General features: G+C 43.3%; 1 protein-coding gene across 1 annotated transcript; it reads right to left on the minus strand.

The window, feature by feature from the left end:
- Window positions 1–40,822: 40,822 nt before the first annotated feature.
- Window positions 40,823–121,680, minus strand: LOC311130689 (xyloside xylosyltransferase 1-like). Its single transcript, XM_084163474.1, has 5 exons — window positions 121,355–121,680; window positions 119,672–120,383; window positions 115,078–115,225; window positions 87,438–87,570; window positions 40,823–41,451 (listed from the first exon to the last, which is right to left on the minus strand). Exons 2-5 carry the CDS (start codon window positions 120,209–120,211, stop codon window positions 41,055–41,057), a joined length of 1,218 nt encoding a protein of 405 aa, XP_084019600.1. The 5' UTR covers window positions 120,212–120,383; window positions 121,355–121,680; the 3' UTR covers window positions 40,823–41,054.
- Between the last annotated feature and the right edge of the window lie 8,834 nt (window positions 121,681–130,514).

A 130,514-nucleotide genomic window follows, 5' to 3' on the forward strand; every position in this document is an offset into this window, starting at 1 on the left:
TTAGATATTACTGCACTGTTGGAGCTAGAAACACAAGCATTTCGCTACACCCGCAATAACATCTGCTAAACATGTGTATGTGACCAATACAATTTCATTTGATTTGATTTGCATGTAACCGTGCTCAGTGAGTAGAAGACTGAGAGACATGGGATCTGACTGTTAGTTAATTACCCGTAGCTACTATAATGAACAGAGTCATACAGTAATTGTCACTTATTCATTGCCCTGGCAACTACAGGAGTGTAACTGTGACTGACTCTACATCTCTTTCTCTCGTTCACTCTCTCTCTCTCTCTCTCTCTCTCTCTCTCTCTCTCTCTCTCTCTCTCTCTCTCTCTCTCTCTCTCTCTCTATCTCTCTCTCTCTCGCTATCACACACACACACACACACACACACACACAATGTCAAATTGAGTCTGGCTGTGTGAAGCTCTGGCCGAGCAAAACTTAATTACTGGGTTAGCGGAGTACAGTCGGCCCGGTCCTCTACCGCTCCCAATTATCTGCCATCCCAAAGAGCAAGGTGAGAGCAGCCTCTGGCTGCACAGCCAATTAACAAGAATGCTGTGATGGCGGGCTGGAGCCATGCTTGAGCTACCCTGAAGCCAGGATACACTGAATTAAGTCTTCAAAAACGATGAGGTTGAAGTGACAGGTGTTATGAGGATTTATAAGGTACTGTACACTCACATCACTTTAACAGTGAACTGGAGGGCAATGCAACATTTGAGAATTGTTAAACTCTGCTTTTGATGAAGAGATCTAGGGAGAGACAAAGAGAGAATCTCTCTCTCGCTCTCTCTCTCCCCGTAGCTCTCTGCACCTTTATCACCATTAAGCGATTTAAATGGAATCTTAGGCAAAGCCCCTGTCTAATCCCAGATTCCAGGGCTCCACTCTTCAATTAAGATCAGCCTAACTTTGCTGGCAATGCTGCCATGGCCCTTTCATCTCCCCCTGTTCCTGCTCCCTTCCCTTTCCTCTGACAGGATGCAGGCTTCAAAGGCAATTACTGTACTTTTGGATGCTAGCACTTCTTTTCCCTTCCTGAGTGTGTCACGGAAATGCAGGCGAAAAAACAAAAGCGATGGCGACTGGAAACGTGCTGAGGTACACATTGTTGACGGGTGGTGGTGGGCATGCTGGAAGAGAATTCTGTTTGCACTGCAATCAAAGGTTTAGCTGAGAGAGTTAATCCGAAATGGGTTGTTGGCACACACACATACTAAAGTATCCCTCAAATCCTGAATATTGTATGCCAAGTTACCTAAAAGTATTTTGTTACGGTCCCCAGAACATTCTATTGAAACGCATGCACACAATGTCTTAGAACTTGACACTTAATTGGCCATTGGTCAATTTCAGAATGGTCAGGCAGGTTAATTCCAAGGCATTTAAGGCAGTGACTGAACAAACTAAATAAGGGTAGAACCAAAATGGCTGTTGTCCACTGTGTATTGGGTTTCAGAGGGTTAAGAAATCCAGTGTTAAATTATTTAGTAACAGGCTTCCTTGCGCCCAACGCAGAGGTATCAGGCCTGTAACTGCTAGGCTTGGGCAGTGTACCATATACCGGGGTATTTGGAAACAGCCACGGATGGTTTTCCAATACCGTCAATACCGTTGAAACTTGAAACTATTTATTTGTATTTGAACCCTTAAGCACGGCAGGCTCTGGTGCCTTCTTCCCATGGGCTCAAAACAAAATAAAAAATCGTACCTGCTTGCTCTAATTTTGTAGTACCTCGTTTGTTCTCCTTTTTGTTTTGTCAACTTTTCGGCATGTTCTCTGTGAAGTAGTCTAAGGGAGTTTTGTAACTTTTTCCACCTTGGCTTAGTGCTAGCGTGCTAGCTGACGGACATCTGGAATCTATCTATTTGGGATTTTCCTGACTCTCCATTGGCAGGTGAAGCACCAACCTCCCCCTGACTTTGGTAGATAACTCAGCCTCAACACTTTTCATAGTTTTACCATCGAATGGGCCCCAGACATCAATCTGTAAGTCTCTGCTCTCCCTCTGCTTTGATCTGTGGTTATGTTTTAGTTGTGTTGTGTTGTGTCCGTTGTGTTCTAGCTGATCTCCAGTAGTTGGGCTCTAGCTTGCTGACCATAACCGTCAGCTAGCGCGCTAGCACTAAGCCAAGGTGGAAAAAGTTACAAAACTCCCTTAGCCTACTTCACAGAGAACATGCCGAAAACTTGACAGCTATTTGCTGGTTAAGATAACTGCATATAGCTAACATTCTTTGATAACTAGTTATATGGCGTTATGTAACGCAACGCTTGTAAATTGGCTGAACATTTAATTGAAATCAGTAGTCATAAGTAACAAAGTTATACATTTGAAGTTATTTCTGTTTGAGTTTACATTATAGGGAATAGGCTGGCTTGCCGGGTCCTCCATATTACATCACCCCCCGGAAAAATATTTTCCAACAAGACTTTGGAATTCTGATCGGTTTTATGTAATAACTGAAGAAATGTAAACGTGAGGTGTAACTTTGCTTTGGGACTTTTGATGTGTATACTAATGCAAATCCATACTGTATGTTACATGTGGTTATGTTTATGCTACCTACCCTTTAAACATCTTATGAATGATCTTATAAATAATTATTAAATACTAGAGGTTGTTTATGAATTTGTGAATAACTAGTTTACTAACATTTACAAATGTGAGAGTAATGATGAATAAATTATGAATCAAGTATTTACTAATCGCTTATAAATGCTTTATTACGTGTTCTTATAAAGTGCTATCAAGCAAGGTAATTTCGCAGAGTCTTCCCAATGCACAAACCTGGTTAGAAGGGGACTCTTACAAGGGGAGTTTTCCAATGCAACCGTTTTGCACGAGATTCCACAGAATCTGTCAGTAGCTACATTAAGTACCAAATAAGCATGGAGTGGCGTTGGAGTTGGGGACTGTCATTTAACAGGCACACGCTTGTCTGTCAGTGTACTGTGTCACCCTGTGTCACAAGAGCTGATTGATTTACAGCGGCACGGGAACAGCAGTACCGACTGTGCTCAACCAACCGTGGACGTGCTTCATGAGTCGCACAAAGCATTATGGACACTGAGTTATTAAGAAACTGCCATTTAGGGGCCACAGTCAGCGACGGGGACATGAGGAATAGCAAGCAGAGAGAGAGAGGTTATAAAAAGCCTCTCGTTCAGAGCGACGTATTCTCTCTTTTCTACTCCTGAACCCTCTCAGGTACATGGTGACACTCAACAGTGACAGAGAGGCACGTGCTGCTGGAGCCATTCTGTAATGATTATGTCTCCCATTCATCACTAAATATTCCGTATCTGCTACAGAACAATGAAGAGGAAATTCAGTGCATTCGGAAGTATTCAGACTCCTGTCACGCCCTGGCTCGGGGGACTCTCGTATGTTGAGCCAGGGTGTTAGTTTCTATGTTTTGTTGTGGGTCTAGGTTATTGTATTTCTTTGTTTGAGTGACTCCCAATCAGAGGTAACGAGTGTCAGCTGTTGGCTCGTTGTCTCTGATTGGGAACCATATTTAACTATCTGTCTTTCACGTTGTGTTTGTGGTTTCTTGTTCATTTCGGTTTGTGTGAAACTGTAGACGTCACGTTATCGTTTATTATTTTGATCGTGTGATCAGTTATATAATAAAGATGTTCGCATTCAACGCTGCGCATTGGTCCTCTATGTATGACGATCGTGACAGAAGAAACCACCAAGATGGGACCAAGCAGCGTGTCCAGGAGCCATCGCCAGGGAGATCCCTCACAGATCTCCTTCGCCTCCTGGACTGGGTCAAGCCGAGTGAGGAAGAGAAGGGCTTGACATTATGGCAGAAGGGCGAGAGGCTGGCGAGGGACATGGAGACCTGGGCCACGGGTAGGAGAGACGCCCCGAAAATTTTTAGGGGGGGGCTCACGACGTCGGACCAGCAGGAGGCCGCGATACAGCGGTCCAGTGGGTTGCCGGAGAAGGCCGCCGGGTTACGGGGGCCACTGGTAGAAGAGGGGATGGAAGGTAGAGAGGCACGGCGAGAGGTACTGGCGTGTGTTGCCAGTCCGGTCCGGCCCGTTCCAGATCCCGGTGTAGAGCCAGTGGTGTGTGTCCCCAGTACGGTCCGGTCTATTCCTGCTCCCCGCACCGAACCTGCGGTGCGCGTCGCCAGCCCAATCCGGCCCATTCCTGCTCCCCGCATCAAGTCTGTGGTGCGTCTCGTCAGCCCGGCTCTGCCCGTTCCTGCTCCCCGCACCAGGTCTGTGGTGCGCGTCGCCAGCCCAGTCCGGCCCATTCCTGCTCCCCGCATCAAGCCTGTGGTGCGTCTCGTCAGCCCGGCTCTGCCCGTTCCTGCTCTCCGCACCAGGTCGGTGGTGCGCGTCGCCAGCCCAGTCCGGCCCATTCCTGCTCCCCGCATCAAGCCTGTGGTGCGTCTCGTCAGCCCGGCTCTGCCCGTTCCTGCTCTCCGCACCAGGTCGGTGGTGCGCGTCGCCAGCCCGGTCCGGCCCATTCCTGCTCCCCGCGTCAAGTCTGTGGTGCGTCTCGTCAGCACGGCTCTGCCCGTTCCTGCTCTCCGCACCAGGTCTGTGGTGCGCGTCGCCAGCCCGGTCCGGCCCATTCCTGCTCCCAGCACCAAGTCTGTGGGGCGTTTCGTCAGCCCTGTCCGGCCCGCTCCTGCTCCCCACACCAAGCCAGTGGTGTACGTCGTCAGTGCAGCACGGCCCGTGCCTGTTCCCCACACCAAGCCAGTGGTGTGCGTCGTCGGTCCGGCACGGCACGTGCCTGTTCCACTGGAGCCGGATCCGCCGCCTAGGCGGAGTGCCCACCCGGTCCCTCCCCTGTTGTGTTTCGTTGGCGTGGTCGGAGTCCGCGCCTTTAGGGGGGGGTACTGTCACGCCCTGGCTCGGGGGACTCTCGTATGTTGAGCCAGGGTGTTAGTTTCTATGTTTTGTTGTGGGTCTAGGTTATTGTATTTCTTTGTTTGAGTGACTCCCAATCAGAGGTAACGAGTGTCAGCTGTTGGCTCGTTGTCTCTGATTGGGAGCCATATTTAACTATCTGTCTTTCACGTTGTGTTTGTGGTTTCTTGTTCATTTCGGTTTGTGTGAAACTGTAGACGTCACGTTATCGTTTATTATTTTGATCGTGTGATCAGTTATATAATAAAGATGTTCGCATTCAACGCTGCACATTGGTCCTCTATGTATGACGATCGTGACAACTCCTTTACTTTTTCCACATTTTGTTATGTTACAGCCGTATTCTAAAATGTAATAATAAAAAAGAATCCTTATCAATCTACACACAATACCCCATAATGACAAAGCGAAAACAGGTTTTTAGAAATGTTTGCTAATTAATACAAAATTAAAAACAGAAATACCTGATTTACATAAGTATTCAGACCCTTTGCTATGAGACTCGAAATTGAGCTCAGGTGCATCCTGTTTCCATTGATCATCCTTGAGATGTTTCTACAAATTGATTAGAGTCCAACTGTGGTAAATTCAATTGATTGGACACGATTTGGAAAGGCACACACCTGTCTATATAAGGTCCCACAGTTCATAGTGCATGTCAGAGCAAAAACCAAGCCATGAGGTCGAAGGAATTGTCCGTAGAGCTCCGAGACAGGATGTTGTCGAGGTACAGATCTGGGGAAGGGTACCAAAAAATGTCTGCAGCATTGAAGTTCCCAAAGAACACAGTGGCCTCCATCATTCTTAAATTGAAGAAGTTTGGAACCACCAAGACTCATCTTAGAGCTGGCCACCCGGCCAAACGGAGCAATCGGGGGAGAAGGGCCTTGGTCAGGGAGGTGACCAAGAACCCCATGGTCACTCTGACAGAGCTCCAGAGTTCCTCTGTGGAGATGGGAGAACCTTCCAGAAAGACAACCATCTCTGCAGCACTCCACCAATCAGGCCTTTATGGTAGAGTGGCCAGACGGAAGAAACTCCTCAGTAAAAGGCACATGACAGTCCACAGAGTTTGCCAAAAGGCCCTAAAGGACTCTGAGACCATGAGAAACAAGATGCTCTGGTCTGATGAAACCAAGATTTAACTATTTGGCCTGAATGCCAAGCGTTACGTCTGGAGGAAACCTGGCACCATCCCTACGGTGAAGCATGGTGGTGGCAGCATCATGCTGTGGGGATGTTATTCAGAGGCAGGGACTGGGAGACTAGTCAGGATAGAGGGAAAGATGAACGGAGCAAAGTACAGAGAGATGCTTGATGAAAACCTGCTCCAGAGCGCTCAGGACCTCAGACTGGGGTGAAGGTTCGCCTTCCAACAGGATAACGACCCTAAGCATATAGCCAAGACAATGCAGGAGTGGCTTCGGGACAAGTCTCTGAATGTCCTTGAGTGGCCCAGCCAGACCCCGGACTTGAACCCGATCGAACATCTCTGGAGGGACCTGAAAATAGCTGTGCAGCGACGCTCCCATCCAACCTGACAGAGCTTGAGAGGATCTGCAGAGAAGAATGGGAGAAACTCCCCAAATACAGGAGTGCCAAGCTTGTAGTGTCATACCCAAGAAGACTTGAGGCTGTAATCGCTGCCAAAGGTGCTTCAACAAAGTACTGAGTAAAGGGTCTGAATACTTATGTAAATGTGATATTTCCGTTTTTAATTTGTAATACATTTGCTAAAATGTCTAAAAACCTGTTTTATGCTTTGTCATCATGGGGTATTGTGTGTAGATTGATGAGGGGCGAAAAACTATTTAATAAATTTTAGAAAAAGGCTGTAATGTAACAAAATGTGGAAAAAGTCAAGGGGTCTGAATACTTTTTGATTGCACTGTAGTCTGTTATTGTGGGGTGTTGATGAAAATGAGTGGGAGAAAGACAAAGAGAGACACACACACAGATTGAATTGAATTGAGAGGTAGAGAAAGAGACACAGAGTCAGGTAGATAGATAAAGAGAGGTAGAGAGTGCGAAAGGTAGAGACAGAGGTACTGAAAAACGAGAGAGAGAGAGAGAGAGAGAGAGAGAGAGAGAGAGAGAGAGAGAGAGTGCCTGTGAAGACAGAGGCCCAAGGAGCATAACACAGAGGCCCAAGGAGCATACCCCATTATTGATTGATCCATGCTGCTGTGAAATTACCTGCACCTGAACCCAGAGGAAATACATCTAACCATACTCGCACTAACACTGTTAGAGAAAATTAAATCCCAACCATAATGTGTCTATAAAAACAGCATAGTCACACAGAGCCAACGGACCCTAAATAATAAACGACCAATGTTACAAGAGCGATAAGACGGCGGCACAGCATCTGCTCCGGTTCTAGGAATGAAGATCCGCCTGGTATCAGCCCGGCAGCACATCTGAGTGGGGGCGCTCATCTCTTTGTCCCTCGGCAGCCACACTGCATGAGAGCTATCAATGGTGCCGTGTCTAAAGCGGCTCCATAACCAAAGCCTGCCATGGGTGAGTAGCACAGGCTGGTGCCAAGGCTGGCCTGGCAGAGGCCACTGGGCCAGAGCGGTGAAGTGGGAGTGCCACTGCCAAGGAGGAGTATCAGAGACCATATGGGCAGTGAGTGGCCCTCTGTCTACTGTCAATCTGGGCCAAACCATTGAAATTAATCTAAAATCCATTTGTTCTCTTCATCAAAAACGATCTTAAAACAGTTCATACAACTTCAAATCACTTATCCATTTTGTATGAACCTCATAACGTCCAAGTTGCAACCATCAACACAAATATAGCCTACTTGGCTATATGACTGAATTGCATCATTAGGTCACGTTCTCCAGTAACTCTCCATCACTCTCTGAGGAGCTGTACAGTATGCATAATTAGAAACAAGTCTCTCCAGGAGAAAAGCATGGCACCATCTACGTACAGTGCCTTCAGAAATTATTCACACCTCTAGACTTTTTCCACATTTTGTTGTGTTACAGCCTGAATTTAAAATGTATTACATTTAGATGTTGTATTTCTGGCCTACACACAATACCCATAATGTAAAAGTCGAATTAGGTTTTTAAACATTTCTACAAATTAATAAAAAATGAAAAGCTGAAATGAAATTGAAAGTGGAATTTTTTACTAACTAAATATGAAAAGCTGAAATGTCTTGAGTCATTAAGTATTCAACCCCTTTGTTATGGCAAGCCTAAATATGTTCAGGAGTAGAAGTTTGCTTAACAATTCACATAATAAGTTGCATGGACTCACTCTGTGTGTAATAATAGTGTTTAACATGATTTTTGAATTACTACCTCATCTCTGTCCCCACACATACAATTATCTGTAAGGTCCCTCAGTTGAGCAGAGAATTTCAAACACAGATTCAACCACAAAGACCAGGGAGATTTTCCAATGCCTCGCAATGAAGGGCACCTATGGGTAGATGGGTAAAAAAAAAGCAGACATTAAATATCCCTTTGAGAATGGTGAAGTTATTAATTACACTTTCGATGGTGTATCAATATTATCAGTCACTACAAAGATACAGGCATCCTTCCTAACTCAATTGCCGGAGAGGAAGGAAACCGCTCAGGAATTTCACCATGAGGCCAATGGTGACTTTAATAAAACAGTTACAGAGTTTAAGGGCTGTGATAGGAGAAAACTAAGGATGGATCAACAACACTGTAGTTACTCCACAATACTAACCTAATTGACAGAGTGAAAAGAAGGAAGCCTGTACAAAATAAAAAATATTCCAAAACATGCATCCTGTTTGCAACAAGGTACTTAAGTAATACTGCAAAAATTGTGGCAAAGCAATTCCCTTTTTGTCCTGAATACAAAGTGTTAAGTTTGGGTCAAAACCAATACCACTTTGAGTACCATTTTCCATATATTCAAGCATAGTGGTGGTTGCATCATGTTATGGGTATGTTTCTAATTGTTAAGGCAGCCCCAAGGGGTGCACATTTTAGTTTTTGCCCTAACACTACACAGCTGATTCAAATTAGGGCAAAAACCTAAACGTGCCCCCTTTGGGATCCCGATGACCCTGCGTTAAGGAGGGAAACCCTGCGTTAAGGACTTGGGAGTTTTTTAGGATAAAAAATAAACGGAACAAATAGGCGTTGTTGTGCCTTCTTCACGACTGTGTTGGTGTGTGTGGAACATGTTCATTCCTTAGTGATGTACACCGAGGAACTTGAAGCTCTCGACCTGCTTCACTACAGCCCCATCGATGTGGATAGGGGCGTGCTCCCCCCCCCCCCCCCCCCCCTTTTCCTGTTGTCCACGATCAGCTCCTTTGTCTTGCTGACGTTGAGGGAGAGGTTGTTGTCGTGGCCCCACACTGCTAGGTCTCTGACATCCTCCCTATAGGCTGCCTCATCATCGTCGGTGGTCAGTCCTACCACCATCGTGTGGTCAACAAACTTGATGATAGGGTTGGAGTCGTTCGCGGCCACGCAGTCATGGATGAACAAGGAGTACAGGAGGGGACTAAGCACACAACCCTGAAGGGCCCCGTGTTAATGGTCAGTGTGGCAGATTTGTTGTTGCCTACCCTCACCGCCTGGGGGCAGCCCGTCAGGAAGTCCAGGATATCGTTGCAGAGGGATGTGTTCAGTCCCAGGGTCCTGAGCTTGGTGATGAGCTTGGAGGGGACTATGGTGTTGAATGCTGAGCTGTAGTCAATTAACATCATTCTTACATACGTATTCCTTTTGTCCAGGTGGGTGAGGGCAGTGTGAAGTGCAATAGAGATTGCGTCATCTGGATCTTTTGGGGGGTATGCAAATCGGAGTGGCCCTGGATGTCTGGGATGATGGTGTTGAAGTGAGCCATGACCAGCCTTTCTATCATCATGAATCAAATCAAATCAAATTTTAGCAATACGCCTTTATATTGCCCATTAACTACCATAATAACCATGCTAAAATAGTAATGATGAGCACATTACGGTCAATTGTTGCATGGAATGGGACTACTGGTGTCTATAAACACGAAGTGACTGCTATATCTGGAGAGAATGTCTGGAAAAAATGTGCGACTATGACACAGAGTCAGGTGCAGTCTCCATGGTAACGTAGCATCCACACACACGCACGCACACGCACTTTGTTATCCAACTCCATCATCCCATTATCCACCTGTGGAGAAGCATGATAAAATCATCTAAAGGATTTGATCCAATTCTGTTCCATTTCCCTTTCAGATTGAAATGCTATTTTTGGTTTCAATATTGTCTGGATCAGTGGATCTTCAAAAATAACATTTAATTCCACTACACTTTACACTGTGTACCCACCACAGTACAGTACATCATGATGGAACAGATGGAATCCTCAAAAGGCTTTCATCTCTTCTGCCAAGTTTCAATCATACACACACCTACATGTTTTATAACAACCCAGCTTGAAAACAGCCTCCTAGTCTTCTTGTTCCCAAGCCAAAGAATACAGATAACTAAATCCTGCTCTTTGTGAGAGTTAAGAGGAATGCTATGGCTCTCCAACGCCGACAGATTGACATCAGAGACAAGGCTAAAGCACTACAGCGGTAGAGAAGATACTTCACTATTCTATTGTTTGTTGACTCACTCAGCTAGGTTGCAGCATGTGAGTATCCTTAGATTATCCCTACATGCATAGGCCTACATGTACAAACATCGGCACACATATACGCATACAGTAGGCCTACACACACACACACACACACACACACACACACACACACACACACACACACACACACACACACACACACACACACACACACACACACACACAAAAGCAAGCTCAAGTGAACTGTATATGGAGATGGATATACAGTGAGCTCCAAAAGTATTGGGACAGTGACACATTTCTTGTTGTTTTGACTCTGTACTCCAGCACTTTGGATTTGAAATGATACAATGACAATGATGTTAAAGTGCAGACTGTCAGCTTTAAATTGAGGATATTTTATCCATATCGGGTGAACCGTTTAGAAATTACAGCACTTTTTGTACATAGTCCCACCATTTTAGGGGACCAAAAGTATTGGGACAAATTCACTTAAATGTTTAAGGAAGTAGTAAAGAATAAAGTATTTGGTCCCATATTCAGATTTGTTGGATGCATTTGCTTTTTGTTTTGGTTGTGTTTCAGATAATTTTGTGCCCAATAGAAATGAATGGAAAATAATGTATTGTGTCATTTTGGAGTCACTTTGATTGTAAATAAGAACAGAATATGTTTCTAAACACTTCTACATAATGTGGATTCTACCATAATTACGGATAGCACTGAATGAATCGTGAATAACTATGAGTGAGAATGTTACAGACACACAAATATCATACCCCCAAGAAATGCTAACCATTAAAATAACAGGGGAGGTTAGCATTTTTGAGGGAGTATGATATTTATGCCTCTAACTTTCTCACTCATCATTATGCACTATTCATTCAGGATTATCCGTAATCATGGTAGCATCCACATTAATCTAGAATTGTTTAGAAACATATTCTATTCCTATTTACAATAAAAGTGACTCCAAAATGGCACAATACATTATTTACCATTCATTTAGTCCATGCCTATAACAAGCATACCCATAACATGATGCAGCCACCACCATGCTTGAAAATATGAAGAGTGGTACTCAGTGATGTGTTGTGTTGGATTCGCCCCAAACATATAACTTTGTATTCAGGACATAAAATTAATTTCTTTGCCAAATGTTTTGCAGTTTTACTTTAGTGCCTTATTGCAAACAGGATGCATGTTTTGGAATATTTTTATTCTGTACAGGCTTACTTCTTTTTACTCTGTCATTTAGGTTAGTATTGTGGAGTAACTACAGTGTTGTTTATCCATCCGCAGTTTTCTCCTATCACAGCCATTAAACTCTGTAACTGTTTAAAAGTCACTATTGACCTCATGGTGAAATCCCTGAGCGGTTTCCTTCCTCTCTGGCAACTGAGTTAGAAAGGATGCTTGTATCTTTGTAGTGGCTGGGTGTATTGATACACCATCCAAAGTGTAATTAATAACTTCACCATGCTCAAAGGGATATTCAATGTATTTTTCTATTTGTACCCATCTACCCATAGGTGCACTTCTTTGCGAGGCATTGGAAAACCTCCCTGGTCTTTGTGGTTGAATCTGTGTTTAAAATTCACTGTTTGACTGAGGGACCTTAAAGATAATTGTATGTGTGGGGTACAGAGATGAGGTAGTCATTCAAAAATCATGTTAAACACTATTATTGCACACAGAGTGAGTCCATGCAACTTATTATGTGGCTTGTTAAACACATTTTTACTCCTAAACTGATTTAGGCTTGCCATAACAAAGGGGCTGAATATTTATTGACTCAAGACATTTCAGCTTTTCATTTGTAATTAATTTGTAGCAATGTGTAAAAACCTAATTCCACTTTTACATTATGGGGTATTGTGTGTAGGCCAGAAATGCAAAATCTCAATTTAATACATTTTAAATTCAGGCTGTAACACAACAAAATGTGGAAAAAGTCAAGGGGTGTGAATACTTTCTGAAGGCACTCTACCGTATACTGGGGTATTTGGAAATAGCCACAGGATGGTTTTTCAATACCGTCAATACCGTTTAAACTGTTTCTTTGAAGTTTTTTAATACATTTCAAAATGTTTAGCTACTTTTTAAGTAAATACCTGCAGTCAACTTGTGTAATACGTTAGGAGATCAAGCAGATTTCATTCTTCACTTCACTTATTTTTCATTATGAATCTTACCGGTTGTCCCCAGTCACATGGTGTTTGTTTACAAGCACACAACAACGAGAGACTGGAGCCTTGTGAGTCACCGACTGTTGTGCAGCACGTGGCAGGTGATCTAGTTACAGTATGGAATTCACAACTAAATGTTCGCCAACTAGATATCTTATAACTATTAAGTTAACTGTCTAAAATGTGCTAAATACTCTGTAGTTGTGCATTTGGTTTACTAATTTAGTATCTAGTTATCTAGCTAAGTGGTTAGCTTCTTGCAAAATCAAGCTTCTCTTGGTAACAGCAGAGAATCCCCACCTGGATCAAGAGCCTTGCTGTCTAATATTTGTTTTGTGCGTGCAGCAAACTGTGAGTAGCAATTTTGTGTTTGTTGTATAACTTTATGAGCGGGGATGTCTGTCCTGCAAATAGTTTATGTCTGAGACTGTATAAAATGTTTGCGATGCGCTCGTTAGCATTTAGCTAGGATTTACAATGGGATTTTACATGTACTTGTTAGCATTGGTAATCTTCGGATTACAGAGGCTAAGTGGGGTTTGAAAATAGCTAAATGGGGTTTGTGTTCAGTGCCGGTATTACCATATATCCCTGGATGGTCGGAATGAAGGTATGACAATCTGGATACCGCCCAAGCCTAATTTCAAATGTTCAAACATCTTTCATGTAGCATGCAAACATCTTGGAGGCTTGTAGGCATGTGCAGAATATTTTGCTGGTCCTATCCATCGCATAGTTTTGGCCTTGTCACCAAGGCAATTACAGCGAGAAAACTTGCAGAAAAAAATATGCATCCAAACAGCACAAGTCTTCAAAATAGACTTTGAGTCTCTGAAGTGAACACACACAATTCCCCAATAATGTTACCATGGGACTATGATCATATAAATGATACACACATCATGTCAATGAAAGGATGTAATAGAAAACCAGATAGATGCTGAGAGAGAATCTATGAGGCAGATGGTGAAAAAAAGATGCAGAAGAGACAGAAAACTGATCTAACATAATACAGGAAATAATTTATAAAATGTCTACTGGACATCTCAGGCCATGTCAAATCCAAAACTGGTGATATCTTCTCTCCCCCTTGACGCCAAAACAGACATAAACACACATTTCCTGTGCACAAACACAAATGCATGTACACACACACACACACACTCACTCATTCACTCACACACACATACACAACCTGAGAGTGTGTAAGCTTTGCAATTGCTTGACCTGTCAGGACAATGTATTTGCAGACTGGTGGCGGAAGCTGCTAAAGAAACATCAAAGAGATGCCTGCTTGAGTGTCTGTGTGGTTGGGTGCTAGTGTGTGCATGTCTGTGTGTGCTGCACTTCCTATGTGCTCCCTGGGTCTGTCCCCAGCCAGCCAGGCCAGGAAAGAGCTTCTGTGCTGCCCAGTTTCCTGTCTGACAATGGACCACCTTCATCAATCTGCACACATCCACCCCCAGTCTGCGCCTGTGTGTGTGGGTGTGTGTGAGAGAGAGCGAGAGAGCGAGGGAGAGAGAGAGACAGAGAGAGTGGTGTGTGTGTGTGTACTTTGTAAAGAAAGCTTTCTATTCACTCACAGGCTCAGAGGTAAAATCAGTATTTCTCAGACCCTTCTGCCTGTTTTGTTGAGCAGCACAAAAGCAAGCAGGCACATTTTTCCATCTTTTCTTGATGTCTCTATGAATAGTTTGGCAACAATGCTGCCCAATCTTAAGGAGAGGGCCAACGCTGCACAGCGCCTGGTGTGTGGGAAGACTTCACGTGTCAGACTGCAAATTCAGGAGGATGTTTACGAAATTACTCTCGGTTGGGTATTTACTGCAAGTTGGTGTTTCTGTTGACATTTTCGTCCCATTCTATATTGTGCCGCAAAATAATGATGTATTTACATGCTGATTATATGTATCACTGGAAAGTTGGTAGTCTACACATTACTACATGATCCTCCATACACGTTACAACTGTTATACCAGTTTGTTATAGCAATTCAATAACAGTTTAACCTTTACGAAGCATCACCAGTTAGAAAACTAGCACGCATCTTTCTTCGTCCAGATACAGGTCAGTCGGTCAGTCCATCTGAAGTCCTGCGTCACCATGGACAGTATGTTGACATTATAGCGTGTTTGCCACAAGTATGAACTGAGTCACAACAGGATGTGGACCTGGGGGGTAGGTAGACTCCTGTAGGGATGTCACTTACTGGTCTGGACCAGATTTCACACACTTTGGTTCACTTTGTTGGACATCTCTGTTGGATATCTCGGACAAACAGGCTGGCAGAAAGACAGATGAACAGACAGACAGGAAGCCAGCCAGACAGATGGACAGACAGACAGACAGGCTGGCTGGCAAAAAGACAAATGGACAAACAAAGAGAGCACATAGACAGACGGACGGAAGGACGGACAGGCAGTGTGTTCTGCAGCTCTTGTGTCTGTCCATCCCCTGGGGGTCTGGCCGACGTTATGATGTTATTATCTGCTGTCAGGACAGGCCTCTGGTGGGGATGAAGTGCCACTAATCAGCTGAAGTGAGGATGATGAGGTCAGGACGGACGCAAGCAAAGGGAGAACGCCGTCGCCTGCGGCAGGATCATTGTCCGGGGGGCTTTCCCTCCTCTTTCTCTTTCTCATACTCACACACACACACACACACACACACACACACAAACAAAAACACACCATCATTTATACAAATTAGAGGGAAATGGTTCCTGAGCATTGCTTTATGGCTCAGTGGGTAGATAGCCAGTGTACAGGAAACCAGGTCAGCATGCCACTGATTACTACTGTGCCACAGAATACCAATACCATCCCTGAGAACCCAGAATACGCAGGAACACACTTTTCAACAGTGGAGGCTCCTCAGAGGAGTAAGGGGAGGACCATCCTCCTCAGTGAAATTTCATAAAAATAAAAATTGTGAGACATTAAAAAAGTTATCCTTTTTAGATAAAACTATACTAAATATATTCATACGTCACCAAATAATTGATTAAAATACACTGTTTTGCAATGAAGGTCTACGGTAACTTCAACAGCACCTGTCTGGGGTAGCACCATGGTGTAGCCGGATCATAGCCCATATAAAACCTTTTTACAATTGTTTAATCAGTGTCATACCTTATAGGGTCCAGAGTTTTCCTAGTTAGGAAAACGCCAGGCCACAGGGGGTAAGAATTGCCCCACCGCTCTGGGACCTATGGTGGCACCAGTCTGCTTGCAGTTGTCAGTTATCGTCAGGAACGTTTCTTGGGCTACTTTTATGTGTCAAGTGGGCGAGATGTGCAGTCTGTTTGACTTTATGAATTTTGAGATGTCTGAGTTTAACTTCATAGAGAAACTCATTGTCCAAACCTACGATGGCGCAGCTGTAATGGAATGTATCTGCTATTTGTATTTACAGCTAAGTCCCCTCCTATTCCCTGATTTAAGAGGTGATGACCACTCCACTCCACTACCATTGTCAACTTTCTCCTGACATGAACTGAAGCCACATCTCATGTGCCCACTCATCCACTGGCACATTGAATGTTTCCCATCCAAGCACTGTGAGTACCCGTATCAATTTTCTCTCATTACTCTATGTAGAGTCAATCACATACATAAACACAATCACATTATTACACATCAATGATTTTACTCCTTGCTTGGACTAACTCATTCTTAGCTCTTTTGTCTTGTGTTATTGTTTTATGTCTTCCTAGTCAAAACCTGTCCCGCACTAGTCAAGCCTCTGAACGCCTCAACTCATGCCTCATACCCTCATTCAATCACTGCTGTGATCCCTTCCCAACACTGTGTAAGTAGCCCTCTCATTCCCATTCCCCATAATATTGGACTATAAATGTCTTTATTAAATGCTTTAGGTTAAAATAATTCATCTTTGACGATTTTTGAAACACACTTTGTCGTCTCCGAGCATTCCGCACCTACACCGTGGGTCTCCCATCCTCCTCAATTTTTCAAGTCACCAGCCTCCACTGCTGTTCAACTGCTGTTATCAATAGGGGAGCTTAGAGCCAAATCCTTGAGAGACATGCACATTCAGTCACTAATGAAAGTCTACTCACTCCTTGCACAGTCTTCACATTTTGCTGCCTTAGAGTTAATTCTAGTGATTACATTTGTTTTCCTACCGATCTACACAACCTACTCCACATTTTCAAAGTTATCCAAAAATTACAGAAAATGTTCCAAATTAATAAAAAATGAATGATTGTGTATGTCTTCACACCCCAGAGTTAACACTTGGTGAAAGCACCTTTGGCAGCCATTACAGCTGTGAATAATTTTGAACAAGATTCTATCAACCTTGCACAACTCTTAGGGCGACATATCCATTGTTTTTGTAAAAATTGCTCAAGCTCGGTAAATTTGGTCGGGAATCATTGATGGACAGCAATATTCAAACCTCTGATTTTCAAGCAGATTGAAGTCAGGAATAAAAACTATATCCCAGCGTTAGGTTTTCAGAAGACTGAGGTAGGTATTCATCTATCTTTTTACCTGGGCTTTGCTCCTTTCATATTTCTTTTTATCCTGACAAACTCCCCAGTCCCTGCGGATGAGAAGCATACCCATAACATCATGCTGCCACCACAATACTTGAAAATACAGAGTATCAACAATATTGCATTCACTTCACATTAATGGCCTAAGTGAAAAGAAGGAAGCCTGTGTTAAAGAAATCCACTCCAAATCATCCATTCGGCTTGCAACAGGCAGTTAAATAATACTGCAAGACAACACGGCAAATAAATGAACTTTTTGGCCTAAATTAGATACTACAGGTTTAGGTCAAATCCAATCCAACACAACACAGAGTGAAACCCTCTGTATTTTCAAGTATTGTGGTGGCGGCATCATCTTATGGGTATGCTTGTCAACGGCAGGGACTGGGGAGTTTGTCAGGATCAAAATAAATATGAAAGGAGCAAAGCCCAGGTAAAAAGTGACATTACTTGTTTGTATTTGTGTGACATTTTTCTATAATTTTCGGTACAACTTTACTTGACACCCAGCATCATAACACGTCATAACAATGTTATAATATGTCATAACAGCTGACATAACTTGTCATAACCTGTTATATGGTCATAACACTGTCATAGACCTGATGTGACATATATTGCATTATTTTATGGCTGGTTATAACACCTACATAAGAGTGTAAAAACCCACAAAACCTACCACACAAGGCAAAACATTTCATTTCATTAGCCTACTTGTCAACAGTATGTATATGGGCATGTAGGTGATAGGCCTATCTGGCTTATATGATTATGATGGTCATAATGCATCTTGACAGTGTCATAAAGTGTATTTTCTTAGTCCAAGTAAAGTGACACAGGATGGTCATAATGCTTCTTGACAGCGTCATGAAGTGTATTTTCTACAAGTTATTTAAAATATGACAACAACAACAACAAAGGATTTAAGAAACATATTTTCAACTGAAAGGAAACTTCTTGTCAGGGATTATAATTTTTTTGAATAAATGTGGGTTTTGACACTCTTATGTAGGTGTCATAACCAGCCATAAAATAATGCAATATACTGTATATCACAACAGGTGTAAATATATGGGTCATGACAGTGTTATGACCATATTATGACAGGTTATGACAAGTTATGTCAGCTGTTATGACATATTATGACTTGGTTATGACCGTGTCATAACATGTTATGACACTGGGTGTCATAACATGTTATGACACTGGGTGTCAAGTAAAGTGTTGCAGAGTTAGGGCATACAGTGCAATACAATACATAAGACATCTTGACCTGTTTTTCCTGTGCATACGCCACATTTATTTTCCATCATGTGAGTGATGCAAGAAATAGAGAGTGTATTGAGAAGTCCTGGTCACCAGCCACAGGAGAGCCCTATTGGTCATAATGAACAGTGTGATAAAGGAAAAGGCTGTCTCGAGCTAAACCAGGCCTGTTTAAGCCGTCTACTCACAGGACACAACCACAGTGAGGGAAAAAAGTATTTGATCCCCTGCTGATTTTGTAAGTTTGCCCACTGACAAAGACATGATCAGTCTATAATTTTAATAGTAGGTTTATTTGAACAGTGAGAGACAGAATAACAACAACAAAAATCCAGAAAACCCCATGTCAAAAATGTTATAAATTGATTTGCATTTTAATGAGGGAAATAAGTATTTGACCTCTCTGCAAAACATGACTTAGTACTTGGTGGCAAAACCCTTGTTGGCAATCACAGAGGTCAGATGTTTCTTGTAGTTGGCCACCAGGTTTGCACACATCTCAGGAGGGATTTTGTCCCACTCCTCTCTGCAGATCTTCTCCAAGTCATTAAGGTTTCGAGGCTGACGTTTGGCAACTCGAACCTTCATCTCTCTCCACAGATTTTCTATGGGATAAAGGTCTGGAGACTGGCTAGGCCACTCCAGGACCTTAATGTGCTTCTTCTTGAGCCACTCCTTTGTTGCCTTGGCCATGTGTTTTGGGTCATTGTCATGCTGGAATACCCATCCACGACCCATTTTCAATGCCCTGGCTGAGGGAAGGAGGTTCTCACCCAAGATTTGACGGTACATGGCCCCGTCCAACGTCCCTTTGTTGCGGTGAAGTTGTCCTGTCCCCTTAGCAGAAAAACACCCCCAAAGCATAATGTTTCCACCTCCATGTTTGACGGTGGGGATGGTGTTCTTGGGGTCATAGGCAGCATTCCTCCTCCTCCAAACACGGCGAGTTGAGTTGATGCCAAAGAGCTCTATTTTGGTCTCATCTGACCACAATACTTTCACCCAGTTCTCCTCTGAATCATTCAGATGTTCATTGGCAAACTTCAGACGGGCATGTATATGTACTTTCTTGAGCAGGGGGACCTTGCGGGCGCTGCAGGATTTCAGTCCTTCACGGCGTAGCGTGTTACCAATTGTTTTCTTGGTGACTATGGTCCCAGATGCCTTGAGATCATTGACAAGATCCTACCGTGTAGTTCTGGGCTGATACCTCACCGTTCTCATGATCATTGCAACTCCACGAGGTGAGAACTTGCATGGAGCCCCAGGCTGAGGGAGATTGACAGTTCTTTTGTGTTTCTTCCATTTGCGAATAATCGCACCAACTGTTGTGACCTTCTCACCAAGCTGCTTGGCGATGGTCTTGTAGCCCATTCCAGCCTTGTGTAGGTCTACAGTCTTGTCCCTGACATCCTTGGAGAGCTCTTTGGTCTTGGCCATGGTGGAGAGTTTGGAATCTGATTGATTGATTGCTTCTGTGGACAGGTGTCTTTTATACAGGTAACAAGCTGAGATTAGGAGCACTCCCTTTAAGAGTGTGCTCCTAATCTCAGCTCGTTACCTGTATAAAAGACACCTGGGAGCCAGAAATCTTTCTGATTGAGAGGGGGTCAAATACTTATTTCCCTCATTAAAATGCAAATCAATTTATAACATTTTTGACATGCGTTTTTCTGGATTTTTTTGTTGTTATTCTGTCTCTCACTGTTCAAATAAACCTACCATTAAAATTATAGACTGATCATTTCTTTGTCAGTGGGTAAACGTACAAAATCAGCAGGGGATCAAATACTTTTTTCCCTCACTGTACAAAGGTGGTATGAGTAACCAGACCATGAGACTGACCCATTGTGATACTGATCCATATAATGTTTTATCCTGAGATGAGGTCTCAAAATAGACAAACTTCAAAGATTTCCTAGTGCTTTTTTGTAACATACCCTATTATTCAATGGTTAAGAAATGAATGATTCAAAGATTTTCGGGCAACCATTTGGATGACAGCATGTTTCTTGACATAGGTGTTGCATAAAAACATGATCAAAATTATTATCAAACATAAGTTTGGAAAATGTGTCCTTGCGGTGAACTAGCAGCCGAACGGGTTCCGAAAAATGGTGCAAGTCAATAACAGTTCAATCAAGTACAGGCTTAACTGAATGAAGAACAAAGTTTGATTTCAATATGACATTTTATTCAATAGTTTGGGAATGGTAGTTTGGGATCCTCTGAGGCAAATTATGTGACGGCAGGTAGCCCTATGCGGGACTGCTGGCATCAAACCCGCTGGGGGAAAGGAGTTCCAATGACAGGCCTTAAGGTTATTATAGCTGGTGGTGGTGGGGAGGTGGATTGTTGTCGAAAACTGTTGCTGAAAAACAGCAAGTGAGAGAATGAGGGTAGGTTGACATAAATTCATCCTAAGATTTACGCACATTGGTTGAGAGAGAGGAAGGTGATAATTGCAAAAGCGAGCCCATAGGTTAAACAGCAAGTGTTTAGAATGTGCATTATTGTGCCATGCTTATAGGCTATAAGGTAAATAGGTGGATGACATTCCACACATTGCTAATCAGCTTGGTCTCATAGACTAAAATAGTAAATGTAAATCTGGGACACTCAAATTAGTATGATATCAAATCAAATCAAATTTGATTGGTCATATACAAATATTTAGCAGATGTTATTGCGGGTGTAGCGAAATGCTTGTGTTCCTAGCTCCAACAGTGCAGTAGTATTTAACAATACACATCAATCTAAAAGTAAAATAATGGACGAGCAATGTCGGAGTGGCATAGACTAAAATACAGTAGAATAGAATACAGTATATATATATATGAAATGAGTAAAGCAGTATGTAAACATTATTAAAGTGACTAGTGTTCCATTATTAAAGTGGCCAATGATTCCATGTCTATGTACAGTGGGGAGAACAAGTATTTGATACACTGCCGATTTTGCAGGTTTTCCTACTTACAAAGCATGTAGAGGTCTGTAATTTTTATCATAGGTACACTTCAACTGCGAGAGACGGAATCTAAAACAAAAATCCAGAAAATCACATTGTATGATTTTTAAGTAATTAATTTGCATTTTATTGCATGACATAAGTATTTGATCACCTACCAACCAGTAAGAATTCCGGCTCTCACAGACCTGTTAGTTTTTCTTTAAGAAGCCCTCCTGTTCTCCACTCATTACCTGTATTAACTGCACCTGTTTGAACTCGTTACCTGTATAAAAGACACCTCTCCACACACTCAATCAAACAGACTCCAACCTCTCCACAATGGCCAAGACCAGAGAGCTGTGTAAGGACATCAGGGATAAAATTGTAGACCTGCACAAGGCAGGGATGGGCTACAGGACAATAGGCAAGCAGCTTGGTGAGAAGGCAACAACTGTTGGCGCAATTATTAGAAAATGGAAGAAGTTCAAGATGACGGTCAATCACCCTCGGTCTGGGGCTCCATGCAAGATCTCACCTCGTGGGGCATCAATGATCATGAGGAAGGTGAGGGATCAGCCCAGAACTACACGGCAGGACCTGGTCAATGACCTGAAGAGAGCTGGGACCACAGTCTCAAAGAAAACCATTAGTAACACACTACGTCGTCATGGATTAAAATCCTGCAGCGCACGCAAGGTCTCCCTGCTCAAGCCAGCGCATGTCCAGGCCTGTCTGAAGTTTGCCAATGACCATCTGGATGATCCAGAGGAGGAATGGGAGAAGGTCATGTGGTCTGATGAGACAAAAATAGAGCTTTTTGGTCTAAACTCCACTCGCCGTGTTTGGAGGAAGAAGAAGGATGAGTACAACCCCAAGAACACCATCCCAACCGTGAAGCATGGAGGTGGAAACATCATTCTTTGGGGATGCTTTTCTGCAAAGGGGACAGGACGACTGCACCGTATTGAGGGGAGGATGGATGGGGCCATGTATCGCGAGATCTTGGCCAACAACCTCCTTCCCTCAGTAAGAGCATTGAAGATGGGTCGTGGCTGGGTCTTCCAGCATGACAACGACCCGAAACACACAGCCAGGGCAACTAAGGAGTGGCTCCGTAAGAAGCATCTCAAGGTCCTGGAGTGGCCTAGCCAGTCTCCAGACCTGAACCCAATAGAACATCTTTGGAGGGAGCTGAAAGTCCGTATTGCCCAGCGACAGCCCCGAAACCTGAAGGATCTGGAAAAGGTATGTATGGAGGAGTGGGCCAAAATCCCTGCTGCAGTGTATGCAAACCTGGCCAAGACCTACAGGAAACGTATGATCTCTGTAATTGCAAACAAAGGTTTCTGTACCAAATATTAAGTTCTGCTTTTCTGATGTATCAAATTCTTATGTCATGCAATAAAATGCAAATGAATTACTTAAAAATCATACAATGTGATTTTCTGGATTTTTGTTCCGGCTCTCACAGTTGAAGTGTACCTATGATAAAAATTACAGACCTCTACATGCTTTGTAAGTAGGAAAACCTGCAAAATCGGCAGTGTATCAAATACTTGTTCTCCCCACTGTATATAGGGCAGCAGCCTCTAAGGTGCAGGGTTGAGTAACCGGGTGGTAGCCGGCTAGTGATGGCTATTTAACAGTCTGGTAGAATGGTGAAAGGTAACACATTTTCATGCTTGTTTGTAATTAGCACAGCCAGGCACAGAACACCACACAGGCATGATGACAAACATTTGTGAAAAACAAACGTTTTCAAAAATAATCTTGCCTAGAGAAGTTCTGAGATTACTGTGTGTTGGTCGTTCAAAGTAAACAACGCCATTATTCACATTTGTGGCCACGCCCCCTCTACCTAGCGGGCGGTATCAGCATTCGCTATGAATGCTGGACTTTGTGGTTCACTATGAGCAGATGAATACACAGGGAGTCGAAACTTCCCGATTCTACTAGTGAAATGAAAATGTGCAAGTTCTAGCTTGTGGTTTGTATGATTGTGATGTTTATGATACAAACGTAATGTTGTTAATATAGTAATGACTATATACCGAGGCAGAGCCAAGGTGAAATTCCCCTTTAACAAATGGTTTCATGTTACAAACAGTAAAATGACGTGACCAACAGAAAATGCTATGCATGCATTCACTGAAAGGACATTTTTCATTAAAGGTCAAATGCAGCCGTTTTTATCTCAATTAATATCAAGTCATTTCTGTGTTACAATTAAGTACCTTACTGTGATTGTTTTCAATCAAAATTTCCAAACATTTCCAAAAATAGCATTTCTCTAGCAAGAACTTTGCTAGGACTGACTGGGAGGGGAAAACTGAAAACTAGCTGTTATTGGCAGAGAGGGTTGGAACTCTTTCTTATTGGTCTATCAACAAATTTAGGCAGGCCTAAACTCTATCCTACCAAAACAGGCTGAAATTTCAGGCAGTCTTTTCAAACAGCTTTTACACTCAAAGGACATTGTCATAACTTTCACAGTATTATTCCAACCTCATAGTGTGGAAATATATATAAAACACAGGACAATCACGTTTTTGACTGCACTGGGCCTTTAAGAGCTTAATTGAAACATTCAACAATAGCAAGCCTATCATCCCACAGCCGAAACATGTAACTCCTGTAATGAAGCAGCCAATGTAAAATGTCATTTTCAAACATGCAATTTGCAGGAAAACAACGTTCTGAAAACACACGTGATCCGAGCAGTTCCATATGTGACAGATATGAAAATCTTGGTTAGAAACTTAGAAAGAGGGGGAATCTAAAGATGCTACAACTAGGATGGGTGGCTAATATGACTAGGATTGTGCCTTTGGCTTCTGGACAACTAAAGAAAGTTGATATGAAAAACTATAGAAGAGGAGAGAAATGCTGGTTTCAATATGAGGTCTTTATAAAATAATTGCCTCCATGTTTCTATGGTCGGATTTTGGCTAGGCTACTTTGAAGCAAGGTAAGACATGCCTCATAATATGAAGTAAAATGTCCAGGTTTCAAACAATTAAGTATATGTTTTGAAAATGCATACTGCCTCCAGCTCGAGTTGCAAGGTGGTGGGTGACGCACTGATAGCCTGCCTACCATATTGCCTATGCACTCGAATGGAGGACGTGCTTCAATTAGGAGTTGAGAAATAAAAATAGTAGCAATAGAAAGCTGGGATCCTCCTCTTGTTAATCGTGGCCATCAAAACTCTGTTTTTAACACGCAATAGAATTGTTGAGGAATGACTGGGTTTATAAGAACACGTTTAACTTCAGGTCATATTCTGCTTAGACTAGGCTCTGTATGCTGTGCGCATGTGATAAATAAGATGCATGACAACTAACGAAAATACACATGCACCAATTGAATTCCAATAAATTATGCAAATTAACCTTTTGACCGATAAGCATGACTGTTGAAATGTATTTGCGCCAGCTAACCAATTAACGGTTACCTAATATAGGATACTGTAAATACTGCACTATATTATTTTTTATTATTGCTTCATTTACTTCTCACCCTCTCTCCCCCAGCTGCTCCCCCAATGGACATTCTGCACCCCCCCCCCGCCTCCGCCCCCAAAAAGGACACTTACCCTGCCCCCACCCCCCAATGGACATTTACATTGCTACAGTTGTAAATGTGTATCAATTATTATTATTCTAATAATTGTAAAAAAAATTATAGTTTTTATTATTGTCTCATTCACGTCTTTTTTAACCTGCGCTGTTGGAGCTTAGAGCATAAGAATTTCACTCTACCGTGCGATTACATCTGCGACCCTGTGCATGTGACTAATAAACTAAGCTAACCCCTAGTCAGTGAGATAAGAGAGGAAGAAGTGAGAGGGTCGACTCCGCACAAAATCTGTCTGTGCAAATTACGCAGACTTGGTCTGCTTAACGCTTATAACGTTAAGCAGACCAAGTGAGGGGTTTTTGTATGGGGGGCAATGAGTGTCGAATTTGGTCAAGATAAAAGTGATTTTGATAGGTGAGGCTTATTTGATCTAATAGAAGTTTCATAATGCTTAGGTTGTTATGAGTGTATTGGTATGTTTTCTACAAAAGATCATTGGCTAGCTAGAATGTTCCCACCTGATCTCGCCTCATCCCACCTGCCTTTTCACCTTTGTGAACATGTATTTCCATTGTTAGCGCGGTCAGTCGACCATCTTGTCAATATAATAGATCATCTTTGGTGAGATACATTCATATAAGCCTGTTGATGGAAGCTGTCAGAGTCAATTCATTTGCTGCTCCGCCACATGGCCAGCAATTACGTATATGCGCATACACACGCACGCAATCAAAGACACCAGTCGCTTGACAGCACATTTTCAATCACAGGTACTACATAGCACCTGATGATACTCTACACGTGAGTTAGCGACGTAATGCCGCACACCTGATCCCCTGAAACCAATTCAGGGTGGTAGTGTGTCTCAGCAGGTGGCAATTTCTTCCAAAACTACACACACTGTAGAAGCACCGATCTGTGTCGTCAGTGTGTGAAGCTCAATTACTCTGCCCTCATCTCTCCACAGAAGGACTATAATCACTACCTGCAGAGGACTAATTCAGATCTCCAACATAATCATCATCCATCACGCCCGACTTTGACCGGCAGCTCCTATTTCTGAACTGAGACTAGGCTCTTTTGTAGAGCTCAACTTTGTGGAAACTGAATCAGTCAACTTCACTCAACGGGCTCAAGTTATCCGTCCATAAAGGGTTCTCCTAATACTGTGAAGTGTGGGAGTGGGCGGATTTCCTCGTCCTTTCCGCCAGCTCCATGGTAAGAAATGTGACCGTTCCTGGTGCAAAAACAATGTCCTATCCCGGAGCTCAAGTAAACTACATTACTAAGCTGCTCCCGAAAGTACTACGTCAGGACATGGAGATCGATTCTATCGTAGTCCATGTGGGTTTTAATGACATTATGAAGGGCAGCTCTGAACAGTTGAAACTGGATTTTAAAGAGCTGATTGACTCTCCACTAGACACTAATAAAATACCCATCATATCTGGCCCTGTGCCCTCTCTGAATCGTGGAATTGAACGCTTTAGCATTCTTTCTCTTCACAACTGGCTACGTGATTATTGCAGCTCAATGGAAGTAACTTTTGTTGACAATTTCGATACCTTTTGGAAACAAAACATGTTTTATAAGGAGGATGGGATCCACCCAAATAATTTGGGTTCCTGAATCCTTTCACAGCATTATAAGGCTGCGTTGAGACAATTACTTATCAGTGACCCAAGCCCAGCTCAGTTAATCCCTACCATTGTGACGCTGGGTTGTCATGATGCTTCAGCAAATGTACATTATACCAGGGGCGTTGGTAGTGTCATGACTGTCCATGAGAATCCAAATAGGTCAGATCAGGTTTGCAATTAATAACTTCAATCAGACCCCCTCTCACCCATAGAGGGGGGTTAACAGCTCACGCCCTGTCGTTAATCAAGGGAGAAGGCCCAGGCTCTCCCTCTCAAGATCCCCAAAGGAATGTCTTTGTTTCAACAGGTTTTTTCAAAAGCGAATACTGGAATAATATTCCTAATGTAAAACGTGAGGAATGGTCGGATGCGATCTATAGAACACTAATGTAATTTGGTTTGTTATTTTGTGATGTCATTATAAATGTTATAAAGGAAATACTGTAACTTGGAAAGTATACCCACTACAGGTACGAAGTTTCCATCCTATGCGTTGTGCATATAATATGAAAAATGATGAAAGTGTTTTTGTTAAGAGAGGGATGTGATTTGAGAGGTTATATGGGATCATTGTTTTCATAACTTGGCACAGTTAGTAGTCACCGCCCAAAGTGAGATCAGAAAGCGTGTCAGCTTGACGGAACCGCCCGCTTTCGAACAGAGTGAATAAAAGCTGGGTAAAGAAATTAACATATCAGACCAGAAAGACGTGAAGCGGCCGCTATATGTTAAAATGGTTAGAACTTTGAATCTCAACACGAGGTGGAGATAAAAAACTCACCTCCCAGACAATCACTGGTACGGCTGATTAGTTGTCCTAAGTATAGTATCTTCAAAGGCGAATTTAAGTAGGCCCATCCTATTACTCTGCTTAAGCCATCCTGTTATGCTACGCCCATCACCCCACTAGGAATCACCGATATGGCTGGCTAGCCTATCTTCAAAGAAGCATCTTCAAGAGCGAATGGAAGGAAAGTCAACTCTGTAGTTCTGTTCAGGACTACATGACAAGTCATCGGATACCGGACAACTACGAAGAAGAAAACAACAGTAGAAGACTTGTTGGAACCTGTTTGGACAAGCAGAGCCTTACAAGCGTGCCACGTGGAGGCCCAACTCCCTTTCCAGGGCGGCCCGGGTTCACGGAGAGATCCTCGGCGAACTAAGACATTTCACATAAATACATTAATGACTTCTTACTCAAAGCGGGCGGTGGTTCGTGTGCAAAGTATATGGTTACTATAGAGGAGAGTAGTTTCCGAATGTTAAGTGTCTCTCTTCCTCTTCCTCTCTTCTTTAACAAGCCATGTTGTTGTCATTCCGCTAGGGACCTGTTTTCTCCAGTCAATAACCGGTGCAGAGTGTGTGTGTTTATCCTGTGTTCCCATTTAATTAGCTAGTAAATAAAGTAATTAAACCAATTTGTGTAGTACTGAATCATAAGTAAGGCTTGGGTTTTTTGCAGATACATGGTTACGACTGTTCAGAATGATGATATGATACGAGGTTATGATTCATAAGTTGACTGTTTATAGATGTGATAGGTAAAGACCTTTTAGAGTATACTTCGGGAGAACCGAAGTATACTCTAAAGAACCGCTCTCGTGGTGCCCCAGATACTAATGAGTTAATTGTTACATGATTAATTTAGTCGGGTAACAATTAAACATAGTTAGTTAATTAGAGATAAGTCTTCAGATTAAGTCACGTCACGACAGTAGACACAATGTAAGTGACCTAATTTATGTCCCTCTAACTGCCCTGAATGCCTCTGCTGATCCTACCGCTATGGTATGCAGTAATCATGTGCCTATGAACCAGATGTATACTGTTAGCACTGAGGCGGTGTGCCCTAGTAGGAAGTCCACAGTGCAGCTCACCCTGCACTAACATAAATAACATGAGCATATCTACTTCTGCTAAGCTTCCCAGTAAAGCAATGAAAACAAGAAAGCATCCCAGAAGAAAAGTGCTCAAAATAGCCTACGTTAACATATGTAGCTTAAGAAACAAAGTTAATGAAATCAATAATTTGCTAGTAACAGATGACATTCATATTCTGACTATCTCTGAAACTCACTTAGATAATACCTTTCATGATACAGTGGTAGCAATACAAGGTTATAACATTTACAGAAAATACATAAATGCTAATGGTGGAGGTGTTGCTGTTTCAATTCAGAACCACATTCCTGTAAAGCTTAGAGAGGATCTCATGTTAAATACTGTTTTTTTGTAATATGGCTACAGGTTCATCTGTCTCACCTAAAGCCCATTCTTGTGGGAAGCTGCTATAGACCACCAAGCTCTAACATCCAGTATATGGATAACATGTGTGAAATGCTTGATAATGTATGTGATATCAACAGAGAGGTATATTTTCTGGGTGATTTATTGACTAGCTTTCATCAGGCTGCCCACTCAAGAAAAAGCTTCAAACTGTAACCAGTGCATGAAACCTGGTTCAGGTTATCAGTCAACCTACCAGGGTAGTTACAAAAACCACAGGAATTAAATCATCAACATGTATTGATCACATCTTTACTAATGCTGCAGAAATTAGCTTGAAAGCAGTATCCAGATACATCGATGTAGTGATCACAATATAGTAGCCATATCTTCCAAAGGCTGGGCCTAATATAGTGTATAAGAGGTCATACAATACATTTTGTAGTGATTCCTATGTTGTCGATGTAAATAATATTTGTTGGTCCATGGTGTGTAATGAGGAGCAAACAGTCACGGCACTTGACACATTTATGAAATTGCTTATTCCAGTTACTAATAAGCAGGCACCGATTAAGAAAATGACTGTAAAAACAGTTAAATCCCTGTGGATTTATGAGGAATTGAACAATTGTATGGTTGAGAGGGATGAGGCAAAATGAATGGCAAATAAGTCTGGCTGCACAACCGATTGGCAAACGTATTGCAAATTGAGAAATCATGTGACTAAACTGAATAAAAAGAAGAAGAAACTACGCAATGAAACAAAGATAAATGACATGAAGAATGATAGTAAAAAGCTTTGGAGCACCTTAAATGACATTTTGGGAAAAAATGCACACACTCAGTTCCATTATTTATTGAATCAGATGGCTCATTCAAGTGAGTGTGGAAGAGGTGAAAAAACTATTGTTGTTTATCGACAATGACAAGCCACCGGGGTCTGACAACTTGGATGGAAAATTACTGAGGATAATAGCGGACGATAGTGCCACTCCTATTTGCCATATTTTCAATTTAAGTCTACTAGAAAGTGTGTGCCCCCAGACCTGGAGGGAAGCAAAAGTCACTCCGCTACCTAAGAATAGTAAAGCCCCCTTTACTGGCTCTAGTAGTCGACCAATCGGCCTGTTACCAACCCTTAGTAAAGTTTTGGAATAAAATGTGTTTGACCAAATACAATGCTATTTTACAGTAAACAAATTGACAACATACTTTCAGCACGCTTATAGGGAAGGACATTCAACAAGCACAGCACTTACACAAATGACTGATGGATGAAATTGATGATAAAAAGATTGGGGGGGCTGTTTTGTTAGACTTCAGTGCGGCTTTTGACATTATCGATTACAGTCTGCTGCTGGAAAAATGTGTGTTATGGCTTTACACCCACTGCTATATTGTGGATAAAGAGTTACCTGTCTAACAGAACACAGAGGGTGTTCTTTAATGGAAGCCTCTCCAACATAATCCAGATAGAATCCAGAATTCCCCAGGGCAGCTGTCTAGGCCCCTTACTTTTTTCAATCTTTACTAATGACATGCCACTGGCTTTGAGTAAAGCCAGTGTGTCTATGTATGAGGATGACTCAACACTATACATGTCAGCTACTACAGCGACTGAAATGACTGCAACACCTAACAAAGTGCTGCAGTTAGTTTCAGAGTGGGTGGCAAGGAATAAGTTAGTCCTATATATTTCTAAAACTAAAAGCATTGTATTTGGGAAAAATCATTCACTAAACCCTAAACCTCAACTAAACCGTACAAGACATGCCACAAGAGGTCTCTTCACAGTCCCCAAGTCCAGAACAGACTATGGGAGGCGCACAGTACTACATAGAGCCATGACTACATGGAACTCTATTCCACATCAAGTAACTGATGCAAGCAGTAAAATGTGATGTAAAAAACAGATAGAAATACACCTTATGGAACAGCAGGGACTGTGAAGCAACACAAACATAGGCACAGACACATGCATACACACGATAACATACGCACTATACACACGTGTATACATGGATTTTGTATTGTAGATATGTGGTAGTGGTGGAGTAGGGGCCTGAGGGCACACAGTGCATTGTGAAACCTGTGAATGTATTGTAATGTTTTTAAAATTGTATAACTGCCTTAATTTCCCTGGACCCCAGGAAGAGTAGCTGTTGCCTTGGCAGCAGCTAATGGGGATCCATAATAAACACAAATACAAATGAGGGAAGGAGGCAATATTACTGGGACTGACAGTGGTGGCTTTCCTTGTTCAGAGGGAGAACTATAGTATGCTGTGACGCCTCCGTGAATCTGTTACTGCTGCTCTCATCCCCCTGCAGTTCCTCTTACATAAAGCCTCTGACGAGGACCAGGATGTCAAATGGCCTAATTAAGACTAAGCTAACTGCTGCCGCTTGGAAAATGAAAAAGAAAGCCAGTAGAACTCTCTTTCAAAGAGCAGTGTCACGTGTCATCACTGTTGGATCTATTGATTGGTGAGTTTAGTCTCCCAATTTAAGGACACCTGGAATAGGAAATCACTAATGAATAAACATGCTGTCCAACTTATTTTGTTGTGAGGCTCATCATTCTCTGACGAATACCCATTTATTTTCCCCAAACTAGACATTTATATAGGCAAATATCAACAAAACAATTTGCCATCATTACTGAGAAGCACAGGGGTGACATCTTTGTTCGTTAAATGATGAGGTAGAGTAGAGAATAGAGATTTACAATCATAGGGGTACAATCATAGGGACATGGGTCAGTATGTTGCAGGCCATATCTGTCACCTGTTCACCTCAAACCAATCCCACTGCCCTTCTCAGAGAAATGTCTTAAAGGCCAGATGTGTAACAGAGACAGGACACAGAGGCCTATATGTGTGTGTTCTTTTGTGTGTATGTGAGTGAGAGACCATGTCTGGTCCTAAACAGCCTAATGAGTCTGACGTGGAGAAAGGCAATGGGTAACGGGGTTGTTTGTGTGATTGAATTGGCCTTTCAGTCGGTGTGCAGTCTTGTTGAGGATGCAGTGTTCCTTGTCTGGTCATGACCGACAAATAAGGAGATAAATGAAGCCCGGAGGCAGGCGGAAGGAAGAAAGGGTTACTAGAGCAGCCGTGTCCACCTCTAGTTTGACCCACATTCTGACGAAGATGAAAGTCAAGCACTTACTCTCTGTTGCTCTTTCACTCTTTCTCTTTCCCTCTCTCTCTTCCTCTGCCTTTTAGAAGAACAGAAGCAGGGGCTGGCAGGCAGAGTGAAAACAGAAAGTGTAATTGGAATTTCAGTTCCCACTCAGTCGTAGGCAGAGAGGTGTGCATTACCACAGCTCTTTCAAGTGAAGTCAAGGGTGACTATCAAACAGTGGCATCAAATTGCAGGAGTAAATTCCACTCAATGGAAATGATTTCGCAAAATGAATATGCAGACAATGTTGATAATAATTTTGCTCTTCAAATTAATTGACTAAGTGTAAATTTATTCCACAAACCTATGCATGCACAACGTTAATGATAGACAATCTCTCTGTGTGTAAAGATTTGTCGAGAGTAGCCTAAATGGTAAAAATAAGAGGTCATTCCACTGTCTAACTGGCTGAATTCTGTGAAAAATGCAAGCTTGTCATATAGGAATGTACCGTAAAACTTCTAATAGCCCGGGCATTTATTTGCTTCAATCACTGAACACAACTGGCGCTTCTATTTGAGCCAGGCGTCTATTTCCTTAATGCACACAGCTTTTGCTCAGTAAAATGTTGAAAAGACTACCAAACCGTTTATTATGACCAGTATAAACAGGGGTGCAACTTTCAAATGGGACATGTCCCCCGTCCACATTCTGAAATTGCATTTTTGTCCCGCCCAGTTCGATCATTGGAATGTGATACAGAACGAGGAAACTGTGTGCTTTAGGACCATGCGGACGCCTCCAAGCGGTCGGGTAGGCTGTTTAGAGTGTTTATCCGACTGGATAATAATTAATAAATAAATAATAATAATATATCCCCCCCACTTCTAAAACCAAAGTTGAGCCCCAGAGTATAAACATTATTCTACCAAATCCATCTTAGATCCACCAGTTGAGCCAACCATGTCAAACCACACTGCTGTCTCATCCAAGCTCTCCATCTTCTTTTGCGCAATCTTTATGGTAGCCTACTCGGAAACAATTTATTTAGACCCAGCATTTATTTTAAACAGGTGTTTATTTGCTGAAATGTGTGCCGATGCCTTGCTATTAAAAGGGACACCATTTAAATTGAAGTTTTACAGTACGTGACTCAAGTCACGACTACTACCTAGTGCAGAATAAGTGGCGAGAGTCGAGAGACAATGGGAGGTGCCTTGAAGACACACAGGTGAATTATCTCAAATGACTGTCCTTGCAGACTGCTGCTTCAGCTTGAAATTACTGTGGTTACTAATTATAAGTAGGAGGAAAATTACATAATACTTTTTATCTAAATGTCAGCATTATTTACTACATGGATGCTTCTATCTTACTGTAGGAAACGGCTTGTGAAATTCACCTAACTCTACAAGTTGGGAGGCAAGGTTACTGGTCGTTGCTCTTTGTGGAATGGCCATACAGCGATGCTACAAAGCGACTAGCAGCTTGGGATGAAGGAATGGCATGTGTGGGAGGAAAGAGTCAGAAATAGGTAGTGTCTCTCACTCTGTCATCTTCAGATAATCTGTGTAGCGCCTGACATGAGTGATTTAGAACTAGCATAGGGATTCCCTGCAAGAGCCAATGTATTTTCTGAGAGTGGTGCGATGTACTGGCTGGTTGACAAAACTCAACAAAAATATAAATGCAACATGGAACAATGTTACAGTTCATACAAGGAAATCAGTCAATTGAAATATTCATTAAATCAAATCAAATTTTATTTGTCACATACACGTTTAGCAGATGTTATTGCGGGTGTAGTGAAATGCTTGTGTTTCTAGCTCCAACAGTGCAGTATAATTAACAATTCACAATACACACAACCTAAAAGTAAAATAATGGAATTAAGGAATATATAAATATAAGAAATATTAGGATGACCAATGTCGGAGTGGCATAGACTAAAATACAGTAGAATAGAATACAGTATAAACATATGAGATGAGTAAAGCAAAAATATGTAAACATTATTAGTGACTAGTGTTCCATTATTAAAGTGGCCAGTGATTTCAAGTCTATGTATATAGGGCAGCAGCCTCTAAGGTGCAGGGTTACGTAACCGGGTGGAAGCCGCCTAGTGATGGCTATTTAACAGTCTGATGGCCTTGAGATAGAAGCTGTTTTTCAGTCTCTAGGTCCCAGCTTGATGCACCTGTACTGACCTCGCCTTCTGGATGATAGCCGGGTGAACAGGCAGTGGCTCGGGTGGTTGTTGTCCTTGATGATCTTTTTGGCCTTCCTGTGACATCGGGTGCTGTAGGTGTCCTGGAGGGCAGGCAGTGTGCCCCTGGTGATGTGTTGGGCAGACCGCACCACCCTCTGGAGAGCCCTGCGGTTGCGGGCGGTGCAGTTGCCGTACCAGGCGGTGATACAGCCCGACAGGACGCTCTCAATTGTGCATCTGTAAAAGTTTGTGAGGGTTTTAGGTGCCAAGCCAAATTTCTTCAGCCTCCTGAGGTTGAAGAGGCGCTGTTTCGTCTTCTTCACCACACTGTCTGTGTGGGTGGACCATTTCAGATCGTCAGTGATGTGTACGCCGAGGAACTTGAAGAATTCCACATGCTCCACAGCAGTCCCGTCGATGTGGATAGGGGTGTGCTCCCTCTGCTGTTTCCTGAAGTCCACGATCAGCTCCTTTGTTTTGTAGACATTGAGGGAGAGGTTATTTTCCTGGCACCACACTCCCAGGGCCTTCACCTCCTCTCTGTAGGCTGTCTCATCATTGTTGGTAATCAGGCCTACTACTGTTGTGTCGTCTGCAAACTTGATGATTGAGTTGGAGGCGTGCGTGGCCATGCAGTCATGGGTGAACAGGGAGTACATTAGGGGGCTGACCACGCACCCTTGTGGGGCCCCTGTGTTGAGGATCAGCGAAGTGGAGGTGTTGTTTCCTACCTTCACCACCTGGGGGCGGCCTGTCAGGAAGTCCAGGACCCAGGGCCCCGAGCTTAATGATGAGCTTGGAGGGTGTTGAATGCTGAGCTATAGTCAATGAACAGCATTCTTACATAAGTATTCCTCTTGTCCAGATGGGATAGGGCAGTGTGCATTGCAATGGCGATTGCATCGTCTGTGGATCTATTGGGGCGGTAAGCAAATTGAAGTGGGTCTAGGGTGTCAGGTAAGGTAGAGGTGATATGATCCTTAACTAGCCTCTCAAAGAACTTCATGATGACAGAAGTGAGTGCTACGGGGCGATAGTAATTTAGTTCAGTTACCTTTGCTTTCATGGGTACAGGAACAATGGTGGACATCTTGAAGCAAGTGGGGACAGCAGACTGGGATAGGGAGAGATTGAATATGTCCGTAAACACTCCAGCCAGCTGGTCTGCGCATGCTCTGAGGATGCGGCTAGGCCCTAATCTATGGATTTTACATTACTGGGAATACAGATATGCATCTGTTGGTCACAGATACCTTAAAGGTAGGGGCGTGGATCAGAAAACCAGTCAGTAGCCGGTGTGACCATCATTTGCCTCATGCAGCGCGACACATCTCCTTCGCATATAGTTGATCAGGCTGTTCATTGACATTTTCAGCTTCCAGGAATTGTGTACAGATCCTTGCGACATGGGGCTGTGCATTATCACGCTGAAACATTAGGTGATGGCGGTGGATGAATGGCACGACAATGGGCCTCAGAATCTCGTCACAGTATCTCTGTGCATTAAAATTGCCATAGATAAAATGCAATTGTGTTCGTTGTCCGTAGCTTATGTCTGCCCATACCACAACCCCTCCGCCACCATGGGGCACTCTGTTCACAATGTTGACATCAGCAAACCGTTCGCCCACATGACGCCATACGTCTGCCATCTGACCGGTACTGTTGAAACCGGGATTCATCTGTGAAGAGCACACTTCTCCAGCGTGTCAGTCGCCATCGAAGGTGAGCAGTTGCTCACTGAAGTCGGTTATGACGCCGAACTGCCGTCAGGTCAAGACCCTGGTGAGGACGACAAGCATGCAGATGAGCTTCCCTGAGATGGTTTCTGACAGTTTGTGCAGAAATGCTTCGGTTGTGAAAACCCACAGTTTCATCAACTGTCCGGGTGGCTAGTCTCAAGATGATCCCGCAGGTGAAGAAGCCGGATATGGAGGTCCTGGGCTGGCGTGGTTACACATGGTCTGCGGTTGTGAGGCCGGTTGGACGTACTGCCAAATTCTCGAAAATGACGTTGGAAGCGGCTTATAATAGAGAAATTAAACATTAAATGATCTGGCAACAGCTCTGGTGGACATTCCTGCAGTCAGCATGCCAACGGCGCGATCCCTCAAAACAGCTTCTTGATATGCCACACCTGTTAGGTGGATGGATTATCTTGGCAAATGAGAAATACTCACTAACAGAGATGCAAACAAATTTGTCACAAAATTTGAGAGAAATACGCCTTTTGTGCGTACGGATAATTTCTGGGATCTTTTAGTTCAGCTCATGAAACATGGGACCAACACTTTATATGTTGCGTTTATATTTTTGTTCAGTATAAATCAATCACAGGATTTACTGCTGGCTATGCCATTTATAAAACTCTTGCATCATCGACCTGGAGGTTTTTCAAATGGACAGGATATATTGCCAGAATTTCACATTAAACAGATCTTCTAATCTACTCCAATCATAAATTCACTTTTATTTTCACCTACCATTATAGTACATATTAATCTATGTTAGAATCAATGCACAAATGACTTGGCTAGCTAGCAAGCCTAGATTGGGCACAACACAGCTAGCTGCATATCTTTTGTTTTTAATTAGATAATGATCAAATGTCTTACCTCCAAACTAGTCGGAAAAGAGTCACTGTTTGCAATGAAGTGAACCCATCAGTTGCCCTCTTTAGTCCTAAAAAACAGATTTAAAAAATGATTTGCTACATTTGTCATTAGCTGGCTAGCAAGTTCACCATTTCAGGATTTAAAAACTGTCCGGGCGTTCATAATTTACATATTCTTGAATTCACAATTAGTTAGTTTAGTTGTTCATCTAAACAGCTGATAAGCAAATTCGGACGAGATCGCTTGTTAGCTAGCTATCCTAGCTAGCTGTTAGATTGTGTCAAATATTAGCTAGCTAGCTAGGCTAGCGGGCTGATATAAGCAAACAGCATTTTATGACCAAATTATTGAATTTAAAATTCATATGAAAGCAATTTGTTTAACATTTTAAAATAATTAGGTCAGCACAAACATAACGCTCACATTTCATGAAATTATTCCTCATGCTTCTGGAATTTTTTATCCGAAACGGGGACTTCCGTCCGCCATTAACTTCTTGCTCTTCACTCTGGCGGTCGGCAAACAAACCTTTAATGTGCATGCCACCACCTACTGTGCGGGATAAGAATAAATCCCAAAACTGAAAATAATGTGGGGAAAATACACTGAGTGTACAAAACACAAGGAACACCTGCTCTTTCCATGACAGACTGACCAGGTGAAAGCTATGATCCCTTATTGATGTCTCTTATTAAATCCACTTCAATCAGAGTAGATGAAGGGGAGGAGACAGGTTAAAGAAGGATTTGTAAGCCTTGAGACAATTGAGACATGGATTGTGTGTGTGCCATTCAGAGGGTGAATGGGCAAGACAAAATATTTAAGTGCCTTTGAAAGTGGTATGGCAGGTGCCAGGCGCACTGGTTTGTGTCAAGAACTGCAACACTGCTGGGTTTTTCACGCTCAACAGTTTCCCGTGTGCATCAAGAATGGTCCCCACCCAAAGGACATCCAGCCAACTTGACACAACTGTGGGAGGCATTGGAGTCAACATGGGCCAGCATCCATGTGGAACACTTTCGACACCTTGTAGAGTCCACGCCCCGACGAGTTGAGGCTGTTCTGAGGGCAAAAGGGGGTGCAACTCAATATTAGGAAGGCGTTCCTAATGTTTTGTACATTCATAGGACAAACTGCCAAAAATATTGGTAACAAAATCAACCTACTTTTCTGTAAAAAATACAAATGAATCTAATCAGATTCCGCCAAATTGGGAGTTTTAGCTGCCCTGCGAAAGATACTGTACACTGGATGCTGACTTCAAAATCGCTCTTGAAAACACACTTTGTTCTTGGTCTTGCCTTGGCGATTGGGACACACACAGCCATTGTCAGACTTTCACATGAAACAGATGATCTACTATATTCATGTTACTTTCATCTACCATTATGAGAGGTCCCACAAGCTAGCCTGAAACACAAATATCCTAAATGTTTTATTGATTTATTGAACAAATATGATAAAAACCAGTGTACGTGAATGACTGATTAGGGATCCTTTCACGATGCCAAGGGTAAATGTTACAGAAAAGTATGAGAAGTGACATCAGTGAGTGGTTTCCCATTTAATATAGAGCATAATGCTGAATTCAAATGACAGATACTCCTTTTCAGTCAATGTTAAAGTGATATCTTCGAGGAGACAGAGGTTACGAAAATGCCATAGAAAATGCCACAGATTGCAAAGACACACAAGGTCTTATTGAGATTTTTTACAAATACAATACATAGTGCATGTGCTCATTGTGTTGAGTACACTAGTTTGCTGAATATGCCCTTGTAGAAAACATAACATTTTGGGGTTTCTACATTCAATACAGGAGCATTTGAGTCCAGTCCATGCAGTGGTTTGGAATGCAGCCAGATAATTTAAAGACGTGAAAGAAAGTATAGTTGGGGTCTTTTGAACCCTTGTTGCCCTTTGAAATGACATTGTACAATACGACACAAACAAGTGGCACTGACACTACCATAATACAACAAAATACAACTCATCACATGAACATCCACAGCACCAAAATAAGACCTTTCAAAATAAAAGAAAGTACAGTACAAAAGCAGTAATACAAAAACATTTAAATGTCATAACTGACAGAGCCCAAAATAGACAATTAACTTGACAAGCACAAAAAAAAAAACACAAAAAGTGATTCTGTCTCACTCAACAAATGAAAAGAAAATACATGACTTTGGCTCCGTCATCACACAACAACAGCAGCAGATGACCTCTCCTATTGCATTTTCTTCTATATATTCTGGAGTGCATCGACAAGTCTGGAGTGGCTTATCCTTATTCTTGGCTGCACAACATAGTTGATGTGTCAAAGCAGTGGATTCCTCTTACCTGCAGGCTGATTGCTGGGTTCAGCTATACTTAATCTACTCGATAGGCTCATAGGGTACTTACACATAGGAGCTAGTCAATGGACCAAATCCAAAAAAAGAGTGACATCATTAGCTTGCCTTTAGATTTATTTTGGAAATACTTAGGAAATATGAATCAAATCAGCTGCCATCTAATGAACATCTTTATCACTATGCCGGAGGTAGGTATTGGGTAGAGTGGAAGGAAATACTACCCCCTATAGTCTAGTTGAATTACACATTCAACTATAATATACATAAAAAGCTTCCTCTTTTTTTCTGAAATAGGGAAAATGTCTGAAGAACAAATCTGCCAATTTGTCAAGAAATAGGGTGAACCCAAATTGATCTAATGAGCAGACATCGGTGCCCTTTCCTTTGGGTATTCAATCCCTTCTTTTTTTTCTTTACATGTTTTGTACCACACATTTTCAATGTGTATGTATGATGAGTAGAATGTGTTAACATCAGCTCCCGGGAACAAAGAGACTAACACAAAAGTGGGTCAGTGTGTACAGTCACTATGGTGGCTGCATCCCACTTGAAAAGTCTTGTGTGTGTGAGTGGGTCAAGTATGTGTAGGTGTAGCCTATCAGCACTCTCCTCATCCCTCACCTCTACCCTCCCCCTTTTTTCTCTCCATTAGGAACTCAGTGGGATGTCTAGTGGGTGCCAATGTGTCCTGCCCACTCAACCTGCCAGAGAAGAGTCCAGAATTGGCAAACAAAAGCCCCCTCAGAACGTCACCGGGACAGGAAGTGAATGGGCACTGATTATTAACCCTCACCTAGTCTCACACCTGAGAGGCTGATAAGAGGGAGAAGAGAGAAAGACAAAACACAGACAGACACACACAGACAGACAGAAGCTCAAAACAGTACTCACACTAAACCGCTCATATTCTCTCATACATTATTACAGTTTATATTAAAATGTTAAATGCAAACTCGCAGAGTAATTTTTGTTGGGAAGGTTTGCCATCTTCTCTTTTGCACACTCCCCTTTCTCTCCCAAAATCTGTCAAGAACATTGAATGTTCCCAATAAGTGAACTGAGAAACCAAAGTATGGCATTCGGCAAAGGGGCCATTTTCACCAGCAAGGTCCCTACAAGTCTAAACCATTGGGGAATTGTTTTAAGATGGTCATACCATGGATCATTTAGCTACTGTATATGATATTGCATTTTAGGACCTTTAGATATAAAAAAATATATATAGATACTTTTTGGGGGGATAGAATATTAAAGTTGGCCTTTACTACTATAGCCCATAGAAACGCATTGAATAACATTCATAAATGGCAAAAAGACAGTCAATAAATAAATCATGAGGAATAAGGTTTTGAAGTGTCTGTCCTATATATTATTTTTGTTGCCACAAAACTGCCTCCATACTTCCATTCATTTGTATGGGTTACCTTCAGATGAGTCCTGTGACACTTGTGGGGGTCGTAGAGTAAAATATATTAGTTTCTAGGCACTACAGACGTTTTCGTGAGAAGACGTTTTGGGATGTCTCATGGTCTGACAAACACCGCTGTAGCTCGGCCACCTTCCACCGCAGATGCGGAAGGCCAACATAGGCAGATGCGGTGGATTGAGACACAGCACATGCAAAAAACATATCTCTAGCTTAAACTGACAGATTTTGATGGGGATTGTTTTATTATGTTACTTAGACTGACACTTAAGTATTAATGCACCACATTCATTATTAGCTACAGCAGGGGGCAGGAGTGCTTTTACAGTAGCAGCGGTACAGTACCGAAGTGGTTCTGGTTCCAAAATGTTTGTTGCCAAACTAAGGCCTTTTTGGAGTTTTGTTGTGACCCATAAAGTTGTGTAGCAAATAACTTATTTCTCTCCAGAACAAGGTCCCAACTCAGTCATCGGGAATGGGCGTATTACAGTTTCCATGGAAAATATACACCGGCCCGTCACAGTGGTAATAGAGCTGGAACACGTCCCCATATCCGTGCTCCCTCCACCAGGTGCACAGTTGGCGGTTCCAGCCGCAGGCCAGCTCATGGAACAGCCCTGGGTGTTCCATGCCGATCATGGTGAAGAAGTCCTGGTCGCCCAGGTGGCCCCTGAAGTGGTACTGGTCGGCCAGCAGGGTCACGTTTCTGGGCTCCAGGAGTTGGTTGTAGAGGGCCGAGGTCCGCATGGCCCCCAGGTCCAGCAGCATCACGCCACTGTTGAAGCCCGGCAAGCCGTCCGGAGGAGGCTCACCCACACGGGACTGAGGGTTCTCTTTACGGTACTGCCAGAAGGTGTGTCTGAAGGGGACACAGAGACAAAGGGAAGTTTAGAGAAATAACCATTGGTTGTTCAGTAAAGCAGGATGTTTAGAACAAGGCAGATAAAGTAATGTAGAGGTAAATTGAGAGGTAGTGTAGAGAATATGTAATTTCCTTGTGTGGGAGACAGAGAGATGGCACTGATGATGGCAAATTAAGAGCAAAAAGTTTGGCACAATTGCACCTGCATTTTAAGTCAATTCAAATATAAGAATTTATGGACCTCCGTCTCAGCAAAGATATATGGTTTTGAGGGAGTAAAGTCTTGTTGACTGTTCCCCTTGTCCCCTGTGCCCTCTGCCGGCTCTGGATTATTACCTCTGGAATCCATCTACTTTGGATTTCCCTCGCGATATATCGCTATTGGATTACCCTCACTGACTTTCCCTCTGCCCAATGAAGCACGATCCTGCCTCCCCCAGCTGTCAATCTGTAAATACAGCTGGAAGTCTCTGCTCTCTCTTTTCTTTTGATCTGCTGGCGAGGGTTTTGTTTAAGTTTTGTTCTGTGGATTCCTGCCTGTGCTGGCTAGTCTCGAGTTGACAGGCTCTGGCTTGGTGTTTATGCCTCCGGGGTGGTTGGCTAGGGCCTAGGCTTGCTAGCTGGCTAGGCTAGCTATCTGGCTAAAATAGCTGATGTTAGCTGGCTGGATAACTTGCCGGCTAGGATAACTGCATAGAACATTATTTGATAACTGGTTAGATGGCCTTATGTACAGAAAGTGTTCAGACCACTTGACTTTTTCCACATTTTGTTACGTTTCAGCCTTATTAAAAAAAAAATATCATCAATCTACACACAATACCCAATAATGACTAAGCAAAAACAGTTTTTCAGAAATTTTTGCAAATGTATAAAATAAAATAAAAAAACAGAAATATAACATTTACAGACCCTTTACTCAGTACTTTGTTGAAGCTCCTTTGGCAGCGATTACAGCCTCAAGTCTTCTTGGGTATGACGCTACAAGCTTGGCACACCTGTATTTGGGGAGTTTCTCCCATTCTTCTCTGCAGATCCTCTCAAGCTCTGTCAGGTTGGTTGGGGAGCATCGCTGCGCAGCTATTTTTAGGTCTCTCCAGAGATGTTTGATCGGGTTCAAGTCCGGGCTATGGCTGGGCCACTAAAGGACTTTCAGAGACTTGTCCCGAAACCACTCCTACGTTGTCTTGGCTCTGTGCTTAGGGTCGCGCTCCTGTTGGAATGTGACCTTCGCCCCAGTCTGAGGTCCAGAGCGCTCTGGAGAACGTTTTCATCAAGGATCTCTCTGTATTTTGCTCCGTTCATCATTCCCTCGATCCTGACTAGTCTCCCAGTCCCTGCTGCTGAAAAAAATCCCCACAGCATGATGCTGCCACCACCATGCTTCACCGTAGGGATGGTGCCAGGTTACCTCCAAACGTGACACTTGGCATTCAGGCCAAATAATCTTGGTTTCATCAGGCCAGAGAATCTTGTTTCTCATGGTCTGAGAGTCCTTTACAGTGAGGAAAAAAAGTATTTGATCCCCTGCTGATTTTGTATGTTTGCCCACTGACAAAGACATGATCAGTCTATAATTTAATGGTAGGTTTATTTGAACAGTGAGAGACAGAATAACAACAAAAAAATCCAGAAAAATGCATGTAAAAATTGTTATGAATTGATTTGCATTTTAATGAAGGAAATAAGTATTTGACCCCTCTGCAAAACATGACTAAGTACTTGGTGGCAAAACCCTTGTTGGCAATCACAGAGGTCAGACGTTTCTTGCGGTTGGCCACCAGGTTTGCACACATCTCAGGAGGGATTTTGTTCCACTCCTCTTTGCAGATCTTCTCCAAGTCATTAAGGTTACGAGGCTGACGTTTGGCAACTCGAACCTTCAGCTCCCTCCACAGATGTTCTATGGGATTAAGGTTTGGAGACTGGCTAGGACACAATAGGACCTTAATGTGCTTCTTCTTGAGCCACTCCTTTGTTGCCTTGGCCGTGTGTTTTGGGTCATTGTCATGCTGGAATACCTATCCACGACCCATTTTCAATGCCCTGGCTGAGGGAAGGAGGTTCTCACCCAAGATTTGACGGTACATGGCCCCGTCCATCGTCCTTTTGATGCGGTGAAGTTGTCCTGTCCCCTTAGCAGAAAAACACCCCCAAAGCATAATGTTTCCACCTCCATGTTTGACAGTGGGGATGGTGTTCTTGGGGTCTTAGGAAGCATTCCGCCTCCTCCAAACACGGCGAGTTGAGTTGATGCCAAAGAGCTCGATTTTGGTCTCATCTGACCACAACACTTTCATCCAGTTCTCCTCTGAATCATTCAGATGTTCATTGGCAAACTTCAGACGGCCCTGTATATGTACATTCTTGAGCAGGGGGTCCTTGCGGGCGCTGCAGGATTTCAGTCCTTCACGGCGTAGTGTGTTACCAATTGTTTTCTTGGTGACTATGGTCCCAGCTGCCTTGAGATCATTGACAAGATCCTCCCGTGTAGTTCTGGGCTGATTCCTCACCGTTCTCATGATCATTGCAACTCCACGAGGTGAGATCTTGCATGGAGCCCCAGGCCGAGGGAGATTGACAGTTATTTTGTGTTTCTTCCATTTGCGAATAATCGCACCAACTGTTGTCACCTTCTCACCAAGCTGCTTGGCGATGGTCTTGTAGCCCATTCCAACCTTGTGTAGGTCTACAATCTTGTCCCTGACATCCTTGGAGAGCTCTTTGGTCTTGGCCATGGTGGAGAGTTTGGAATCTGATTGATTGATTGCTTCTGTGGACAGGTGTCTTTTATACAGATAACAAGTTCAAACAGGTGCAGTTAATACAGGTAATGAGTGGAGAACAGGAGGGCTTCTTAAAAAAGAAGAAACAGGTCTGTGAGAGCCGGAATTCTTACTGGTTGGTAGGTGATCAAATACTTATGTCATGCAATAAAATGCAAATTAATTACTTAAAAATCATACAATGTGAGTGTGCTCCTAATCTCAGCTCGTTACCTGTATAAAAAGACACCTGGGAGCCAGAAATCTTTCTGATTGAGAGGGGGTCAAATACTTATTTCCCTCATTAAAATGCAAATCAATTTATAACATTTTTGACATGCATTTTTCTGGATTTTTATTTATTTATTCTGTCTCTCACTGTTCAAATAAACCTACCATTAAAATTATAGACTGATCATTTCTTTGTCAGTGGGCAAACGTATAAAATCAGCAAGGGATCAAATACTTTTTTCCCCTCACTGTAGGTGCCTTTTGGCAAACTCCAAGCGGGCTGTTATGTGCCTTTTACTGAGGAGTGGCTTCCGTCTGGCCACTCTACCATAAAGGCCTGATTTCTGGAGTGCTGCAGAGATGGTTGTCCTTCTTGAAGGTTCTCCCATCTCCACAGAGGAACTCTGCACCTCTGTCAGAGTGACCATTGGTTTCTTGGTCACCTCCCTGACCAAGGCCCTTCTCACCTGATTGCTCAGATTGGCTGGGCAGCCAGCTCTAGGAAAAGTCTTGGTGGTTCCAAACTTCTTACATTTAAGAATGATGGAGGCCACTGTGTTCTTGGGGACCTTCAATTCTGCAGACATTTTTTGGTACCCTTCCCCAGATCTGTGCCTCGACACAATCCTGTCTCGGAGTTCTACAGACAATTCCTTTGACCTCATGGCTTGGTTTTTGCTCTGACATGCACTGTCAACTGTAGGACCTTATATCGACAGGTGTGTGCCTTTCCAAATCAGGTCCAATCAATTGAATTTACCACAGGTGGACTCCAATCAAGTTGTAGAAACATCTCAAGGATGATAAATGGAAACAGGATGCACCTGAGCTCAATTTCCAGTCACATAGCAAAGTGTCTGAATACTTATGTAAATAAGGTTTCTGTTTTTTATATTTAATACATTTCCAAACTTTTCTAAAAACCTGTTTTCGCTTTGTCATTATGGGGTATTGTGTGTAGATTTATGAGGATTTGTATTTATTTAATCCATTTTAGAATAAGGTTCTAACATAACAAAATGTGGAAAAAGTCAAGGGGTCTGAATACTTTCCGAATGCACATACAAAAATGTGGACACCCCTTGAAATTAGTGGATTCGGCTATTTTATACAAATCCGTTGCTAACAGGAGTATAAAACTGAACACAAAGCCATGCAATCTCCATAGACAAACATTGGCAGTAAAATGGCCTTACTGAAGAGCTCAGTGACTTTCAATGTGGCACAGTCATAGGATGCCACCTTTCCAACAAGTCAGTTTGTCAAATTTCTTCCCTGCTAGAGCTGCCCTGGTCAACTGTAAGTTATGTTATTTTGAAGGGGAAACATCTAGGAGCAACAACTTCTCAGCCGCGAAGTGGTAGGCCACACACGCTCACAGAACGGGACCGCTGTGTGCTGAAGCACGTAGCGCGTAAAAATCCAAACTGCCTCCGGAAGCAACGTCAGTACAAGAACTGTTTGTCGGGAGCTTTATGAAATGGGTTTCCATGGCCGAGCAGCCACACACAAGCCTAAGATCACCATGCACAATGCCAAGCGTCGGCTGGAGTGGTGTAAAGCTCGCCGCCATTGGACTCTGGAGCTGTGGAAAGGCGTTCTCTGGAGTGATGAATCATGCTTCCCCATCTGGCCATCCGACAGCCGAATCTGGGTTTGGCGGATGCCAGGAGAACGTTACCTGCCCCAATGCTTAGTGCAGACTATAAAGTTTGGTGGAGGAGAAATAATGGTCTGGGGCTGTTTTTCATGGTTCGGGCTAGGCCCCTTAGTTCCAGTGAAGGGAAATATTAACGCTACAGCATACAATGACATTCTAGACGATTCTGTGCTTCCAACTTTGTGGCAACAGTTTGGGGAAGGCCCTTTTCTGTTTCAGCATGACAATGCCCCCCAGCTGGACTCACCTGCTCCCGCCTTCTCCCGATGTGCTACTTACAAACAAAGACGTGACTGGCTCAGCTGTTCTGGAGAACTACGGTAAGCTTCAATGTAAAATAATGTGACCAGTGAAATGAAGAACGTGATCTCGTTTATCTCATTCAGTATTGCACAAGTTGACTGCAGGCATTTACTTAAAAAATAAGCTACAAATATAACAATTTATTTAAAAACTTCCCGTGGCTATTTCCAAATACCCCGGTATACGGTATACCGCCCAAGCCTACTTTTGATGCGTATACTAATGCAAATCCATATGTTACATGTGGTTACTTTTTTTTTCACCTTAAAGGCCCAGTGCAGTCAACATTCTGTTGTTCCTGTGTTTTGTATCATATTGTACAACAGCTGATGAAACTAACACTGTAAAAGTAAAAAAGAAAGTTATTTCCTGATAATTTCTAGTTGAAAATACAATCTACAGGACCTTCTACTGATGGCGCCGTACTGTATGGCTGCAGTCTTGCGAGCTGTGCTATTTTGTGATTATTTTGGTGTTCATCTTTAGTTTTTTGGCACTAAATGTATCCGCTGAAATTTCTTCAACACTTTTTGAACATCAGATCGGCAGTTACGAACCTCAATTTCGGCTTCAACTTCGACTCATCTACCTTGGGCTCTGTGTAATTCTGACCTAAGAGAAAACTCTGTTGAAAGAGAGGCAGGAGAGCAAAAGGACAATATAGGAACAGGGTGGAATTACACAGGCTCCGACAGATTACAAAAGGAAGACCCAGCCAGGATCTGCCCAACGATGCCTCTCTACCAGACGAACTCAATGCATTTTGTTCATACTTCAACAAAAACAACACCGAACCGTGCACGAGGGCCCCCGCGACCCAGGGGACTGGGTGATCTCGCTCTCCGCGGCCGGCGTGAGTTAGGTTTCTCAGAGCATGCACAGAACAGCTGAAAGGCATATTCACGGTCATTTTCAACCTCGCCTTGTCCCAGTCTGTAATCCCCACGTCTCAAGCTGACCACCAAGAACTCTAAGGCTACCTGCCACAATGACTACCGCCCTGTAGCACTCACATCTGTAATCATGAAGTGCTTTGAAAGGCTGGTTATGGCACACATTAACTCCATCATCCCAGACACCCTAGACCCACTCTAATTTGCATTCCGCGCCAACAGATCTATAGACGACGCAATCTTAATTGCACTCCACACTGCCCTCACCCACCTAGATAACAGGAATACATCATAGTCCCCTCCAAGCTCATTACCAAGCTTGGGACCCTGCTGATATTGAGACACAAAAATGGCTGCATTGGGCCTTTAAGGAAGAAAGGATATTGATCTGAAGGTGCACTGTGTACTTTGAGGACATTTTAACTAAATAAATACTTTGTCATGGCGATATGGACAGATGGATGTGTTCTAGATATGTATGCCTATGCCCAAACCATCTATTGGCTGATTTTGCAATCTGGAGTGCAGGTAATTGTTTTAAAAGCATTAAGAAATGTGATAGTTTGTTATTCCATATCTCCAGTGACGAGAACCTTGACGCGGCACAACAGGATTTCCTGATTTCACAGACGGACCACTTAAAACATGGTGAAAATCATTATTTTACCCACTCATAGAACATAGGCTATAACCAAATTGACAGGAGTTTCCTTTCTGGAGTGGATTATCCCTTTAACTGCCAGGTCATGTGCATAGTCCTAGTTCAGGAGCTCTTTGTTTTTAGCCTTCTGGCTAACCCCAGGCAGCTCTGATCTGAAGGGTAATTTCTAGGAAAGGAGTAGCCTGCCTCCAACATGCTGTGCTCTGCTCTCCAACTCAAACAGAGGAATGTGAGGCCAGCAGCCTAGTAGTCTAACAGTGTGTTTGCTCAGCTGTGGTTACCCTCAGGGCCAGACTCTGACTCTCCACCACATCAACACCACAGCACTCTCCAATGGTGACCAAGGGCAGATGCGGTATGGACCGAGCTCAGGGTGGAATGAGAGTCATTTAGCCCTCCACACACTGCAGGCTTAGCCCTTTGCAGCGTGCGAGAGTGAATAACGCATACCTGCCGAGCAGGCCTTTCTCGCATAAGCAGCAGCTCATGCAGGAAATCCACAGAATGCTCTACAACCATTCAGAGGATGGTTTGCAAAAGCGCTGTCAAAACACAGGCAAGGTGAAAAACTCATCCTTCCCTCTCTTGCTCTCCATCCCCCCCCTTTGTCTCTCCATCTCTTTGTGGACTGAAGTTCATAGGAGCCTATTCTCAAGGATAGTGCAGTTAAGTCAGTCTCTACGGTCAGGAAACAATAGAGTGATGGCCTCCCAGACTCTCCTTGACTGCTGTGGAGAGGCTCAGGCAGTGTCAATGAAGACTTGAAAACACAGCTTTTATCCACGTGCCTCCAATTCAGAGAAACTCCCTCCTCTACTTGAAGGCCTTTGGAGCTGAAAGCTGTCCAGGTAAACAACCAGGAGATAGCAAGCACATCTCAAAGGCCTCCTGGAATTAACTCCTGCTCTTTGAAGCTCTGGAGGCACCTGCAATGTTTACGCCTCCTGCTTTTATCTGTGTAACCTCCACTTGGGACTTTAGCTTGAAAAGCCACAAGAACGAGAAAACTTAAAAAGAAACAGGGAGAACTGAAAGTCTAACCATTTGTTTTGTCTCCACTACCTGAAATGGTGAACTGACAGTTTCAGTACTGCATCTCCATTCCATGGGTTGTCTTCAAAGCGCAACAGGTTAACTTGTGAGCTCTATGATGAAATAAAAATTTGAATCACAGTAATACAATGACAGAAACCTTTAAAATCAAAGGATCAAAGTTTTGATGCTTGAGAGAAAGAGAATGATGAAGTTGCAGGGCCACCACCTTTGCCTGGCGATAGTTAAAATACATAATGACCTTGACAATGTTTGCTGCATAAAGCGGCCTTCACTATGAAATAATGAGGACCTAAAAGCGGAATACGAAATGTAGACCATTACAATTAACAGCCAAATGAACAAAACAATCTTTCAGCTTAGAGTTTTCTACTGATGTCAAATGTCAACGTCCCAACGCAGCGTTTGTCCCTTTGTAAAATGCTTCTTGGAGTTGAAATTCAAGAATGGCGCCGGAGAAGATGGCTGCCGTTTTACAGCCCTCTAACCAATTGTACTATTATGTGTGTTTTTTCGCATTATTTGTAATTTATTCTGTACATAATGTTTCTGCCAAAAAGAGCTTCTGGATATCAGGACAGCGATTACTCACCTCGTATTGGACGAAGATTTTTTCTTCAACGAGTCGGATGCGAAATATATCCTACAGACACCCGACAAGGCCCAAATCCCTGTCATTCGCATGAGAAAGAGACGGAGATATCGTGGACGTAGGTCGGGGTGCCTTGTAAGGATCCGACGGCGAGCAAGTAAACTCCCTCTTCCATCAATCCTATTAGCCAATGTTCAATCATTTGAAAATAAATTGGACGACCTAAGATTAAGGTTATCCTACCAACGGGACATTCAAAACTATAATATCTTATGTTTCACCGAGTCGTGGCTGAATGACGACATGGGTAACATACAGCTGGCGGGATATACGCTACATCGGCAGGATAGAACGGCTGACTCCGGTAAGAGAAGGGGTGGCGGTCTGTGTATATTTGCAAACAACAGCTGGTGCTTAAAATATAATACTAAGGAAGTCTCTAGGTTTTGCTCACCTGAGGTAGAGTATCTCATGATAAGCTGTAGACCACACTATTTACCAAGAGTGTTTTCATCTATATTTTTCGTAGCTGTCTATTTACCACCACAAACCGATGTTGGCACTAAGATTGCACTCAATGAGCTGCATAAGGCCATAAGTAAACAGGAAAACGCTCATCCAGAGGCAGCGCTCCTAGTGGCCGGGGACTTTTAATGCAGGGAAACTTAAATCCGTTCTACCTAATTTCTACCAGCATGTTAAATGTGCAACCAGAGGAAAAAAAACTCTAGACCACCTTTACTCCACACACAGAGAGGCGTACAAAGCTCTCCCTCGCCCTCCATTTGGCAAATCTGACCATAACTCTATCCTCCTGATTCCTGCTTATAAGCAAAAACTAAAGTAGGAAGCACCAGTGACTCGGTTAATAAGGAAGTGGTCAGATGACGCAGATGCTAAGCTACAGGACTGTTTTGCTTGCACAGACTGGAATATGTTCCGGGATTCTTCCGATAGCATTGAGAAGTACACCACATCAGTCACTGGCTTCATCAATAAGTGCATCGATGACGTCGTCCCCACAGTGACCGTACGTACATACCCCAACCAGAAGCCATGGATTACAGGCAACATCCGCACTGAGCTAAAGGGTAGAGCTGCCGCTTTCAAGGAGCGGGACTCTAACCCGGACGCTTATAAGAAATCCCGCTATGCCCTCCTACTAACCATTAAACAGGCAAAGAGTCAATACAGGACTAAGACTCTGACGCTCGTCGAATGTGGCAGGGCTTGAAAACTATTACAGACTTCAAAGGGAAGCACAACCGCGAGCTGCACAGTGACACAAGCCTACCAGACGAGTTAAATCACTTCTATGCTCGCTTCGAGGCAAGCAACACTGAAGCATGCATGAGAGCATCAGCTGTTCCTGATGACTATGTGATCACGCTCTCCGTAGCCGACGTGAGTAACTTTTAAGAAGGTCAACATTCACAAGGCCGCAGGGCCAGACAGATTACCAGGATGTGTACTCCGAGCATGCGCTGACCAACTGGCAAGTGTCTTCACTGATATTTTCAACATGTCCCTGACTGAGTCTGTAATACCAACATGTTTCAAGCAGACCACCATAGTCCCTGTGCCCAAGAACACTAAGATAACCTGTCTAAATGACTACTGACCCGTAGCACTCACGTCTGTAGCCATGAAGTGCTTTGAAAGGCTGGTCATGGCTCACATCAACACCATTATCCCAGAAACCCTAGACCCACTCCAATTTGCATACCGCCCCAACAGATCTACAGATGATGCAATCTCTATTGCACTCCACACTGCCCTTTCCCACCTGGACAAGAGGAACACCTACGTGAGAATTCTATTCATTGACTACACAAAAATGTATGCACGCATGACTGTAAGTCGCTTTGGATAAAAGCGTCTGCTAAATGGCATATTATTATTATATTATTATTAAGTTTGCCAACGACACAACAGTGGTAGGCCTGATCACCGACAACAATGAGACAGCCTATAGGGAGGAGGTCAGAGATCTGGCCGTGTGGTGCCAGGATAACAACCTCTCCCTCAACGTGATCAAGACAAAGGAGATGATTGTGGACTACAGGAAAAAAAAGAGGACTGAGCACGCCCCCATTCTCATCGATGGAGCTGTAGTGGAACAGGTTGAGAGCTTCAAGTTCCTTGGTGTCCACATCACCAACAAACCATCATGGCCCAAACACACCAAGACAGTTGTGAAGAGGGCACGACAAAGCCTATTCCCCCTCAGGAGACTGAAAAGATTTGGCATGGGTCCTCAGATCCTCAAAAAGTTCTACAGCTGCACCACCGAGAGCATCTTGACTGGTTGCATCACCGCCTGGTATGGCAACTGCTCGGCCTCCGACCGCAAGGCACTACAGAGGGTAGTGCGTACGGCCCAGTACATCACTGGGGCCAAGCTACCTGCCATCCAGGACCTCTATACCAGGCGGTGTCAGAGGAAGGCTCTAAAAATTATCAAAAGACTCCAGCCACCCTAGTCATAGACTGTTCTCTCATCTACCGCAAACGGTACGGGAGCACCAAGTCTAGGTCCAAAAGGCTTCTTAACAGCTTCTTTCCCCAAGTCATAAGACTCCTGAACAGCTAATCATGGCTACCCGGACTATTTGCATTGCCCCCCCCCCACCCCCCTCTTTTACGCTGCTTCTACTCTGTTTATTATCTATGCATAGTCACTTTAACTCTACCCACATGTACATATTACCTCAATTACCTTGACTAACCGGTGCCCCCGCACATTGACTCTGTACCGGTACCCCCTGTATATAGCCTCCCTACTGTTATCTTATTTTACTGCTGCTCTTTAATTATTTACTATGTTTTATTTTTTACTTCTTTATTTTTCACTTAACACTTTTTTTTATTTTCTTAAAAACTGCATTGTTGGTTAAGGGCTTGTAAGTAAGCATTTCACTGTAATGTCTACACCTGTTGTATTCGCCGCATGTGGCAAATAACAGTTGATTTGATTTGAGTCATTTATCTTTGGGCATTGTGTGTCAACAAAACAAGGGAAAGCGTAGGTGTTTTGGTGAAATTCTTCTGGCCTGATAGTTTTTCACATCTAATTTATGAGAGGGCACTTGTTGTGCCTCAATCCAGATCTTGGAAACCATCCTTCTCTCCTAAGTCTAGTCAGGCAGAGTGCTACGTGCACTCAGCCACATATTTGGGCCCTCTGCAATCGGCTAGGGCAACATTGACACAGCCTTTCACATGACTGTTTTGAGACCAGGCCTTACGTTGAATAGGAAGCCATCATACAGACGGAGGACAAACGGCACTAAGACTGCAGTGGAGGAAAACCCTGGCCTATACCGACTGCTGAGCTAGGGCCAAGGTGAAGAGTGAGCTACGATGGGGGAAGGACACTCCCCTACGTATGTATTTGGACAGTGATGTTAACATTATACATTTGGCTCTATACTCCAGCATTTTGGATTTGAGATCAAATGTTTTATATGAGGCGACAGCACAGAATGTCCCCTTTTATTTGATGGTATTTTCATACATTTGTTTTACCGTTTAGAAATGAAAGCTCTTTATACATCTAGTCCCCCCATTTGAAGATGTTATAAGTATTTGGATAAATTTCACTTAGTGTATTAAAGTAGTCAAAAGTTTAGTATTTGGTCTCATTCCTTGCAAACAATGACTACATCAAGCTTGTGACTCTACAAACTTGTTGGATGCATTTACAGCTTGTTTTGGTTGTGTTTCAGATAATGTTTTGTCCAATAGGAAGTGAATGGTGAATAATGTATTGTGTCATTTTGGAGCCACTTTTATTGTAAGTAAGAATAGAAAATGTTTGAACACTTCGACAAGAATGTGGATGCTACCATGATTACGGATAATAATAAATGAATCGTGAATGATGATGAGTGAGAAAGTTTGAGGGACAAAGATCATACCCCCCAAAAATGCTAATCTCCTCCATTCTTGGTAATGTTGAGAGGTAACATGCTTTGCTGTAGCCTCACTCATCATTATTCATGATTCATTCATGATTTTTCTTAATCATGGCATTATCAGGTTTGATTTTCTAAGTGTTCAGAAATATCTTATCTACTTAGAAATAAAATTACTCCAGTCATCATTCACTTCCTATTGGGTAAAACATAACCCAAAACACAACCAAAACAAGTTTGTAGAGTCACAAGCTTGATGTAGTCATTGCGTGCTAGGAAAATGAGACCGAATACTAAACTTTTGACTACTTTTGTACACTATAAGTGAAATTTGTCCAAATACTTGACATCTTCAAATGGAGGGACTAGATCTATAGTGCTTTCATTACTAAACGGTAAATCAGGTATGTATACAAAATCGAATAAAAGGTGACAATAAAAGGAAACATTTGATCTCAAATCCAAAATGCTGGAGTATCGAGTCAAATTTGAACAAAAAAGTAGCATCAGCGTCCAAATACATACGTAGGGGAGTGTACAGTGTGGGGTTAGGGTTGGATAGAATCTTGGTGGCAGACTCAAATGTCCACAGGGTAACATGCATAAACACACACCCGCAAGCATGCAGCACACACACTTCTGTCCACTTAAGTAACTACAATCCTCTGATGATAAAACAGGGAAATTGCAAGGTGAAAATTGCTCATTTTAAAGTCCTCATGTCCAAGGTCATTAAAGTCACAGTGACATAGCCAAAAGTAGAGTTAACATGTTCCTTTATAGGAATTGAACACAAACTCTGCTCAGGCCCATCCATCTACATCAATTGAGCGAAATGTGCATGAAACTATTTCCAATAAAAGCTTTACATAAGAGCCCAGAAGGAACTGTTCAAAAGGGGACAGCATGGTTGATGTGCTAAGACATGTGTTTACAATTACAAGTATACCAGAACATTTCACCTCTCACTTCTCCATGTCAAATAGTTATCTGCTGTTTTCAGCCCAAAGTCTAAAAGCAACAGATAAATCAAGATTCAACATTTGATCAAAATGAACTCGATGCATGTAGATGAGGGAGTATAGGCAACGAATATGTAACCAAATCGCATGAGGCCAAAGGGTCTGGGTCTTGGACTTAATGGATGAATTGTCATTCTTTGCCTTTGAGACCATAGTCCTCTACTTGGTAAATAAAGTAGGTCACCATTCAGAACAGTCTGCTGTCGGCGCTCTCATCTGCTGTTTCTTTGTGAGCTCACAGGAAGCCGCCAGGCTGTGGCGTGAAGCCTCTCGAACAGGAGCATAAGAAAACGTCAGGGACGATCTGTACCACTCCTCATTCAAATCTGCCCTCCACATTGTTCAGAGCAGGGAACAACCGGAACTCACAGAGCAGATTAAACATGTTGAGTCGGAGATGGGGAATACTATTCTTACAGAGATAAAAAACTAACACTTGTTCTCTGCATTGCAGTGCTGTTCGGCAGATTGTGCAGGTATAGTATGAAAATGTATGCATTCACTAACTGTAAGTCACTCTGGATAAGAGCGTCTGCTAAATGACTAAAATGTAAAATGTATAGCAGAGTGTTTCAATGAGGAGAATGAAATGGGGATATAACAAGAAAGTAAAAAGAGTTGGCACTCGGCAGGTGAAAACTTCTACACCTTTAATAAAACATTCACACTATATTCCCCAACCGATTATCATTTGACAACGTGAAGCACAAAAACAGAACCCCCTTCCAAAAAAAAAGTTATATTTTGATTTATCCAGAAAAAGGCCAAAGGGGCATATAATAAGGAACTACTTGGCCGGTGGAAACATCAGCCTACACCTCATACGCATTCACATTAAATGATGTACCAACCCCCTCATAAGGAAATGACACCTTGGTACAAAAATAATCCATCGACCACAAACATAGTATGAGTCTATGCCCTTAAATCACATAGGGTTATGTGTATTCTCTGAAACACAACTAGAATTACAAGTAGGTAGGTCTTACTCCTCCGACAGATGGCTCTTTGACTGTGCAGTGAGGAAAACAGTATTTTAAGACCAATTAGAAGCTAATGATTATAGCACTCACATGATGACCTTGGTAGGTAAGTGGATGCTGTGTAGTCATTCTGTGTCAAGAACATTTTCAGGAAATGACATGAGATAAATGGCCCATAATTGAGCTCAATCAGTATTACTTTCTAATAGGCTTTTACCAGGATGTCTTCTTACTCCAGATCTCCCCTGTCAGACTAAGGTTGTTTTTACACAGCAACCCAATTCTGATCTTTTTTTTTCACTAATTGGTCTTTTGACCAATCAGATCAGCTCTGAAAAAAATCTGATGTGAAGAGATCCCATGTGATTGGTCAAAAGACCAATTAGTGGAACAAATATCAGAATTGGGCTGTCTGTGTAAAACACAGCCTAAGTGGACTATGGAGGTGTGGAAGTAAACCAGATCTGCTGCAACCAGCAAGTAAATCAGACAGGTGCACTGGCTTATAGTTATTGTCTCTCTCTGGTACACAGTGGTCCGATTTCTCTTTGTCTCTGTCTGGCTGTACATACAGGTGTTATGTAAGAGGGGCCGCTGAGCTTTAAAACATTAAAGGATGAGACAGGAAGAACATATTTTCCAATAATGAACTTTTCATTGGAGGGACGTGTTGTGAATGACGACGAGGAGGGCTGTGCGCTCCTGCATAACGCTCTTTCCGTTAGCAACAAACAATATGAGGAGCAGAGAGCCTTCTCAGCCCTCTCACTCAGCACGGAGAGCGCCCGAGGAGGAGTGGTTACACACACACACACACAAATCAGTAATCATTCACAAACCCCTTTGAATGCACGCACACAGACTATTTATATTTTTGCATGAACATACAAGGTGTACAACAGCAGAAAACGTACTGTATGAGTATGATGCTAATATTCCCAGTGTATCTGTAATACTGGAAAACATTCCACAATCACATCATTAACGCTTGCTGCCTACTGTCGTTACTGAGCATTTAAGGACTGCAGTTAAATATTCAAAATAGTTGATATTCAACAAGAAAAATTGCTTTTGGGATTAAGCTGATTTATTACTGCTTGTTTTGGTTGTGGGACAAAAAACCTTGGGCCTTTCTGTCTAACAAACTAAATTCACTGTGCTGTAAAAACATTTTATTTTTTTCTTCCCACAACTTTAACTGACTTGTTTTACTAACTGATTCAAATTCAGCCTGTTGTGTTATGCTGCCACCCTGACTTGGACAAACACGTCATTGCTGCCTGGGAACACACACAAACAGGTCGAGATTGGAAACATACTGGGTCTTGACGTAGGTCCTCGTGGGATACGGTAAACTCTAGAGAGGCCAGTACGACTGTGTGCGTGCGGTAAGTGATGTGGACACTTGTCTGTTTGTGTACATCCAGACACAGAGAACAGTAAGGGCGGGGTGGGGGGGGGACCCCTCCCAGTGAGTGGCAACAGTGGCAGGACTACGGTGGGAGCAGAGATGGGGATCTGTTCGGCCCAGGCAGACGGCATCCCTACTGGAAAATCACTGCATAGAGACACAACGTTAGGACAATAACCTCTCTATGTGAACTCTAGTGTAACCCGAAAAGAGGACCAGAGGGGCGAGCACAGGATAGACAGGGCCGGTGTCTTCACTTCCATGGGGGATGGACAAGGGGACATAAGTGACACAAAAAAAACAATACACTATATACAAAATCCACCAGAACTGATGGTCTTTCCAGATGTCTTCAAAAACAGACTGCTTGAGTACACAGAGTGACCAGATACAGTTTTGCATGAACTGCCTTGTGTTGATTTCACTGGAGACTTTCCTTTTTTTTTGCTGAGGAATGCAGTTTAGTGACTCAGGAGTGAAAAGTGCTCTGTAGTGTAAAATGGTACATTAACCAGCCAATTTACATTCATGCAAATGTATGGGTAATGGGTTTCTGCTAAGAGTAAAATAATGAGCTGTAAACAAAACACATTCATCTTGTCTACACAACCTTCTGGAGAGTGAATATTGAGGGAAAAAGCTTTTCCTTAAAGCGAGCGCAAGATTGATGATATGCAAGTCCAGCTAAATTGGATTCTTTCTCAGTCTTTCTCTTTTCAAAGTCTTGCTGAGATGAATTTGCTCCGGATGTGGAGAAAAGTAGCAACATTTCCCGCTCTAGACTGAGACTCCCCTCTGACACTTGGGCGAATATGAGCAGAGAGAACCTGTGCACTTCTACTACTCATTAACTGCATAGAATGTTCTATGAAAAAGGCTGTATGTAATAGGCACAGCGCACACTGCCCATCCCCACAGCATTTGTACTCAAAAAAGGAGGGACCTCTACCCAAAAGTGAGAGGGGTTAAACAGAAAAACAGGCCTAAGTCTACAATGATAGAGATTCAGACACTCAAACTCACTCCAACTTCATTTCATATACACTTGTAGACACACAGACTTCGCTCATACACATTCATTATTTACACTCCCTCCCTCTAAAATCTACAAGAGGTCCTAGACTTGTTTGTTTACAGCAGTAAGCAGCTGCTAAACAACCCCTTCCTGTGAGCATGGCCCAGTCTCGCTCTCTCTCTCTCTCTCTCTCTCTCACACACACACACACACACACACACACACACACACACACACACACACACACACACACACACACAGCCTCCCTCCGACTGTGACGTCCTGTTTTGATGCAGGACCCGGGTGGAAAACAGCGCTGCGGTCTAAACGGACCGGTGGTGTTTGTGTTCGTGGCTGTGAATGGGATGTCACAATCAGGCCAAGAACAAAGGCTGGGGATGACTGAGTCCGGAGCCCAGGCTCACTCCCACACAGCTGGGACTGCAGGAAAACCGCTCTGGAGCAGGTCCAATAACATGCTGCCTTTTCATACACCCTTTACCTACCTGACCACTGATCAGCTTGGCAGTTAAGTAAAAGATGAAATCATTTTCTGAAAATAGCATGAACATTATGATACATTTCTTGCTACAACCACATTGCCTCACATCTCTTAAGGAGCACAGCCCATGTGTACGCATGGCTCTGTTTTCTCCAAGAATGGAGGGGGATTATTATTCTTCCTATACTAAAGTGTTCACTCCGTTTAGTCTCCCCCTATAGTACAGTATACCGTGCCATCAGAAAGTATTCATACCCCTCGACTTTTTCCACATTTTGTTGTGTTACATCCTGAATTCAAAATGGATTAAATATATGTTTTTCCTCTCACCCATCTACACACAATACCCCATAATGTCAAAGTGAAAACGTGTTTTTAGAAATGTGCTCAAATGTATTGAAAACGGAATACAGAAATCTAACTTATAAAAGTATTCACACCCCTTTGCTATGACACTCCAAATTGAGCTCAGGTGCATCCAGTTTCCTTTGATCATCCTTGATGTCACAACAACTTGATTGGCCAATTCAATTGTTTGGACATGAATATATAAAGGTCCCACAGTTGACAGTGCATGTCAGAGAAGAAACTATACCATGAGGTTCAATGAACTGTCCGTAGATCTCCGAGATAGAATTGTGATGAAGCATACAGTGAGGGAAAAAAGTATTTGATCCCCTGCTGATTTTGTACGTACAAAGAAATGATCAGTCTATAATTATAATGGTATGTTTATTTGAACAGTGAGAGACAGAATAACAAACAAAAAATCCAGAAAAACGCATGTCAAAAATGTTATAAATTGATTTGCATTTTAATGAGGGAAATAAGTATTTGACCCCCTCTCAATCAGAAAGATTTCTGGCTCCCAGGTGTCTTTTATACAGGTAACGAGCTGAGATTAGGAGCACACTCTTAAAGGGAGTGCTGAGTAATCTCAGCTTGTTACCTGTATAAAAGACACCTGTCCACAGAAGCAATCAATCAATCAGATTCCAAACTCTCCACCATGGCCAAGATCAAAGAGCTCTCCAAGGATGTCAGGGACAAGATTGTAGACCTACACAAGGCTGGAATGGGTTACAAGACCATCGCCAAGCAGCTTGGTGAGAAGGTGACAACAGTTGGTGCGATTATTCGCAAATGTAAGAAACACAAAAGAACTGTCAATCTCCCTCGACCTGGGGCTCCATGTAAGATCTCACCTCGTGGAGTTGCAATGATCATGAGAACGGTGAGGAATCAGCCCAGAACTACACGGGAGGATCTTGTCAATGATCTCAAGGCAGCTGGGACCATAGTCACCAAGAAAACAATTGGTAACACACTACGCCGTGAAGGACTGAAATCCTGCAGCGCCCGCAAGGTCCCCCTGCTCAAGAAAGCACATATACAGGGCCGTCTGAAGTTTGCCAATGAACATCTGAATGATTCAGAGGAGAACTGGGTGAAAGTGTTGTGGTCAGATGAGACCATAATCGAGCTTTTTGGCATCAACTCAACTCGCCGTGTTTGGAGGAGGAGGAATGCTGCCTATGACCCCAAGAACACCATCCCCACTGTCAAACATGGAGGTGGAAACATATTATGCTTTGGGGGTGTTTTTCTGCTAAGGGGACAGGATAACTTCACCGCATCAAAGGGACGATGGACAGGGCCATGTACCGTCAAATCTTGGGTGAGAACCTCCTTCCCTCAGCCAGGGCATTGAAAATGGGTCGTAGATGGGTATTCCAGCATGACAATGACCCAAAACACACGGCCAAGGCAACAAAGGAGTGGCTCAAGAAGAAGCACATTAAGTTCCTGGAGTGGCCTAGCCAGTCTCCAGACCTTAATCCCATAGAAAAGCTGTGGAGGGAGCTGAAGGTTCGAGTTGCCAAACGTCAGCCTCGAAACCTTAATGACTTGGAGAAGATCTGCAAAGAGGAGTGGAAGAAAATCCCTCCTGAGATATGTGCAAACCTGGTGGCCAACTACAAGAAACGTCTGACCTCTGTGATTGCCAACAAGGGTTTTGCCACCAAGTACTAAGTCATGTTTTGCAGAGGGGTCAAATACTTATTTCCCTCATTAAAATGCAAATCAATTCATAACATTTTTTACATGCGTTTTTCTGGATTTTTTTTGTTGTTATTCTGTCTCTCACTGTTCAAATAAACCTACCTTTAAAATTATAGACTGATCATGTCTTTGTCAGTGGGCAAACGTACAAAATCAGCAGGGGATCAAATACTTTTTTCCCTCACTGTATCTCTGGGGAAGGGTAGAAAACAATTTCTAGAGTGTTTAAAGTTATCAAGAGCACATCATTTTTTTATGGAAAAAATATGGAACTACCCAGACCCTGAGCTGGCCGTCCGACCAAACTGAGCAACCGGGCAAGAAGGACCATGGTCAGGGAGGTGACCAAGAACCCAATGACCACTCTGACAGAACTACAGAGTTCCTTGGCTGAGATGGGAGAACCTTCCAGAAGGACAACAGTCTCTACAGCACTTCACCAATCTGGGCTTTATGGGAGACGGAAGCCACTCCTGAGAAAAAGGCACATGACAGCACTACTAGAGTTTGACAAAAGGCACGTGAAAGACAGATCATAAAGCAAAAGATTATGTGGTCTGATGAGACATAAATTGAACTCATTGGCCTGAATGCAAAGCGCCATGTTTGGAGAAAACCAGGCACAGCTCATCACCCGTCGAACACCATCCCTACCGTGAAGCATGGTGGTGGCAGCATCATGCTATTGGGATGCTTTTTAGCAGCAGTACCCAGGGGACTGGTAGCGATTGAGGGAACAATGAATGGAGTCAAATACAGGCAAATCCTTGATGATAACCTGCTTCAGAGTCCAAATGACAGACTGGGGGCCAAGATTTATGTTCCAAAAGGACAATGATCCCAAGCATACAGCCAAAGCGACGCTGGAATAGCTTCAGAACAAGAATGTGAAAGTCCTTGAGTGGCCCCAGCCAAAGCCCAGACTTCAATCCCATTGAGAATCTGTGGAAAGACTTGAAGATTGCCGTTCACCGCCGCTCCCCATCTAACTTAACAAAGCTTGAGAAAATCTGCACAGAAGAATGGGTGAAAATCACCAAATCCAGATGTGCAAAGTTGATACAGACATACCCAAGACGACTCAAAGCTGTAATCGCCACCAAAGGTGCTTCTACAAAATATTGACTCAGGGGTGTGAATACTTATGTAAATGAGATACTTCTGCATTTAATTGTCAATATATTTCGCAAACATTTCTAAAAACCTGTTTTCACTTTGTCATTTTGGGGTATTGTGTGTAGGTGGGTGACAGAAAAAAATTATTATAATCCATTTTGAATTTAGGCTGTAACAACAAAATGTGGAATAAATCAAGGGGTATGAATACTTTCTGAAGGCACTGTATATACTATACACAGCATTAGGTATGGTTGAGCCTCTCACTACTCTGTATTATGTTATTGTGTGCCTTCCTCCAGCCCAAGCCACAAATAGTGGGAGATAAAGGGGAATGTGTGTGGTGGGGAATGGGATCACAGATTAGATAATCTCATTGGATGAACTTCACAGCACTGTGATCTGGGAGTCTGCTTCTCCTTAGGCAACATCCGTCCATGCTTACATCAGTTTGTCTCAGATCGTGCAAGCTAAAATGTTGACACTATACTCCAATGAATTTCCAAGTCTTACTTCACTCACATAACGGTAAATGGGGCATTATATCGTGAACACTTACTGACTCAACATACACTGACTGAAGTACTATATGTTTATGGCTATTTACGGGATGTGCCGGTATGCACATTGCTGAAGCGTGACATCTGTTTTGGAAGGGGGTAAAACAATGGGCTGAGTGCTGTGTATTCCCTGTCCGGCTAGGATGGCTGGACAGAGGGGAAAGAGGAAGAGAGGGAACAAGAGAAAACAAAACAATGAGCTCAGACTATTAGCTGTCTCTACTACCACCTAGAGCCCTGTTTCCCAACCCTGGTCCTCCAGTACCCCCAACAGTACACATTTTTATTGTAACCCTGGACAAGCACACCTGATTCAACTTGTCAACTAATCCTCAAGCCCTCAATGAGCTGAATGAGGTGTGTTTGTCCAGGGCTACAACACAAATGTTTACTGTTGGGGGTACTCGAGGACCAGGGTTGGGAAACACTGACCTAGAGGAGGTGGTGTCTATGGCATGTTTAAGGTACAGTGCCTTCAGAAAGTATTCATACCCCAGTAAAAAAATTAAGCATTTTAAATTCAGGCTGTACACAACAAAATGTGGAAAAAGCCAAGGGCACTGTACACTACCGGTCAAAAGTTTTAGAACACCTACTCATTCAAGGGTTTTTCTTTATTTTTACTATTTTCTACATTGTAGAATAATGGTGAAGAAATCAAAACTATGAAATAACACATATGGATTCATGTAGTAACCAAAAAAGTGTTCAACAAATCAAAATATATTTTATATTTGAGATTCTTCAAATAGCCGCCTTTTGCCTTGATGACAGCTTTGCACACTCTTGGCATTCTCTCAACCAGCTTCACCTGGAATGCTTTTCCAACAGTCTTGAAGGAGTTCCCACGTATGCTGAGCACTTTTTGGCTGCTTATCCGTCACTCTGCGGTCCTACTCATCCCAATTTGATTGAGGTCGGGGATTGTGGAGGCCAGGTCATCTAATGCAGCACTCCATCACTCTCCTTCTTGGTCAAATAGCGCTTACACAGCCTGGAGGTGTGTTGGGTCATTGTCCTGTTGAAAAACAAATGATAGTCCCACTAAGCCCAAACCAGAAGGGATGGCGTATCGCTGCAGAATGCTGTGGTAGCCATGCTGGTTAAGTGTGAATTGAATTCTAAATAAATCACAGACAGTGTCACCAGCAAAGCACCCCCACACCATAACACCTCCTCCTCCATGCTTTACGATGGGAACTACACATGCGGAGATCATCCGTTCACCCACACCGCATCTCACAAAGACACAGCGGATGGAACCAAAGATCTCAAATTTTGACTCCAGACCAAAGGACACATTTCCACCGGTCTAATGTCCATTGCTTGTGTTTCTTGGCCTAAGCATGTCTCTTCTTCTTATTGGTGTCCTTTAGTAGTGGTTTCTTTGCAGCAATTCGACCATGCATGCCTGATTGACACAGTCTCCTCTGAACAGTTGATGTTGAGATGTGTCTGTTACTTGAACTCTGTGAAGCATTTATTATTATTATTTATTTGGGCTGCAATTTCTGAGGCTGGTTACTCTAATGAACTTATCCTCTGCATCAGAGGTAACTCTGGGTCTTCCATTCCAGTGGCGGTCCTCATAAGACCCAGTTTCATCATAGCGCTTGATGGTTTTTGCGACTGCACTTGAAGAAACTTTCAAAGTTCTTGAAATGTTCCGTATTGACTGACTTTCATGTCTTAAAGTAATGATGGACTGTCGTTTCTCTTTGCTTATTTGAGCTGTTCTTGCCATAATATGGACTTGGTCTTTTACCAAATAGGGCTATCTTCTGTATACCCCACTACCTTGTCATAACACAACTGATTGGCTCAAACGCATTAAGAAAGAAATCAACTCCACAAATTAACTTTTAAGAAGGCACACCTGTTAATTGAAATGCATTCCAGGTGACTACCTCATGAAGCTGGTTGAGAGAATGCCAAGAGTGTGCAAAGCTGTCATCAAGATAAAGGGCGGCTATTTGAAGAATCTCAAATATAAAATATATTTTGATTTGTTTAACACTTTTTTGCTTACTACATGATTCCATATGTGTTATTTCATGGTTTTGATGTCTTCACTATTATATTACAATGTAAAAAAATTTAAAAATAAAGAAAAACCCTTGAATGAGTAGTAACTTTTGACCGGTAGTGTAGGTGAGTGATGCTGGCTGGTTTACACTGTTGAACAAACAGTTAACAGGTTTACTCAAGTCAAGTGTGACTAAGCAACATGAGGCAAGTCTGAATCAGTCACTATGAGAGATGTATTCTGGCTACATCAGATATAGTCCAGTAGAAATGCTCAAATTTTTTTCATTTGGTAAAGAAGCGTGAAAATTGGCACACTTGTATAATTCTTATGCTGAACAAAACCTGATATTGTGCCATTTCAGCAAAGCCCCGGTTAGACGTGTAGCGCCCCCTACAGGTCAATGGTGAAAATGCATTTACCTTTAATGACGTTTTGGGTAATGGCCTCCCCTGGGTTGGGTCTATAGGCCCCAAAATAGCTTTAATGTTTGGATTGGTTAGGGGAACACATTCAATCAACAGCCAAAACCATATGGCCTGTGTTTTGTCCTAACAATGGCATCAAAAACCTTAGCAAAATCTTTATATTTTCACTTTCATACATTAAGATATTAATGTTCTAGACAGGTTTCATGGGAATGTTGCAAGAACATTCATGTGTCCAGTTTTCTGTAGGTTTGGAGAACATTCCATCTACGTCACACTAAACATACACAGAACATAGTTGCCATGTTCTCAGAATATAAGATATTAATGTTTTAGATACCTTTGATGGGAACGTTGCAGGAATATTTCTGTGTATCAGCTGTCAGGACGTCTACTGATGGTCCCAAAGAAACATACTCCCAAAAAAATGTAATATGTCATTACACATCACGCCTTGTTACTGTTGCTAAGCCAATCAAGGTCTTGATTGGTGAATCACTGATCCATTCATGAATTCTTATGTAAATGTGATATTTCAGTTGTATTTTTTAAATACATTTGCAAACATTTCTAAAAACCTGCTTTTGCGTTGTCATTATGGGGTACTGTGTGTAGATTGATGAGGATAAAAAAAAAAAAAAAAAAATAACTTTTTAGAATATGGCTGTAACGTAACAAAATGTGGAAAAAGTGAAGGGGTCTGAATACTTTCCCAATGCACTGTATTTCCATTCATTTTTTCAACTGGTACCAGGGGACCTTCAGATGAGTCTTGTGAGGCCTGTGGGTATCCTAGAGCAAAACAACCGACGTGTTCGTGAGAGTCTCACCTTTCCACAGAGGGGTCATATTAGTGTGTAGCCCAAACTGTTCGGAAGCTACAGACAGAAGTTGGCAGATCGGCTGTACCGACTTCAGACGAGTCCCAAGACGCTTGTGGGGGTCGTAGCGCAAAACTGTTCAGAAGCTACAGACGACTTTGTGAGAAGACGGTCTGACAACACCGCTCTAGCTCTGTCACCTTTCACCTCAGATGTGGAAGTGCGACATCGGTAGATGCTGTGGATTGAGACACATCAATGCAAAAAAACAGATCTCTAGCTTAAACTGACAGATTTGTTTATTTATTATGCTGATTAGATTTCCGCGGGGGCATGGACATCGACTCTAGGGGGTTAACTGTAATATGATCATAATGATCAAGACTTTGTATTTAATGTACCTTTTTATGTTGTTCCTTGTTGAGTGGCAGCTCACAGGTAAATATGAACTGAATATGAAACTATATGAATTTGTATATTATACCTGTAACCCCCTCTACAAAAAAGAAATGAAAAAATAACAAAACATGTGGGCACCAAAAAAAATAAGGTGTATCCCAGCAGAACCCAAAATAAGCTTGTTTTACACAATGTAATTGTATGCAATGTAATTGTAAATGAAACATGGTTAAAACTATTATTTTTATATTATGGATGGTAAGCCTTGCATCCATAGCTCTTTCTATGAATTTGAGTGCTTTCATTCATATCCGCATTTTTTCAACATGGTCATATTTTCAAAAACATCTATAAATAGCATACCTGTTTCATGTAATTTGGTCTTTCACACAAGCTCAAGCATTTAGACATCATTTGGCTTTATCATATCACTGAAATAGTTTTGACCAGGTGAAAATCCTCTAATTTAGCTCCAGGGAGCTGGATGGTAGCCATAATGTAAAACTGCTGCAGTGGCCTTATTGGTTAAATCTGCAGTGGCACTATAGCTTGACATCTTTATTTAGACATATCCTGGCTTTTTGTAAAAGTTTTGTGGTGTCATCATAAAGGCATTTTTTAAAAATGTCTTACCCATCTCCCTGCTGGACATGATGCATTCTTATGGGATTTTACCTAGAGTGACATGTACAGGGCCGGTTTCCTGTCACATTTCTTAAAGATCCCTTTGAAAAATATAAAAAAAAAAAATAATAATAATAATAAAAACTAATCCCTTTGAAAACTGCCTATGTGGCATCAATATGAAACATTTATTCTAGTGTCAAAATTGACTACAAACTATAAATAGGATCATTTTGGTCATAAAGTCAGTCTCGTCTAAAACAGAGTTTGGAACCTCAGCGCGTCACAACGAGTAAATGAGGGTTTGGATTACAATTATGTCAACAAATAATGCTCCCTTTTGCCAAGCTCCACGTGCAAATCGCCCCTCCGCTTACCTTCATTGAATGGGACTCTGTTGTTTCATGCCCCCCAACGTGTTCAAAGAATCACGGGCCCTATACGGATTGACCATGCCTCCACAGACAAAGTTCTATGGTTTGCATGCCCTGCCGAAAGAACCTAGTATGGAATAGTTGCTTGGAGTTCGTCGGTCCCCAAGTCTGCACCAGTAACACTTGCTTGGTGTGTAATGTGGGGGAAAATTACAAATTAGACATGCTATGCTGTTTTTTTACTTAGAGAATTGTCTATTGTTATTTGTTAGTGTTTTTTACTGATACAAACTTGTCTTGTGTGACGTAGTCATAAGTCTGGGCGTACAGGTAAGAGCCGTTTGGGTGCGACCGCAGTATGTGATATTCTGTTTTCAAAATCTGCATGAACTTAGCTGTGTGGAAACTTGCAGGAAGGAACAAAGAATAGTGGTAACGTCAGCTATCTTAATCTGTACAGACAAGCTAATACCTTTTACACACTATGTTCCGCCCCTGTTTCCACACATCTGCTAACTGCCACGTAGACAAAGGTTGTACTTTCTATAAAAACTGAGAGCCAACTCTGTTCGTTGGGCTCTTAACTCTACACCATTGAATGATTGTTAACCGCTCCATTTTTACTAATCTTATAATAAAGTTGTTGTTTGAAGAATCTACAGTTGTTCTTCCTTTTGGTTAGAATTTCCACGGCAGTAACGACCGGTGGTGATGAGTATAACCACAGATACTGGGATATAATGAACTCTCTGGTAGAACTTAACTAACGACGTTAGCTAGATAACGTTATTGCTGGTTATGTAGGTAGCCATATTTTGATAAGTGAGGCAGGCTAGATAACATAGTCAATGAGACAGGCAAGCTAACGTTTTAGCTAACGTTAATGTAGCTAGCTAGCTCATTATAACTTAGGTTGTAGCTCATTCAAGTTTGTGTATTGTCTAGATACTGCTGGTTATGTAATGTTATCATTTGATAATGCTAGCGAGGCAGGCTAGCTAGCTACAGGCTAGCTAACGTTAGCTAGCTAGCTAACAAGCCGGATTTCCAAGTTAGTTCGTAGCGCATACAAGTGCATTCTGTATTGTCTAGGGCAAAACGAAATAATGGATGCAGCTATGGTGGTAGCTAGCTGTCTTAGTCCAACTAATACATTGAACTAGGCGCAACAAACCCTAACAGCGCCACCGGCATGAATCTAATCCAATCTATAGCTACAGTCAGTCTACATCTGAAAAGCATAGAATTATGGTTTCCACTAGTTACCACAGCCACAGTGTCAAAATTGGCTAATTCATGAAAACAAAAATTTGCTTTTTCATCTTCATTTAAGGTTAGGCATAATGTTAGCAGTGTGGTTACGGTTAGGTTTAAAATCATATTTTAAGAAGACAAATTGTAGAAATAGGCAGGCTTTATTACTTTTTGGCTGTGGTAACTAGTGACGACCTAGATTTAGCTTGACCTGATTTACTGCCCTCATGACACAGATGGCTTCATCAACAACGGTAATATGTTTTATGTGAAAAGTTGTATTAAAAAATACCCAGTTTGATAAACTAGTAGGTTAATTACCCAGCCAAGCAGATACAAGCAGTCATTTTGGTTGTGAAGTGCATTATCAAAAAGCTTTGTCCTTTCTTTATAACAAATTCCAATTGACCACTTGGCTGTCTATTGTATCACCCTGTCAAAGGCCCTCCCAGTCAACACCACCTCATAAGATGAGGAAGCACATTGTTTATGAGGATTGCCTGCTGCAGTTGTTCGAGAGATGTCCAGTTTGCAACCAAACATGCAACATAGAAAATACCAGCCAGGGGACTCTCAGCATCACACAGACATGCTCTCGCTCTTCACATTCCGATAAATGGAACAGGGAGGACACTTGAAATCAGGTTGGTGACATTTGACCTGGTCAAAGGTCAAAACTGTTTTGAGTTTTGTCCCAATTCACTTTCATAACCTAGCCTGCGTTTACCATTCTATTTCACTTCACTTCACATATCATGATATCTGAAGTGAAATAGAAAGGTGAATGCAGCGATCAGGTTGGTTCCACTATGCTAATCATAACCTCCATTGACAATGTAATCAGTGCTCTGTGTGTGTGTTTGTGTGTGACTGACCAGTATCTTTGATGAGGGGCCAGGAGTTGATATATTACTGCCATGCCCATCAATGGGGCACTGGCAAAGACCTTACCACCAGCCTCACCTCTTGCCTGCTAATCACCGGTCGTCGATGTGGAGAACAGAGTTGGGTATGATTAGTCTGATCTGTTCAAACAATTCGTTTTTCAGATATCACCTATCCTTACTGCCATCGGTAATAGAACATGTGTTCACAGATGTGTGTTCACAGATGCATGTGTTCACAGATGCATCTATGGAGCCAGCACTTGGAGACTTGCAAGATGAAGTGATGGAGTCCTGACCGACAGACAGGCTTGAAACTGACGTCTCTGAATGGAGAGAGACCTGGCACTCAACACGTCCACAATGTGGGACTGAAGGTGATTACTAATAATACAGTACACCAGAAATGTTCAGTATTTGCAACACCCTTTTCATTCCATGTGTCACTGATCAACTCTGCCTCAACTCTGCCTATTTCTACAGATGGAGAGGACTGTAGATGCTTTTGCCAGATGCCAGACTTGGTCGTTTGATGGGGAGACCATCACTTGGTAGGTTTTATCTGACCTGTTAAAACTTCAACATAGTATCTGTTTGTGGGTCAGATACAGTGGGGGGAAAAAAGTATTTAGTCAGCCACCAATTGTGCAAGTTCTCCCACTTAAAAATATGAGAGAGGCCTGTAATTTTCATCATAGGTACACGTCAACTATGACAGACAAATTGAGAGAAAAGAAATCCAGAAATCACATTGTAGGATTTTTACTGAATTTATTTGCAAATTATGGTGGAAAATACGTATTTGGTCACCTACAAACAAGCAAGATTTCTGGCTCTCACAGACCTGTAACTTCTTCTTTAAGAGGCTCCTCTGTCCTCCACTCGTTACCTGTATTAATGGCACCTGTTTGACCTTGTTATCAGTATAAAAGACACCTGTCCACAACCTCAAACAGTCACACTCCAAACTCCACTATGGCCAAGACCAAATAGCTGTCAAAGGACACCAGAAACAAAATTGTAGACCTGCACCAGGCTGGGAAGACTGAATCTGCAATAGGTAAGCAGCTTGGTTTGAAGAAATCAACTGTGGGAGCAATTATTAGGAAATGGAAGACATACAAGACCACTGATAATCTCCCTCGATCTGGGGCTCCACGCAAGATCTCACCCCGTGGGGTCAAAATGATCACAAGAACGGTGAGCAAAAATCCCAGAACCACACGTGGGGACCTAGTGAATGACCTGCAGAGAGCTGGGACCAAAGTAACAAAGCCTACCATCAGTAACACACTACGCCACCAGGGACTCAAATCCTGCAGTGCCAGACGTGTCCCCCTGCTTAAGCCAGTACATGTCCAGGCCCGTCTGAAGTTTGCTAGTGCATTTGGATGATCCAGAAGAGGATTGGGAGAATATCATATGGTCAGATGAAACCAAAATATAACTTTTTGGTAAAAACTCAACTCGTCGTGTTTGGAGGACAAAGAATGCTGAGTTGCATCCAAAGAACACCATACCTACTGTGAAGCATTGGGGTGGAAACATCATGCTTTGGGGCTGTTTTTCTGCAAAGGGACCAGGACGACTGATCCGTGTAAAGGAAAGAATGAATGGGGCCATGTATCGTGAGATTTTGAGTGAAAACCTCCTTCCATCAGCAAGGGCATTGAAGATGAAACGTGGCTGGGTCTTTCAGCATGACAATGATCCCAAACACACCGCCCGGGCAACGAAGGAGTGGCTTCGTAAGAAGCATTTCAAGGTCCTGGAGTGGCCTAGCCAGTCTCCAGATCTCAACCCCATAGAAAATCTTTGGAGGGAGTTGAAAGTCTGTGTTGCCCAGCGACAGCCCCAAAACATCACTGCTCTAGAGGAGATCTGCATGGAGGAATGGGCCAAAATACCAGCAAGTGTGTGAACACCTTGTGAAGACTTACAGAAAACGTTTGACCTGTGTCATTGCCAACAAAGGGTATATAACAAAGTATTGAGAAACTTTAGTTATTGACCAAATACTTATTTTCCACCATAATTTGCAAATAATTCATAAAAAATCCTACATTGTGATTTTCTGGAATTTTCTTTCTCATTTTGTCTGTCATAGTTGACGTGTACCTATGATGAAAATTACAGGCCTCTCTCATCTTTTTAAGTGGGAGAACTTGTACAATTGGTGGCTGACTAAATACTTTTTTCCCCCACTGTATTAACTATCCTAACTGCCATTGGTAATAGAACAGTGACTATATGTGTATGTGTTCACAGAAGCATGTACGGAGCCAGCACAGAGACTTGCAAGATGATGTGATGAAGTCCAGACTGACAGACAGGCTTTATACTGGTGTCTCTAAATGGAGAGAGACCTGGCATTCGGCATTACATTTTTACTAGTCAACTTTTACTTGTATTGTCTTTTTTTATTATTGAATTGAATGGTATCAGTCAATATGGGGAGAGAGAAACCCTGTGTATTCTGCACCAGGATCAGGGAACTCCTGTTCTATATGGGACACCAGACAGGAAGGTATGACTACTGACATGTTTCCAAGGTAGCCCCATTACCACCAGACAAAATGCCGATAGGCATAGTATCTGTATCGGCTGGGAATAGCAATGAAAGGTGCACATTAGCAGAACACTGCTTCTATGGTATTATGTAAACGTTGTTTATTCTACATGGACCTGTTACTACATTTGAAAGTTATCAAAACAATTAGTTTAGAATATCTACATACATTCGGCAATTGCATTCTTTTAATATTACTCTGTAGGCTACTGACCTATTCAAAGCTTCCTTCAGCATCTCACCATACATCTTGCTGCAGTTATTGAACTCAACCTACAGGAAGTTTGAGTGGGGGGAAAAAGCTGCGGACATGGTATTGACAGATGGGTGTGTCTTGGTGGTGGCTAGGACACACCCACAAAACACCCACATCAAACCACACCCCCAAGCTAACTCATGTTTGGCTTCTGTCAATTGAGAAGCAAGTCAAAAAACGAGGCCAAATCAGCAGGTGCAGTTCCCCTTTAAAAGTGACACAGTATATAATATTGTATTATATATAATTGCAACCAGTAGACTTCAGGTAACACTTACAGTACCAGTAAAAAAATGTTTTATTATTTTCTACATTGTAGGATAATAGTGAAGACATCAAAACTATGAAATAACACTTATGGAATCAAGTAGTAACCAAAAAAGTTATATTTTATATTTGAGATTCTTCCCAGATATGCTGAGAACTTGTTCCCAGATATACTGAGCACTTGTTGGCTGCTTTTCCTTCACTCTGCCGTCCGACTCATCCCAAACCATCTCAATTGGGTTGAGGTCGGGATATTGTGGAGGCCAGGTCATCTGATGCAGCACTCCATCACTCTCCTTCTTGGTAAAATAGCCCTTACACAGCCAGCATTGTCCTGTTGAAAAACAAATTATAGTCCCACTAAGCCCAAACCAGATGAGATGGGGTATCGTCTCAGAATGCTGTGGTAGCCATGGTGGTTAAGTGTGCATTGATTTCTAAATAAATCGCAGACAGTGTCACCAGCAAAGCACACACACACCATAACACCTCCTCCTCCATGCTTTACGGTTGGAAATACACATGCGAAGATCATCCATTCACCCACACACGTCTCACAAAGACACAGCGGTTGGAACCCAAAATCTCCAATTTGGACTCCAGACCAACGGACACATTTCCACCGGTCTAATGTCCATTGCTCGTGTTTCTTAGCCCAAGCAGGTCTCTTCTTTTTATTGGTGTCCTTTAGTAGTGGTTTCTTTGCAGCAATTCGACCATGAAGGCCTGATTCACACAGTCCCCTCTGAACAGTTGATGTTGAGATGTGCCTGTGACTTGAACTCTGTGAAGCATTTATTTGGGCTGCAATTTCTGAGGCTGGTACTCTAATGAACTTATCCTCTGCAGCAGAGGTAACTCTGGGTCTTCCATTCCTGTGGCGGTCCTCATGAAAGCCAGTTTCATCATAGCGCTTGATGGTTTTTGCGACTGCACTTGAAGAAACGTTCAAAGTTCTTGAAATGTTCCGTATTGACTGACCTTTATGTCTTAAAGTAATGATGGACTGTCGTTTCTCTTTGCTTATTTGAGCTGTTCTTGCCATAATATGGACTTGGTCTTTTAACAAATAGGGCTATCTTTTGTATACCCCCATATCTTGTCACAACACAACTGATTGGCCCAAACGCATTAAGAAGGAAATAAATTCCTCAAATTAACTTTTAACAAGGCACACCTATTAATTGAAATGCATTCCAGGTGACTACCTAATGAAGCTGGTTGATAGAATGCCAAGAGTGTGCAGAGCTGTCATCAAGGCAAAGGGTGGCTATTTGAAAAATCTCAAATATAAAATATATTTTGATTTGTTTAACACTTGTTTGATTATTACAGTGAGGGAAAAAAGTATTTGATCCCCTGCTGATTTTGTACGTTTGCCCACAGACAAAGACATGATCAGTCTATAATTTTAATGGTAGGTTTATTTGAACAGTGAGAGACAGAATAACAACCAAAAAATACAGAAAAACGCATGTCAAAAATGTTATACATTTATTTGCATTTTAATGAGGGAAATAAGTATTTGACCCCTCTGCAAAACATGACTTTGTACTTGGTGGCAAAACCCTTGTTGGCAATCACAGAGGTCAGAAGTTTCTTGTAGTTGGCCACCAGGTTTGCACACATCTCAGGAGGGTCTTTGTCCCACTCCTCTTTGCAGATCTTCTCCAAGTCATTAAGGTTTTGAGCCTGACGTTTGGCAACTCGAACCTTCAGCTCCCTCCACATATTTTCTATGGGATTAAGGTCTGGAGACTGGCTAGGCCACTCCAGGACCTTAATGTGCTTCTTCTTGAGCCACTCCTTTGTTGCCTTGGCCGTGTGTTTTGGGTCATTGTCATGCTGGAATACCCATCCACGACCCATTTTCAATGCCCTGGCTGAGGGAAGGAGGTTCTCACCCAAGATTTGACGGTACATGGCCCCGTCCATTGTCCCTTTGATGCGGTGATGTTGTCCTGTCCCCTTAGCAGAAAAACACCCCCAAAGCATAATGTTTCCACCTCCATGTTTGACGGTGGGGATGGTGTTCTTGGGGTCATAGGCAGCATTCCTCCTCCTCCAAACACGGCGAGTTGAGTTGATGCCAAAGAGCTCGATTTTGGTCTCATCTGACCACAACACTTTCACCCAGTTCTCCTCTGAATCATTCAGATGTTCATTGGCAAACTTCAGACGGGCCTGTATATGTGCTTTCTTGAGCAGGGGGACCTTGCGGGCGCTGCAGGATTTCAGTCCTTTACGGCGTAGTGTGTTACCAATTGTTTTCTTGGTGACTATGGTCCCAGCTGCCTTGAGATCATTGACAAGATCCTCCCGTGTAGTTCTGGGCTGATTACTCACCGTTCTCATGATCATTGCAACTCCACGAGGTGAGATCTTGCATGGAGCCCCAGGCCGAGGGAGATTGACAGTTATTTTGTGTTTCCTCCATTTGCAAATAATCGCACCAACTGTTGTCACCTTCTCACCAAGCTGCTTGCCGATGGTCTTGTAGCCCATTCCAGCCTTGTGTAGGTCTACAATCTTGTCCCTGAAATCCTTGGAGAGCTCTTTGGTCTTGGCCATGGTGGAGAGTTTGGAATCTGATTGATTGATTGCTTCTGTGGACAGGTGTCTTTTATACAGGTAACGAGCTGAGATTAGGAGCACTCCCTTTAAGTGGGAGCCAGAAATCTTTCTGATTGAGAGGGGGTCAAATACTTATTTCCCTCATTAAAATGCAAATCAATTTATAACATTTTTGACATGCGTTTTTCTGGATTTTTTGTTGTTGTTATTCTGTCTCTCACTGTTCAAATAAACCTACCACTAAAATTATAGACTGATCATTTCTTTGTCAGTGGGCAAACGTACAAAATCAGCAGGGGATCAAATACTTTTTTCCCTCACTGTACATGATTCCATATGTGTTATTTCATAGTTTTGATGTCTTCACTATTATTCTACAATGTCAAACATTTAAAAAAATAATGAAAATGCCTTGAATGAGTAGGTGTGTCCAAACTTTTAACTGGTAGTGTAAATAACAACATTTAGGGTTTGGAAGTAAAACAAATTCAAACTAGGTTGAAAACAGACAAAAACCATTAACCCAGGTAGATTAAGGCACTTTTTCGCCACTTTTGTGCTAAAATGTTAAAGGATACACATACAGTGGCTTGCGAAAGTTTTGTTGCCTTACAACCTGGAATTAAAATTGATTTTTTGGGGGTTTGTATCATTTGATTTACACAACATGCCTACCACAAAATATTTATTTACTGTGAAACAAACAAGAAATAATAAAAAAAAACAGAAAACTTGAGCGTGCATAATTATTCACCCCCCAAAACCACATAGCGTTTTCCTTGATGGCCAAAAAGCTAAATTTTAGTCTCATCTGACCAGAGTACCTTCTTCCATATGTTTGGGGAGTCTCCCACTTGCCTTTTGGTGAACACCAAACGTGTTTGCTTATTTTTTTCTGTAAGCAATGGCTTTTTTCTGGCCACTCTTCTGTAAAGCCCAGCTCTGTGGAGTGTTTGTCGTAAAGTGGTCCTATGGACAGATACTCCAATCTCCGCTGTGGAGCTTTGCAGCTCCTTCAGGGTTATCTTTGGTCTCTTTGTTGCCTCTCTGATTAATTCCCTCCTTGCCTGGACCGTGAGTTTTAGTGGGCGGCCCTCTTGGTTTGTTGTGGTGCCATATTCTTTCAATTTTTTAATAATGGATTTAATGGTGCTCCGTGAGATGTTCAAAGTTTCGGATATTTTTTTATAACCCAACCCTGATCTGTACTTCTCCACAACTTTGTCCCTGACCTGTTTGGAGAGCTCCTTGGTCTTCATGGTGCCGCTTGCTTGGTGGTGCCCCTTGCTTAGTGGTGTTGCAGACTGGGGCCTTTCAGAATAGGTGTATATATACTGAGATCATGTGACAGATCATGTGACACTTAGATTGCACACAGGTAGACTTTATTTAACTAATTATGTGAGTTCTGAAGGTAATTGGTTGCACCAGATCTTATTTAGGGGCTTCATAGCAAAGGGGGTTAATACATATGCACGCACCACTTTTCCGTTATTTATTTTTTAGAATTCTTTGAAACAAGTTATTTTTTTCATTTCACTTCACCAATTTGGACTATTTTGTGTATGTCAATTACATGAAATCCAAATAAAAATCAATTTAAATTACAGGTTGTAATACAACAAAATACGAAAAACGCCAAGGGGGATGAATACTTTTGCAAGGCACAGTGCATTTGGAAAGTATTCAGACCCCTTGACTTTATCCACATTTTGTTACGTTACAGCCTTATTCTAAAATGGATTAAATAGTTTTTTTCCATCATCAATCTACACAAAATACCCCATAATGAGAAAGCAAAAACAGTTTTTTAGAAATTTGTGCAAATTTAAATATTACATTTACGTAAGTATTCAGACCCTTTACTCAGTACTTTGTTCAAGCACCTTTGGCAGCGATTACAGCCTCGAGTCTTCTTGGGTATGATGCTACAAGCTTGACACACCTGTATTTGAGGAGTTTCTCCCATTCTTCTCTGCAGATCATCTCAAGCTCTGTCACGTTGGATGGGGAACGTCGCTGCACAGCTATATTCAGGTCTCTCCAGAGATGTTCGATCGGGTTTAAGTCCGGGCTCTGGCTGGGCCACTCAAGGACATTCAGAGACTTGTCCCGAAGCCACTCCTGCGTTGTCTTGGATGTGTGCTTAGGGTCGTTGTCTTGTTGGAAGGTGAACCTTCGCCCCAGTCTGAGGTCCTGAGCACTCTGGAGCAGGTTTTCATCAAGGATCTCTCTGTACTTTGCTCCGTTCACCTTTCCCTCGATCCTGACTAGTCTCCCAGTCCCTGCCTCTGAAAAACATCCCCACAGCATGATGCTGCCACCACCATGCTTCACGTAGGGATGGTGCCAGGTTTGGCACTATACCTAGGCATTTTTAGTTAGACATACTTGGCTTTTTGTAAAAGTTCTCAGGTGTCATCATACTGCCATTTTGTTAAAATTGCTTACCTATCTCCCTGCTTGACATAATGAATTCCTATTTGGCTTGGGCGATATACCGCTTATACCATATACCGGGGTATTTTGAAATACCGACGGTATGATTTTCAATACCGTAAAAAATAAATAAAATAATATATATATTTATTTTATTTCTGGGGGTTGGGGGCACCCTCGCCTTGCGGGGGCCGCGGGGGTGCATGCTACACCAGTGCTTATAACTATCAGTTAAGTATACCTATAAGAAATGTAAGATGTGTTAAATAAATTATATCCAACTCAGGGCTCCAGCTATGCATTTGGGTTGGCTGACTTGCTAGCTAAGTGGCTAGATGTAACCAAGAAGCTTGATCTTGACAGCAGAGACATTCAATCCCCTCCTGGATCAAGATCCTGTTGCATAAATTGTTTTGTACGTTATACTGTATAACCAGGTATGGTACAGAAACGGTATGAAAATCTGGATACTGCCCAACCCTAATTCCTGTGGGATATTACATAGAGTGATATGTACATAGCAGGTTTTCTTATAAGTGACACAGTATATATACTGAATAAAAATATAAACACAACATAAAGTGTTGGTCCCATGTTTAATGAGCTGAAATAAAAGACCCCAGACATTTTCCAATAGCACAAAAATATTATTTCTCTCAAATTTTGGGCACAAATTTGTTTACATCCCTCTTAGTGAGCATTTTTCTCCTTTATCAAGATAATCCATCCACCCAACAGGTGTGGCATATCAAGAAGCTGATTAAACAGCATGATCATTACACAAGTGCACCTTGTGCTGGGGACAATAAAAGGCCACTCTAAAATGTGCAGTTTTGTCACACAACACAATGCCACAGATTTAACAAGTTGAGGGATCATGCAATTGGCATGCTGACTGCCGGAATGTCCACCAGAGCTGTTGTCACAGAATTTAATGTTTGAATGTACAGTATTATACAGAGCCATGATTGCATGGAACTCCCTTCCATCTTATATAGCGCAAGTGAACAGCAAACCTGGTTTCAAAAAACAAATGAAGCAACACCTCACGGCACAACGCCTCTCCCCCATGTGACCTACTTGTTATGTGTACGTACTGACAGGTATGTGTAACTGATAGATGCGCGCACACACACTACATGTTCATGTTTTTAAAAGTATGCCAATTGTAAAGTATTTTGTCTGTAATGTATTTTCGTTATATGTCGGACCCCAGTAAGACTAGCTGTCGCCATTGGCGTCGGCTAATGGGGATCCTAATAAATCAAATCAAATGTTCATTTCTCTACCATAAGCAGTCTTCAATGTCGTTTTAGGGAATTTGACAGTACGTCCAACCGGCCTCACAACCGCAGACCATGTGTAACTATGCCAGCCGAGGACCTCCACATCCGGGTTCTTCACCTGCTGGATTGTCTGAGACTAGCCACGGACAGCTGATATAACGGTGGGTTTGCACAACCAAAGAATTTCTGCATAAACTGTGAGAACTTCTCAGGAAAGCTAATCTGCGTGCTCGTCGTCCTCACCAGGGTCTTGACCTGTCTGCAGTTCGGCGTCCTAACCGACTTCAGTGGGCAAATGCTCACCTTCGATGGCCACTGGCACTCTGGAGAAGTGTGCTCTTCACGGATTAATCCCAGTTTCAACTGTACCGGGCAGATGGCAGACAGCGTGTAGGGCATTGTGTGGGCGAGCGGTTTGCTGATGTCAACGTTGTGAATAGAGTGCCCTATGGTGGCGGTGGGGTTATGGTATGGGCAGGCATAAGTTACGGACAACGAGCACAATTGCATTTAAGCGATGGCAATTTGAATTCACAGAGATACCGTGATGAGATCCTGATGCCCATTGTCGTGCCATTCATCCACCGCCATCACCTCATGCTTCAGCAAGATAATGCACGGCCTCATGTCGCAAGGATCTGTACACAATTCCTGGAAGCTGAAAATGTCCCAGTTCTTCCATGGCCTGCATACTCACCAGAAATGTCACCCATTGAGCATGTTTGGGATGCTCTGGATCGACGTGTAAGACAGCGTGTTCGAGTTCTCGCCAATATCCAGCAACTTCACACAGCCATTGAAGAGGAGTGGGACAACATTCCACAGGCCAGTCGAGGTATACCAAACCTTTTTTGATATACTAAGAGGACCGTTATTAGCATGTTTTAACCACTCCTATGTAAATGGTAGATTATCTGACACTCAAGAAGAAGGTCTGATCTCATTATTACTGAAACAGGATACAAGAGGAAAATATAAAGATCCAGTCCATTTACAAAATTGGAGGCCCCTTACACTTCAGTGTTGTGATGCAAAAATTCTAGCAAAATGTATAGCGCATAGAATTAAAAAGGTATTGTCGGATATTATTCATTCTAATCAGACAGGTTTTTTACATGGAAGATACATTGGAGATAATATAAGGCAAGTATTGGAAACAATAGAACACTATGGAAAATATGGGAAACCAGGCCTGCTTTTCATAGCAGACTTCGAAAAGGCATTTGATAAAGTTCGACTGGGGTTTATATATAAATGCCTGGAGCATTTCAATTTTGGAGAATCTCTTATAAAATGGGTCAAAATCATGTATAGTAACCCTAGGTGTAAATTAGCAAATAATGGCTATTTCTCAGAAAGTTTTTAACTGTCAAGAGGAGTGAAACAAGGTTGTCCACTAACGGCATATCTATTTATTGTGGCCATCGAGATGTTAGCTATTAAAATCAGATCCAATAATAATATCAGAGGATTAGAAATCCAGGGCTTAAAAACAAAGGTGTCATTGTACGCTGATGATTCATGTTTTCTTTTAAATCCACAACTAGAATCCCTCCACAGCCTCATAGAGGATCTAGATACATTTTCTAACCTCTCTGGATTACAACCAAATTATGACAAACGTACTATATTACGTATTGGATCACTAAAAGAAATACAATTTTTACATTACCATGTAGTTTACCAATAAAATGGTCTGATGGTGATGTGGATATACTCGGAATACATATCCCAAAGGAAATAAATGATCTCACTTCAATACATTATAATAGAAAGTTAGCAAAAATAGATAAGATCTTACTACCATGGAAAGGAAAATACCTGTCAATTTGTGGAAAAATCACCCTGATTAACTCTTTAGTATTATCCCAGTTTACCTATTTGCTTATGGTCTTGCCTACGCCTAGCGAACAGTTTTTTAAATTATATGAGAAGAAAATATTCAATTTTATTTGGAAAGGCAAGCCAGACAAAATTAAAAGGGCATATTTATATAATGAATATGAATTCGGAGGACAGAAATTAAATATTAAAGCATTAGACCTATCACTAAAAGCTTCAGTCATACAAAAGTTATACTTAAATCCGAACTGGTTCTCAAGCAAATTAGTAAGATTGTCTCACCCAATGTTCAAGAAAGGCCTTTTTCCCTTTATTCAGATTACAACAACTCATTTGCAGTTATTTGAAAAGGAAATAATCTCCCAAATATCACTATTTCTAAAACAAGCCATAGAAAGTTGGTTGCAATTTCAATTTAATCCTCCAGAAACGACAGAACAAATAATGCAACAAATATTGTGGTTAAATTCAAATATACTAATTGACAAAAAACCTTTATTTTTTGACAGAATGTTTAAAAAAGGTATAATCTTTGTAAATGATATCATCGGTAGGACTGGTGGAGTTATGTCGCACATGCAGCTAACAAAAACATATGGAAATGTCTGCTCTACCCAAAATTACAACCAAATAATTGCAGCCTTACCGCAAAAGTGGAAGAGGAAAGTGGAAGGGGGAGAAAGTAAGGAACTTGTCTGTCAGCCTTGCATTAAAGAACATAATTGGTTAAGGAAAACTGTGATAAATAAAAAAGTATATCAGTTTCACTTAAGGACCAAAGGATTGACAGCCGTCCCATATAGATTGCAAAATAGTTGGGAAGAGATTTTTGACGTACCGATCCCATGGCATAGTGTTTATGAACTGACACGCAAAACGACACCGGATTCAAAAATTTGAATCTTTCAATTAAAATTATTATATAAAATTCTTGCTACCAATAGAATGTTATTTATATGGGGGATACAATCTTCCCAGCTCTGCAGATTTTGCTGTGAAGAGACAGAATCATTAGATCATTTGTTTTGGTTCTGTCCATTTGTAGCTTGTTTTTGGACACAGGTCCAGGAATGGCTTTAGGATTGCAATATTTACCTGGAGCTAACCTTGCAGATAGCATTACTGGGTGATCTGAAAAGTCATAGTCAATCGATCAATAATATAATAATACTTTTAGCCAAAAAAAAAATAATTGATTCACAATCTGTAGAAGCAATGAGAATAGAAAGGTTCAGAACTTTTGTAAAACATCACAGTACGGTTGAAATATATATGGCAAATAGAAATCCTATTTGGATGGTGTTAAGAGATACAGTGGGGGAAAAAAGTATTTAGTCAGCCACCAATTGTGCAAGTTCTCCCACTTAAAAAGATGAGAGAGGCCTGTAATTTTCATCATAGGTACACGTCAACTATGACAGACAAATTGAGAAAACAAATTCCAGAAAATCACATTGTAGGATTTTTAATGATTTTATTTGCAAATTATGGTGGAAAATAAGTATTTGGTCACCTACAAACAAGCAAGATTTCTGGCTCTCACAGACCTGTAACTTCTTCTTTAAGAGGCTCCTCTGTCCTCCACTCGTTACCTGTATTAATGGCACCTGTTTGAACTTGTTATCAGTATAAAATGCACCTGTCCACAACCTCAAACAGTCACACTCCAAACTCCACTATGGCCAAGACCAAAGAGCTGTCAAAGGACACCAGAAACAAAATTGTAGACCTGCACCAGGCTGGGAAGACTGAATCTGCAATAGGTAAGCAGCTTGGTTTGAAGAAATCAACTGTGGGAGCAATTATTAGGAAATGGAAGACATACAAGACCACTGATAATCTCCCTCGATCTGGGGCTCCACGCAAGATCTCACCCCGTGGGGTCAAAATGATCACAAGAACGGTGAGCAAATATCCCAGAACCACACGGGGGGACCTAGTGAATGACCTGCAGAGAGCTGGGACCAAAGTAACAAAGCCTACCATCAGTAACACACTACGCCGCCAGGGACTCAAATCCTGCAGTGCCAGACGTGTCCCCCTGCTTAAGCCAGTACATGTCCAGGCCCGTCTGAAGTTTGCTAGAGTGCATTTGGACGATCCAGAAGAGGATTGGGAGAATGTCATATGGTCAGATGAAACCAAAATATAACTTTTTGGTAAAAACTCAACTCGTCGTGTTTGGAGGACAAAGAATGCTGAGTTGCATCCAAAGAACACCATACCTACTGTGAAGCATGGGGGTGGAAACATCATGCTTTGGGGCTGTTTTTCTGCAAAGGGACCAGGACGACTGATCCGTGTAAAGGAAAGAATGAATGGGGCCATGTATCGTGAGATTTTGAGTGAAAACCTCCTTCCATCAGCAAGGGCATTGAAGATGAAACGTGGCTGGGTCTTTCAGCATGACAATGATCCCAAACACACCGCCCGGGCAACGAAGGAGTGGCTTCGTAAGAAGCATTTCAAGGTCCTGGAGTGGCCTAGCCAGTCTCCAGATCTCAACCCCATAGAAAATCTTTGGAGGGAGTTGAAAGTCTGTGTTGCCCAGCGACAGCCCCAAAACAACACTGCTCTAGAGGAGATCTGCATGGAGGAATGGGCCAAAATACCAGCAACAGTGTGTGAAAACCTTGTGAAGACTTACAGAAAACGTTTGACCTGTGTCATTGCCAACAAAGTGTATATAACAAAGTATTGAGAAACTTTTGTTATTGCCCAAATACTTATTTTCCACCATAATTTGCAAATAAATTCATTAAAAACCCTACAATGTGATTTCCTGGAAAATAAATTCTCATTTTGTCTGTCATAGTTGACATGTACCCATGATGAAAATTACAGGCCTCTCTCATCTTTTTAAGTGGGAGAACTTGCACAATTGGTGGCTGACTAAATACTTTTTTTCCCCACTGTGTGTGTATATATATATATATAATAGAATTATTGTAAAATTAACTGTGTCCATAAGGTGTAGATAGTAAGTATAGACCGGAAGTAGAGGCCTGGGCATTGTTGTTCACTAATTTACTCCAAGTAGGGAAAGGATGGCAGGGTTGAAAAGTAATAAAGGGGAGTATATATATAAAAAACATGGGGGATTGGAAGTGATGCAGACAATTACATTGATAGAAGATACAATCTATCTGCAATATTAAGCTGATCCATCCCCCCCCCCCAAAAAAAAAGAGAAAACATTCCACAGGCCACAAATCAACAGCCTGATCAACTCTATGCAAAGGAGATGTTGCACTGCATGAGGCAAATGGTTGTCACATCAGATACTGAATAGTTTTCTGATCCATGCCCCTACTTTTAAGATATCTGCGACCAACAGATGCATATTTGTATTCCCAGTCATGTGAAATCCATAAATTAAGCCCTAATGAATATATTTCAATAGACTGATTTCCTTATATGAACTGTAACTCAGTAAAATCTTTGGAATTGTTGCATGTGGCGTTTATATTTGGTTCACTGTAATATCATATTATGTATCATTGTAACTAGTAGACATCAGGGAACACATCACTTTTCTATAAACGGTATAAAAGTATAAATGGTAACTTTGTATTTAATACACCACTTTGAAAGTGAAATTATCAACATTTTACTGTTATTTCTGATGGTTTTTCATCATTGTTGCGATCATCAAGGTAAAAACAAAGAACATATGGTTTTGGTTGTTGATGCAATGTGTTCTTCAAACCAATACAAACATTGTAAGCTATTTTGGGGCAATGTAGACCTAACACAGGGGAAGCCATGACCTATAGGAGGCGCTACAGTCTGACACAAAGCTTTGCTGAAATGGCACTATTTCAGGTTTTGTTCAACGCTAAATATTATACAAGTCTGCCAATTTTCACACTTCTATACCAAATCGAACAATATGGTCTTTTTTGGGAGCTTATCTACTGGAGTACGTACTTGAAACTTATTCAGAAAATCTCTGAAACTACCCCAGAGCTCCTTGATGGATGACAATGACATTGATGTAATGGCAACCCCCCCCCCCCCCCCCCCCCCCCCCCAAAAAAAAAATATAAAATCTGTTTGATAAGTACCTGTTAAGACATTGTCTGTTTGTCCCCTGAATATTACAGAGGAGTATGTTTATCTAGTGCAAGTTTTCCCTGCAAACACACACAGCTTTGTGGCAGAACTAATTACTGTGGGATTAACGTGAGCAGACAAATACCTTAGGGAGGAAAGTAATTAAGCAGAGGGCTGTGGACACTGGACACACTCACAGGGCAACTGGACGCTTCCTAGAACCATATGATTGGCTCTTATGTCTCCGCAATTAGTTTTATTTGACACCAGAAAGGAGAGGGCATCAGAGTAAAGGAGAGGAAGAAAGGGAACTGTCCTCCAGTGGAGAGAGAGCGAGAGAGAGAGAGAGAGAGAGAGAGAGCGATGCAGCACTGATGAGCACAGCAGCACAGTGCTTCCTGTTGTTGCAGCCTAAAAACACAGTGACCTTCAGAATGTCGTAACATACACACACGTTTCCTTTTGGTGCCTGCATCCATCCCCTTCCCTGACTCCCCCACCTCCAACCTCCCCCCTCCCACTGGACTCTCGACCCTCCTCCTCAGACTCTCAACACATCTTGGTCTCTCTCAACTCCCCTCTTCTCACTTCCTCCCCCTTTCCATTTGGACAGCCCTTGACAGCAGGGCTCTGAGTGGACCTCCTCTCTGCCAGCTCCTGTCACTGTCACTTTAGTGGGAATGTGTGGCAAGGGAGCACTCGGAACTCAAAAAGTGCCATCTCCTTTCAGCTTTTAGAGTGCCCCACTTTCAACAGGCTGGCATCGACTGGCCACAAGACCATATCGACCAGTTTTGCCTCTCTGCCACCCAAAGCCATACGTTTCAGGAGAAAGTTCTGGTCTGCTCTCTCGTCTGAAATAGTACTATGATGATGTTTGTCAGAGTTTAAGATATTGATTTTTGTGATGTGAAATGGTCTTGGTTTGTACAATAGTTTGTGGCAGTGATTTCATTTTTTCAATAACACACTGATGTTTTCCAACCCAAGATTCCTCACGTGTGCATGTGTGTTTGGTTTTACTATCCTTCTGTGACCAGAAGTCCTCACAAGGATAGTAAAACAAGGAACATTTTACTACTTTATTTATACGAATCTTTAGGGGTGTTAATAATTTTTGCCCCCTACCTTTTTGAGAAAAAAAGTATTACCTGTTACACAAAATATCTTTCTCTGAGCAATTGTATTAGGATAAAATAATAACATTTCCGAATTTTTAGCTCAGTATTTGAATTGTTTATTTTATACAGTCATTATTTCTCATCTTTATCAAGGGTGTCAATCATTTCAGACCCTACTGTACATGTAATGTCATTGTGTTCTGTTGGATATTGTGGGCAGATACACTACCATTCAAAAGTTTGGACACACCTACTCATTCAAGGGTTTTTCTATAATTGTACATTGTAGAATAATAGTGAAGACATCAAAACTATGAAATAACACATATGGAATCATGTAGTAACCAAAAAAGTGTTAAACAAATCAAAGTATATTTTATATTTGAGAATCTTCAAATAGCCACCCTTTGCCTTGATGACAGCTTTGCACACTCTTGGCATTCTCTCAACCAGCTTCACCTGGAATGCTTTTCCAACAGTCTTGAAGGAGTTCCCACATATGCTGAACGCTTGTTGGCTGCTTTTCCTTCACTCTGCCGTCCGACTCATCCCAAACCATTTCAATTGGGTTGAGGACGGGGGATTGTGGAGGCCAGGTCATCTGATGCAGCACTCCATCACTCTCCTTCTTGGTAAAATAGCCCTTACACAGCCTGGAGGTGTATTGGGTCATTGTCCTGTTGAAAAACAAATGATAGTCCCACTAAGCCCAAACCAGATGGGATGGCGTATCGCTGTAGAATGCTGTGGTAGCCATGCTGGTTAAGTGTGCCTTGAATTCTAAATAAATCATAGACAGTGTCACCAGCAAAGCACCCCCACATCACAACACCTCCTCCTCCATGCTTTACGGTGGGAAATACACATGCGGAGATCATCCATTCACCCACACCACGTCTCACAAAGACACAGCGGTTGGAACCCAAAATCTCCAATTTGCACTCCAGACCAACGGACACATTTCCACCGGTCTAATGTCCATTGCTCGTGTTTCTTAGCCCAAGCAGGTCTCTTCTTTTTATTGGTGTCCTTTAGTAGTGGTTTCTTTGCAGCAATTCGACCATGCAGGCCTGATTCACACAGTCTCCTCTGAACAGTTGATGTTGAGATGTGTCTGTTACTTGAACTCTGTGAAGCATTTATTTGGGCTGCAATTTCTGAGGCTGGTAACTAATGAACTTATCCTCTGCAGCAGAGGTAACTCTGGGTCTTCCATTCTTGTGGCGGTCCTCATGAGAGCCAGTTTCATCATAGCACTTGATGGTTTTTGCGACTGCACTTGAAGAAAATTTCAAAGTTCTTGAAATGTTCCGTATTGACTGACCATCATGTCTTAAAGTAATGATGGACTGTCGTTTCTCTTTGCTTATTTGAGCTGTTCTTGCCATAATATGGACTTGGTCTTTTACCAAATAGGGCTATCTTCTGTATACACCCCATACCTTAACACAACACAACTGATTGGCTCAAACGCATTAAGAAGGAAAAAATGTCCACAAATTAACTTTTAAGAAGGCACACCTGTTAATTGAAATGCATTCCAGGTGATTACCTCATGAAGCTGGTTGATAGAATGCCAAGAGTGTGCAAAGCTGTCATCAAGGCAAAGGGTGGCTATTTGAAGAATATCAAATATCAAATATATTTTGATTTGTTTAACACTTTTTTGGTTACTACATGATTCCATGTGTTATTTCATAGCTTTGATGTCTTCACTGTTATTATACAATGTAGAAAATAGTAAAAATAAAGAAAGGAATGAGTAGGTGTGTCCAAACTTTTGACTGGTACTGTATATTCACCGGTCACCACAACAAAAAAGGCTATTTTAGGCTTAGGGGTTAGGTTTAGGGGTTAGGGTTACGCTTAGGGTTAGAATTAGGTTTAGGAGTTAGGGTTAAGGTTAGGTTAAGTTTAGGGAAAATAGGATTTAGAATGGGAATCAATTGTTTGGTTCCAACAAGGATAATAAAACAAAGGTACGTGTGTGTGTGTGTTTATTGTGTGTTGAATACCTGTATACCGGCTGCATCTCTCGGGCAATGCCGATCACAGCTCCAGGAGGGAAGCGATCAAACTCCAGAAACAGCTCCCTGATGTTGCTCCTGTACTTCAGATCCAGGTCCAGCTGTACAATGCACTGCAGATCTGAAACAAAGCGTTAAATACATTTTTACTCAGAAATTAAAATGTCTTGCTAGCACCCCTTGAGTAGCAGATTACTTTGGCTATACATCATATCAGCCAAGACTATCGGCTATGAAATGATTCTGATTATCGTCCGATACCAAATATGTTTTTAGCCATCATCTGATACCGATATGAAGGCTGATATCGTGCATCCCTAATTATAGCGCTGATGTAGGCCCCGTTTCTGGGTAGCTACCACCGGTCAATAGCCAGTAGGGCTGGGAATTGCCAGGGATCTCACGGTATTACCACAATACTTAGGTGCCGATACGATATGTATTGCGATTCTCATGATTCTTTATGTATTACGATTCGATACTGTGATTTTATTACTATTTCATGTTCCAAACATATTGCTCACCATATGTCTGCTGCAGAGGGACAAGAGAGAGCAATGAGAAGATTCGTTTTGATCAGTCATGGAAATAAAAGTGCTGAAAACAAATTATCTCCCTATTTAAAAAGAAGATGTAGAACAAGCTATGAAAGAAACATATTGGAGTTTTGGTACAGGTACAGCCAACTAGCCCAAAAATAATATTGCGATAGTCAAAACAATAGATTTTACATTTACATTTTAGTCATTTAGCAGACGCTCTTATTCAGAGCGACTTACGACTTATTTTTGACAATACGTTATATCGTCAAAAATAATATCCCGATACATAACTGTATCGATTTTTCACCCATCACTAATAGCCAGGAAGCAGCACTCTGTGGACACAGTCACCCCAGGAAATACAGACTCATCTGTTCATTGTTCCATCTTCCTGTGTTTTGCTGATTGGCATGGCAGTGAAAGGTTAGGAAATACTTAAGGTGCTGGACTGCTGTGCAATGGACAACAGAGCAGTATCAATCGGTGTCAATCTGAAAACCATGCATTGGGTCTTGGCATCTCGAACTGCTAAAATGTTACAGCGACTCTAAAGATGTCACTCACAATTTTGTATATTGTACAATACAGTTAACAAGTGTTATAGAAAATAGTAACCTTAAAGTCCAAAAAACAGATCTAGACCACGTACGCAGATGGTCCAAAAACCCAATCTAGTAGTCCAAGAAAGTGATCTCAGTGTGCCCCCTGATGGTTCAAGAAAGTTATCTGGGGGTCCAAGAAGTGTGAATTGCTAACCAACCTCCAAGAAAGAAATCCAGGTACAAGAAGAAGTAAGTCCCAAATCTAGCTGGGTGTCCAGGTGGTGCAATAATTTGGCACTCAATGATTTTTCATGGGAAAACCACATGATCTATTGGTTCAAGCAGTGGTGTAGTACAATTTGTTTAGGTGAGGGAGCAAAAAAAAATATATATATATTTCCTCAAAGTTTGTACCGACAGATGTAGTGAGAGAATCTGAAATGGTCTAACCACATGGACACCGTGGTGAAGAAGGCACGACAGCGACTCGTCAACCTCAGGACCCTCACAGTGTTCTACAGGAGCACCATCGAGAGCATACTGTCAGGCTGCATTACAGCCTGGTACAGCAACTCCACCGCCGCAGACGGCAAGGCGCTTCAGAAGGTGATACATGCAGCCGAAATGCACCATTGGGTGCACACTGCCTGCCCTACAGGACACCTACAACACCAGGTGTCGCAGGAAGGCCAAGAAGATCATCAGGGACCCCAAGCACCCAAGCCATGCCCTGTTCTCCCTGCTTCAATCACTCAGATGCGGGCAGTACAGGAGCATCATGGCAAAAACTGGAAGACTGGCCAATAGTTTCAGACCATCAGGCTGCTGAATAGCCACCACTAGTCAGCTACCTGCTCCCCCCTTCCCCCTGCTACTCCCCCTATGGACATTTCCCCCCTGCTACTCCACCTATGGACATTTCCCCATCACACCCCCTCAACAGTCTTTACTCTGACTCCACCCCAATGGACATTTATTCATCACTGCTACAGTTATGATGTATATAGTGCTATTTACATTTATATTGTTGTTGTTTTTTATTACCATTTTCATTATTTTAATTCACTTTGCCTACATGTTGGAGCTCGGAGCCTAAGATTTTCACTGTACCCTGCAATCACACCTGCAACCCTGTACATGTGACTATTAAACACTGAATCTCTGAATCTGAAAAGTGAGCACAGAGCGCTTCAAAGTTGGACCATACTGCACACACTGTGCAGAAAAAGCATGTTCCCAATACGTGTCCTATTTTTGACACTTGTTGCTGCAGTTTGGCAGCGCAATCAGCGAGTTGGTTCTGGTTTTGGGGAGATCGAATGTATACAGTGTACAATTTGTTCATAAAGATATGGAAGTGGTTCACACCACCAACCTCTGACACTACGTCCCCTACTGCCAGTTCAAGTCTATGGTTTAAACAGTGCCACACAACAAGGTTGGGATAGTGCTGGGAGAGCCTGCATGCAACGCCTGATTTCTTCCCAAGCATGACACTGGCACCATCACTTGCAAAGTGTTTCTTCAGACAATCGTTGTTGAATCCGTGACCACACAAGCATCCTAACAAATGATACAGAGTCTCTGCCTTTTGGTCGGGAAGCTCGATAAGATCAAGACTAAATCTGGGTCACGGGTCTTGTCGGTTTTACATTTGAGATAAACGATCAACTTAGTTTTGTTGCTAAGGCTAGTAGACTTGTTATTAGTATTGAGATGTTAATTTTTATCTAAATTATGTGTTCGCAAATATTTTTGTGCATATCAAAGGCTATATGGTCTATTATTCTATATATATACACAGTGAGGGAAAAAAGTATTTGATCCCCTGCTGATTTTGTACGTTTGCCCACTGACAAAGACATGATCAGTCTATAATTTTAATGGTAGGTTTATTTGAACAGTGAGAGACAGAATAACAACAACAAAAATCCAGAAAAACGCATGTCAAAAATGTTATAAATTGATTTGCATTTTAATGAGGGAAATAATTATTTGACCCCTCTGCAAAACATGACTTAGTACTTGGTGGCAAAACCCTTGTTGGCAATCACAGAGGTCAGACGTTTCTTGTAGTTGGCCACCAGGTTTGCACACATCTCAGGAGGGATTTTGTTCCACTCCTCTTTGCAGATCTTCTCCAAGTCATTAAGGTTTCGAGGCTGACGTTTGGCAACTCGAACCTTCAGCTCCCTCCACAGATTTTCAATGGGATTAAGGTCTGGAGACTGCCTAGGCCACTCCAGGACCTTAATGTGCTTCTTCTTGAGCCACTCCTTTGTCGCCTTGGCCGTGTGTTTTGGGTCATTGTCATGCTGGAATACCCATCCACTACCCATTTTCAATGCCCTGGCTGAGGGAAGGAGGTTCTCACCCAAGATTTGACGGTACATGGCCCTGTCCATCGTCCCTTTGATGCGGTGAAGTTGTCCTGTCCCCTTAGCAGAAAAACACCCCCAAAGCATAATGTTTCCACCTCCATGTTTGATGGTGGGGATGGTGTTCTTGGGGTCATAGGCAGCATTCCTCCTCCTCCAAACACGGCGAGTTGAGTTGATGCCAAAGAGCTCGATTTTGGTCTCATCTGACCACAACACTTTCACCCAGTTCTCCTCTGAATCATTCAGATGTTCATTGGCAAACTTCAGACGGCCCTGTATATGTGCTTTCTTGAGCAGGGGGACCTTGCGGGCGTTGCAGGATTTCAGTCCTTCACGGCGTAGTGTGTTACCAATTGTTTTTGGTGACTATGGTCCCAGCTGCCTTGAGATCATTGACAAGATCCTCCCGTGTAGTTCTGGGCTGATTCTCCTCACCGTTCTCATGATCATTGCAACTCCACGAGGTGAGATTTTGCATGGAGCCCCAGGTCGAGGAAGATTGACAGTTATTTTGTGTTTCTTCCATTTGTGAATAATCGCACCAACTGTTGTCACCTTCTCACCAAGCTGCTTGGCGATGGTCTTGTAACCCATTCCAGCCTTGTGTAGGTCTACAATCTTGTCCCTGACATCCTTGGAGAGCTCTTTGGTCTTGGCCATGGTGGAGAGTTTGGAATCTGATTGATTGATTGCTTCTGTGGACAGGTGTCTTTTATACAGGTAACAAGCTGAGATTAGGAGCACTCCCTTTAAGAGTGTGCTCCTAATCTCAGCTCGTTACCTGTATAAAAGACACCTGGGAGCCAGAAATCTTTCTGATTGAGAGGGGGTCAAATACTTATTTCCCTCATTAAAATGCAAATCAATTTATAACATTTTTGACATGCATTTTTCTGGATTTTGTTGTTGTTATTCTGTCTCTCACTGTTCAAATAAACCTACCATTAAAATTATAGACTGATCATTTCTTTGTCAGTGGGCAAACGTACAAAATCAGCAGGGGATCAAATACTTTTTCCCCCTCACTGTAGTATGTATTATACGGTGGGGAAAACAAGTATTTAGTCAGCCACCAATTGTGCAAGTTCTCCCACTTAAAAAGATGAGAAAGGCCTGTAATTTTCATCATAGGTACACGTCAACTATGACAGACAAATTGAGAAAAAAAATTATAGAAAATCACATTGTAGGATTTTTAATGAATTTATTTGCTAATTTTGGTGGAAAATAAGTATTTGGTCACCTACAAACAAGCAAGATTTCTGGCTCTCACAGACCTGTAACTTCTTCTTTAAGAGGCTCCTCTGTCCTCCACTCGTTACCTGTATTAATGGCACCTGTTTGAACTTGTTATCAGTATAAAAGACACCTGTCCACAACCTCAAACAGTCACACTCCAAACTCCACTATGGCCAAGACCAAAGAGCTGTCAAAGGACACTAGAAACTAAATTGTAGACCTGCACCAGTCTGGGAAGACTGAATCTGCAATAGGTAAGCAGCTTGGTTTGAAGAAATCAACTGTGGGAGCAATTATTAGGAAAAGGAAGACATACAAGACCACTGATAATCTCCCTCGATCTGGGGCTCCACGCAAGATCTCACCCCGTGGGGTCAAAATGATCACAAGAACGGTGAGCAAAAATCCCAGAACCACACGGGGGGACCTAGTGAATGACCTGCAGAGAGCTGGGACCAAAGTAACAAAGCCTACCATCAGTAACACACTACGCCGCCAGGGACTCAAATCCTGCAGTGCCAGACGTGTCCCCCTGCTTAAGCCAGTACATGTCCAGGCCCGTCTGAAGTTTGCTAGAGTGCATTTGGATGATCCAGAAGAGGATTGGGAGAATGTCATATGGTCAGATGAAACCAAAATATAACTTTTTGGTAAAAACTCAACTCGTCGTGTTTGGAGGACAAAGAATGCTGAGTTGCATCCAAAGAACAACATACCTACTGTGAAGCATGGGGGTGGAAACATCATGCTTTGGGGCTGTTTTTCTGCAAAGGGACCAGGACGACTGATCCGTGTAAAGGAAAGAATGAATGGGGCCATGTATCGTGAGATTTCGAGTGAAAACCTCCTTCCATCAGCAAGGTCATTGAAGATGAAACGTGGCTGGGTCTTTCAGCATGACAATGATCCCAAACACACTGCCCGGGAAACGAAGGAGTGGCTTCGTAAGAAGCATTTCAAGGTCCTGGAGTGGCCTAGCCAGTCTCCAGATCTCAACCCCATAGAAAATCTTTGGAGGGAGTTGAAAGTCCGTGTTGCCCAGCGACAGCCCCAAAACATCACTGCTCTAGAGGAGATCTGCATGGAGGAATGGGCCAAAATACCAGCAACAGTGTGTGAAAACCTTGTGAAGACTTACAGAAAACGTTTGACCTGTGTCATTGCCAACAAAGGGTATATAACAAAGTATTGAGAAACGTTTGTTATTGACCAAATACTTATTTTCCACCATAATTTGCAAATAAATTCATTAAAAATCCTACAATGTGATTTTCTGGAGAGAAAAAATTTCTCATTTTGTCTGTCATAGTTGACGTGTACCTATGATGAATATTACAGGCCTCTCTCATCTTTTTAAGTGGGAGAACTTGCACAATTGGTGGCTGACTAAATACTTTTTTTCCCCACTGTACTATGGTCTATTATTTGAGCAGTGCTGTAATGGGAATCAGTCCATACCCAATGTCTACCCCATTGATGTTTTGCAGCTCAAGTAGATCAGAATAAGGCCTGTCCTTGTTGGCAAGATAGTAGGCTGACCTGAAAACAGCACAGGTAGCTTTCAGGTAGGATGCATTCATGCTGTCACACATATTTTCAAGAGTCTCCTCTTTATCGTGGTCAATGATTTGTTGTGCCTGTTCGTGCACTCTTGATTGCTTGTGTTGGATACATTTTTCACCGTGATTTCAGCTGTGCGATGCGATTTGACCCACTGACTTACTTTGTACAAAACGGCATTAGTTTAAAAAAGTTTAAACCCTTGAGACTTTGTGTGACATCTGCACATTTTGCAGCCCAGCTTATCTTCTTTACAATCTATTCATGGGTATGCCTCCTGTTTGTTCCTCCACATACTGTTTGTCCATACATCAGCGCATGGTAGCAGGCCTATTGGTGCCGTGGTGGTGGTACCAGCTGCAGGGAGCGGAGCTGTTCTGTCATCTGAGGGAACAGAGGTAGCTGAGGTGGTGGTGGGATTGGTAGCTGAGGACGTGTGATTGGGAACTGTCAGTGTTGCGGAGATCAGGCCTGGACCCGGAGACTGGGAGGGAGCCGTCAAGGTTGTGGTGGGGGCTGCCATGCTAGTAGCCAGGTCAGATGAGGAGGGAGCTGGATCAGGATCTTCACCTATGTCGACTTGCTGGCTGTTTGTTGTTGTCAGGCCTATTGGTGGTGGTAGTTGCTGCAGCTTTTGCAACAAACAAAAAAATTGCACCAATGCTTGTTTGTTTTGTCGCCATTATGTCTATGACAGCTAGCCAGCTGCCCAAAAATAAGCCTCTGCTAACCGTGCATGCTGAAAAGGGATAATGATGACGCAAATTTAAGGATTTGTTTTTTTACTTTCTGATTTATCAAAGTGGCCAAGCATCTGACGGGCCTCCGCAGTGCACTACAGTTCATCATTCTCGCCACCGCCAGAGAGAAGACTGGGAAGAAACCACCATTTACCTACCTCTAGGCCGCTATACATATTTATCTGGTTTGTCATGCCATCGTTTTTCATGGAATTTTAGTGGTAATTAAATAACTTATTTATAATTTATCAGAATACATTTTCCAGAAATAGTTTTACCAGCTCCGTGTATTCTCAAATAGAAAAAAGTGAGGGAGAGCCGCTCCCCTGGGTGCGAGACCCATTTTCTGATTTCTAGACCATTCAGGGACTTATGCAAAAAAAATGTTAATTAGGGTAAGGGGTTTGACACCCATGACACTGAGTATCTATAACGCAAAGTAAGAACGGTGATGTGTCGGTGATGACCCCAACCCAGCTCACTGTTTTTTATGCATCAGCCAATATTATCTAGACCTATCTACAGTACAAGCAATCGCTGCCTAAGTGTAGCAAGAAAAACGTGATTCCAGTTAACAATACTAACAAATAATAGAACAAGAAACAGTTTTCCAGCTTCTTGTGGTCAGAAAGTGGCATGCACTGTAATCAAACGTGTCTCTGTCCCAATCTGACGGTTGAGGTCACAATGGAAAGGCCAAACCGAACTCGGGGCCCTGGCCTGGAGAGGCCAGACTGCACAGACAATGGGCCTGTATATGGAAAAAGGAAAACAAGTGTCCTAAACTAAGCCTGTTGAAACAAGAACAATGCTGGGTGACTGGGCTAGAGCAGAGCCTCCACGGAGACCTTGGCCAGAGAGATATTTTAGGGTCGGTCTCTGTCCAAACAAGCAGCGGAAACTGAACTCTGCAGAGTGTCAACCATTTTCTCCCCTGCTCTTTAAACAAGGAAGTCCCCCTCACAATGCCTTCATGTGTTGCGTTAGAAGAGGGAGATCGGTGGTGAGTCATGCCCGGCTAATGCTGACTTTGTTCGTTCTGAGGGGGCTTAAAACAGCCTGCTTTGGAACAGGGGAAAGCAGGAGTAGAGTATTTGTCTGATACATGATTGTGTTAAGCTATAATATAACCACATCAATCATAAAGGCCCACACAGGCAGAGTCACATTCACTCACACTCTCCCATCGCCGTTTCACTTTAATCGTCAATGACAGCAGGATGGCCTTTAAAACAAACGTAATTTTTACTTGAACTGCACAGATCAAATTCCCTATTAATACTGATAGGGAAATGCAGGGTGACATTTGACCATACCGGAGGAGCTGGAGGCTCTCTGGCCGGTGCCTCGGGGTAACGTTACAGTGCACGATAACAGAATGTTTGTGTTCGGCCAACTCAGATTAATTTCACCAGGCCGAGTTTACCCGGAGGGAGAGACCAATTCCCAAACCGGAGGGGTCACTGCAGGTTCACCGCCCCTGCCCACCTCCGGCGTCCAACCGAGCGTGCGGACCAGCAAAGACCGTCTCCACGGACCAGGTTTCAGCAGGCCATGATGGGGCAGGCAGGCTGGCTGCACAACACTGCTTTGTCTAAATCATGCCTTAAGGGAATGTTGTGTCTGAGGTGAAGTATGTGGCATTGAATGGGGGGCTTGGGTTTTGGGAGGGGGACATGGTCTTCTATTTTCCCATTTGCTTCTTTAAAAGAAAATATGTGAGGTGTGGTCATCACCTGATCTCCAGATCATGTAGGCCTATGCCTTATTTTGTCTGCAGTATCTTGTTGCTATGTACATTGGTAATGAATCAGTCCCTTTCATAACTTAATCCACTATCACCAACATAATCTACAAACACCTTGCCTCATTTTCCTCTCACTATGCTTCAGCCCAGCAATCTGCTGTGCCATTTTCAATTACTCATATTGAATAAAAATGGAATGGGTACCAAGACAAGCTTTATCCATCCCAGTTCTATCTATTTTTACACAGCGTAGTAGCTGTGGGCTGCATTGTCTGTCAGAGGTAAAGAGGCAGCGAGTGCATTACACTGTTGCTGCACTGTCTGTAGTGTCTCAACCTCAAGATGACTGACAACAACAGCAACAGAGAACATTACTCAGGGCAGGGGTTCCCAAACTATTTCCACTCAGGCCCCCCTTCCAGCATTGGGGAACATCCCACGCCCCCCCTGCGCACCACGTCTATTTCTATGAGCACAAGCACTGTTCATGACAAACTGTTCACAACCCTCTTGTTGGCGGAGAGAAAATGTTGCAGTTTTAAAGCTCATTTTCCTCAAATTCTATACATTTGACTATGTCTTATGTGTATTCAAGTGAAATTTGAGTAACTTGAACATTACTACAAAATCTATGGGCTAAAAAACCTAGCTAAAAACATTAGCTGACATGGACTAGTTGATCTGGACATTTCTGACAAGTTATAAATAGCTCTCTAAAGTAATGACTGACATGACAAGAGGAATACTGATGACGCACTACCCAATCTCGAAATTTCACCTTTCCCATTCTACTATTACAACTTTCAACAGTAAGTTGAAAGATTGACAGTTCTTTAATTAAAAACCCTTTAGAACCCATAGAGGTCGTCAACGGTCTTTCTATGAATTCCTACAGCGGCCGCGAACTGCCTTGTTTTTCTAACAATAATATCTGTACCAATATCGCAAAATTAACTTGCTAACAACCTGTCGTATTCGTGTGGCTGTTGTCATCAGTCAGAAACAGGGTATGCTGTCATTTGACTTTTAAAAGGAAAAGAAAATCACTTAATTACTCAAAATGAAAGTGCTGAAGTGGCCACGACTTAACATTGTGGAAGAAGCTGTACCTATGTTGGTTTGTGATACGCTTCGGACACATCCTTGCACTTTAATGATGATGTCGAGGTGAGTGAAATAAGTAAACAGCAGATATATGTTTGGTGTTTTTGATTGATGCTGTGAAACTTTGAGAATAGCTCTCAGATTAGCAAATCCTGTCATGATCACTTGGTTGGTACAGGTGAGCACATCAGTGGTGGAGCAGGAGCTTGAATGATTTCTCTCTGTCTCATGGAAATAGTTGCAGTGTTTAGCTGTAAATAGTCAGCTAACTAGTTGGTTGTTTTGTCTTGTTTCTACCGATTTAATACATATGGAAACGGCCCAAGCTTGGAATGGCGCCGGAGGAGATGGCTGCCGTTTTACGGGCTCCTAACCAATTGTGCTATTGTGTGTGTTTTATCGCGTTATTTGTAACTTATTTTGTACATAATGTTTCTGCCACCATCTCTTATGACCAAAAAGAGCTTCTGGATATAAGGACAGCATTACTCACCTCGTACTGGACAAAGATTTTTTCTTTAACGAGTCGGACGCAAAGGATTTACTTCAGACACCTGACAAGGCCCAAATCCCCATCATTAGCATGAAGAAGAGACAGAGATATCGGGGACGTAGGTCGGGGTGCCTTGTAAGGATCCGACGGCGAGTGGGTCATCTGCCACTACCATCAGTCCTATTAGCCAACGTAAAATCATTGGATCCGATCAAGAATATCCTACCAACTGGACATTAAAAACTGTAATATCTTATGTTTCACGGAGTCGTGGCTGAACGACGACATCGATAACATACAGCTGGCGGGGTTTTCGGTGCATCGGCATGATAGAACAGCTGCCTCCAGTAAGACAAGGGGTGGCGGTCTGTGTAAATAACAGCTGGTGCACGAAATCTAATATTAAGGAAGTCTCAAGGTTTTGCTCGCCTGAGGTAGAGTATCTCATGATAAGCTGTAGACCACACTATTTACCAAGAGATTTTTCATCTATATTTTTCGTAGCTTTCTATTTACCACCACAAACCGATGCTGGCACTAAGACCGCACTCAATGAGCTATATAAGGCCATAAACAAACAGGAAAACGCTCATCCAGAGGCGGCGCGCCTAGTGGCGTTTTACCTAATTTCTACCAGCATGTTAAATGTGCAACCAGAGGGAAAATAAACTCTAGACCAACTTTACTCCACACACAGAGACGCGTACAAAGCTCTCCCTCGCCCTCCATTTGGCAAATCTGACCATAATTCGATCCTCCTGATTCCTGCTTACAAGCAAAAACTAAAGCAGGATGTACCAGTGACTCGCTCAATACAGAAGTGGTCAGATGACGCAGATGCTAAGCTACAGGACTGTTTTGCTGGCACAGACTGGAATATGTTCCGGGATTCTTCCGATGGCATTGAGTACACACATCAGTCACTGGCTTCATTAATAAGTGCATCGATGACGTCGTCCCCACAGTGACCGTACGTACATACCCCAACCAGAAGCCATGGATTACAGGCAACATCCACACTGAGCTAAAGGGTAGAGCTGCCACTTTCAAGGAGCAGGACTCTAACCCGGAAGCTTATAAGAAATCCTGCCATGCCCCCCGACGAACCATCAAACAGGCAAAGCATCAATACAGGACTAAGCGTGAATCGTACTACACCGGCTCCGAGCTTGTCGGATGTGGCAGGGCTTGCAAACTATTACAGACTATAAAGGGAAGCACAGCCGCGAGCTGCCCAGTGACACGAGCCTACCAGACGAGCTAAATTACTTCTATGCTTGCGTCGAGGCAAGCAACACTGAAACATGCATGAGAGCATCAGCTGTTCCGGACGACTGTGTGATCACACTCTCCGTAGCCGATGTGAGTAAGACCTTTAAACAGGTCAACATTCACAAGGCCGCAGGGCCAAACGGATTACCAGGACATGTACTCCGAGCATGCGCTGACCAACTGGCAAGTGTTTTCACTGACATTTTCAACCTGTCCCTGACTGAGTCTGTAATACCAACATGTTTCAAGCAGACCACCATAGTCCCTGTGCCCATGAACACTAAGGTAACCTGCCTAAATGACTACTGACCCGTAGCACTCACGTCTGTAGCCATGAAGTGCTTTAAAAGGCTGGTCATGGCTCACAACACAGTCATCCCAGAAACCCTAGACCCACTCCAATTTGCATACCGCCCCAACAGATCCACAGATGATGCAATCTCAATTGCACTCCACACTGCCCTTTCCCACCTGGACAAAAGGAACACCTCCGTGAGAATGTTATTCATTGACTACAGCTCAGCGTTCCAACACCATAGTGCCTTTAAAGCACTTCACTAAGCTAAGGACCCTGGGACTAAACACCTCCCTCTGCAACTGGATCCTGGACTTCCTGACGGGCCGCCCCCAGGTGGTAAGGGTAGGTAACAACACGCTGATCCTCAACACGGAAGCTCCTCAGGGGTGCGTGCTCAGTCCTCTCCTGTACTCCCTGGTCTCCCATGACTGCATGGCCAAGCACGACTCCAACACCATCATTAAGTTTGCTGACGACACAACAGTGGTAGGCCTGATCACCGACAACAATGAGACAGCCTATAGGGAGGAGGTCAGAGACATGGCCATGTGGTGCCATGATAAAAACCTCTCCCTCAACGTGATCAAGACAAAAGGAGATGATTGTGGACTACAGGAAAAGGAGGACCGAGCACACCCCCATTCTCAACGACGGGGCTGTAGTGGAGCAGGTTGAGAGCTTCTTGGTGTCCACATCACCAACAAACTATCATGGTCCAAACACACCAAGACAGTCGTGAAGAGGGCACGACAAAGCCTATTTCCCCTCAGCAGACTGAAAACATTTGGCATGGGTCCTTAGATCCTCAAAAAGTTATACAGCTGCAACATCGAGAGCATCCTGACTGGTTGCATCACTGCTCGGCCTCCGACTGCAAGGCGCTACAGAGGGTAGTGCATACGGCCCAGTACATCACTGGGGCCAAGCTTCCTGCCATCCAGGACCTCTATACCATGCGGTGTCAGGAAGGCCCTAAAAATTGCCAAAGACTCCAGCCACCCTAGTCGTAGACTGTTCTCTCTGCTACCACACGGCAAGCGGTACCGGAGTGCCAAGTCTAGGTCCAAAAGGCTTCTTAACAGCTTCTACCTCCAAGCCATAAAACTCCTGAACAGCTAATCAAATGGCTACCCAGACTATTTTCATTCCCCCCCACCCCCTCTTTTACGCTGCTGCTACTCTCTGTTTATTATCTATGCATTCTAACTTTACCTCTACCATGTACATATTACCTCAATTAAGCTGTGCCCCCGCACGTTGACTCTGTACCGGTATCCCCTGTATATAGCGTGCTACTGTTATTTTACTGCTGCTCTTTAATTATTTGTTATTTTTAAATTTTTTACTTAACAATTATTTTTCTCAAAACTGAATTGTTGGTTAAGGGCTTGTAAGTAAGCATTTCACTTTAAGGTCTACACCTGTTGTATTCGGCGCAGGTGACAAATAAAATTTGATTTGATTTGAGGCTGCTTGCTATAGTTCGCTAGCTAGTCTGTCAGCCAAGAAAAGTTGTGTGGCAGTAGATTTGGTCTGCACTTGCGAAGCGTCAACCTCAGCTGTCACTTTCACTAGCAAGCCATACAGACAACCACCTAACTAGCCACCGAAATGGTGATTAGAGTAATTTGTGTTTCTGTTGTGCTTAGGTCATTGTTTGTCATGTTTGCTAGGTACAGACATTCTTAGGCTATACATTGCTTTGTTTTTCTATTATTTGGCAGCTTAGCTGTTGTATTAGGATAGATGCTTGCGCAATGACGCTCATATGTTATTACGTTGTAGTGATATTTGTTTACATAGCCAGCTAACAAGTTGCTTGTTTTGTCCTGTTTCTACCGATGCAATTACTTGTCCCACCTTCGTAACTAATCAGCTAACATTGGCGAACTCTGTAGTTGGTCTGTCAGGCAAGAAAACGAGCGTTGGAGGCAACATTGTGCTTCGCTCGCAACGCTGTCACACTTGATCCAGTCACTCCCTCCCTATAAAAGACAACCAGCTAACTATGCCCATTGAAATAGATGAAGAATGTTTCGGAACCTCTTTGGCTAAATTGCACAGTGTCATCTTTGTAATCTTTAACTTTCAACATCCTAAATAAACAACAGATGAAATGTTGAATCTGTAAATCATTGTGCCACATACTTTGACTTCTTACCATCTATGAAAAGTAATCTGACCATGGGTCTTGAAGTGTGTGTATCCTATATAGCCTTTATGGTTATAATCTGACCCATCTATCTATGAACATATTCATGAACTTTTTGCGTAATCTACCCCGTCTGATTATCCATCAGTCTGCCATACATATGCACACGTGAACTGAAAAACAATCTGGCCACTAAGGACTTCATAAAATAATTGATTGATTTATTGAAAGTGCTGTATAGCATCATGATGATACTGTTTACTGTGTGTGTAATGGGAGGCGTGTAACTACCACACAATTTATTATGGAAACCCCTAAGAGGTGATTATTATGAAGAGAGCATGTGTATGGTTGAGAAAAAGAGAGGAAGGAAGAGAGAGACTGTGATGATGTTCCTGACCAAAATTGTATCCTATTTGTTGTCTGCTCCTTTCCTTCCACTAGGTCAGTGAAAGCGTGGGAAGTGATGTGGAGACTCAGGGGTCAGCAGCAGAAGGCAAGGAGGAAGAGGAGTTGTAGATGATAGGAGGGATAGAGATGTGGAGGGAGGAGTAGAGGGAGAGGAGAGTGAAGAGAGGGAGAGGAGAGTGGAGGGATAGTGGAGAGGAGGAAGCAGAGGGAGAAGAGGAGGCAGCAGAGGTAGAAGAGGAGGAAGCAGAGGGAGAAGAGGAGGCGGCAGAGGGAGAAGAGGAGGCAGCAGAGGGAGAAGAGGCGGCAGCAGAGGGAGAAGAGGAGGCAGGAGAGGGAGAAGAGAAGGCAGGAGAGAGAAAGGAGGAGGCAGCAGAGGGAGAAGAGGAGGAAGGAGAAGGAGAGGAGGAGGCAGCAGAGGGTAAAGAGGGGGAAGCAGAGGGAGAAGAGGAGGCAGCGTAGGGAGAAGAGAAGGCAGCAGAGGGAGAACAGGAGGAGGCAGAGGGAGAAAAGGAAGCAGAGGGAGAAGAGGCGGGAGAAGCAGAGGGAGAGGAGGCGGCAGCAGAGGCAGAAGAGGATGCAGCAGAGGGAGGGGAGACAGCAGCAGAGGGAGAGGAGGAGGGAGCAGAGGGAGAGGAGGAGGGAGCAGAGGGAGAGGAGGAGGCAGCAGAGGGAGAGGGAGGAGGCAGCAGAGGGAGAAGGAGGAGGCAGCAGAGGGAGAAGGAGGAGGCAGAGGGAGAAGAGGAGGAAGCAGAGGGAGGAGAGGAGGCCCTTGTACCACACACCCTGGGCCTAAAGTGACAGCGGCAGGGGTTTTGGAGTTGTTTTACAAAAGTGGTAGGAGTCAGTTTTTTTCTTCATATCTGCTGATTAACAACAACCTGTCCGCCACCACATCCAACTCACTGAATTGTCAGATTTTGTGTCAGGACTAGTCTTTACCAAATCGTATTGAGAGAGGTTATCTACATTTTTAAATAGTCTCTGAATAGTTGTTTGAATCTTTGTCAATACAATGGCCTACTTTGTGTGGGTGCATTTAGATTTTTTTCTCCGGCTTTTTTCTCTGAATCTTTCTCGATCTAATACTTGTTGCATTTACTGAATTGTTGTCAAAGGACTATTTTTCAATTTTGTGCCACTTTGTAGGATGGGGCTTTGCTTCAATAAGTTTCATGGCATGTTGTAGGCTAAATGCAAGGTAAGCAACGTTGTCAATCAAATAGCCTACTTTGTGTGGGTTTTGAAATGCTTTCTGAATATTGTCCTCTGGTCACATTTTGGATTATGTTTTAAATATTTATATATAAATAATATTTATGTATAATATATTATACTTGGTACATTTTGAGTGAGTCATTTAGTCAAATTTCTTACAATTTAAATAATCTAGGGTTTTTTAGAAAAGTTATTGAAAATGAAATAGAGAAATATCTAATTTACATAAGTATACACACCCCTGAGTCAATACTTCGTAGAAGCACCTTTGGCAGCGATTACAGCTCTGAATCTCTAAGAGCTTTCCACACCTGGATAGTGCAACATTTGCCAATTAGTCTTTTCGAAATTCTTCAAGCTCTGTCAAATTGGTTGTTGATCATTGCTAGACAAGTCGAGCTGAAGGACCTGTCTCCCACTCTACTATAATCAAGACATGGGTGGAATAAATCATGTTTATCTTGAAACAAATATAAATTAAACAAGGTTTTCATCACTATTGATGTTTATTGCTTTGAACTGAACTGAACAAATTGGACGGACAAATTTTACATACAGTATTTTATGGAAATGATAAATGAGCCCCATTGAACACAAATTAAGGCCGGTCTACACACATTTTACACTTACATTTTAGTCATTTAGCAGACGCTCTTATCCAGAGCAACTTACAGTTAGTGAGTGCATACACCACATGAGGGACAGTTTTACTGTGTGTGTGTTGCAAATGTATTTCTTGCACTTGATGCATGTGTACTGTGTCTTCCTGTCCTTCTTGGGTCCACACACATCGCAGCACTTCTTCTTGTTGCTACCGGCTGCAATCTAGAATGATGAAAACACTTAGTTCAGGAATTTTGCTAACATCTCACCCACTCACATATATAGTTACAGCATGCCAATGTAGGAGAGTCAGACACACAATCATGCAACAACATCACTCACACTTACTTCCAGTATTAGAGTTGTTGGTTCTGTGGGTCGGGCGAATGGGGCACCAGCATCCTCCTCCTGAATCCTCCTCACGATGGCTGCAGAAGCTGGGGTCCTTGGGATATGTTACCTCCTCTGGATTTGAGGTCTTACCAATGCCTTGCGCAGCTCCTCCAGAAAGAGCCATCTCCTCTGGAGCTTCCCCCTGTTCCAATCTGGGTTCAACGCCATCCAGATGACAAACGCGTTGTACGCCGAGATGTCCAAGATGTTGAAGAATATCACAAGCGACCAGTATAAGGTTCTTCTTTTGCAGCTGTAGCCAGTCACTAGCTTGTCTAAATTGTCCACCCCTCCTTTGTGGCATTGTAATCCATTATGATTTCTGGTTTTGATGTTCCTTGCCACAGATTCTCCCATCCCTATGCAGCGTATTCATGAGTACCACATTTTTGCCTTTCTTTGGCACGTAGGAAACTAGGGACGTGTCGGCCGTGAACACAAACTTAGAGGAATTGACAGGCCTGTTCCGTGTATTCAACAGCTGAGGTGGGAGCTCTGGCTTGTTTTTTCGTACTGTTCCTACCATCATCAGCTTCCTCTTGAGGAGCTCCTGTCCCAGCTTGAGCGAAGTAAAAAAGTTATCGCATGTGATGTTGTGGCCACAGAGTCCCTGTGTCACGTCCAGGACAACCCACATCCCTTGGTTCTTCTCAGGGTCTCCTCCATCTGGCTTCCCTGTATACACTTGTAAGTTCCCCGCATATGATGACATATGGGTTTAGATGGTATGTACTGCCTGAAGGGGCAGCGGCCCCTAAATGGCATAAACTACTCATCAATAGTAACGTTGGGTCCAGGGTTGTAAAACAGGGGAAGGCGGTCCAGAGACATGATCCTCATATCGGAAAATTCTTAATCTTCCAAAGTGGAAGACGCTCTTCCCACACTAGCTTCTCTCTCTGAGCAGAGATAATTTTTGCCATACTGATTGATTGTGGTAAAGAGCCACACATTCAAAGCTATATATTTGTTGTGTCCCTCCCCCAATTTGCACCTGGCTGGGGTAGTGTATAGAAATAATGTATTGACATAATGTATTGTAATAACATTGTGCAAGTCCCCGCAAGACATTGTGAGGTTTCACACGCTACAAAGGGTAAAGAGTGCAAGAAAAGTGGGAGACAGCACCAAGAACCTGCAAGTCTGCCTATGTTGAAACAGCAGGCCTAGGGAGGAAGACAGAGTGAATGCACACAGCAAACCTTTTTGTTTCATTTTTACTTGTTTTCACCTACACACACACACACACACACACTTTTATTACCCTCGGGTCTAGTGGACCGAACACCACATACAATGGGGGAAAAAAGTATTTAGTCAGCCACCAATTGTGCAAGTTCTCCCACTTAAAAAGATGAGAGAGGCCTGTAATTTTCATCATAGGTACACGTCAACTATGACAGACAAAATGAGGAAAAAAAATCCAGAAAATCACATTGTAGGATTTTTAATGAATTTATTTGCAAATTATGGTGGAAAATAAGTATTTGGTCAATAACAAAAGTTTCTCAATACTTTGTTATATACCCTTTGTTGGCAATGACACAGGTCAAAAGTTTTCTGTAAGTCTTCACAAGGTTTTCACACACTGTTGCTGGTATTTTGGCCCATTCCTCCATGCAGATCTCCTCTAGAGCAGTGTTGTTTTGGGGCTGTCGCTGGGCAACACGGACTTTCAACTCCCTCCAAAGATTTTCTATGGGGTTGAGATCTGGAGACTGGCTAGGCCACTCCAGGACCTTGAAATGCTTCTTACGAAGCCACTCCTTCGTTGCCCGGGCGGTGTGTTTGGGATCATTGTCATGCTGAAAGACCCAGCCACGTTTCATCTTCAATGCCCTTGCTGATGGAAGGAGGTTTTCACTCAAAATCTCACGATACATGGCCCCATTCATTCTTTCCTTTACACGGATCAGTCGTCCTGTTCCCTTTGCAGAAAAACAGCCCCAAAGCATGATGTGTCCACCCCCATGCTTCACAGTAGGTATGGTGTTCTTTGGATGCAACTCAGCATTCTTTGTCCTCCAAACACGACGAGTTGAGTTTTTACCAAAAAGGTTCTATTTTGGTTTCATCTGACCATATGACATTCTCCCAATCCTCTTCTGGTTCATCCAAATGCACTCTAGCAAACTTCAGACGGGCCTGGACATGTACTGGCTTAAGCAGGGGGACACGTCCCGCACTGCAGGATTTGAGTCCCTGGCGGCGTAGTGTGTTACTGATGGTAGGCTTTGTTACTTTGGTCCCAGCTCTCTGCAGGTCATTCACTAGGTCCCCCCGTGTGGTTCTGGGATTTTTGCTCACCGTTCTTGTGATCATTTTGACCCCACGGGGTGAGATCTTGCGTGGAGCCCCAGATCGAGGGAGATTATCAGTGGTCTTGTATGTCTTCCATTTCCTAACAATTGCTCCCACAGTTGATTTCCTCAAACCAAGCTGCTTACCTATTGCAGATTCAGTCTTCCCAGCCTGGTGCAGGTCTACAATTTTGTTTCTGGTGTCCTTTGACAGCTCTTTGGTCTTGGCCATAGTGGAGTTTGGAGTGTGACTGTTTGAGGTTGTGGACAGGTGTCTTTTATACTGATAACAAGTTCAAACAGGTGCCATTAATACAGGTAACGAGTGGAGGACAGAGGAGCCTCTTAAAGAAGAAGTTACAGGTCTGCGAGAGCCAGAAATCTTGCTTGTTTGTAGGTGACCAAATACTTATTTTCCACCATAATTTGCAAATAAATTCATTAAAAATCCTACAATGTGATTTTCTGGATTTTTTTTCTCAATTTGTCTGTCATAGTTGATGTGTACCTATGATGAAAATTACAGGCCTCTCTCATCTTTTTAAGTGGGAGAACTTGCACAATTGGTGGCTGACTAAATACTTTTTTTCCCCACTGTATGTAATATAAATGTGTAGAGGGGTGCACAGTGTGCACTCAATGAAAATGTGTTATTTTACATGTTCTTCACAGAAAATGAGCCAAGGCCAATGAGTCTCAGGTTGACAAAATAATTCATTGTATCATTTTTATTTTCTTTTAGGTCCCACAGACCCGAACACCACACAAGGGTTAAAGAACAGCTTCATACAAACTGCCATAAAGTCCCTGAAAAGACTGCTGTGTGACGTTCTGTTATAACGGTCTGTCTTTGTTATACTGAGAAAAAAAAGGCTGGCCCAGAATCAGATAGTAGCCACAGGACACCGTGAATATTGCAGATCAGGTTGTTGTGAGGCTGCCTAGAGACATTAATATTTCATACTACACTGAAAACCATCTGTCTAGCTTTATTCATGACCAATGGTGTCATTCACACAGCAGGCCAACACAGCCAAGTCCAACACAGTACAGTCCAGCCCATTTCCCAGGCCTCTCAGCCTGTATTGATGGATCTGTTGGGTAGGATTCAATAGCTGGAACAAGCTATCGAATCCTGTGTCCATTGAAATGCCTGGTGACCGCGCTGCAATTCCAGCGGTGGCTCATTCATCACCGCTTACAGAAAAACCTAAAGTAATTTCAGAGCAGCACGTGTAAAATGAGACTTTCTAAGATTAATTTCTCTCTTCCATTTTGCCCTCCAATCCCTCTTGCTTTGGACAACAACTTAGCATGACACAGGGCAATGTAAAGCACCACATAGGCCTAGGTAAGGGAACATTGAAAATGGCACCATCTTGGCCAGGGATGGGCAATTTACTGTTGAGAGTTAGAATAGTAGAATACACAAGGTGCGATTTCTAAATTTGGTTGTGCATCAGCAGTTTTTCTTTTGTTATGTCAGTCACTGATAGTCACTCAATTAGCCCATTTCAGCTAACATTTTTTAGATTGGTAAATTAGCTAGCCGCTAGACTATCTAAACTTAGCAATCATGGTGGAATTACAGGCCGGGGGGGCCCCGTTGATTTTGTTAGTCAGTCTCACTCGGATATCATATTAAAAACATTTATCTTCACCTTATGGCAAAATGTGTAGAATTGCCTGAAATTAGTTATAAAAATGCTAAATCTTCTCTCCACCCACGGCAAAACGTAAAAATGATCTCCACTGTCAAGAGGGGAGCCGCTAAAATGTTTCGCTCGCAATATGTGGGGGGGGGGGGGGGGGGGGGGGTATGGATGTGGGTACGCAGACCCGCGAGCAACTGCGGCCCCTCATGATGAGTTTAGCTTTTTTTATGGCCCCCACCCCCATTCAAGTTGCCCAGGCCTAACAACTGTCTAGGTACTAAACAGGCCGATTATAGATGAAAAACAGCACGACTGCCACCTCAAACACCTCCATCTGTTGCCCAACCACTTTCACACTCACAAAAGTGCTTCATACATTAGACTCCGGTCTCTTGCTCTATTAAAGGCCAGGTGGAAAATGAAGGGGGCTAGGTGTGGCTGAGGCCAGGGGGACAGTCAGGTCAGGACATGTTGTAGAGACCCTCTGGGAGTTTACAGGCAAACACATCATCTATAAAAGGATGAATCTCTCAGGGGATTCATTAAATTAAGATACTGAGAAACATTTCCATTGTGTACTTCCCCTCTTCTATTTTGAAGAGCGAGTTCTGCGTATGATACTTATTTTTAGGCTTTTGTTCAGTCCCTCATTGTACGCACTTGTGAGTCCCTTCGGAGTTGAACGTTTGACAACTGACAGCATTTTATGATGAAACTGTTGTGTCCTTAAATGACCAGGTTGCCCTGCTACTCAGGTGGGTGCAAAGCATTCTGTATGGTTGGAGTAATGAACAGTTTGTATGGCTGGGGTAAGAGAGGGAGGAAGTCTAACAAAACTCATGTATAGGCCCCATAGAGAGCTACATACTTCCGAAACAGCTGGAACATTTCCATACACATGATCAACATCAAAACGATAAATAAAATACAAATGCACTTCCCCCTCACATCTGTGTCAATTATAGCTAGCACTTAACTGTGCAGATCATATAAGGTCCAGTGGTCCACACACACAATCATATTCACACAAACTGCCCATCTTCAAGTGAAGACTCCAGCAGCCCCCTGCAGATATAACAGTTCCTCCGACGGAGGAATAGCTACTTGGTGACTCTGAATCAACCTTTGTTTACTGTGTTCTGAGCAGCTTTCTCCAAAGAAGCCACACGTGTGTGTGCACGCACACACACACCTCTGCAATTTAGACGGGCAGAAAAACATCTATTCAACCTCAGGTTAGCCTTCAATTGCTAGTTGAAGGGGCAAGCAGCTTGGCAAACACCAATGTTGAACTGAAGAACCATGTTCAAAGTCCTCTGGAAAATGTATCGGATTCTTCAGTAAATTGGTCTTGCAGAACTGAAAGCTCAGTCACTTCAGACAGTGGAACACAGCGCATTCATTCCTACTCCTTCCCCTCTCAGCCTGTTGACTTTGTACGGTTCCTTTGAGTGTGTTTTCATGTGAGCGGTTAACTTTTTCTTCAGGCCTCTTCACATCACTTCAGGCCCAGGCATTGTTAACCAGTCTAGTGTGAATGGCACACTTCTGGTTCTTGAGACATGACAAAAAAGTTTTGGAAAAAAGCGCTGATCCACATGTCCGTGAAGTCTGTCAATCTCAAGATCTTCTCCTGGATGTTGCTTCTTCTAATAGGAATTCAGGATTTCTTGGAATTCTGGCTTGTGCTTCAGGTGCATTCATTTCTAAAGGGCACCTTATGTAATTTTTACACTGAAACCTTGTTTCGCTATGACTTAAATGGATAACTGACTGACCGTGATCTTATACAGTGCATTCGGAAAGTATTCAGACCCCTTGACTTGTTCCACATTTTGCTACGTTACAGCCTTATTCTAAAATTGATTAAATTGTTTTTTCCCCCTCCTCAATCTACACACAATACCCCATAATGGGCCCAGTGTAGCTCAGTTGGTAGAGCATGGCGCTTGCAACGCCAGGGTTGTGGGTTCGATTCCCACGGGGGGCCAGTATGAAAAAAATAAAAAAAACATGTATGCACTCACTAACTAAGTCGCTCTGGATAAGAGCATTATTAAAAATGTAAAACTGAAATATCACATTTACATAAGTACTCAGACCCTTTACTCAGTACTTTGTTGAAACACCTTTGGTAGCGATTATAGCCTAAAGTCTTCTTGGGTATGATACTACAAGCTTGGCACACCTGTATTTGGGGCATTTCTCCCATTCTTCTCTGCAGATACTCTCAAGCTCTGTCAGGTTGGATGGGGAGCGTCGCTGCACAGCTATTTTCAGGTCTCTCCAGAGATGTTCGATCGGGTTCAAGTTCGGGCTCTGGCTAGGCCACTCAAGGACATTCAGAGACTTGTCCTGAAGCCACTCCTGTGTTGTCTTGGATGTCTGCTTAGGGTCGTTGTACTGTTGGAAGGTGAACCTTCTCCCCAGTCTGAGGTCCTGAGCGCTCTGGAGCAGGTTTTCATCAAGGATCTCTCTGTACTTTGCTCCGTTCATCTTTCCCTCGATACTGAAAAGCCTCCCAGTCCCTGCCGCTGAAAAACATCCCACAGCATCATGCTGCCACCACCAAGCTTCACCGTAGGGATGGTGCCAGGTTTCCTCCAGACGTGACGCTTGGCATTCAGGCCAAAGAGTTCAATCTTGGTTTCATCAGACCAGAGAATCTTGTTTCTCATGGTCTAAGAGTCCTTTAGGTGCCTTTTGGCAAACTCCAAGCGGGCTGTCATGTGCCTTTTACAGAGGAGTGGCTTCCGTCTGGCCACTCTACCATAAAGGCCTGATTGGTGGAGTGGTGCAGAGATGGTTGTCCTTCTGGAAGGTCCTCCCATATCCACAGAGGAACTCTGGAGCTCTGTCAGAGCGACCATCGGGTTCTTGGTCACCTCCCTGACCAAGGCCCTTCTTCCCCGAATTGCTCAGGTTGGCCGGACGGCCAGCTCTAGGAAGAGTCTTGGTGGTTCCAAACTTCTTCCATTTATGAATGATGGAGGCCACTATGTTCTTGGGGACCTTCAATGCTGCAGACATTTTTTGGTACCCTTCCCCAGATCTGTCCCTCGACCCAATCCTGTCTCTGAGCTCTACGGACAATTCATTCGACCTCATGGCTTGGTTTCTTCTCTGACACGCACTGTCAACTGTGGGACCTTATATAGACAGGTGTGTGCCTTTCCAAATCATGTCCAATCAATTGAATTTACCACAGGTGGACTCCAATCAAGTTGTAGAAACAGCTCAAGGATGATCAATGGAAACAAAAGGGTCTGCAAAGGGTCTGAATACTTACGTAAATAAGGCTTGTTTTTTTAATGTACATTTGCTAAAATTTCAAATAACCTGTTTTTGCTTTGTCATCACGGGGTATTGTAGGTAGATTGATGAGGATTTTTTAAATTTTTTATCCATTTTAGAATAAGGCTGTAACATAACAAAATGTGGAAAAAGTCAAGGGCTCTGAATACTTTCTGAATGCACTGTAACATCTTGTTGGAAAAGCATGATTTGAAAAGCATTTATTGAACTCTTCCACTCCCAATGCTTCCTTATTGCTGTAAGGAAGGAACACAACAAACTATTGTTCCAAAGCCCCCTCTTGTTTTATGAAAGTGATTCATAGTAGGGCCACTGTGCGTGTGTGTGTGTCAAGGGAAAGGTGTTGTGTAGTGAGCATTGATTTGGTCTAGGGCGGTATACCATATTTTAATCATTAATCATTATATTTCCACGATTCCAACAGTTCACCCAAGTGTTTCGATCTAAATCGCAAGTCAAATAGATGTTTGCCCATATCGTGCAGCCCTACAAGGCAGTGTCGAAATTATCTCAAATGAGATCAACTTTTGGTTGAAGTTTGATTGAATGGTATAAAACAAATCACAATGGAGAAAGCCCCATTGAAATCACTTACAATTGATGTGTTCCCTCCCTAGGGTCATACACAACTCATAAAGCAAATGTATAACTTTTATTATTATTCAAAAACATAAAATACGGTCATACCATAAAAAAAATATATATATATATATACTGTGGGGAGAACAAGTATTTGATACACTGCCGATTTTGCAGGTTTTCCTACTTACAAAGCATGTAGAGGTCTGTAATGTTTATCATACACTTCAACTGTGAGAGACGGAATCTAAAACAAAAATCCAGAAAATCACATTGTATGATTTTTAAGTAATTCATTTGCATTTTATTGCATGACATAAGTATTTGATCACCTACCAACCAGTAAGAATTCCGGCTCTCACAGACCTGTTAGTTTTTCTTTAAGAAGCCCTCCTGTTCTCCACTCATTACCTGTTTGAACTCGTTACCTGTATAAAAGACACCTGTCCACACACTCAATCAAACAGACTCCAACCTCTCCATAATGGCCAAGACCAGAGAGCTGTGTAAGGACATCAGGGATAAAATTGTAGACCTGCACAAGGCTGGGATGGGCTACAGGACAATAGGCAAGCAGCTTGGTGAGAAGGCAACAACTGTTGGCGCAATTATTAGAAAATGGAAGAAGTTCAAGATGACGGTCAATCACCCTCGGTCTGGGGCTCCATGCAAGATCTCACCTCGTGGGGCATCAATGATCATGAGGAAGGTGAGGGATCAGCCCAGAACTACACGGCAGGACCTGGTCAATGACCTGAAGAGAGCTGGGACCACAGTCTCAAAGAAAACCATTAGTAACACACTACGCCGTCATGGATTAAAATCCTGCAGCGCACGCAAGGTTCCCCTGCTCAAGCCAGCGCATGTCCAGGCCCGTCTGAAGTTTGCCAATGACCATCTGGATGATCCAGAGGAGGAATGGGAGAAGGTCATGTGGTCTGATGAGACAAAAATAGAGCTTTTTGGTCTAAACTCCACTCGCCGTGTTTGGAGGAAGAAGAAGGATGAGTACAACCCCAAGAACACCATCCCAACCGTGAAGCATGGAGGTGGAAACATCATTCTTTGGGGATGCTTTTCTGCAAAGGGGACAGGACGACTGCACCGTATTGAGGGGAGGATGGATGGGGCCATGTATTGCGAGATCTTGGCCAACAACCTCTTTCCCTCAGTAAGAGCATTGAAGATGGGTCGTGGCCGGGTCTTCCAGCATGACAACGACCCGAAACACACAGCCAGGGCAACTAAGGAGTGGCTCCGTAAGAAGCATCTCAAGGTCCTGGAGTGGCCTAGCCAGTCTCCAGACCTGAACCCAATAGAAAATCTTTGGAGGGAGCTGAAAGTCCGTATTGCCCAGCGACAGCCCCGAAACCTGAAGGATCTGGAGAAGGTCTGTATGGAGGAGTGGGCCAAAATCCCTGCTGCAGTGTGTGCAAACCTGGTCAAGACCTACAGGAAACGTATGATCTCTGTAATTGCAAACAAAGGTTTCTGTACCAAATATTAAGTTCTGCTTTTCTGATGTATCAAATACTTATGTCATGCAATAAAATGCAAATTAATTACTTAGAAATCATACAATGTGATTTTCTGGATTTTTGTTTTAGACGCCGTCTCTCATAGTTGAAGTGTACCTATGATAAAATTTACAGACCTCTACATGCTTTGTAAGTAGGAAAACCTGCAAAATCGGCAGTGTATCAAATACTTGTTCTCCCCACTGTATATAGTGATATGATATTTTGGCCATATTGCCCAGCCCTAATTTGGCCCCAAAAGCCCGGCTACTGGCTGAGCCCCATGCTGTCCTTCCAGCAGGGCGTTAAAAGCGCTCAACCAGAGGGGACTGCCATCATCCATTCACACTGAGGGACGCTGAAGCGTCCTGCGACAATCGAACAGAACACTTCCCTCCCTGGGAGAGCGTTCCATGCCATGTGTCCTTCAGGCCCCTGCCAGTCTACCTTAAAGCTTCCGCATGCTTCGGCTAGGCAAACCGAACAAGTGTGCTTTAGATTCCGTCTCTCACAGTTGAAGTGTACCTATGATAAAATTTACAGACCTCTACACGCTTTGTAAGTAGGAAAACCTGCAAAAATCGGCAGTGTATCAAATACTTGTTCTCCCCACTGTAACTAACATGTTTGGTGCAGTTTGCGGACGCCTTTATCCAGCTGTGTGCACCCCTACCCTCAACACACATACCCTCAGTTCCCCCCTCCTGCCTCTCCCCAAGCACCCTGTGAGGCGACACAGAATAAACGAGTGTATACATTTGACTGAATTTTAAGTGTGTAAAAAACAGTGTAGGCTATGTTTATGTAAGAGGGAGAGAGAGTGCATGTGTGTGAATGAGAGAATGTATGAGTGTATTTGAGCATGAAAGAGTATGCATGTGTGAGAGAGAAAGAGAGTAAGAGTGTTTGCAAAACACTCCTCAGTCTCCCATTGAGAGCCCTATCAGTGCCCACTCACTAGTCATGGCTCACTGAGGGTTAGAGAGAGAGACCGGTTGAGGAAATAAGCAACCGTGCAGAGACAGACAGACAGACAGGAAGGTGTTATTTAGAGGCTAGCTGTCTACTCCACACAGCCTTCTGGGACTCGGACTCCGTTAGAATACATTAACGCAGATTAGTCATAGTCTGTTCCCAGATCTGTTTGTGCTTTTGCCTACTCCATTGTCAGGACAACCTGTTTTGCATGAGCATTCCATAAGAGACTGACTGGAACAGACTGGCACCCGGGCTAGATTAGTCATCCACCAAGCACATAACTTCAGATTGAGCTGGTCACCTTGGGATATACTTTGGGGCACTTTCTGTCAGTCATCCCAAAAAATAAAAATAAATAAATAAATATTGCAGTAAACATCTGATACAGAGTGTGGGAGCAAAAAACACCCAACAACCAATTAATATAGTGTGTGAAACAGAACTTCATAGTTTTAAACAGTCATGGTCAAAAACATGTTATCTGCCAAGACATCTTCTTCTGATGGTATCAACTGTGGAGTTGGACATACTGTAAATACCTATGAAAAAGTTAAACATTCAGATTTGTCTTTGTAACTAAAGCAACCCTTACCTGTGGGCATGATGTGGTGCATGGCCACGGACAGGAAGAAGATGGCGTCGCTGTAGTAGGCCCCGGAGCCGGCGCTGAAGTGCTTCTGCATGGCCTCCACAATGGGGAAGAGCTTCTGGGTCAGGACCCCCACGTCATGGAACACCACCTTCACCACAAACACACAAATGAGGGCAGTCAGTCATATTCGAAAAATGTCATTCAAGTCATTCACACTTGATATTGTCAATTGCACAAGACACATGCCCATGACATTAATGACATTATTATCTGGATGCGCATAAGGGTTCAACACTTTCAAGCAAGAGCCCCCTGTCCCACTTCCCCTCTTCCTCAGCAGGTCACTCTCCCAGCTCCCATGAAACCCTGCTGCCCCCGGTGGCCCTAATCCCACAGTGCAGGGCAGGGATTTGGCAGAAAAGCACCAGAGGTCCCCACTCCCCAGTCAGATCATGTCGATCTCCCTCCAGATTAATGAAAGAGGATTTTGCAGTCATTTATTACTGCAGAAACAAACATGTTCAAATGTGTTCCAGATTATGTCTCGGTTAAATGCTACTGCATTGAAGTGTGTGTGTGGTAAAGGTTGGGATTAGACATATTTAAAAGGAGGTGTGTGATTGGGACGTGCACACATCATTTAATGTTCCATAACTGATTAAGGTAAGCCTCCCCTACGTCGGCAATAAAAACAGCCCTGGAGATAGTATAGTGGAACAACAGCACGTAGGCCTAGCTTTGGAAACAGCTAACTGTTACGTTAGCCCATTTTTCAGTACATGACAGTATTGTTATGTAGACTACCCACTAACCACAGTGCAATTAAAGACCATCACATGAATTGTAGCTTTAATTAATTAAATCTTCTAAACCTAACTGGGTGAAAACTGAGTGTTGTGCTGATTTTGCCTTTCCCAAATGACTTGCAGCTGAGAGCACCTCGGCTTAGAAAATGCGGGAATGAGAGCAGCAAATTAAACATTTATATTACTTTTATTTATAGATTTTGCTTGTATATTTAATAGATTACATTCTTTTTTAAGAGCTATGGATGAATAATTCAGATAGTAAACATGACGGGGCAGAACCACTCACAACAACCCACATGTACTAAATAGCCTAATACAGGAGAAGTGTAGGAGATTCCTCAGTTATACTGAACCAACATACAACTTACATTCTATTTTGACTTTATAGAACACAACATAAAGGAAAGGTTAGGCAAAGTGAAGCAGCAGAGAATAGACTCACCTAACATAAAATAGGCTGTCTACGATTGTCATTGTGATTATACACTGAACAAAAATATAAAACGCAACATGTAAAGTGTTGGTCCCATGTTTCATAAGCTGATATAAAAAGATCCCAGAAATGCTCCATACGCACAAAAATCTTATTTCTCTCAAATGTTGTGCACAAATTTGTTTACACCCCTGTTAGTGAGCATTTATCCTTTGCCAAGATAATCCATCCACCTGACAGGTGTGGCATATGAAGAAGTTGATTAAACGGCATGATCATTACACAGGTGCACCTTGTGCTGGGGACAAAAGTCCATTCTAAAATGTGCAATTTTGTCACACAACACAATGCAACAGATGTCTCAAGTTTTGATGGAGCGTGCAAGCCGCCTCCAACATTGTTTTAGAGAATTTGGCAGTACGTCCAACCGGCCTCACAACCGCAGACCATGTGTATGGCGTCGTGTGGGTGATCGGTTTGCTGATGTCAACGTTGTGAACAGAGTGCCCTATTGTGACGGTGGGGTTATGGCATGGGCAGGCATAAACTAAAGACAACACAATTGCATTTTATTGATGGCAATTTGAATACACAAAAATATTGTGACGACATCCTGAGGCCCATTGTGAGGCCCATTTTTTTTTTAAGGTATCTGTGACCAACAGATGCATATCTGTATTCCCAGTCATGTGAAATCCATAGATTAGGGTCTAATTCATTCATTTCAATTGACTGATTTCCTCATATGAACTGTAACTCAGTAAATGTTTGTTCAGTATAGATTAAATCAAGAAAACGTTGAATCTAAACCGAACAATGCAGACTGAACCAAGTTGCTTACTAAAGCCATTGAGCACAACTAAATCCAATTGCTTACTAAAGCCAATAAGAAGAGCATGTTCTGAGTTGGATAGTTGACTAACTACATTACAGCCAACAGAGGAGAGGTTAAGCCTCCTTTACGCACAAAGCACTGGGATAATTACTTACTTGAGGAGAGGGGAGCTTTATCAAATTAAAAGGCCACTCTGTATTAAATCCTATGGGACATTAGCGCAGAGGCAGCTGGCTGTCAGTCTGTAGCAGGCTGATTCTCTGAAAAACCACTAAGGCCTGAGACCATGGCATGACCACATAATTATCCCATTAAGTCTACTAGTTATAGTATTATAGCGTAACTCACTACATGATCATGACTCGCGTGAGGCTACAATGTGTCATAAACAAAAACAGAGAGTGAGAACAGTTTGCTAAGCCAACACTATATTGATAAGTCACATTTCCATTCATAATTAGGCTACATAGTTGGCTACAAAAGTAATTTACAGTTGAATTGGGTTATACACTAGCAAAAAAGACAGTATTTAGTAAGAAGAATAAAATACTCAGTCTAAGCAAAGCAAATGTTCCATTGTGAATGACTCACAAGTGAGAAAAACAAAAAAGGGTGACATATTTCCAGTCACCTTGTTGGGTAGAGAATAACAGTTTCCTCTCCAAATCTGAGTCAAACATCCGCTTTGTTGAGAAGAATGTTTTCAATTGAAAAAAAGCAATTTCAGTATAGGCCTAAATATGTAGCCTAGCTAACATTAACTGGATACAGTACAGTCAAAATAAAACATACAAAAACACAAGAATCAAAGTGTTAGATACAAACAAGTTAATAAGAACTGAATTTGTGCAGGTATTTGGTTCTGCACTGGTTTGAGAAGGGAAGCCCACATTGAGAAAAGCTTCCTTTCAGCTTTTCCTGGCTGGCTCGCCAAAGACTTCAGTCCACTGAACAGGGGGACTAGGGTCACAGACTGTCACCCCTCTACGTCATGAGCCTGCAGTACAAGCAACCACAGATTTCGTGGAAAGCCCCATGTCCTGTCCCATGCTTGTACCTATTGCCTAACAAATCATAAGCAATGTGGGCAGCATCCATGGGACTGGGAAATAACAACAGAAACAATGTTTTCCTTCAGAGCATATGGGCTACTCTGTCAACAAGGCCCCACGCAAGCATATACACGCACTTGTTAGTGTGTAACTCATACATGCACGTGTGAGTGTGGGTCAGAGATGCTGTAACGAGCACGGCCCCCGGCAGTGGAGTTGTATGGGCTGTTTGCGCTGGTTTCACAGGGGTCTCAGACAGTGTTGTCACTAAAAAGTAACAGCAGGGTTACATAACCACTGTCCTGTGTTGGCGCTCCTGAGAGATAAATAATTAAAGAAATTAGGTGAGGATCTGCTGAAAAGCATGTCAACATGCTCACAGGCCATCGCAGTTCACGGCCAGCCCCAGGAAGCTCCATCCCATTAGTGACTGTACAGGATGTGTTTGTGTGTGTTCAGTGGGCCCTGGATGTTCAGTAAAGCTTTACTCATCTGAGTGCTGCTGCATCCCATGGCAGGGGCTGACAGGAGCGCAGAGGCATAAACTGGATGTCACGGCCTGTCAAGTCCTCATTATATAGCATTACCCTGTTGTGCCTGGCCAAAGGGGCTGGAGCAGGGTTCGGTTGGGAGCGAGGGAGAGGAGCATTAGTTGAAGAGGGAGTAATCTGTCCCTCTGGCTCTGAGCCGCCTAAGATGCTAAGCTGAGCAAACTGCTAAACTGAGCAAACTGCCACTCAATCCAAGGCAGAGGATCAGACTAAGCTAATGCAGTGCCTCAACATCCCCCATCAGATGATAATATGTTACCGGGGACGTGCCTGGCTGGCGAGGGAGGATTTATTTTCATTTGAGGGGGATAAACAACTTGTAAACAAGTTTGTTATCTCATGCTCTGTGATGCAGACAAGAGGGGAGGGGATTCCCTTACTGTAACAAACTGTACTCAGATCATGCAAATAGAGAGGGGAAGACAGAGGAATTGCTAGTCAGGAATCGGAGGTCAAACTTCTATGGCAGAAAGTCTGCCATGTTTTGCTCTACGCAGGTTTGAGATCAGACAGTCACATACTCTTCAGGTACAGGGTTTAGTTAGTTCTGTCAGTGAAGACATTCTGAACATGCATCAAGACCATGCATTTACTATTTTAGATACAGCATAATCCTCCCATTGGTTGAAAAAAACCAGAAGATTTCTAAACTGTAAGATGTTTTGGAAGGGCAACACTGCCCCTCTGTGTTAAAGAACAAAACAGTTCACTCAGTGCATTGCTGCACTCTCCAGCCAGTGTACTCATGCAAGCAGGGCCTGTGTTTGCCAGGTTTGGGATTAAGCCTCTTATTAAGGATTAAACTCAGGTCATCACACTTTAGGACTAACATGCCATGTAACACAAGCACATATACACTGACCGGTAAGTGGTAATCCTGGTAAGAAATGCATCAGGGCTCCAAACAGACTTGCCTCATGCTGAAACGTTGCGTCGAGGAGCAGCTCCGGGAGCATCCTCTCGCCCAGCTCTCGGCTGGCCTCGTCGCTCACAAAATGAAGGACCAGCACCTCTTCGTCCAGGAAGAGACCGTATTTCGCCATGGATAACATGGCCACCCGGAACTTCTCCTGAAGGCTCCGGCTCTTGTCAACCTTGGTGAACATCATGAGGGCATGGTAGTACTGGCTGACCTCGGGTCCACTGTCTGCCCCACTGACCGCCCTCCTAGCCCTGCCTTCGCCCTCCTCCACATCTCCCTCCTTCTCCTCCTCTCCTCCCTCAGTGTGCAGCAGCCTGGTGTCCAGAGAAAGGTCTGCGTCGTTCCGGTTGGCGTTTTGGCTGGCCTGGGTCTGCTTGATGCGCTTGGTGGTGCTTGAGAAATCATGCCTCTCCGAGCCAAAGTAGTAGAAGGCTACGACAGCCAGAGCTGCTGCGAGGAGCAGGACAAACTGATAGAACCTGAAGGTGCTGACCCTACCCATAGTGTTGACTAGAACCCTCAGGATGCCCATTCTGTAACTCCCACAGATGAGTGTAGAAGCCCTTATCGTCACGGCTTGCAGAATGTGGGGTTGAACCCTGAGTTCAACATCCTGTATGTTTCTGATCCAGTGTTGGTTTCAGAAAGGAGCCATTCATTTTCTAGCCTTGGCCACGCCCTGACAAGGTTGAGTAGTCCTTTTCCTATAAAAATTGAATGAATGTATAACTAAGGTTAGTCTTACCCTTCAGAATGGTCTACCTTTGTACAATACAACTAAGTTCATATTGTCACATGAAAGAAATGTGATGTGTATTGCAAATTAAATACATCCAGAATACAAAGTAGCTTAATCACATTAAATCATGTAATGTTCTAACAAAAAATTAAGAGCGATTCTTGCAACAGCAGACATTCTTGTGTGAAGAGCTATGCTGAACTTGTAAAGACTGGAACTTTTCATGAAATCAGTGTCTTCTCATGTAAGTACGAATTGTTTTAAATTCACAGAAAATTCGCGCCACCTTCAATATCTAGCTAGCTAAATTCTCCAGCATGCAATGACCTACCTGAGAAACGCTCAACGTTCGAGGCATAGTTCACTATTGACAACTGGTCGCGCAATTTGCTAGCAACAACATTCAGTCACCATCATACTTCTAAAAATGGTTACCTGTACCTATGTTTTTCCTGTACAACTGCGGTCATTCCGTGGGGTGCTGAAATTCATAATTTTAATTTTTTTAAATATCGAATACAACCACCGATTTTTTCCAGATTTGTGTTGTTCACCTCAGTCCAAATGCGTTTGTTCGGATTGAAGCTCGGTTTACGTAGTAAATCTACAGCAGTTGAGCAACACAAATTAGGAAAAAGTCGGTGGTTGTATTTGATACGTTTTTATTAAAATTATTAATTGAAACACTGCGGAAGGACCACAGTTGTACAGGACAAACATAGGTACAGGTAAGCCCTTTCGGAATTGAAATGTGGACTGATCGTGACTCAATGTTGTTCTAACAAATCGCGCGAACAGTTATCAATACTGAACACCGCCTCGATATAAGAGAACATAGTTGAGCGTTCCTCAGCTAGCAATGAGCATGCATGCAACATAGTAAGGAACACCAAGACAAATATACACATTTGAAAGAAAGCACATTTATTTACTGACCATTCTGGTGTTGGAGAACTCTCGATGCAGAGGAAGTTGTGACAACTGAGTTGGATTAGCAGGCAGACTGTTGATAGTTAGCTAACTTGTTAGCTAGCTGCTAAAGATGTACATTATATGGACGCAACAGGTTTATAGAGACAAAATAATACATGTCACGAACGCTGTGAGGGCCGCAAAATATTCCACTGGTGACTCTATAGCTTGTCAACTTGAAATATCAAACATTTTCATAAAATGTGTATTGTGAATTAGATAAAATGTGTTGCTTAGCTAATTTGCCACACTAATCTAAATGACACCTCCGGTGATGTGTAATGCTGCGTTCAGAACAACTGTGAACACGGAAAATATGAGGTCAAATCATGACGTCAGTGATCGTCAGTTCGGAAAGTCGGAGCTCTAGAAAGATTCTCGAGTTCGAATTACGAGTTGGATGATCGTTCAAATCGATTTATTCCCAGTCGGAGCTCGTTTTTTCCCGAGTTCCCATTTGTTTTGAACGCTTGGACGTCGGAGATTTCCGAGTTCCCAGTAGTTATGAACGCGGCATAATGCTGCGTTCATATCTCCTAATTTCGTAAATACAGGTATACTTCTTATTCTTCTTTAAATGTGCATTGGCGGATCACAACCAACTGAAAGGTGTATACACCGCCTCCTACTGCACGGGAGTGTGAATACAGGCGAAAATGTTGATAAAAGTAACTTTGTCCTAGAGCAGTGTTTCCCAACAGGGGGTAAGCGTACCTCTATGGTTAAGTGGGCAGTCTCCAGAGGGTATGCGGGAAGATAAAAAAAAAAAAGTGAGGCAAAAAGAGTATTGGGGAAAATATTACCAAAAATATATACACTACCAGTCAAAAGTTTGAACACACCTACTCATTCATTTTTTACATTTTAGTCATTTAGCAGACGCTCTTATCCAGAGCGACTTACAGGAGCAATTAGGGTTAAGTGCCTTGCTCAAGGGCACATCGACAGATTTTTCACCTAGTCGGCTCGGGGATTAGAACCAGCGACCTTTCGGTTACTGGCACAACGCTCTTAACCATTTATTTTTACTATTTTTTTCATTGTAGAATAATAGTGAAGACATCACAACTATGAAATAACACATATGGAATCATGTAGTAAAAAAAAAAGTGTTAAACAATCCAAGTATATTTTATATTTGCGAATCTTCAAATAGCCACCCTTTGCCTTGATGACAGCTTTGCACACTCTTGGCATTCTGTCAACCAGCTTCACCTGGAATGGTTTCCCAACCGTCTTGAAGGAGTTCCCACATATGCGGAGCACTTGTTGGCTGCTATTCCTTCACTCTGCGGTCCGACTCATCCCAAACCATCTCAATTTAGGTTTAGGTCGGGGGATTGTGTAGGCCAGGTCACCTGATGCAGCACTCCATCACTCTTCTTCTTGGTAAAATAGCCCTTACACAGCCTGAAGGTGTGTTGGGTCATTGTCCTGTTGAAAAACAAATTATAGTCCCACTAAGCCCAAACCAGATGGGATGGCGTATCGCTGTAGAATGCTGTGGTAGCCATGCCGGTTAAGTGTGCCTTGAATTCTAAATAAATCACAGACAGTGTCACCAGCAAAGCACCCCCACACCATAACACCTCCTTCTCAATGCTTTACGGTGGGAAATACACATGCGGAGATCATCCATTCACCCACACCGCGTCTCACAAAGACACCAACCAAACATCTCCAATTTGGACTCCAGACCAAAGGACACATTTCCACCTGTCTAATGTCCATTGCTCGTGTTTCTTGGCCCAAGCAGGTCTCTTCTTATTATTGGTGTCCTTTAGTAGTGGTTTCTTTGCAGCAATTCGAAGCATGAAGGCCTGATTCACACAGTCCCCTCTGAACAGTTGATGTTGAGATGTGTCTGTTACTTGAACTCTGTGAAGCATTTATTTGGGCTGCAATTTCTGAGGCTGGTAACTCTAATGAACTTATCCTCTGCAGCAGAGGTAACTCTGGGTCTTCCATTCTTTTTTTTTATTTATTTACATTTACGTCATTTAGCAGATGCTCTTATCCAGAGCGACTTACAAATTGGTGCATTCACCTTATAGCCAGTGGGATAACCACTTTACAATGTTTTTATTTTATATTATTATTTTTATTATTTTTATTTATTATTTTTTGGTGGTGGGTGGGTTGGGGTAAGGGAGGGGTAGAATGATTACTTTATCCTATCCCTGTCACGATCGTCTATAAAGGGAGCAGACCAATACGCAGCGCGTTGAGTGAACATGATGACTTTAATAAAGAAAGCACGTAACTACAAAACAAAAGACGATAGTGAAGTCCAACAGTGACAAAATACTGAACCTGGAACAAAAACCCACAACTCCCACAGGAAAACATACAGATAAATATGGCTCCCAATCAGAGATAACGAGCCGACAGCTGACACTCGTTACCTCCGATTGGGAGTCATTGACCAAACCTAGAAATAAACCCCACAGAACTGCAAACATAGAAATACACCCAAAACCCAACAAAACAAAATACACCCTGGCTCAAATACAAAAGTCCCGGAGCCAGAGTGTCACAGTACCCCCCCCTAAAGGTGCGAACTCCGGGCGCACCAGCATACAGTCTAGGGTAGGGTCTGGGTGGGCGTCTGTCCACGGTGGCGGTTCTGGCCCTGGTCGTGGTCCCCACCCCACCTTAGTCACTATCCGCTTCCGTAGCCTCCTCCACATGACCACCCCCCAACTAAACCCCACTGGATTAAGGGGCGGCACCGGACTAAAGGGCAGCACCGGACTAAGGGGCAGCACCGGACTAAGGGGCAGTACCGGACTAAGGGGCAGCACCAGGATAAGGGGCAGCACCGGGCTAAGGGACAGCACCGGACTCAATGGCGGATCCTGGCTGGCTGGCTCTGGCGGATCCTGGCTGGACGGCTCTGGCGGATCCTGGCTGGACGGCTCATGGCTGGCTGAAGGATCTGGCTGCTCATGGCTGGCTGACGGATCTGGCTGCTCATGGCTGGCTGACGGATCTGGCTGCTCATGGCTGGCCGACGGATCTGGCTGCTCATGGCTGGCCGACGGATCTGGCTGCTCATGGCCGGCTGACGGATCTGGCTGCTCATGGCCGGCTGACGGATCTGGCTGCTCATGGCTGGCCGACGGATCTGGCTGCTCATGGCTGGCCGACGGATCTGGCTGCTCATGGCTGGCTGACGGATCTGGCTGCTCATGGCTGGCTGACGGATCTGGCTGATCCTGTCTGGCCGAAGGCTCTGGCTGATCCTGTCTGGCGGAAGGCTCTGGCTGATCCTGTCTGGCGGAAGGCTCTGGCTGATCCTGTCTGGCGGAAGGCTCTGGCTGATCCTGTCTGGCGGAAGGCTCTGGCCGATCCTGTCTGGCGGAAGGCTCTGGCTGATCCTGTCTGGCGGAAGGCTCTGGCTGATCCTGTCTGGCGGAAGGCTCTGGCTGATCCTGTCTGGCGGAAGGCTTTAGCGGCTCCGGTCTGGCGGACGGCTCTGAAGGCTCATGGCAGACGGGCGGCTTATGCAGCGCTTGGCAGACGGACAGTTCAGACGGCGTTGGGCAGACAGGCAGTTCAGGCGCCGTTGGGCAGACGGGCAGTTCAGGCGCCGTTGGGCAGACGGCAGACTCTGGCCGGCCGAGACGCACTATAGGCCTGGTGCGTGGTGCCGGAACTGGTGGTCCCGGGCTGAGGACACGCATCTCAGGGCTAGTGCGGGGAGCAGCAACAGGGCGCACAGGACTCTGGGGACACACAGGAGGCTTGGTGCGTGGTGTAGGCACTGGTGGTACTGGGCTGGAGCGGGGAGGTGGCGCCGGAAATACCGGACCGTGCAGGCGTACTGGCTCCCTTGAGCACTGAGCCTGCCCAACCTTACCTGGTTGTATACTCCCCGTCGCCCGACCAGTACGGGAAGGAGGAATAACCCGCACCGGGCTATGTAGGCGAACCGGGGACACCATGCGTAAGGCTGGTGCCATGTAAGCTGGCCCGAGGAGACGCACTGGTGGCCTGATGCGTTGGGCCGGCTTCATGACATCCGGCTCAACGCTCAATCTAGCCCGGCCGATACGTGGAGCTGGAATGTACCGAACCGGGCTATGCCTGCGTACAGGAGACACCATGCGCTCTACTGCGTAACACGGTGTCTGCCCGTACTCTCGCTCTCCACGGTAAGTCCAGGGAGTAGGCGCAGGTCTCCTACCTGACTTCGCCACACTCCCTTTAAGCCCCCCCCCAAGAAATGTTTGGGTAGTACCCACGGGCTTCCAGCCTCGACTCCGTGCTGCCTCCTCATACCACCTCCTCTCGGCTTTAGCTGCCTCCAGCTCTTCACGAGGGCGGCGATATTCTCCCGGTTGTGCCCAAGGACCCTTTCCAGCCCGTATCTCCTCCCATGTCCATAAATCCTGTGTAGGTAGGTCCTGTTGCCGCTTGACACGCTGCTTGGTCCTTTTACGGTGGGTTTTTCTGTCACGATCGTCTATAAAGGGAGCAGACCAATACGCAGCGCGTTGAGTGAACATGATGACTTTAATAAAGAAAGCACGTAACTACAAAACAAAAGACGATAGTGAAGTCCAACAGTGACAAAATACTGAACCTGGAACAAAAACCCACAACTCCCACAGGAAAACATACAGATAAATATGGCTCCCAATCAGAGATAACGAGCCGACAGCTGACACTCGTTACCTCCGATTGGGAGTCATTGACCAAACCTAGAAATAAACCCCACAGAACTGCAAACATAGAAATACACCCAAAACCCAACAAAACAAAATACACCCTGGCTCAAATACAAAAGTCCCGGAGCCAGAGTGTCACAATCCCAGGTATTCCTTAAAGAGGTGGGGTTTCAAATGTCTCCGGAAGGTGGTGAGTGACTCCGCTGTCCTGGCGTCGTGAGGGAGCTTGTTCCACCATTGGGGTGCCAGAGCAGCGAACAGTTTTGACTGGGCTGAGCGGGAACTATGCTTCCGCAGAGGTAGGGGAGCCAGCAGGCCAGAGGTGGATGAACGCAATGCCCTCGTTTGGGTGTAGGGACTGATCAGAGCCTGAAGGTACGGAGGTGCCGTTCCCCTCACAGCTCCGTAGGCAAGCACCATGGTCTTGTAGCAGATGCGAGCTTCAACTGGAAGCCAGTGGAGTGTGCAGAGGAGCGGGGTGATGTGAGAGAACTTGGGAAGGTTGAACACCAGACGGGCTGCGGCATTCTGGATGAGTTGTAGGGGTTTAATGGCACAGGCAGGGAGCCCAGCCAACAGCGAGTTGCAGTAATCCAGACGGGAGATGACAAGTGCCTGGATTAAGACATGTGCCGCTTCCTGTGTAAGGCAGGGTCGTACTCTCCGAATGTTGTAGAGCATGAACCTACAGGATCGGGTCCCGCCTTGATGTTAGCGGAGAACGACAGGGTGTTGTCCAGGGTCACGCCAAGGCTCTTCGCACTCTGGGAGGAGGACACAACGGAGTTGTCAACCGTGATGGCGAGATCATGGAACAGGCAGTCCTTCCCCGGGAGGAAGAGCAGCTCCGTCTTGCCAAGGTTCAGCTTGAGGTGGTGATCCGTCATCCATACTGATATGTCTGCCAGACATGCAGAGATGCGATTCGCCACCTGGTTATCAGAAGGGGGAAAGGAGAAGATTAGTTGTGTGTCGTCAGCGTAGCAATGATAGGAGAGGCCATGTGAGGATATGACAGAGCCAAGTGACTTGGTGTATAGCGAGAATAGGAGAGGGCCTAGAACTGAGCCCTGGGGGACACCAGTGGTGAGAGCACGTGGTGCGGAGACAGCTTCTCGCCACGCCACTTGGTAGGAGCGACCGGTCAGGTAGGACGCAATCCAAGAGTGAGCCGCGCCGGAGATGCCCAGCTCGGAGAGGGTGGAGAGGAGGATCTGATGGTTCACAGTATCAAAGGCAGCAGACAGGTCTAGAAGGACAAGAGCAGAGGAGAGAGAGTTAGCTTTAGCAGTGCGGAGATCCTCCGTGACACAGAGAAGAGCAGTCTCAGTTGAATGACCAGTCTTGAAACCTGACTGGTTTGGATCAAGAAGGTCATTTTGAGAGAGATAGCAAGAGAGTTGGCTAAAGACGGCACGCTCAATAGTTTTGGAGAGAAAAGAAAGAAGGGATACTGGTCTGTAGTTGTTGACATCAGAGGGATCGAGTGTTGGTTTTTTGAGAAGGGGTGCAACTCTCGCTCTCTTGAAGACGGAAGGGACATAGCCAGCAGTCAAGGATGAGTTGATCAGCGAGGTGAGGTAAGGGAGAAGGTCACCGGAGATGGTCTGGAGAAGAGAGGAGGGGATAGGGTCAAGCGGGCAGGTTGTTGGGCGGCCTGCCTTCACAAGTCGCAAGATTTTATCTGGAGAGAGAGGGGAGAAAGTAGTCAAAGCATAGGGTAGGGCAGTGTGAGCAGGACCAGCAGTGTCATTTGACTTAACAAACGAGGATCGGATGTCGTCAACCTTCTTTTCAAAATGGTTGACGAAGTCATCCACAGAGAGGGGGGGGGGGGGGGGGGGGGGGGGGGGGGAGGAGGATTCAGCAGGGAGGAGAATGTGGCAAAGAGCTTCCTAGGGTTAGAGGCAGATGCTTGGAATTTAGAGTGGTAGAAAGTGGCCTTAGCAGCAGAAACAGATGAAGAAAATGTAGAGAGGAGGGAGTGAAAAGATGCCAGGTCCGCAGGGAGTCTAGTTTTCTTCCATTTCCGCTCAGAGCTCTGTTCTGTGAGCTCGCAATGAGTCATCAAGCCACGGAGCTGGAGGGGAGGACCGAGCCGGCCGGGAGGATAGGGGACATAGAGAGTCAAAGGATGCAGAAAGGGAGGAGAGGAGGGTTGAGGAGGCAGAATCAGGAGATTGGAGGGAGAAGGATTGAGCAGAGGGAAGAGATGATAGGATGGAAGAGGAGAGAGTAGCGGGAGAGAGAGAGCGAATGTTGCGACGGCGCATTACCATCTGTGTAGGGGCAGAGTGAGTAGTGTTGGAGGAGAGCGAGAGAGAAAAGGATACAAAGTAGTGGTCGGAGACATGGAGGGGAGTTGCAGTGAGATTAGTAGAACAACAGCATCTAGTAAAGATGAGGTCAAGCGTATTGCCTGCCTTGTGAGTAGGGGGGGACGGTGAGAGGGTGAGGTCAAAAGAGGAGAGGAGTGGAAAGAAGGAGGCAGATAGAAATGAGTCAAAGGTAGACGTAGGGAGGTTGAAATCCCCCAGAACTGTGAGGGGTGAGCCATCCTCAGGAAAGGAACTTATCAAGGTGTCAAGCTCATTGATGAACTCTCCAAGGGAACCTGGAGGGCGATAGATGACAAGGATATTAAGCTTAAATGGGCTAGTGACTGTGACAGCATGGAATTCAAATGAGGAGATAGACAGATGGGTCAGGGGAAAAATTGAGAATGTCCACTTGGGAGAGATGAGGATTCCTGTGCCACCACCCCGCTGACCAGATGCTCTCGGGGTATGCGAGAACACATGGTCAGACGAGGAGAGAGCAGTAGGAGTAGCAGTGTTTTCAGTGGTAATCCATGTTTCCGTCAGCGCCAAGAAGTCGAGGGACTGGAGGGTAGCATAGGCTGAGATGAACTCTGCCTTGTTGGCAGCAGAACGGCAGTTCCAGAGGCTGCCTGAGACCTGAAACTCCACGTGGGTGGTGCGTGCAGGGACCACCAGGTTAGAGAGGCAGCAGCCACGCGGTGTGAGGCGTTTGTGTAGCCTGTGCGGAGAGGAGAGAACAGGGATAGGCAGAGGCATGCCGGACTCCAACAACACGGTTTAGCGCCAATACTCGGCCACAACAAACCACCAGTGTATCAACACGCAAGCAGATCGTTCGTGTCCGTGTCTAACGTTGTGGGTTAGTCCCGACAGCTTGAGCCGGACTCCAACAACACGGTTTAGCGCCAATACTCGGCCACAACAAACCACCAGTGTATCAACACGCAAGCAGATCGTTCGTGTCCGTGTCTAACGTTGTGGGTTAGTCCCGACAGCTTGAGCGAGTCCGTCGTCAACTTATTCAGCCAGTTAGTTAGCTAAAATAGTTAGCAAACTAGCTAGCCATTGCTTTCAGACAAAGAAGAACCCCTCCTTTCACGGCACGAACACACAGAGAGAGCCAAACTAACGTTAACTAGTCACCCATGTCCCGAATTCCTTGAACGACTCGGGCTATCAATATGTAAAAAACAAAACACAAATGTAGGTTATGACTTACCCCTAGCAGCTACTGTTAGCTAGCCAAGTGCAAAGCTAGCCACTGAATTGACTCAGCCAGTTCGCGTCTGTTCGCTCGGTCGTTCCAGCTATTGTTTACTAGTAGCTATCCAGGTAGCAACAAGCTAGCTAAATTTCAAGCACAGTAGCCACTTGCTACCTAACGTTAACGGATGGTTGATGGTTTTTGCGACTGCACTACCATGTGACAACACAACTGGTCGGCTCAAACGCATTAAGATGGAAAGAAATTCCACAAATTAACTTTTAATACGGCACACCTGTCAATTGAAATGCATTCCAGGTGACTACCTCATGAAGCTGGTTGAGAGAATGCCAAGAGTGTGCAAAGCAGTCATCAAGGCAAAGGGTGGCTATTTGAAGAATCTCAAATATAAAATATATTTTTGATTTGTTTAACACTTTTTTGCTTACTACATGATTCCATATGTGTTATTTCATAGTTCTGATGTCTTCACTATTATTCTACAATATAGAAAATAGTAAAAATAAAGAAAAACCCTGGAATGAGTAGGTGTGTCCAAACTTTTGACTGGTACTTTATGTTCAAGTTATTTAAATTTTAATAGGCAGGAAAACATTTACTGAGGTCACTGGTGTGAAATATCTAGTTACTTTATATTTATAGGCCTACTTTTTTACTTTAGTTTTGGTGCGTGTGCATTGCACTGTCTACATTACCTCTGCTCGCCTGCCCGTTGGTCCTCTGCTCGCGCCAAGTGTACGTGATCCTTTGCTCTGTGCGCTAGAGTGCCTGCTGCTGTTATCCTCGCAGAAACTGTAGTATCTGAGGAATTATGACTTTGCTAACGTTTTCAAATGGAACCTGAGAGGAGGTTTATTCAGGTTTATTCAGCTTAGAGGGAGCATCTGGGGAGCAGTTTTAGAGGG

The sequence above is a fragment of the Coregonus lavaretus genome, assembly GCF_964263955.1.
Source record: "Coregonus lavaretus genome assembly, chromosome: 6".
Taxonomy (NCBI): Eukaryota; Metazoa; Chordata; class Actinopteri; order Salmoniformes; family Salmonidae; genus Coregonus; species Coregonus lavaretus.

Excerpts from the sequence above, each read along its gene's own strand:
- LOC311130689 (XM_084163474.1), bottom strand. The coding sequence starts at position 120,211 with ATGGGCATCCTGAGGGTTCTAGTCAACACTATGGGTAGGGTCAGCACC. Across the intron at positions 87,571-115,077 it reads GCACCACATCATGCCCACAG|ATCTGCAGTGCATTGTACAG; the intron begins GTAAGGGTTGCT and ends GCTTTGTTTCAG. Across the intron at positions 41,452-87,437 it reads GAGATGCAGCCGGTATACAG|ACACACCTTCTGGCAGTACC; the intron begins GTATTCAACACA and ends TGTCCCCTTCAG.